Here is a 139,473-nt window from a genome sequence, read left to right as displayed (position 1 = left end):
GTCGGGGCTGCTTCGCTCCTCTACCCACTCGCGCAGCAGTGGGGGGGGGGGGGCGCCGGCAGACCACACTTCCGCACACACAGACACACCAGACGGCGACGTGTGGGTGACAGAGCCGAGCCGGGCTTCCCTCCAGAGACAGAGAGGCTGGGTGGCCATCGGAGCTCAGGGCACTGCGTCACAGCCCGGACCCGGGCCCCTGAGGTGCCGCGTGGCCTTGGGCAGCCTTCTCACCTCTCGCCACGGGCTCTCCCCACGGCACGTGAGAGTCCACACTCATGCCCACCCTCCTTGCTCCCTGAGCATTTCCAGACTCACGGGTACAATCTCTGTGAAGAGTTTCTGACTGTTTAGTTGAAAGGCTCCATAAACCGGGGTAGCAAAATGCCATGCTTGGGTTGAAATGAAATGCATGTGCTTTCTAATGCGTTCTTATCAGTGTTGAGCACTGGCCAAAGTCTCCGAGCGGACAGGGTTGCCCTCCTACCATTAGAGCAGGGTGAAGAGCTGCAGGAATCCACCTTCTTCTCACAGTTAAAGCCGGAGAAGCCCCCAGGGCAGCGACAGGTGTAGCCTCCCTCAGGGTTGTCCGAGCATCGTCCCCCATTGAAGCAGGGGCCGTCGGCACACGCCATGGCACTTAGCTCGCAGATTCGGCCGTAGAAGCCAGGCGGGCAGGTGCAAGTGTAGCTGTTCTCAAGATCCTGCGTCGTGGAGAAGAGACAGAGCTCACACCCAGCTCCGAAAGACCCACGCCGTGCAGAGCTAACCCAGGCCCAGTCCGTCCTGCCCGCGGTCGGACTCACCGTGCAGCTGCCTCCGTTCCTGCAAGGGCTGGGGCTGCACTCGTCGACCTCAGCCTCACAGTCGGCTCCCGAGTAACCCGGCCGACAAGAGCAGGTATAGCTCCCCTGGCCCGTGTTGGTGCACGTGGCCCCGTTCCTGCAGGGCTTGTGGTGCGTGCAGTAGTTCAGGTCTGCGAGGGGAAAAGACGGGAGGTGGGGGCTACACTTGGAGTCCTCAGTAAGGCCGGGAAGCCCGGGGCTGCTGTGTGGGGAGGGGGCTCACCCTGGTTGCAGAAGAGGCCGCCCCAGCCCTCTTGGCAGTTACACTGCCATGGCTGCTGGCAGGTGCCGTGGAGACAGCCCGGGTACCGAATGCACTGGTCACAGTACCGGCCCTGCCAGCCCACTCTGCACCTAGGACGAGAGTAGCACAGTCAGGCGGGCACGGGCGTCCCCGGGCTCCCGGACACACACCACCGAGTTGCAAGACACGGTCTTGCAGCAGCACCAACCCCACCGGCTCACAAACAAGGCAGAACACTGGTGTCTCCCTGGGAGCTTTCCAACATACCAAAGCCTCAAAGGGTCTGACTTCGGGGCATGAGGGCCACTGGCACCGCGTTTTTACAGACTCCCCAGGTGGTCCTAATATGCCAAAATGTTTGAGATTCCCTAACGTAGACCCATTTTCTATGTCAATTCCTTGCCAAGGAATCTGTAAGTTCCCATACCCACTGAGGCACTTAGGGGACTGACAACCACGACCCTACACGTTCTACACACTTACTAAGGAGAAACACCAGTATAACAGTCAGCTGATCCTACCAGAGTTTTTCAAATGAACACCTAGTGCTACTTTACAAATACACTAGGTGTAAAGGGTAACCAGGAAAGGGAAAAAGCACTTTTGCAGACTTACTTGCACTCCCCCGGCCTGTCACAAAATCCATGCTGCTCGTCACATCCCGGCAAGCAGATCGCTACAGGCAAAGAGAACACACAGGGTCAAGCCCCACCCCAAGTGCCCCCCAGCATCACGGGGGCTGCCACTCCACACGGGGGACACCAAACTTGTCCCGCTCCACTGGCGACCCCAGCTGAGCTCCTCCCATCTTTGGGGGACTGCAGGTCCTGCCCAGTAACCCAGGACTCGCTCAGCCCCAGGGCCAGCATTCTTCTTAACGCAGTGGCTCCAGGACAAAAGGGCACGGAAGCCCCCACCCCCACCCCATCCCCTTTTCTTCTGAGAGGGTCAGAAGTCCTTCCCCCTCCTCCTCCCCCACTTCCCAATTCTCTGCACAAAGCTCCACCTCGTAATACCCAGAAAGTGTGTGTGTAGATAAGGGTGGACAGCTGGTGTGCAGAGCACCAGGGCAGGACAGCTGCTCTATTGTCTCTGCTCCCCAGCAGCTGCCCGCGCAACAATACTGCTTCCCCCGCCCCTCGCCCCCCCCGCGTGCACACACACACACACACACACACACACACGCAAGTGCACGCGCACGCGCACACAGACACACACATACGAACGCGCGTGCCCGTGCACGCCCTTCCCACCAATGGGAACCGGTGTGAGTTCCTGCCGCCTATCCCCAGAGAGATCTAATCGATGGCACGCGCTAGCTGGGGGCGGGGAGAGACTCCAGTGTTTGAATAAGAAGAAAAAAGTTTAAGTTTCGGCTACCCCGCCCTGAAGAAGAGGGAGGGAGCAGGCAGGAGGTCCCCGCGGGGTGGGCACTGAGGCTGAGCAGGCCGCCTTCACCAGCTTACGAAATGTGTCCACAAGCTGCCCTGCGAGCGTGGAAGACAACACTGCCGGCTCCAGCCCAGGGCAGTCAAAACTAGGCCTCGGAGGCTGTGAAGACCTACCCAGGCAGTGATCAAAACCGGGAACCGCACCTCCCAGGCAAGGGGTTCTGGGCCTACCAAGGAGGGCTGGAGGGTCACCGGCTACGGGAGGACAAGGAAAAGCCCCATGGCTTTCTGGGGACCTCCAGAGCCTCCTGCACCCCTGACGGGAGAGGAGGCTGACACGGGGGTATATGACGCCTCCACAGGCTGGAGAGAGACCTCCAAGCTGAACTGGGCCCGGGGCCTGCACAAGCCTCCTGCCCTCCAAGGCCTGGCTTCCTGCACTGGGGCAGCCCCTGACTGCCTGGAGAATGCCGGGCAGCGGGGCCCACTCATGTCTGTGAAGGTATTTCTTTGCCAGGCAGGGGGCTGTGCCAGCAGCACACAAGCCGGTGGGCGCAGGGCCCAGCACTGGCAGGTGGGCTCCTCCCCACCCAGCACCCGCAGACCCAGGCCTCCACACACATTCTCTCTTGTCCACAGACCCCACCAGTGAAAACGTCACGAGCGACGTGTGTGGGGATCACACGGAACGTCTGCAAACGCACTCACTCTGCGAAGAGGCCCTGCACACCCGCTCTGGAGAGAAGCAAGCGCTGTGACAGCGAGAACGAGAACGGGGAAGCCCGCCTACATGCACAAGCTCTCCTCTCTGGTCCTCCCTTCCTTCCTCCCCTCCCTCTCCCTTGGGCTTACTTCCTGACCCCTGGCCCCGTCTCCAAAATCCTCCCTGATTAAGAAAGGCAGCTTCCCATAGCGGAAGTGAAAATGTCTGGGCTGACCCCAGCCCTGCCACTGGCTAGCTGTGAGGTCTTCGCAAGTTTCTCCAGCTCTCTGGCCTCCATGTCCCCACCAGAGCTTTCCTCCAGTGCTGAAATCCTGGGACCCCCCCTGCTCACAGAACATTCCCCTGCTCCTTGGGAGCGGGCCTGGAGGTGGATCAAGGCCCAGGACCCCCCCTCCCCGCTCACAGAACATCCCCCTGCTCCCTGGGAGCAGGCCTGGAGGTGGACCAAGGGAGGGAAGCAGAACTCACGTTCGGTGCAATACTGGCCTTTCCAGCCAGGGTTGCAGACTTTTTCTCCTCTCTCTCCACAGGTGAAGTGGCCAAAAGCATCATCTCGGGGTCGACAGAAGACAGAGCAGCCCTCCCCGTAGTAATGTTCGTCACACACAAAGCGGTAGGAGTACTTGAGGTCTGTTCGGCCGCTGCTGTGCAGGTCCTGAGACCACTCCTCGCCCACCGTCAGGTGCCTCTGTGTGGCCAGGCGGCTGATGAGTCTTTCTGGGTTTTCTGTAGGGAGAGGATGACGCCATTGGTTCTGACTGAGAGCCCAGGGGCTTGGGGCCCCGGGGGAGCTGGGACTGTCATGAAGGAGAAGGGGCCAGAGGTCCTCCGTCCTGAACCGCAGGCAGGAACTTGCAGAATGAGGGTCTACAGGAGCTTGTTTCTGGCGGGGACATGGAATCAAATACACACCAGCTGGGGAAGCAGTTCACTCAGTTTTGGGGTCTGGGGCTTGTTTTTACCTGTTGTGAGGTCATCAGGAGAATCTGTGTGGAGAGCTTCAATGATCAGGGAAAAGGTGCCCTGGAGGAAAGGGGGAGGAGACCTGAGCTAAAGCAGAAATGTTAGAAAACAAAGCCCAAACCCAGGCCCTGGAGACAACCCAGCCGCTAAGGGTCTCCCTAGCAGATCCATGGGGGTGGGGGTGGGGGGTGCTGCACAGCTCTTGTCTGTTTTCACTTTCCTTAAGGAAATGGGAGAACTTTTTAAAGAGTGGTTTCCTGACGTGTTGTTTCAGCCTGTTAGTACAGGATATCACGTTTAAAAAAAAAAAAAAAAAGAAAGAAAGGAAAGAAAAAAGCCCCGCAGGAGCACAAGGCTGGAGGGGGCTGTCATCCGTCGGGGGTGGGGGGCTGCACAGAGAGGGCCAAGCGCTGTCAGGCTACCAGGGTAGCTCGACACCCAACCGGTCTCGGCTCAAGACACCGAGCGCTCGCCCGCGGGAAGGCGCTCACGGACTGGGGCTCCGTACCCGGGCCAGACCCCGGCCCCGGCCCCGTGCCCCCCGCACCCCGGCTGTCACTCCCCGGCCGCCTGGCGGGCACTCCGGGCGCGCGGGCGAGGCTCCGGGCCGGCCCCCGCCGCCGCCGTCCCGCACGCCCCTCCCGCGCCCCCTCTCGTCCCGGGCCGCGGCTCACCGGCCAGGTGAAGCCGAAGGGGAAGCGGATGGGGTTGCTGAAGGCGGGGTCGGCGCCGGCGCCGTCGGGCAGGCTGAAGGAGTCGACGCCCAGCACCGGCGTGACCGCGCTGCCGTAGGTGCAGGGCGGCTCGGGGGACACGCTGGCCTGGTAGTGCTTGAGGCACACGCGGAAGAAGGTCCTGCAGGCGCACGGCGGCGGCCCCGCGCCCCCGCGGCAGCAGTTGCGGTTTCCCAGCAGCCCCTTCTTGTTGACGAACTCCTGCAGCTTCAGCTCGAACACCCCGGAGCTGCAGACCTGCGGGGACGGGCGCGGGCGTGAGGGCGCGCGGAGCGGGCTGACCGCGGGCGGCGCCGGCCCCGCGCTCCGCCGCTCCGTCCGCGCGCGGCCTGCGCCCCGGGTCCCCGCCGGGCCCCCCCCCCTCCCCCGCGGACGACCCACCTGCCGCCGGGCCGCGCGGACCCCGAGCTCACGACTCACCTGGCACAGCAGGGCTGACAGCACGGCGAGGGCGAGGGCGCACCGGCGGCCCATGGTGCCGCGCCGGACTCGCTCGGCCGGCCGCGCCCCCCGCCTCCCGTTCCCGTCCCGAAGCCGCAGGGAGTGCGCGGGGGTGGCCGTGCCCGGAGCGGCTCGGGCAGGAAAGCGCCGCCGCTCGGCCCCAGGCTGGGGTGACCCGGACTTCTTTCTTCGGGAGCTCGGTCCCTTCCCAGGCCGCGGTTCCGCGGATCCGCCCTTCGGGGGCGACGGCGGCTCGGGATGCACGAGAAGGAGCTCGGGGAGGCGGCTCGTGCGGCCGCAACTTTCGGTTTTCCTCCTCGTCCCTCGGACGCGCGAGTGGGCGAGGGTCCTCCGCTTCCTGGTTTTGTCTCAAGCTTCTTTGAAGGAAGGGAAAAGAGGGAGAGAGAGGGCGTCCAGAGATTCGGCTTAATTCCCAGAGAGCGCCGAGGCTTGCTCCGAGTCCGATGGGAAAGCCGCGGTCGGGAAATCCCACGCGCGAGGCGATAATCCCGGGGCCCCAGCGGAGCGCGCGCAGGGACGCCCGGCGGCGGCGGCGGCGGCGGGGGTGCGCGGCGCGCCCCGCGGCTCGGGCCCGTGTCACTCGGCGGCGGCGGCGGCCGTTCCCGGAGCGCCCTGAACTCGTGTCCCCTGCGCCCCCGCGGAGACACGCGTCTTCCCGAAGAACCCAGCCGGTGCCATCCACGTCAACAGCGCGGGGTCCGAGCGCGGGGCGGCGGGTGGCGGGCGGAGGCGCTGCGCCACGGCGACGCGTCCTCTGCGCGCCCGGGCCGGCCGCTCTCCGCGGGTGCGCGCCGAGGTCTGCGCTCGCCGGCGCCGGCTGCCCTTATATCCCGCCGGCCGCCCGCATGGCTAATGAGATGCAAATAAGCAGCCCCCCAATCTGGCGAGAGCTGTCACAAAGGAGCCACTTTTCCAAACCCTCCTCTCAATGGATCGCCAAATGGTCAGTGAGCTGTAAAATGTGCAACCTCCTCCCCGCCCCCACACCTCCCCGCCCCCGGCCCTCCTCTGCCCCCGCCCCCAGCCCCCCGCCTTCCTCCGCACCACACAAAACGCGCTCATTTACATTCCTGCAAAATGTTCGCCGCGAGAGTCCTCTCCGCTCCCGAGGCGGGGGCCGCGGCTCCGGCCCCTTGGCTCTCCCGCCGGCCACAGGCCCGCGGAGGCCCGCGGGGACACGCGGGGACGCGCGGGGACGCGCGGGGACGCGCGGGGGCGGCGCGGCGCCTCCAGCCCCGCCGAGTGCAGCCGGCCTGGAGCGGCCGGACGCGGCCTGGGAAACTCGGGGCCGCCGCGGCGTCCGCCCTCCGTCTCCCCGCGCCGGCCGTGTCCCGGGGTCTGGGACCCCGGGGCCGCTCCTTCTCCAGGGCAGCCCCTTCCTCCGGAGGAGCCTGGCGGGGGAGGCGGGCGGGGGGGGTGGCGGGGGCCGGGGGCTCGGTAGGAAGGGGGCGGGCGCGAGGAGAAAAGGGCAGAGGGCGGCGAGCGCAGCGGCAGTTTGGGGAAGTTTGGGAAGGTCCGACACCGACCAGCCACAGGCCGAGGACGGCGGCTCTGCGTCCGGGAGCGCAAAGCCCGCATGCTGGGCAGGGCTGGGGGCGCGCGCGGCGCCCTCGGGGACCCCGGAGTCCGCGCGCCCACAGTGTCCCTGCAGCGGTCCGAGGCCGCTGGTGGGGGCGGGGTCTGGGGAGCAATTCGTCCCCACCCCCGGCCGCCGGGGAGATCCCAACTAGTCCCCCCACCCCACCCCGCGTACACGCGCGCGCGCGCACGGGCGCGCGCGCACACACACATGTCCTTCCCGGAGCGATTCTCGGCCACCACCACCTTTCCTGGGTGTCCAGCCCCTCTCTCCTGGGTATTCCCCCCTCGGCCTCCCTCCGCTTGGTAAAAAGTGAGTTTGGTGTGTGTCGTTCGCGTGGCTGTCATTAAGGCACTCTGTTATTGTGCAAGGCTGAATCAGTGGTTCTTTGTGCGCTCAGCTGTATGGTAATGCAGACCGCACCTGCTCCCCGCACAATGCCGAGAGAAAGAGCTCCCCTCCGCGCGCGCCGCGGCCTCTGCAACACTGTCCCGCACATGTTCTAAAGACCCTCCAGCCCAGCCCCCCCGACCCGAAATCTTTACACAGCCATCACCTTATTAGGTTTTTACACGTCCCTCAGACACTAGAACTTTTGTTTTCATTTTTTTTTTAAGGGAAATGAGTTTATTGGGAGGGCCGAGAACACACGTATCACACAATGAATTATCTAAATTGCTCTCATGCTTTGGGGCTCAATGCAGAATAAGGTGGGGCATAGACTCCTAGTCCGGCATCCAGCTTTATGCTGGGCACACTTCGAGGTCTCTTTCCCAACCCTGTCTGCTCCTCCTCAGCCTCCCCCAGCACCACCTAGGGCAGCTTCATTAGGATGGAAGGTGTGACTGTTGGAGTAAATGTCACTCCGCTGGTGGCACAGCCCCAGGGTGCCTGGGCACAATCGCCTCGTCCCCGGTGTGCTATAGCCCCCTTATGGGTGGGACCTGGCACTGTCCCAGCAAAATGGGATTTTCATTGCAGCAGGTGTGGAGATCACACAGCATCGTGCCCTGCACAGGGAGAGGGGAAATACCGAGTAAAACCCTGTAAAGGGCAATCTCAGAATCGCTTGGTGAAGTAACCTATGACCGTCCCTCTGGCTGTTAGGCAACAAGACCCTTGATTCCTCCGTTCACAAACACCTGTAGTTTCTGGATTGACAGGTCTGTACACTTCAGGTTTTCCACCGCTGCGTCATCATAGAGAAGCAAAGAATTAGTCGGAAGTCATGTGCAGGGTGAGGTGAGAAAGGCAGGCTCGGACTCCAGCAGAACCCCTACTGTCTGGTTCAGAACAAATGGACACTTCAAAGGTACTGCCCCCCCCCCAGGATGGTAGCAACCCCAGTTTGGTCACCCTTTGCGGACTTTGCACGGATGTGCTACCTCCCCACCGGGCTGGGTCAGCATGAATCCTAATTTAGTCTTGCCACCTAGTGTCAGCATCCTTTTCCCGCTATGTCCATGTTTCCTCTGAAAGCCAATTTCTGAGAACTTTGCTCTCTACAGCACAGAAGCTGACGTGTGTGTGTGTGTGTGTGTGTGAGAGAGAGAGAGAGAGAGAGAGAGATGGGGGGAGAGAAAAGGGGGGAGGTGAGAGGGTTCCTGGAGCAGGGGAGCCACAAAAGAAGAAAGGAATGTGAGCTGTAAATCCTCTGTGCCTCTGAGACCAAGAGTAGATTTCAGTAAGAAATGAAATTTCAGGAACCTTTTAATTAGAAAATGGAAGTGGGAAACAGTCTCATGTGAATGCCTGTTTAGAAAACTGGAAATAAAAAGTTCCACGCGCGAGGGCTTAAACCTTGGGGGAAAAGACTTGCCCCAAATCTTTAACAAACCCCCCTCAGTATCAAGTATTTGTTCAACTGACGTGGCACAGATTTCTCGATTACAGCGGCAAAGCGGAACTGAAAGGCATCGTAAAATCCATCAGAACCCTTCCCAAAGCGCTCATTCTTTTCCAACTTAATTTATGCCACGCGATTCTGTATTGGGGAAATCAAGCAGAAAGCCCTTTTCTTCTTCTTCCTCCTCCTCCTGTTCTTCCCTCTACTTTCCTCCTCCCCGTCACCCTTCTCCTTCTCTCTCTCTCCCTCTCCCTCTCTCCCTCTTCCCCACCTCACGCTGGTCCCTCTCCCCCTCTCCCTTTCAAAGCTGAGCTGACGGGAGACTGTTTAACTTCTGGGTTTCTGTAGGGGCCTGTTGTAGTTTAACTCCTGCACACCAGTAGCTGAGATGAACAAAGGAGAGACTCGAGGTCCGACTATTCATCCTTTCTTTGCACTTTAATTTTCATTGATTGGGAAGACAAGGGGAGCCCTTAGGGATTCAGGCTGAAGGGGGATGACACGCCTTTAGACGCCATCAGCCCCCTAGCCAGCCATCTGCTCCGAACCAAATGGCGTTTTTTCACTCCCTAACTGCATGTCTCTATACTCCTGCAAAGAAGCACTCTGAACCCCTAAATACAGGAGGCGCTCAAGCTGGGGTGTGGTAGAAGGCCGGCCTCCACATGGGCCCTGGCAGCCAGAGTCCCCCCTCCCTGCACACCATAAATCCTACCTTGCTCATTAAGAAAAAGCAGGAAACTTTCTTTTAAATACTTTTTGATTTCTCAGCAAATTTACTGTACAAAGTGAGGCTCATTAGGCCTTAGAAGGCACCCAATCCATCAGACGCAGGAGAGGACAGAGATTTGCCGCCTGGTGGTGGTGGTTTATTTTTGCCAGGCACGGGTAGCTCGGAGCCTTCAAAACCCCATGCGCTAGGTACGCTCTGGTTGTATGCCCATCAGAACTGTACCTACGACAGCTGCTGCTGAGTTCTGTTTACCGGAGACCCTGATTATTTCCCCCACCACTTTATTAGGCCACTTGGGAATAAAAGCTCACAGCCATCATTTTATAAAATTAAATATGCCCATCTTCAATCGTGGTGAGACCAAGTGCTGTGGTCACTCAAACCTGATTCAATCCCCTTTGCCCAAAGAAAAGTTCTGTTCTGAAGGTATGTGTGTGTGTGGGGGGGGGGGGGTTGTGGGTGGAGGGAGGAAGGTCAGGGCACATTGCAAAAAACAATGCCCAGAACAGGCTGCTGACTGGGCCGCAGGTTCAGTTTTCTGTGTAAACAAGTCTGGAGACAAGAGTGGTGTTTGTGTTTTCTGAGACCAACTGAATGGGGTATACCCAACAGAGAGGTTCTCTTATTCCTAAGAATTAAGGTCCTTCTTCTGAACAACTAAATAAAAAACTTCCAAGCAGCAAATCTGGTGTTGATCAAACAGCCAGGTTACCTGAAGAAGTGGGGGTGGGGGCTAAAACATGTTTGTTAATCAGTATCACACCCCCCACCAGTGCCTCCCATCACCCACCCCTTCTCCATCAGTTGCAGTTTGGGAATCTTTTTTTTTTTTTTTTTTTTAACCATACAATGCTACTACAGTACCATTGACTGTGACCCCTGTGCTGTACCTGCGGTCCCTGAGACTTACTCCGCAACCTCCCAGGGCAGTTTGGGAATCCCAAAGCTGTTAAAATCCCAGGGGAACTGACCTGTGGCTCCTCACTACAGGGAGCTCTCCAGGTATCTACAGGCGCCCTCCGCATGGTGTAGCTACTCTGGATATCTACTTCTCATTTCTTAAGCTGTCTCAAAGACTGCATCCCAGAGATCCGTGCACATTCACAGGACGCACACCGACCCCAGTGTCTACAGATTAGACTTGAGGGAGCCAGGTGTGGATCTCCCTGGTTGAGGATACACTCTGACCTAAGCCACCATCCGCACCCAGCAGCGAGAAGGGGGGGCGGGGCAGAGCCGGCTTCCGTTTAGACACTGGAGGCTTCCCTGTTGCTGGGGACTGAGCACACCTCCAACCCCGGGAGGCCCCATCCGGTGGCCTCTTCTGACCTCCTTGGCCGCAGCCCCCCAAAGGAGAGCTGGCCCCGCAGCCAGCCAGGACAGCCACTACGGGCCCCAGGTTGCCGTGGGGCGGGGTGGAGGAGGGTGACAGGAGGACAGAGCCCAGCGGGGGAAGCCATGGCCCTGACAGTGTCTCCGAAAGCTTTCCTTTCTAAGCGCAGGCCGGCCGCTGGAGCCCCCGGGAGTGGGACGGTGGCCTTCCCTGTGGGGCAGGGTCACGGCGTGTCGGATAACCTTTCTTTTGAGTGCGGCCGGCCGCCGTGGCGCGAAGAGGAGGGACTGTCCCAAGCCCACGTGGTTGGCGGGGGTCTGGTTTGGCTGTCGGGGTGCGGCGCACGGGGGGCGCCCCGGCTCCGCTGGCGCGGGGCGGCGGGTGGAGGCCGCAGGTCTGCAGCAAGTTGCAAAGGCATGTGCTGATTTGCATGAGAAAGGGCGAGTCGCGTGCTCAGCTGGCGGCCCCGGCGCAGATGACGGGTCCCCACCCCCCGCGCCGCTCCCCTCCCCCGCCCCGGGCCGCGGCCGCCGCTTCCCGAGCCCGCGGATCATCTGCTCGGGCTGTCCCGCGCTCATCTCCATGACAAAGCGCGTGTTTACCTGGCCCAGCACCGGCGGGCGCGCCTTTGTCCCGGGTCGGATGACCGCGCAGCTGCTCCCGCCGCCGCGCGCCCGCCCCGAGTGGCCCCTCGGAGCTCTGCAGCGATTGAGCGCGCCAGGGCCGGGAGGGGGGGCGCGGGGCCCGGGAGCGGCTGTAGCGGACGCTGGCGCAGTGCTGGAGGGCTTCCCAGAGGTGGTGGCGGCGCCGGGCCGGGCGCTTGTTCGAAGCAGTGTCTGTGCGGGGTCAAAAGGGCCAGGCGGGCATGGACGCGCACCCCCACCCCGGTCCCGAGCCACTGGCAGGTGCGGCGCGAGGAGGCGCAGGGCCACCCCGCGGACCCAGGTCGACTTGGGGATGGTTCCACGCCAGCCGCGTCCATGCAGCCGGGGAGGGGCCCTTGCGGCGACCCCGAGGGTTGGGGGTCTCCAGCGGGGCCTCGGCGCGCCCTTTGTGCCCTCCCGGATGGGTGCGGCCGCTGGGATCCCAGACGCCCACGCCGGGCAACGCGGCCAGGCCAGGAAGGCTCGCGGCTCCCTGTCACCTGCGCGAACGCTCGGTCCCGGGCGCGGGCGTCGCACCTGGGAGCTGCGGCCCTGCACTTGGCAGACAATGAGGAGGGGAAGAAAAGGCGTCGGGGGCGCCTTTCGGCCGGGCCTTTCCCCAGGCCTTACTCTCCCGGGACGCGCCCCGCCCGGGGAGGTCTCCGGCACCTGTCGCCCTGTCCCTGGGGCGGCCCGTCAATCACGCGGCCCGTGGGGGCGGGGGCGCGCGGGGGCTTCGGCCCCGCGCCCCAAGGCTCTAAAAGGGAGTCGCCCGGAAACGTGGCGCAGCCCTTGCGCTCCCCACGGAGGGTCCCCGCCGGACGGCGCAGCCCGGGGCCGCGGCCCGGGAGCCCTGCGCGAGGCGAAGCTTTCGAGCACGCTGCCCTTCCCTGGCCTCCCCACCTCCCCTTTTCTGTGAGCATCTGCCCGGGGAAGAACAGATGTGGGCACCTGCGGTGACAGGCCGCATATGTTCCATCCTATTCACAGGCATTCAGACGTGGCCACAATGAGCAGCCTTTGTGCGCGCAGTCACTAAATATATTAATCTGCACTCCCCAGAGCACCGGGCTGTTTAATTTTTCACTAGCAATAACATCTGATCTAATCCCTAAATCGGCTCCCAGAAGCCTGCCTTTTTCCCCTTTTCCCCACCCCCTCTCCCGAAAAACGTGTGAAGCTATTCAACCTTCCACCTGTTGCTGAACTGGGCGTGGGTTCTCGCAGCATCTGAGGTCGGTCCGGGCAGGGGTGGGGGGGGGCTGGGAGCGACTGTGTGGGGGCCACTGTTGGGCCAATGGGCATAGCTCCGGCATGTTTATCAGAAGGAAAATAAGCACAAAGTGCGGAGTGTGGCTCCCCAAATGTTGTGCAAACAAAGAATGATAATTATTAAACAGCTTCCAACCCAACCCAGCATGCCCACCCTTTCTGTGGAAGCGCCCTTAAAAATGTACATGAAGTCCCCAATTATCTTTTTGTTTATTAAACTCCAGCGGTTGTTCTAAACACTGGCCAACAGGCCACACAGCCAAGAGGTAACATAAATCTCAGATGTAAGACTTGGGTTTTTTAAGCAATTTTGTGGCATGACTCTTTTATCTTAGCACCCTTATTCTGTTTTGATTTGTTTTCGGCCACAATGAGTCCTTTAGTGCTATTGTGGGTGTCACAATGCCAACGGACCTCAGGCTGTGAATGAAGACAGAGGCAGTTTAAACAGACCAGGCTCTTTCTTTCCTTCAGTCCATTGTGATAGGAATGGGCCTTCTGCACTCGGCTGCTAGGAGACCGGCTTTGCAGAGCCCTACTCCAGCAAATGGGCTGGAGAGAAAGGGACCCCAATAAACAGCCTAAGTATCGGAGGAGAAAAAAGAAAAAACGGGACAAGTTTAGGCAAATGTCTTTTCACCTTCAAATCAGTACATTTCTTCGTCTCAGAATGTCATCTCATGCTTTCTTGAGCTGCAGTCCTTGCTTTTCGGTTTCCTCCCTCCACACCATTAAAGTTTTAGTCCCTCCCCTGTGCCACCTTCCAGGAAACAGAACGGGGACAGCACTGGCACTCCATCAAGGATTTCTTTCAAAATACTATCTTCTTTTAGGAAAACAGGAACAGGGCGGTGGCTGTTCATCAGTCATTATCACTAATAACTAATGACTGCAAAGTGCTTCAGGTGCTGGTCGCTGCTGGTAGGTATGGAGGGGCAAGACTGCTAAGTCTGGATTTTTTTAGGAATAGTAATAAACTTTTGCTTTCTTTTAATGGTAGGTGGAACTGTTCTTATTTACATTCATTAATTAATCGAGGTGAGAAATGTAGCTGTTTTCAGGGTGTTAAGGGTCCAGTGTGAGTGTGTTATGAATGACCCACCACCACCTTCAATTCTCAGTGGCTAGAACCAGTCACAGGCCACCACAGAGCCAACCGCAGTGAAGGCAAGTGGAAAAACCGAGACTGGCTTACGGAAATGACTGTTCAAAGCTGGGGCCATGGTCAGACCCACTTGCCCAAAGCACATGCATTTACTCATTTACTCATTCATGAACTCACCTGTCTTAGGGGCTGGAAGTCCAAAGTCAAGTTAGACCTGCTTTCTGCCACTTACGTGCATTACACAATGAACAGAGACGTCTTCTATTTTCGGAAAGAGTTTGTATAGGATTAATATGTTTTCCCTAAATGTTTGATATAATTCACCAGTGAGGCTACACGGGTCTGGAGTTTTCTTTCTTTTTTATTTTTTTAAAGAATTTATTTATTTATTTGACAGAGATCACAAGCAGGCAAAGGCAGGCAGAGAGAGAGAGGGAAGCAGGCTCCCCGCTGAGCAGAGTGCCGAAGCAGGGCTCGGTCCCAGGACCCTGGGTTCATGACCTGAGCCGAGGGCAGAGGCCTAACCCACTGAGCCCCCCAGGCGCCCCTGGAGTTTTCTTTGTTGGAAGGTTTTTACCTGGAAATTCAGTTTAACAAATAAATATATGGCTTAATAAATATAGGGTTACTTAGAATTTTTTTTTTTAAAGATCATATTCATTTGACAGAGAGAGAGAAAGTGCATGAGCAGGTGGAGCAGGAGAGGGACAAACAGGCTCCCCACTGAGTGGGGCTCCATCCTGAGACCTGGGGATCATGATCTGCGCCAAAGGCAGACGCTCAACCAACTGCGCCATCTGGGCGCCCCTCAGATTTTCTGTTCTTCTTTGGTCAGCCTCGGTTATTTCTTTGGTTCATCGAATTTGTCCACCTCATCTAAAGTTGCTCAAATCGTCTGCTTTTAACCATTCAGTGTAAGTAAAATCTGTGGTTCCGTCTTCCATCGTGAGTGTGAGTGATCTCTGTCTTCTTCTCGTTGTGGTCACTGTGGCTGATGGTTCATCAGTTTCATTGATACCAAGGAACCAGGCTTTCGTCTCACTGATGGTCTTTGCTGACTCGGGCAGAAAGTCACGGCGTCACCAGGCTTGTTTTCCTTTCTTCAGGCATCTCCGTCCTCCGCTTCCTGTTTCTACTGGCTGAAAATAGTAATTTCATATATTTTGTCTAGTTTTCTAGGTTTAAAGTGGAAGGACAAGTTCTGTAGGAATCACCCTTTCGTGGGCAGAAGCCGAAGCAGGGTGCCCAGCAGCAAGTAACAGGAAACCCTAACACCCACAGCCACACAGCACCCATAGCCCGAAGGAAGGCACATCACCAAAGAGAATGAAGAGGCAGAGCAGTTTTGGTGGTAGTTAATTTTTGGCTCACCCTCATTGTCCAGGCACAAGACGGCCCCCATGTTTCTGCTCTGGTGCTCTCAGACTGCTGGCCCAAGTGTTCGGTGGGCTCCCTTCCACGGCTGCGCGAAAGCTGCTGGGACCCAGAATTCCCAAGTTAGCATAATGACGACCAGGAGAGGAAGACGTACACTGTCTTTCTGTATGCCATTTTCACCAGCAAGAAAACACTTTGGTAATATTTAGAAGTCAGTATATTGTTATGGTGGGGCTTTTTTCTTTCCCAATTTTTGGATGGTGAATTATTATTCAAATAAAACCACATCAATCCGGGCACCTAGGTGACTCAGTCAGTTGGACGTCTGCCTTCAGCTTGGGTCATGATCCTGGAGCCCTGGGATCAAGCCCCATGCCAGGCTTCCTGCTGGGGGGGTGGGGAACCTGCTTCTCCCTCTCCCTCTGACCCCACTGTGCTTGCTCTCTCTCTAGTGCTTTCTCTTTCTCGCTCTCTCAAATAAATAACATTTTTTAAAAAACACATCAACCCACGTGATTGCTGCATTCAAAGAAACTCAGTTCAGCATTCAAATAAAATTAAAACTGACTCTGAATAAATTTTGAAGGCTATTTATTACCCAGAGAAACCTGCCCTAATCCTGCCCTTGCCAGAGTTTCGCTCTCACAGTTGACGCGACGTCTTTCTCTTCAACATTTCACTCTCCTAATTCTCTCTCTACTTTCAACGGACAGGTTGTTTTTCTTCTTCCCTTTCCTACTTTTCTTCTCTTAAACCCCCCATCCCATTTTTAGATTCTCCCTGAAACTGCTGTCTCCTTCGTTTCTTCTCTTTTCTCCCCCTCCCCACTCCGCGCTCCCCCTCCCTCTCCTTCCTCTTTGGGGGGCGGGAGAGGGAGAGAGAGAATCCCAGGACCCTGGGGGCAGGACCTGAGCTGAAGGCAGATGCCTAACAGACTGAGCCACCCAGGCGCTCCTGCTCTTACATTTCTTAAAAAAGAGTCTCTTAACGCTGTGTCTTCCATTCTCACTTGGGTTTATTGTCCACGGACTCCCCAGCTCTAGCAGAGGAAGAGTAGTTCTTCTACCAGATTTCCAACACACAAACTTTTATGAACACACAGAAGTTCACCTCCCATTTTTTCAAAAATTGATTATAACATCATTTATATTAAATGACCATTCCTTCTTTACCTTATTAAAACTATGTAATTATAGCTGAGGCATATGCTGTGATTACATTTTCTTTTTTGTACAGATTTTTCTGTTTACTGGAGTCAGCAATTGCCTGATTTATTTGCTTGTTGACTTTTCTATGGACCTATTGCTTGCCATCACTAACTCTGAAAGAAAATATTCAGACACACCTGGTATTTCCTGGGGCTCACCCTCCTGGAACAATGTCCCTGTGGGGCCTCCTGCTCCAATTCAAATGGTCTTTTGTTAGGACTCCCCTCTTTTCTCTTCACTTGGATTCCCTGCTACCCAAGTCCTAAATATTCCGCTCTCTGGACTCATTTTGGAGACCTTTGGAAACCTTCAGCAGGTTTCCGAATAAAGTATTTGTTAGATAATATTTTTGAGCTCCATACCTCAATATTTCTTTATTCTCTCACACTTAACTAATATTTCGATTGAGAATAGAATTCCATGTTAGAATTATATTCTTCAGAATTTTGAAGTTAAATCTCCATTGAATTTCAGCTTCCTGGGATTTGACTGAGAATTCCCATGCTCTTCAGATTGCCAAAACTTCAAATGTGACTTTTTATTTTTCCCTATGGAAATGTTTAAAGATCTTTTCTTTATCCCTGGTGTCCTGAAATTTTGTGATGTGCCTTACTGTGGATAATTTCAGATTCGTTGTACTGGGTATTTGGCAACTCTTTTCTTTCTTTTTTTTTTTAGTTTTAATTTTTAAAGTTTAAATTTTTAAAATTTAAATTTTTTAATTTTTTTAAGATTTTTATTTATTTATTTGACACAGAGAGAGAGATCATAGGTAGGCAGAGAGAAGGGGAAGCAGGCTCCCCGCCAAGCAGAGAGCCGGATGCAGGGCTTGATCCTAGGACCCTGAGACCATGACCTGAGCAGAAGGCAGAAGCCCGACCCTCTGAGCCACCCTGACGCCCCTAAATTTAAATTTTTAATTAAAATTTTTAATTTTAATAATTAATTATGTTCAACTAGCCAACATATAGTACATCCTTAGTTTTTGATTAGTGGTCAGTGATTCATCAGTTGGGTATAACACCTAGTGCTCGTCACCTCAGCTGCCCTCCTGAATGCCCGTCCCCCGGTTACCCCATCCTCCAACCCCTCCCTACTGTAACTCTAAGTCGGGTTCCTGGAGTCCACTGGCAATCCTTTCAATCTGAGAACACGTCTCTTAAGTCTGGAAGTTTTCCTGAATTACTTCTTGAGTAATTTCCTCTTCATTACCTCTGTTCTCTTTCTTGTAATTCCTATTTTTCACATGTCAAACTTTAATCTTCCAATTTTCTTATGCTTTATCTTTCTCCATCTCTTATTCTTTTTGTTCTAATATCTGAGAGATATCATCAGGTTTACATTTTAAATGTAAACACTTCTTAGACGTATCATTTCTTGTATAATTTTCAAGAGCTCTTATTTTTGGAATGTTCTTTTATATACCCCTCTCTATTTCCCTCATGGATATATTACTTTCAGAGACTGCAAAAAATGTTTTTAATATTTTTCTTTTTCCTAGTTCGTTTTCTCCTTTTTTTCTGTCTTCCTCAACTGTCTGTTGATCCTTGGTCATGTGTGTATATTTAAGAGGGAGGCAGAGATGCCTATTGGAAGCTCCAGGAGGTAGAGAAGACTGCCGAGTGGTGGGACTCACCCAAGCAGTCAGAGAGGGCTTTTGTTTGACCTGTGCCCTCTGCCTCCTCAGTCTGGCTCTGCACAGACTGTGAGTGGTGTCCCTGCCGGCCCCTTGCACCACCTCAAGTCCGGCTCCGCTTGTTTCCTAGGTTCTCCTGCATGCGAAACCCTCCTCTTCCACTTCTGAGATCCCACTTCCTTCCAGACTCAGTTCACACGTTAGCCCCTTGCTCCCTTCTTCATCCAATGTTACAGATTTTACACGGTTTCACTTGTTTCCTAATATTTAACGTATGTCAGTCTTTCTTCCCTGCCTCAGTGTGTGCTCCTTAAGATCAGAGACCGTTTCACATCCTTCTTGCTGTGGTACCCAATCAGTAGTAGGTGCTGAGCACGGTGACTTTACTCAAAAAAAAAAAAAAAAAAAAAAAAAAAAAAAAGTCAACAGGAAAGAAGAGCCCGTTAGGCTGAGTGGAGAGATTCCTTCCCAAAACTTTTAACACGTATGTGTGTGCTGTCATTTCAGCTTGGCAATGTTTTTTGAGTGCCTGATCTGTCAAGTGCTTTGCAAGAGACATTGAAGAGAACAGTATTTGGTCATTTTCCTTCCACTGAAGGTTGTTACTCCCTGGGGCTTACAAAGCCTACTGAGGTATGCTGTGTGGACAGATTCTGAGATGCAGCTTAAATAAACTGGTATTAACAATTTGACTTGTCAGTAATTTACTTAAAAATAAATCAGATTGGTTTAAAGGCGATTCTTCTGCCATCACACTTGGCTGCCAGATTCAAAAGAGAGGAGTGAAGTCCCTTCCTTCCCTGAGCCCCACCACCCCAGGCTCTCAGGTGGGGAACCCACCCCCTTGTGAACCGTTCCAGGACTATTCTGCCCATTGTATGTGGATATAACTTTTGTAACGGAGTCTGTCCACCAACCCACTGGAGCCGGTGACTCTCAGAAAAGGAGTAATGGACACTTGTCTCCACGGGCCCCTGGACCAGCCTGGCTCCCAGTGTGCCTCTCCCAGAGCAGCTCTTTCTTACGGTGCCCAACTCTCCCAGTTTCCCTGGGACTGATGGGGCCTTGGGCAGAGGGATTTCAGTTTTCAAAACTGAAACGGGGGCGCCTGGGTGGCTCAGTCGGTTGAGCCTCTGCCTCCGGCTCAGGTCATGATCTCAGGGTCCTGGGATTAACCCTTGCATCGGGCTCCCTGCTCAGTCAGGAGTCTGCTTCTCCCGCTTACTCATTTCAGCGGGAGGAATGGGCAGTGGCTGCGATCCGGACCGCCTGATTGCATCTGATCCTCAGATGCCGGGTGCACGCCAGGCGCGGGACGTGCACGTCGCGGATCTTAAAGCAGCTTCAGAAGTAAAGTGGACACACGGTGGCTTAGGAGCGGGGTCCAAAATCCGTGACACGCGGTGGAGGCGCTGCCTGACCCGGTGGTGGGTTCACCGCGCAGCTTCACCTGCCGCCACTCCGGCAGGACTGCCTCGGTCCCCGAAATTTCTGCAGAGCCCCGCACCTGCCCTTGCTCCTCCCCCCAACTCTCGCGCGCTCCAGACTGGAAAACCCGCCCGCGGAGCCACGGGGACTCGGGCAATGACCGTCCGCGCCACCGTCACGGCCACGCCGACAGGCGGCCGCAGGGCCCGGAGGGCTCGCGGTGGCCGAGCGCTCTGCCGGCTTCGGGAAGCCCCGGCACTGCCCCGACCTCGCCGCTGAGGCGGCGGAGGGGACAGAGAAGCCCGCCCCGGCCCCCGCCCCCCGCCCCGGCCCCCGCCCCGCGCCCGTTCTCAGCGGCCCCCCCGGCCTCCCGCGGGGACGCGCGCGGCCGGAGCGGGGGACGCTCGCTGCCCGCCCGCAGCGTCTGAAGCCCCGGGATCCGGAGGGGCCTCGCTCCGCACCGGCCGCGCTTCGGGAAGGTTCCGCGGGACGCCGCCCGCCCCCAGCCGCCCCGGGACGGCCGCGGCGCTCCCCCGGGGCTCGGGGTCACCGTCGGAACCCGCCCGGGAGCGGAAAGAGGCTGCGCCGCCGACGCCCACGCGCGGCGGAGGGAGCGCGCGGCGCGAGCACGGAGCACCGCGCGGTTTCCGAGGCAACGGGCTTGGCGCCTGCGCAGCTCATTCCCGCGGCGCCCCGGGGCCGGACCTCGCAGGCCCCGCCCCTCCCCCCCCTCCCCCGGCGCGGGGCCGTCTCGCGAGCGGAAGCGCTCGGGGCGGAAGCGCTCGGGGCGGAAGCGGAAGTGCGCGGCTGGCAGCGGCTGGGCCGAGGGCGGCGCGGGCGCGTCCCTGGCTGTGCGGGCGCATCTCTAGGTAGGGCCGGGCCTGCGGGGCCAGCGCCGTCCGGACCGCTCGCGGCCTGTCGGGCTCGGCTCGCTGCGCCCGCGGTTCTGCGGCTCCGCGGTTCCGCCGTCGCGGGGCCCCCGGGTCCGAGCCCTCAGCGGCCCCGCCCGCCCGCAGCCCCGCGCCGGACCCCGGGGCGCTCGCCGCCCATCGGCCCCCCCGGCCGTCTCCGTCGCCGGCACCGCCCGGCCGGGCCGCCCGGCCCTGCGGCTCTGCCCCTTGCTTCCTCCTCTTCGGCGCGCGCCCGACCCTCCTCTCCCCGCAGGGATGGGCGCCGGCTCCGGGCGCGCCCGGCGGTGTCGTCCCGGGGCGGCCTCCGACCGCGCGCCCGCGGCGCAGAGCGGCGCTGTCCTGCCCGCGGCCGTGGGGCCCTTGCAGGGGCGAAGGCGGGCGGGCGGCCCGGGGAGTGTCTGTGCGGGACGCGTTCGCGCGGGAGGCCTTGGCGCGGGAAGCCGGGCCGGGGGCCGCTCCTCCGAGGGGACCGCGGGGACCGTGTGCGCGGGCGCCCGGGGAGGTGGGGGAGGCACGCGCGCTCCGAGAGGGCCTGGCGGGAAGCCCTGGGGAGTTCGGGGCGAGGGGGCCGCGGAGGGTCGCCCGGCGGCTGTGGGTGAGCGTCCTGCGCCGGGAGCGGAGGAGACGCCTGGGGCCGAGAACCCGAGGACGGCCGTGCGGAGCGGTTGGCGGGGAAGGCAGGAGCCCGTGGTCCCGGGAATGGCGCCCAGATGCTGGGCTGATTCCGAGGGACGCCGGGGAGCAGGTCTGCGACCTCGGGCTCCTGTCCGTTCCCGGAGCCGTGCGGTGCGCAGCGGCAGCCGGGCTCCTGCCGTGGCCGCCTCCTGTTTTCTCGCGGCCTGACCGCTGCCTCCGCTCGGGGCCTGCCCGGTGTGGCGACCGTCTGGGACCCGCACAGCCTCGCCCGCGCTGTGTGTGGCCGCTTCCTCCCCGCCCGGAGCGCTGCCGCCGCGGCTCCCCGGCCCGGCCCGCTCACCCTCCCGTCCACGCTCCTCCACCACCTCACCGCCGCCTTCCTTGCTGTCATCCCGGCCGGGCGGCCGTCCAGACCCGCGGAGACCCGGGATCCCTCCTGGCCTCGGGTTTCTCCTCTGTTAGACGGACCAGAGGCCGGCGGTGACCTCGAGGGCACCTGTGCTTTTCCGTATGCGGAGGTTCTGCCCCGTCCCTGAGCCTGACTCAGGGTGTGGGTGACGAGGTGGACTTACTGTAAAGCTAATGAGGATCGGGCGTCCGGGGCCCTCTCATGAGCCCCTTCCAAGGCACCGGGAAAGGCCTCAGGGGTCTCGTGTCGACAATTTAGTCTTTTCTAAGACGCACGATCCCGTTTGTGTAGATTGCAGGCCCTGCACTTGAATCCTTATGAAACTAGCCCTTAGCTCCTCCTGCTGCCCTGGGGTCCGGTGCTGTGTGTGCTCCTTACTGAGGCTTGGGCGGGGGAGAGGACCCAGTGCAGAGGACCCGACCCCTGCTGTAGCCTGGCTTGAGTTTGCTCTGGGAGGAGATGCCGGAGACCCAGCTCCGTGCATCTGGCAGCAGTGCCGGTACTGGCGGACCTCACTGCTGGGTGCCCGCCTCTTTCAAGAAGAGGTTAACCGTAAAAGGGGAACGTCCAGCTAATCGAGGTCTTATAGAAGCTGGAGCTGTTGGCAAATCAGGAATTCACTGTGTGCTTGCTTTTCTTGGTTTGAAGATGAGGCAGTCCTGGTGCTATCAGTTATTTTTATAAAGCTTTATAGCTAGCATAAATAACTTTATTCTCATTTGCTTTTAGATGTCTGTAAGGTGTTCTGTTGGAAAAATTTTCAGAGACTAAAAACATGTTACTTAAGGTTTAAGTTTTTTATATAAAATATGATATTATTAAGGGATTTTGTAGTAGTAGTAGTTCAAAATCTACCAAACTGAGAGGTAAATCATTATTTAAGTTTTACCAAAAAGGAAATCAATGATCTACAAAGAGATTAAATGATTTGTCTTCGGTCAAACCGTAAATCAGAGCCATTGCCAACCAAAACCAACCAGCTCCTGAGCACCCTTTTCCTTATAAACAAATTTTACTCAAAATGTGGGAATCCGTTGCTTTTATTATAGAATGTTTGCTGTAGCGTGGACTCCGTTACTAGGCCCGTCAGCATGCCTGTCTAGCTGTGGACTCCCACGTGTGCACGCAGAGTGCCCTGAGCATGCCGCCGTGTACTGTTCTGTTCGTGCTGCAGCCCCGAGGGTGGTGAGTTATTGTAAAGTCATTTGCTAGTAAAACTGCTGCCAGCCAGGGTAAGAGAGAAGTAAGCCTTTTTGAAACAGCAGAGTCTCCTGCATAGTTTTGGGGCTTTGCCCATTAAGCACCAAAATCTTCCATCTAGGATGGCGGTCTTTCTAAAATATGTTATTTCCCTGCTTAATAGAATGTGCAGGATGTGGTATAAGCTTTCTTTAATGATCTCATGTAAACATTTTACACAGAATTTGTTGTGATGTAAATATTGTAGGACTTGTTGAGGCAGGGACAGCTGTTGCCCTGTTACTTGTTTGGAGTTTTTGTGTCTTTTAGGTCTTCTTAGTTTCCCTGTTAATGTCAGCTCCTAGCAGTGTCAGCTACTGTCGGTACCCACGTGCTGCCTCAGACGCCTTTCCGTATTTTTCTCTACTGTGGACGTAGGAGCTCGTCGTCAGACTGAGTAGAAAAGCGTCCGTAATAAATAAGAGCCTGGAGAGGTGTCCTATGAGTAAATTGTCTTAGCTTTGACTAAATTTGAATGAATTTAAATTGCATTCTTATCCTGAAATGTGGATTAAAGCATAAATTTTTACAGGCGTACATGCGTCTTTATTTATGTTCAGTGAGTGGCACTGGTTTTCACATTATGTGTCATTGTTCTTTAAGGGGTTTTGCAGAGCTTCAGAGGGTTAGGGAAGGGCCCAGTGTTCTCGGTTGTCCCCTCAGTCCTGACGATTCTGTGAGTGGCCTTGTGACTGGGAGAGCCTTCAGGAAGGAGAGCTCTCTGGACTGAGGACAGTTCTGCCATGAGTGATTTGGTCATTCCAGCACTGGAGCCAGCAGCAACCAGATCACTCAGATGGGGCGGTTAGGTGGGGGTGTGGCCTAGTGAAAGATGCACAAGCTTTGGAAGCCGGTGGGTTCAAATGTGGGCTTTGCTGTTAGTGTCTGTAACCTCAGGCAGGTGCCCTAACATAGCCCGCACTGCTGGCTGCTGCCCAGCACCAGCTCTTTGGTCTTTGCTGGTACCGCATGGCACGCCTTCCATGAGTCTGACAAACTGAGCATGGCCCAGTGGGACTAGAGATGGCTGGTATGGGGCTTGTAGAGTAAGTGTACAATATGGTGCATTTTTGACACGTGTACACACTGTTGGACTTTCTTTTCTGCTGGGCCCTGTGCCTTTTAGTCTCACTCTCAGGGCTCATTTCTTAGTCAGGGACTTTGTCTGGTCCGTTGCTGTGTCCATAGCTGCTAGCACAGGGCCGGAGCGATTTCCTGAGCAAATACAGGAGTTTAGAACTCTGGTCTTTGGTAAGGGTGTGAGGGCCGGAAGAGGGTCTCTGCCTCCTTTTTCTTTGCAAAAAGAATTAGGACCACATCCCTTAGAGTTCTTCCAAAGTAGGTGTTTGGGTATTGGGCAGCCAGAACATGCAGAATCTACCAGAGCCCCTAATTGATCTTCAGTCTTGCCTCTCTCCATCTTTCCTTCAGGGAGTCAGGGCAGTGTTTCTAAGTAGGATTTGCTTTACAGCCTTGACCAATATCTGATTTCCCCTGGGGTCAAGTCCAGGTACAGGTGTCTGGCCCGGTTTGCAGCCTCGTCTCCTCGGTCTTCTTCCTGTACATCAGAGTTCTGGCCATACTGAGAGTTGGTGTGTGTGGTTTTTTTTTTTTTCCCTCTTCTTGTCCTGAAGCATTTATAATAAAATATACATTTATAATATAAATAAAGTCCCAGGTTAAACTACTTAGCAGGAAAGGTATTTTAAGTACCTTAGAAACCTCCATTTAGGGGCGCCTGGGTGGCTCAGTGGTTGGACCGCTGCCTTCGGCTCAGGTCATGATCTCAGGGTCCTGGGATCGAGCCCCACATCGGGCTCTCTGCTCGGCAGGGAGCTTGCTTTCTCCTCTCTCTCTGCCTGCCTCTCTGCCTGCTTGTGATCTCTTTCTGTCAAATAAATAAATAAAATCTTTAAAAAAAAAAAAAAGAAACCTCCATTTACTGATAGAAAAAGGTATCACAAAATTTACAAAAAGATACGTTAAAAAAAATCTTCATTCCTTAGGACTCCTGGCCTCCCGTCTTCTGCCGGCTCCTCCTGGCTCTGGCCGCACCTGCCCTTCCTGCCTTCTGTCAGGCTCCCCAGTGCCCTTGCTCAGGATAGCTATTGTGGATCCTGGATCTGGGTTGGGTCTCCCTGCTGAGCATCCCCGCCCCCAGCTACAGCTCTGCCCAGCTGATTTGTTGTGGGTTGAATGTTTTCCTGTTGGAGTGTGAGTTGCTGGAGGGCAGGGCCCTCCTGTCTTGGTCATAGCTAGTGCTGCTTTGGTAAGTGACTAAAGGTACGTGCTAAAGGTGTAAACCAGATTCACGTTCACACAAGATCACCTGGTGGAGCAGAGTATTAATGATACCCTGTGGCAGCAAAAGGACTGCCGTGTGTGCTCTTACTTTGACTCAGCAATTCCCAAGATTTGTCCCAAGGAAATGCTCAGGATGTACTCAAAGCTTCATATACAGAGATGGGATACACACTTACGGCACTGGGCATCCATTAAAAATGGCACTAGAGGAGAACATTAACACGGTGATTTGGGAATATATTCATGATAAGACACAAAAGTAGATTATGGAAGGACAAGAGTATCCGATTTTTAAAAGAAAATAATAATAAAGGCTGGAAATATGAACTCTAAAATTGTTGTAGTCGTTAATCTTTGGAAGATGAGATTATAGGCAGTTTTTTTTTTTTTTAATTTTATTTATTTATTTGACAGAGAGAGATCACAAGCAGGCAGAGAGGCAGGCAGAGAGAGAGGAGGAAGCAGACTCCCCGCCGAGCAGAGAGCCTGATGCGGGGCTCGATCCCAGGACCCTGGGATCATGACCTGAGCCAAAGGCAGAGGCTTTAACCCACTGAGCCACCCAAGCGCCCCTATAGGCAGTTTTTTTTCTTCCTTTGTGCTGTCTCTGAATTTTCTGCAGAGCTAGCTGCTTTTAAAATGAGAAATTTTTGTAAATAAATACATTCATGATTTACTAAAGTAAACTATCTTGAAAAATTATAAATACAGTAAAACCTCACTAAAACTTGCAAGGCTTTGTTTTAAATTCTGACTGGTGCTGGGCTGATTTTACTAAGCTTTAGGCAACCGATGGTATGTTTTATGAATAAATTGGTAATATAAGTGAAATTGCATCAGAGTTTATGAAGTAGCTTTTATAATCCTCCTAATAGATATGAAGAATGAAGCTTATAGAATAAAGTAACGTGCTTGGAGTTTTACTGCTATTCAGTGGACGTTAGAATTTGAACTTCTAGAGCCTTCCCTTTTATCAGCTGTACTGTACTGCCTACTTGCTGTCATTTCTCCCTAGGATGCTGCTAAGAGTTAGGGTCATTCTGCCAAGTCCTGAGTGTCTACCTCAGCCTTGCCCCTGTGTTCTGAGTCTTGGCACGTGGCCATAGCCTGACTGTGCTGGAGGGTCCTCCAGGACATCCCGAGTCTGGACGCCTGTACCTAGACACACAGTGTCTGTCATAATAACTAGAGGCCTTCCATTCATTTGACTAAGCTTCTTAGAGATGCAGTGTTGAAGAAGAAATACTCTGACACTGGCTAAAACAGTAAGGACTTTATTTAAGGCTGTTGTGCTAGGGGAGAGAGAACTAGGACTCAGCTTGGAAGGCAGCAAACACCTGGGGATGTGCGGCCAGCAGAGGGAAGGGCTCCGGAGAACTGGGGGGAATGAAGCCTTTGATCCGATCTCGAGGGTGACCGTCTATGAAGAGTAGGGTTTTTCTCCGGACAGACTCAGTAGTGCTCATGCTGAAACTGGATTCAGCCACGATGTACATGGGAGCCCAAAGTTGAGACCTAGTTGAGAGGAGGGCCCAGAGGAGCCTGATTGAAATCTGGTCCCGGAGAGCCTCTGGTCAGTAGTTTAATGAGCCCAGGGTGGTGGTCCTCTGAAGCATGGGGACCACCACAGTTGGCAGCCCCTCTCAGCTTACTCATTTACCTGGTTTGTGCACTCATTAATACTCAGTAAACACGGAGCTAACGTGGTCCCTTATGCTGGTATGGGGTAAGCATTCATTTTGGGGGAGTTTTTAGTCCCCGGTCTTGCCTTGCTGTGTTGAAGGGGTCCCCTGCGTTTCTGTTTCTGGAGAGGTTAGAGGGAGACAGGGAAGAAGGGCAGACCTCAGGTGCCCCACAAGCCACGTGCGGCCCTCCCTGAGCGCTTGGGCCTAGCCAGCGCATTACCAGCGGAAGAAACATAGTCTGAGACGTGGAGATGAAGCCAGGGAAAAGGACTGCGTGTTTCTTGTGTTGTCACCGCCACATGGGTCACTGTTCGGCACAGTCACCCCACACTGTGCTGTCTTCTGACCGAAGGTGGCTCCGGGCCTCGGTGGCTTACTCTGGACTGGGGCCCAGGCACTGATGTTGCATGCTGGTTTGTAGCCTTGCGTCTTGTAGAGATACAAATTATTTCTCTCTGATAAACCCAAAGGTTTTGATTTCATTGCTTTGTAGGACTTGAACCTGATTTGTCTCCAAATGAAAATAGTTTATTTCCGTCGACTCCAGCTCTTCAGTGACGTCTGAACTAGCTTCCCAACTTGAGCGCTCGCTCATTAATGGATGTGTGCTCGGGTTGTCTTCCAGCCTTGGAGAACTGCGTTTAACGCTGCCGGCTGCTGGGTGTGCTCTAAGGTGGGCACCAGTTTGCTTCTGGTCGTCCTGCAGACCCTGCTGTCTGCGTAGGCGGTGTGTCTGTCATCTGTCTGTCCGTCCGTGCCCCCTTCCATCTGTGGGCTGGCCCTGAGTCCGTTTGTCCCCATGTCCTGAGGGACTCGGCCCTTTCCATCGGTGGCGGACAGGTTGGTATGTCTCAGTGGACAGACTGTGAATAAGGGAGCTTCTGGCCTCCTCTTTTCCTCATCTGCCTCATTTTCTGGTAACCTGGGATGTTGGGCTCGGTGCCCCTGTGTGGAAGGAAGCTGTTCCGAGGGGTGAGGCCCCTTGCAGCGGGCCTGCCGGCCCCTCCTTTATAAGCGTCCCTGGGCTGCAGCTTTGCTTCCCGAACCAGCCTGTTAACTCCTTGAGGCCAGTGACTCTGCTTCTGCTCTTCCTTTGCCTACGGTCAGAGTCTGTAACCTACTGGTTCTTTGTTTCTCTTTGTGCGCCTGCCCTTCGATGCCTCTGTGTACTCGTTCATCCAGAGGCAGGGGCTGGGCTTGCCGTGCCGGACGCCGTGCTGGGCACTGGGGATGTGACAGAGCGATGTCGTTTGCCTCGAGGAGGCCACGTTAATGGAGGTGATTCCCGGTTTGCCTTTTGGGCAGTAAGACTCCTCCTGAGTGAGCCATCTGTCTGCTTTCTAAACAACATTTATTTAAATAACGAAGACTGTATATACGTGTATATACACATATGTATTTGCAATGATCTTTAAAACTGCCTCTAAGGAATGAAAAACCTCCGTGGGGTCGACCCTCCGGCAGTGCAGAAGTTAGGGGCATTGACCCTTTCACACAGCCAAAAATCCTTCTGACCCTGCCGAACTTCACTGATGGCCGACCGTGGAGGAGAGGCCTTGTTGATAACGGGCAGTGAGCACAGGGTGTGTGTGACGTGTACTGTGTACCGTATTCTTACAGTAAAGTCAGGAGGAGGAGAGAAAACAGTATTAACAGCATAAGGAAGGGGTAGTACATTTACAGGACTGGACTGTTTTATTGAAAAAATCCAGGTATAAGTGGACCCCCTCAGTTCAAACCCATGTTGTTCAAGGGTTAACTCTGTATGCTCTGAGCAATATTTAAAAAAATTCTTGAAAGGTAATATCCAAAGAACTTATTTTTTGGGGCATTTCTTGTCCCGCCACACTAAGTGCATTGAGGGGCACTGAGCTCTGCGCGCCGCGACACCGGAAGGCAGCACCCAGTGTCCCACGTTCCCAGGTCTTTGCTTACCCCCATTTTTTTTTTTTTTTTTTGTAAATGCCATAGAGGAGCACATTGTAACGTAACATTCCTGCAGTAATTTGTGATTCAGAATGTGAGAAATCGGCAGTGTGAAAGAGGAAAACCCAGTACATGTTTGATCACAATAGTGAGCTTTTCACCACTGGGTGGGAGAGGAGGAAAGCATTTGAATAAGATCGAAGCAGAGGCTGAGCCTGACTTCTCCCAAAATAAAGAGGAGAGTGTTTTGAGCAACTCAGTGTTGTCACTTGCAGTTTTAGGAGAAAAATGCTTGAAACAAAAATCCCTTTTTCTTGGTGAGGGAAGGCAGCCAACCCAAATGTGGCAGAGCTGCCACGCAAACTGGAGCCCCCGTCCGGGGGAGCAGGGACTGAAGGCAGGTTCTGTTTCGTTTCAGCCTGAGCTTCACGTGTGTCTTGAGCTGCCAGTGACTAACGAGGAGGTGGCCCTGGCCACCGGTGGGCTTGGTGGGCAGGTCTCCCCAGGCGCTGCGCTCCGGGGGACGTGGAGCGGCCACTCTGGGCCCGCGGGAGGGGCGGAGACCCCTCTGGCCACGGGGGGGGGGGGGCATCCGAGTCCGAGCCACGTGCCACCTGGCCGGTCATCGTGGGCCAACCCCGCTGTTCTGCAACCAGCCGCGGAGTAACGGCCGAGGGCTTGTGCACCCTGAGCATGGTTTTTAATTAGCTCTGCGCACCCTGCTCTGTGCTGTTCGTTCTCTTTCCAAACCTGCGCCGAAGTACTGCGTTGGAATCTCCTGAGAAAAACCAGCCTGGCTTGGCTTCAGAAACAACAGTGTAAGCTTGTGAGCAGGGTCCGTACCCAGAGGCCCAGACTGTAGCACTGCCTCAGCATCGAAGTAATCTGGTAGAAGTCCGGTTTCTGCTTCAAAAACTCACACCTGGGGAATGTTCCCAGGGTAGAAGCTTGGCTGGGGAGAGCTCTCCGGTGGTTTGGGGTCTGTGGACGCGTGTGTTCCGCTGCGTTTCATAAGCTAACAAGAGAGGTTTCGCCAGAGGTCAGCGCACATGTGTGACATCTATGTCCACTCCATGCTTACATATGTTAGTATTAATGGCAATTAAACAGATAACTTTTCAAATTTTTTTAGGGGCCAGTGTCTGTGAACAAGCAGTAAGTTCTTAAAAAGAGAGTCCCGTGTGAGGGTCCCTTTTCTCAATGTCGTCGATTATTTGCAGTTTCTTCGTTTGTGAGCTGCAGCTGATTGTCTTAGGCCTGTCAGAGTTGTTTCAGAGCCTGGAGATTCTGTGTCTGGAGTCCCACGCCTGGAGAGGCTCCCTTTGTTCCGCTGGAGCTGTCTGTGCAATAAGGACTTTGTGTTTGTTTCATCCACGGACGTGCGGCCCTGATGAGTCTTAAAACCAAAGTGAAAATCACAGGCCGTTAGGATCAAAGATGTCGTCATGGAATTTTTTATGACCAGTGACATTAAGATACTCTGCTTTGGTTTTCTCTAGAGTTTGAGCTCCAACTCGGAACCACCGTGTTTCTGTGCTTCAGAGCGAGCGGTTTTCCGTTCAAAGTCCCTCACCAACTCAGATGTTACAGAAATTTGGCATTGTGAATTTTTATCTTTTTCTTTTTGAGAGCGTCATTCAGGTATACTTGATAGACAGTAAAATGTGCTTTGTTTCAGTGTTCAGTTAGACAAGATTTAGCGTGTGTTCGCCTGTCAAACCATTACCACAGGTGAGGTAGTGAACATATCCGTCACCCGAAGTTTCCATTGTGTGCGTCGCTCCTTCCTGCCTGCCCCATGCCGGGCCAGCACCACCAGCTCTCTGTGCTGCAGCCCCACTCTCAGTGAACTCGAATTTCGTACAGACGGGTCCTCCGGTATGTACACCCTTGGTCTAGCTTTCTTCACTCAGCAAAATTATTCTGAGAAACATGGATATTGTGTGTGTCTGTATATGTTTTAGGTTTTCAGAATTAACTCTAGTCTTGAGTTCTTAGATGGGAAACACTACTTCTTTGAAAACCGTTGCCTTGTTTTTAGTTTGGTTGAGAAATCCCTTGAATGAGGGCCTTCATGCAAATCTTGGCGCGTTGCTGCGCTGTGTGGCCCTGGTGAAGGCAGCCCTGCCGACTCCTGCTTGGGTAAAGAGCCTCTTCCTCTTTAGTGAGAGCTTCAGGCTCCTGACAGGTGTGTCATGTTCCGTATCTTGTTAGTGCTGGAGTGCTTCGCAGCTGGAGAGTGAGTATTGGATGTTGTCTTGTGTTTGCTTGAAAGGGGTCATATGTCCAGTGGTCATCCATAATTACTTATTTTCCTTTCCAGATCCTTTCCGGGAGCTTTCCAGGAGTTCAGTTATGGGCGTGAGAGGTTTGCAGGGGTTTGTGGGCAGTACCTGCCCACACATCTGTACAGTGGTGGATTTCCGAGAGCTGGCAGAACGCCACCGAAGCGAGCACCCTGGGAGCACTCCTACCATCGTGGTCGACGCCATGTGTTGTCTCAGATACTGGTATACTCCCGAGTCTTGGATCTGCGGTGGCCAGTGGCGGGAATACTTTTCTGCTTTGCGGGATTTTGTTAAGACTTTCACAACTGTTGGCATCAAGCTGGTGTTCTTCTTTGACGGCATGGTGGAGCAGGAGAAGAGAGATGAGTGGGTGAAACGGAGGCTCAAGAACAATAAGGAGATCTCCAGGATCTTCCAGTATATCAAGTCACACAGGGAGCAGCCCGGCAGAAATATGTTCTTCATCCCGTCAGGGCTGGCCATCTTCACACGATTCGCTCTGAAGACCCTGGGTCAGGAAACCCTGTGTTCCGTACAGGAGGCTGATTATGAGGTGGCCTCTTATGGCCTCCAGAATAACTGTCTTGGGATTCTTGGAGAAGATACTGACTACTTAATTTATGATACTTGTCCCTACTTTTCAATTGGTGACCTCTGCCTGGAGAGTCTTAGTACTGTCATGCTTTGTAGAGAGAAGCTCTGTGAGAGTCTGGCTATCAGCCTAGCAGACCTTCCTCTTCTGGCCTGCCTACTTGGCAATGACATAATCCCAGAGGGCATGTTTGAGAGCTTTCGGTACAAATGCTTGTCTTCGTACACTTCTCTCAAGGAGAACTTTGACAAAAAGGGTAACGTTATTTTAGCTGTAGCAGACCATATCTCTAAAGTTCTTCACTTGCATCAGGGTGAGAAAAAGCTGGAAGAGATGTTACCTTTGGGACCAAACAAAGCTCTCTTTTATAAGGGTGTGGCATCCTATCTTTTGCCAGGACAGAAATCTCCATGGTTTTTCCAAAAACCCAAGGGTTTAATAACTTTACCCAAGCAGGTGGTATCCATGAGTTCAGACCCTGAACCCAAGCAAGGAGTTCCCATGTGTGCAGACCCCGAACCCAAGCAAGGAGTTCCCATGTGTGCGGACCCTGAACCCAAGCAAGGAGTTCCCATGTGTGTGGACCCTGAACCCAAGCAAGGAGTTCCCATGTGTGCGGACCCCGACCCCAAGGATGGAGTTCCCATGTGTGCGGATCCCGAACCCAAGCAAGGAGTTCCCATGTGTGTGGACCCTGAACCCAAGCAAGGAGTTCCCATGGGTGCGGACCCCGAACCCAAGCAAGGAGTTCCCATGTGTGCGGACCCCGACCCCAAGCAAGGAGTTCCCATGTGTGCGGACCCCGAGCCCAAGCAAGGAGTTCCCATGTGTGCGGACCCCGAACCCAAGCAAGGAGTTCCCATGTGTGCGGACCCCGAGCCCAAGCAAGGAGTTCCCATGTGTGCGGACCCCGAGCCCAAGCAAGGAGTTCCCATGTGTGCGGACCCCGAGCCCAAGCAAGGAGTTCCCATGTGTGCGGACCCCGAGCCCAAGCAAGGAGTTCCCATGTGTGCGGACCCCGAGCCCAAGCAAGGAGTTCCCATGTGTGCGGACCCCGAGCCCAAGCAAGGAGTTCCCATTTGTATAGATCCTGAATCTAGGCAAGGAGTTCCCATATATGCACACACTGCAATCAAGCAAAAGTTACCTCTAGGGGCAGATCCTGAATTTAAACTGGAAGCATCCATGTGTACAGACCCTGCAATTAAACAAGACCACATGCATATGGAGCCCGAAGTCAAACAAGTAACTATGGTTTCAGACCCTGAAATTTTAAAGGTACGTAGATATGCCTGTCTGAATCTGGGATGTCATGATTGAAAATATGCCCGTTGACAGATTGATGGATTTGCCAGTGAATATTTATTGACTTCTTGCATAGTTAAGGCACTGTGGGGGACACAGGGCAGGACCTAGCAGTGTAGTTAGTAGGTAGGACATGTGCATTGGCAGCTCACATTATAAAGTATGCTTCATATTGGTGCCTGCCTATCCTAGAAGAGAGCTCTGGGAATTGGAAGGAGAGTGATCACTGGGGTAAATACAGAGAGATGTTCCTGAAGAGGTAAGAGTGAACCAGACCTTTGTGGGAGCTGGACTAGGTAACAAATAGGTGTTGCCTTGGGGTACGAGGTAGACCAGTAGGCTGGAGTATGGGGTCTTAGGGGAGATATGGGGAGAGAGGTTGGAAAACGTGGAGTGTAGCCAGATTATGAAGACTGTTAACATGCCCCACTAGGAGTTGGGACTTAATTCTCAAAGCAACACAGAGCCCTTGAGGTTTTTATGGTGGGTTACTAGTTATTAACTACATGTGTGAGCTTCTGTGCTAGGTGGGTTACACATATTATCTCTTTTTTTGTTGTTGTGGTTGGTTGTTTTTGTTTTGTTTTTAAGATTTTACTTATTTATTTGACAGACAGAGATCACAAATAGTCAGAGAGGCAGGCAGAGAGAGAGGGGGAAGCAGAATCCCCACTGAGCAGAGAGCCCGATGCGGGGCTCGATCCCAGGACCCTGAGATCATGACCTGAGCCGAAGGCAGGGGCTTTAACCCACTAAGCCACCCAGGCGCCACTACACGTCATCTCATACCCACAAACCTGTGGCCCTGACAGTCTCCGTCTTCCGTCCACTTACACAGACCTGGGAATTCTCTGTCCTGGTCGTTGTAACTCTTCTCTCCTTGGAGCTAGTCAGTCAATCTCGCCACCAGGTGTAGGCTGCTGCTTTCCTGGATGACTCAGGAATCTCTGACAACTCTTCTGTGTAGACTTTGGCCCCTTCCGATCCATTTACTGTGGTGCATGCAGAAATAAAACCCTTGATTTGGGTTCCATAACTCTTTGAAGAGTAGAAACAGTAGCCTTAAGCAAGCTATGGCCTGCCGTTACCTCGCTACGGCCGCTTCTCCAGCTGGTCTGTCGTGGCCCTGCAGGTGCTCTTCTGCCCCCATGCTAGGTAATGCCTGCTAGTCATTTTTGTCATGGCTGGGGGGGTCATTCACTCAGAGATGGCCCCTGGCCATCCGCCGCTGGGCACCTGCTGTAACATACACCTCGCTGGAACTTCATGCTTGCAACAGTGCTGTGAGGGCGGGGGTCGTGTTTGTTTCTTTTCACTGTGGAGCCCCTTTGGCCTGTCCCACTGTCTTGCAGTAGCTGCTCAGGAAGCCTTGAAGGCTCTATTCCCTTTTTCTTGTACCTGCCTCTCCTTGAGTGATGCTCTCCTCCTTCCCATACAAGTCCATGGGTTCTTCTGTCTTGAGAAGTCTCACCTCTTTCTCTGTTGCATGCATTGTAGCAGATAAGCTAACTTGCTAACATAAAAAATTATAGTGAGAAGTAGGATGTGATGTGTCTTTTTTTTTTTTAAGATTTTATTTATTTATTTGACAGAGAGAGATCACGAGTAGGCAGAGAGACAGGCAGAGAGAGAGGGAAGCAGGCTCCCCGCTGAGCAGAGAGCCCGATGCGGGGCCCGATCCCAGGACCCTGAGATCATGACCTGAGCCGAAGGCAGCGGCCCTATCCAGTGAGCCACCCAGGCGCCCCTGTGATGTGTCTGTTAAGAGAGTTATAGGTGAAAAAGTATGAAGGGGTTAAAATGATCCTACCTGGAAGCATCCTTAAGTGCTTCATAGAAGTAAAGAATGTGTAGAAGTTGGAGGGAGGGCGGGATTAGAACTCCGGGTGGAAGTGTAGTCGGACAGTAGGAAGAAGTACAGGTGGGCGGGGGTGGGGGTGGGGAGGCCAGATCCCAGCGGGGAACTAGAAGTCATCTGAACAGACTCATTACTCAAAGTCGGGAAAATGAACAGAGAAGGGCTAGATCTAACTTTGCTCAAATTCATTTGGTTTTACTATGAGGTTGGCTGCAGGAATGCTGGGTTAATACCGACCATGCAGAGTGGGTTCCCCACTCGTGACCAGAAGGCACTGTCCACATCATTTCACTTAATTGTCCTGATGCTGGACGCACTTGCCTTCATTACCACGTGAGGACACGGGTGTGAAAGGGCTAAGTGACACCGTCTGCAGTCACATAGCTCGTACTCGACAGAGCCCAGGTCCTCTGACTGACCCGCCGTCTGACTGCCAGTCTGACCCTTCGCGAGACGACATCTGTGTTCCCTGATGACACGTGGAGGACTGAGACCATTGCCATCAGTCATGTGGAGGCGGGAGCACGGAGGAGTTTGTCAGGAAGCCTCCCCCTGCTCCTGGACTTAGGCGTCAGAGGTGGCGCGGGGTGTCGGCCTTGGAGCCCCTGTAGCAGTTGGCCTGAAGGACGGGATGGGGAAAGGCACACAGGCAGAGGAACAGCAGAGCCAAAGTAGAGCACGCAGGCTGCCTCCCTGTCTGGAAGAGGGCCAGTCTGCTGCTTGGCTGGCCCAGAGCTCCTGCGGAACAGGACCTGGCCCCTGCTGGTTCCCAACTCACACGCATTTCCCATTTGTGTATGGTGTGCAAATGTCCTCTCGGCGTGAGCTCTTCACGGACCCTGACTTCCATTCACCATCCCAACACGACCCATCCGTGACCTTTCCTCTTTTACTGGACACCCTGGTCATCTCCCCCATCTCCCCTAGTTTCCAGCAAAGAGAGTTCTGACAGATTGGGTGAGACCACAAAGGGCAGCATGTGTCTTATGAAAGAATTTAGGACTTGGTGTTTATACATGTTGAGGAGGTATTGGATATCTTTAAACAGGAGTGTGATGTGATCAGGGATGTGTTTTTTGAAACATTGGTTATACTTGAGAGAATGCACTGGTGTGGCTGTTGCAGAAACCAAGGTAGAACACAAAAGAGCTAGAATTAGGACAATGGCAAAGGGAAGGAAGAAACATTCAAAAGTCAGTCTTGCTGTGGAGGTAAGGGTCCTCCTGTGTTCTGAGATGGGAGTCCCCGTGACTTAAGGGTGGGGAGGAAAAGTTTGACCCAGAGGGTACCTAGGAAAGACCATCCGATGCTTCGAAAACAGGCCTCAAGTTCCATTACTGGACAGGAGACAGCCATCCAGAAGTCATCTGACTGTACGTGGTCATGGAAACCCTCCAAGGAGAGGGTTGTGTAGGATGGAGCCTTCTGAAAACATCCGCTAAGAGAGGTGTTCCGACCAGGAGGGGAATGAGGAACGCTGACCCCAGGGGAGAAACCCAAGGAGGCAGCTTTTAAGAATGAGAGTAGAAATGGCCAGGACTGCCAAGTGCTGCAGAGTAAAGTGGAAACGGGGCTAGGTGGCTATTGGGGTTGGCAGTTAGGAGGGGTTCAAGGCCTGAGAGAGCCGTTGTCACACTGGGGCCTGGTGGAGGTCAGATGGCCAGGGTTTTAAGAGAACCTTGGAGGCAAAAGCCAGAGCTGGGGGTGCTTGCTCCTTCAGGAAGTTTGGTGGTGGAAGAGCCTCGGATGGGGAGGAGAGCGGGAAGCCTGCCTGCAGGGGGAGTTGGGCCGCTGTGAAGGGACCGCGTGTTGGCTGCGCTACGGCTCTCCCATTGATTGTGGGCTTCATGATGTCTTTGAAGATAATCGTGTGAAGTTTCTTCAGTTCTCTTTACATTTTTCCTTAAAATTTGTTCACAGTGGAGTCTTCTAGCCCTATCAGATAGGTGACTCCAATTCCAACATGTAAGAATTTCAACCCCACACAGTCTCCTAGAAACTCTTTGGTAGAAGGCTGTAGCGCATGGCTGTTACCCTAGGCACGTACCATGGCCAGAGACCTATGTGGTTTCCATAATGTTGGATACACTGAATTACACTGAATTAAAAATCCTATGTTAGGATTTTTAGATTAGGTGAATATGTTAAGGTTTTTCCATGTGTGGAGTGCTGTCTAGATCTATAGTTAAGGGCAGCGGTAAAAGGTACTTATTAGAAGACTCTGATCTAATTAGTGAATTAAAGTTCTAATTATAGAGAACTTACCTGAAAACCCCTGTATTCCCTCAGATTCTATACACTTGGCAAAATTGAAGATTTCTTGGTAGGGAGAATACGGTTTGTTACAACTTTCTAGATAGATTTGTTAAAATACATCTCTCTTGAAAATGAAAAAGACTCAGATATGGAAGAGGCAATAGGAGAATAAGTCAAGCTATTTTGCCTCAAAAGGATCGTTAAAAACACAACTATAATGTCGGTAGATTCAGTATCAGAAGGAGCACGTAGAGAAAGAAATAGCTCAGTTCCATTGACCTTCCGTTAGAGAATCAAATAACAATCCTTTAAAAAATATTTTTTAACCTTACTTACCTTAAAGTTGCAAGCTTTCTGCTATCCTGATTTCAAGACATTTCAGCAAGGAGAGAGACGTTCAGTAATGTGTGTGGCCTCGTGACAGTGGGGACGCTGGGAACCACGCGCTGTGGGCCAGGCCTCGCGTGCCGGTCTCATTAACCGTCTGCGTTGACGCATTTAACCCTGAGGATAGCTCTGTGAGGTTGGCACTTTCATTAAACCTACTTTATATCTGAAGAACGGAAGGAATAGAGTAAGATTCGATTCTACAAAAACAAATCAAAATGACTAGAACTGCTTAAAAGTATGTATAACAAGAATACTGATTCAGAGTTTTCAACATTCCAAGTTGTCCTAACACCACATTTTAGATGCCTTCTGTGGCAGACCGTTTGGATTTGAATTTTGAGTAGTAATCTGGATAAATCACTCCTGTACTAGTGAGAATGTTCTTCACAGGGGCGCCTGGGTGGCTCAGTGGGTTAAGCATCGGACTCTGCTCAGGTCATGATCTCAGGGTCTTGGGATCGAGCCCCGCATCGGGCTCTCTGCTCAGCCGGGAGTCTGCTTCTCCCCTCCCCGCCTCTCTGCCTCTCTTCCTGCTTGTGATCGCTCTTTCTGTCAAATAGATTAATAAACTCTAAAAAAAAAGTTCACAGAAAAAATAAAAGCGGTATGTAGATTACTATAGGCCTGTGATCTTAGCTCCTTTCTTTAATTTTTTTTAAGTATTTTATTTCTTTATATGCAAGAGAGTGAGCACAAGCAGGGGAGAGGGGAAGGGAGAAACAGGCTCCCCACCGAGCAGGAAGCCAGACACAGGGCTCTCCCCCAGGACCCTGGGATCATGATCTGAGTCTAAGTCAGAGGCTTAACTGACTCAGCCCCCCAGGCGCTCCTTAGCTCCTTTTTTTTTTTTTTTTTTAAGATTTTATTTATGTATTTGACAGAGATCACAAGTAGGCAGAGATAGAGGAGGAAGCAGGCTTCCTGCCGAGCAGGGAACCCGATGTGGGGCTCGATCCCAGGACCCTGAGATCATGACCTGAGCCGAAGGCAGAGGATTTTACCACGGAGCCGCCCAGGCGCCCCACAGCTTCTTTTTAAGGAGAAAGTGGAATGCAGCCCTGTGTCTTGTCACCTACCTTGTGCCCACATTGCTGGTTATAAGGCAGAAACGGGGTGTGCAGTACCTGAACAGCTGAGCGACTGTGGTACGGTTCGTGACCCCAGCAAAGTGCAGTTTACTCAGGGAGGTCGGACCAGATAACTACTACAGGACCCGTGTGGGCTGACCCCATTAGGCAAGGGGAGGTGAGTTGCCGTTGGGAGCAGAAGGTGGACCCGAATGAGAGAGGGGCCTATGAGGTGGGAGGGCCCTGAGAGGCGCCTTTCCTGGAGCCCAAGTGCGGATGAAGGTTCGAGTATTCCTGAGGAGCAGAGAAGGTGCTCCCTTGGGGCTGGTCTCTGCGAGGTGGGTTGGTGTCCTGGAAGAGGACACTGGGGCCTTGAAAGTTAGGGTGAGGGTGCTTTGAGGAGGGCAGTGACGGGGCCCGTTTCTAGGAAGACAGGAGGTCGGGCTGGAGAGCGGGGAGTGGGCTCGGGCCGGTTGGGGTCCGCACAGTGACGCCTCCCGACAGGCGCCAGCAGGCCGGGGGCCGCGGAGTCCGTGCACGGAGCCCGGCGGGCGGTGGGAGGTCAGGAGGCGTGGTGGACAGCTTGGAGCCTCCAAGGGCCGAGGAGAGGACGCTGGCACGGCTCCGTGCCGTGAGTCCGAGGGACCGCGACCCACTTCCGAGGGCCTAAAAGCACCGGTGTTGGTTTTTCCTTCTGAAGGTCACTGTTTGTGTCCGAGGGGAAAGCAGCTGTGTTTGGATCTTGTGCAGGTGGCTAGAGCGCATCACGTGCAGGCCGAGAGCTACCTGGTGTACAGCATCATGAGCAGCGGCGAGATCGAGTGCGGCAACACGCTGGAGGACGCCCTGGACCAGGCCCTGCCCAGCCAGGCCTTCGTCTACCGCCCGGTGCGGCAGCGCGTCTACGCCCTCCTGCTGGGCGACGGCAGAGGTGAGCCGCCGGCTCCGCGGGCCGAGACACACGGGATCGAGCCGAACGCGTTCTCGTCAGAACAGAGATAATCGAAAGGGTTTTTGTGTCTCTGCAAAATCTGTAATTGAGAAGCGCACTCGCATCTGTGGCACGTTCAGGGTCATCGCCGTGCGACAGCTCTGTCCGATTAGCAGACCGCTGAGCAGTATTCATTAGAGGAGCGCATTGTTTTTATAAAATGTTGTAGTTTTAGTCCATAGAAGGATTTGTGTTTTCTGGAAAAACACCTTGTTCTCCTGCAGGAGTGTGGGGTATGTTTATTATGAGAAGACCATGTCTACTTATTTTTCTTCCAAATGTGATTTTCATAAAATAATTCCATAATTCCATAAAATCTAGTACATCATATTTTAAAGTATAAGCAAAGTTTTCCTTTAGAGTGTTTTTAACACTTTTTTTTTTTTTAAAGATTTTATTTATTTGTCAGAGAGGGAGAGAGCCAGCACAGGCAGACAGAGGGGCAGGCAGAGGCAGAGGGAGAAGCAGGCTCCCTGCCGAGCAAGGAGCCCGATGTGGGGCTCGATCCCAGGACGCTGGGATCACGACCCGAGCCGAAGGCAGCTGCTTAACCCACTGAGCCACCCAGGCGTCCCTCCTTTAGAGTGTTTTTATTTAGGTTTTTCTCCTCTATATTTTCCTTGTGCGGCAACAGCAAGAGAGTGGGAGAGGACTGCCGGTGGCCAGAGCAGGAGAGCTAGGGGGCCTCCCTCACCGTTTGGAAAATCCTCTGTTTTTGGAAGAGTTGGGGGGCACGGGGGTAGAGAACGGCTCTTCATAGTAAAGACGAGTGATGCTTCACACGTGTAGTTACCTCTGAGGTGAGGTCCTGTTCCCCTGTGACAGGCGTCCAGGGGCTCTGGCCTCACTTGACAGCGCTTAGATGAGAAACGGGGCTGTGCACACCGTGATTGGGACCGGAGGCAGAAGCAGTAAGATCCCACTGAAACCGTGTCTGTGGTCCTTTTGCCTAAACTCCATTCTTTCCAGACGTATTAATGTCCTGCTGTTGTTCCAGGAAGTAAGCCTTCACATAGCCTGTGGGTCGGGACGGTCGGACCCAGGTGCTGTCCTTGCCCTTGGTCTGTTGCTGTGGAGCAGCGAGGCTCTCTGGACCCAGCTGCCGTCAGAGTCTTAGCACCTACTGCCTTGTCCCACGCATGCTGTCCCAGTGCAGGGGCTTCTGTGCCCTGAGGAAGGCGTGAGCAAGACATTGACACTAACTGAACAACAGAAACCAAAGAACCTATGGAATAAACTTTGGGACCAGATAGTACTTAGATAATTTTTTCTATTTCTTTTTCTTATGTGGTTTCTTCTCCATATTCTTTCTTAACTGCAAGTGATTTTGCATTGATTGTCATGATTAAAAAAAAGATAACCATGAAAAAAATTTTACATTGTAGAGGATTTGCTGGGAGTTTTTATTTTTTATTTTTTAATTTTTTTTTAAAAGGTCTTTATTTCTTTGAGAGAAAGAGAGTGAGAGAGAGCATGAGTGGGGCAGGGGACAGGGAGAGACAGGTCCCCCGCTGAGCAGGGAGCCTGATGCAGGTCTGGGTCCCAGGACCCCAGGAACATGACCTGAGCAACGGGCAGACGCTTCACTGACTAAGCCCCCGGCCCCCCTCATTAGTGCGGTTTTATTAACTACATTACAGACGTTCATCAGTTTCATCATCTGTTATACGTTCACTCATTTATTTATTTCTGTGTGTGTGTCTGGTTTCATGGATTCTGTTCGATGTCAGGACGCAGAATCGGTCCACCTGCATGAAGGAGCTCTCTCATGCTGCCCCTTTGTGTCCTGCCCTCTGGCTCTGTCCCCTGTTCACCACTGGTTCGTCCTTAATCTCTGTATCTTGGTTTTTGCAAGAATGTTGCATCAATGTTTGGTCATGTCGAGAATGTCACCTACGTGTAATCTTTTGAGATTATGCATATGTTTTAAATATTGTAATATGATTCTTACTTTTCCTTTAAACCAGGGGCTGGCGAACTTCTGTGAAGGGCCAGATGATAATACATATTACAGACTTTGAGGGGCACCTGTAGTCTGTGTGACAAGTACACTCTGCTACTGCGCTGTAGACACGAGTGTCACAGGAGCGTAGCTGTGTCTCCATAAAGCTTAATCTACTTTTTCCTTGTGGCAAAATTTGAATTTTATATAGTCTTCCTTTATCACAAAGTACTCTTCTTTTGATAATTTTCTAATCTAAAGTAATGTGAGCTTATTATAGTTTTCAGACTGTATAAAAACAAGCAAATCAGATTTGGCCCATTGACTGTCATTTTCCAACCATTATATTAAACAGTCATTTGCCTTTTAGAGCAGTTTACAAATGAGAAGTCTCTTAAGTGCATCATTTCTGGTGCTTTCCATTTCTTTGTGTAGCTCCAAATGTCCTTTGGTATCAGCTTTCTTCATTTAGAGAACTTGCTTTTACACTTCTTTTGGTGCTCATTTTATTTCCTAATTTTTTCCCCTGAAAATATCTTTATTTCAGAAGTATAGTTTTGCTGTATATATAATTTTAGGTATTTTGTTGTTGTTCAGCACTGCAAGGATGTTGTGTTATCTCCAGCTCGCATCAGCTGCCGTGTGGTGACTGAGGTCATCCCCACTGTTGTTCCTCATCTGTAACAAGTGTGTTTCCCTCCGGTTGTCCGTAAGGTCTCTCTCTGCACTGGTTTCCAGCAGTTTGTTGAGGCCGAGCTTTGGAGTGATACACCCTGTTTATTCTGCTTGGGATTCCTGAGCTTTTTAGACCAAAGAGTGTATATTTCCTACCAAATCTGAAGGCAAGTGAATTCTGTTCCATCGAACATTGTCTCCTGGCTGTTGTTTTCCTCCTCACTCTGGGCCTCCCCTTCCGGCCTGGTTCACTGCCCATGGTGCCCATCACACACCCGGGCTTGCCCTCCAGCCTCCTTTCTCGGTGCTTCCGTGTGACTGAGTCCTGCTGCGCTTGCTTCAGGTTCGCTGAGCCTTCCTTCCGCGACACCTGTTCTGCTGTTAGCCCGTCCCGGGCGATGTCTCAGTCTTCACCCCCTGCGCCCCCATGCTCAGCTTTGCCTTTCAATCCTTAAATTTGGGGCGCCTGGGTGGCTCAGTCATGAAGTGTCTGCCTTCGGCTCAGGTCATGATCCCAGGGTCCTGGGACCGAGCCCCGCATCGGGCTCCCTGCTCGGTGAGGAGCCTGCTTCTTCCTCTCCCGCTCCCCGTGCTTGTGTTCCTTCTCTCACTGTGTCTCTCTCTGTCAAATAAATAAAATCTTTTAAAAAATAAATAAATTCTTAAATTTATGCAGTACCTGTTTTCAAGACCTTGTCCACTAATTCCATCAGCTCCCTCTCTTCTGTGCCTGTGCCTGTTAATTGACTTCATCCTCATAAGGGGGCATGTGTTTCTGCTTATTCTCAAACGCACTGTGTTTTGATCGCAGCCTGGAAGATTCTGGATCTGTGAAGGGTATTGTGTTCTGTCAGGCAGTAAATTTACCTGATCCTTTCAGGGATTGCCTTAAGCTTTATTAGGCTGGGTCTGTGGGGACTCTCACTCTGGAGCTGGAATGGCCCTGCTCCTGGGGCTTGGCCTTCCTGGGCTGTCTGTCACCTGAGTGTTAGGTGTCTAATGAGGGTCTCTGCACATTGGCTGGTAGGACTTTGATGTTGTGGAGCTCTGTAGGGTCCACTGGTTACATGGCGGGGCAGATCTGTCGTCGTCTTGTCCAGCCTCCCTGCGTTTTGCTCTGGACACGTTAGAGCTCAATTCTCAACGAGGTCCTCAGGGTCACCTCTTCAGATTTTGGAAGCTCCTTTCTGCGCAGTGCCTGCTCTGGTGTTCTGTGCTCCAGTCCCTTGGCTGTCACACAGTCCTGAGCTGCAGATTCTGCTTGTCTCAGAGACTTTCTTGTTCTGGTTGGACGCTCTTTCCCTAGGCTGCAGTCCGAGCAGTGCCTCTGTCCAGCTCAGGAATGCGGTGGTGCAGAAATGTGTCCGGAAATGGAGGTGTCAGTCAGAGGACTGGTCCGGCAGGTCTGCCCCCGTCTCTGCCACCCCCCACCTACTCTGCCCCTGCTCCAACCCCTGCCCTCTGCCACCCCCACCGTGTGGAAGGCCCTTACACTGCGTTTAGCCTTTTTACGCGCAGATGGTCTCATTCACTTGCATTGCTCTAGAAACTCTATCCGTGTTGACAAATACAACTTTTGTTTTTCTGGCTCAGGCCAGTCTTCTGATTAATTCTGTTTGTCCCTTCTTCTGAACGTAAAAACCACCCCAGACTAACTTCCTCATCAGAAGTCCGTCCTCTGAAAGAAGCGTGTGCTTTTCCTTCTAAGCTCCTCTCGGTTTATGAGCTTGTTTGCCTGATGTCCTTGTCCTCACTGGCTGTCGGCTGAGCTCGCAGAAGCTGTTCAGGTGGCATCAGCAGATTCTTGAGTTTATGTTTAGAATATTAGCCTTTCAGGAGTGTTTTCATTTCGCACAGCTTTCCTCGGGAAAGGGTGATGGTAATGGTTGAGTTGCAGATGGCAGGAGCACGAGCTGAGCAGCTTTCTCTGCGCCCAGCCTGATGGACAAGTGGGAGCCACTTGTTTAAAGTGAGGTGTTTTTGGAACAAAAGGCATTTTTAACTCCGCAGGTGTAGACCCTGAGCCCTAGACCCAGCCTCTGACACCTGCACAGCTGTAGACCCTGGGGGTCTGAGCCGGAAGGTGCGGGCACCGGACAGATCCCTCATTGTGGCCACACGTTGGAGAGCGCGTCCGGTGATGTGGGGGTGCTGGTGACACTCCTGCCGGCGTTTTGTCAGAGGAGTGTGCGCTGCTTCGGTGGCCGCGTCGTGTTCCGGCCCCCGGAGGGAGCATCGCGCAGTCATCACCGTGACTTTACGGCACTTCTTCCTTCAGATTCCAGCTCCGTCTCCTTGTGAGAGTCTTCGCTTACTGTGTCACCGCAAAGCCTTGTGTATTTTAGGAAACAGAAAAGAACTGGAAAGATGCCAAAGGCAGAGCCTGTCCTGCTCCCTTCCTTCAGGTCGTTAGCAGAGCTGGGGAAGAGCCGCCTGCTCGCTCAGTGACACCCTGGGAAGCCCACCCGGCAGGAGGAGGCTGGTGGCCTCAGCACGGGCAGTCCAGGCGTGCGGCGCCTTCACAGAGCGCCTACAGGCCAGCAGCTCATTACCATCTGAGGTCTGTCTATGCAAAAAAGTACGTGTGGGGAATTTTTTAATTTTTTTCAGGACTCAGGCCATATATAAATACAGATTAAACCAGCCTTATATTCCAGAACTACAAGGACAAATATTTTTCTTTAAAAGCCTGAGGGGTGGTTTATTAAACTTAAAAATAGAGCGATTGTAATCAACGACTTCTCCTCACTCTCCCCTCGCCTGCTGTTGCCCCCAACGTCTGCCCACAGGCCCTCCCTGCCCCTGCAGGCCAAGTGAGAGTGGTCAGTGAAAGCTAGCTGGAGCTTCCCTGGGGGACGGGTTGCGAGAGTGGACCATTGCACAGCTTTGCTCCAGGCAAAATATCTTCGTTACATACAGACGATTGTAGAGTGTGCATCGATGTGTCTGTTGTTTGGGAATAGCAGGAGACCAAGTTTGATCATGTCGTTTTCCCATTTTCTATATAAAACATTACAGCTTGGGGTGCCTGGGTGGCTCAGTGGTTAAGCCTCTGCCTTCGGCTCAGGTCATGATCTCAGGGTCTTGGGACTGAGCCCCGAGTCGGGCTCTCTGCTCACTGGGGAGCCTGCTTCCTCCTCTCTCTCTGCCTGTCTCTCGACCTACTTGTGATCTCTCTGTCAAATAAATAAAGTCTTAAAAAAATATATTACGGCTTGAAGGGAGTTTAACTAGCAAGGACTTCTTCAACTTCTTTATCCCTTTGAACACAGAGCCGAGCAAATTGAAAGTTTGAGTGAGAAAATCGACTTTTGTTTTTTTGGAATTGCCAAACTCAAGTTTCCTCTTCTCTTTCTTGATTTTTAGGCATTTAAGAAGATTATTTCATTCTAATTCAGATTAACCAAATTGTTGTAAACATTTCTGCTATAGTTTCAAAGTGCATACCAGGCTAAAACCTTTGAAATTTTGTCTTTCCTATTTAGGCAGTTTTATTTATTTATTTTTAAATTTTTAATGGAGGTAAGTTGATATAAAGTACTGTATTCATTTCAGGTGGACAACGTGGCGACCCGACATTTGTATAAATTACGAGGCACTCAGCACATGGAGTCTGGTCGCTGTCGGTCACCGAATACACTTTTTCCAGGGTTGTTGATGCGTTCTCTATGCTGTGACTTCATCTCCATGCCTGGTGGTTTTATGACTGGAAGTCTGTGCCTCTTAATCTCCTTCCCTGTTTTCACCCATCATCTCACCCCCCTTGCCTCGGGCAGCCACCACGTTCTTCTCTATTTAGGAGTATGTTTCTGTTTGTTCATTTGTTTTGTAGATTCCACATACAAGTGAAATGATTTGGTATTTGTGTTTGTCTGGCTTATTTCGCTTAGCGTGAGACCTTCTGGATCCATCCATGCTGCCCAAAATTTCATTGTTTTTTAGGGCTGACTGATACTCTTCTGTGTGTGTGTGTGTGTGTGTGTGTTGCATGCACCAGCTCTTTGTCTGTCCATTAGTCACTGGACACTTGGGCTCTTGCTGTATCTTGGCTGTTATAAATAATGCTGCAGCAAACATAGGGGTTCATAGGGGTTCATAGATCTTTTCAAATTTGTGTTTTCATTTTCTTCGGGTAAATGCCCAGAAATGAAATTACTGTATCACATGGTAGTTCTACTTGTAATTTTGGGAGGACGCTCCGTGCTGTTCTCCAGAGTGGCCACACCAGCTTGCATTCCCACCAACACTGCACAAGGTCTCCCCTTTCTCTGAGTCCTCACAAACACCTGTTGTTTCCTGTGTTGTTAATTTTAGCCGTTCTGACAGTGCGAGGGAGATCTCACTGTGGTTTTGATTTCATTTCTCTGATGATGAGTGGTGTTAGACATCTTTTCATGTGTCTGTTGGCCATCTGGATGTCTTCTCTAGAGAAATGTCTCTTCAGGTTCTCTGCCCATTTTTTAATCAGATTGTTTGGTTTTTTGATGTTGAGTTATAGAAGTTCTTTATATACTTTGGATACTAACCCTTATTGGATATGTGATTTGCAAATTTCTTCCATTCACTAGGTTACCTTTTGGTTATAGTGATGATTTTCTTTGCTGGGCAGAAGCTTTTTAATTATTTATTTAAAGATTTATTCATTTATTTATTTGAGAGAGAGAGTAAGAGAGAGCACAGGCGGGGGTGGGCAGAGGGAGAAGCAGTCTCCCTGCTGAGCAGGGAGCCCAGTGTAGGGCTTGATCCTGGGACCCTGGGATCACGACCTGAGCTGAAGGTAGACGTTTTAATCAACTGAGCCACCCAGGTGCCCTAGGGCAGAAGCTTTTTAGTTTGTTGAAGTCCCAATAGTTTATTTTTGCTTTTTTGCTTTTGCTTTTGTTGCCTCAGGAGATGAATCCAAAAACAATATTGCTCAGACCAAGTATCCAGGAGTTCATTGCCCCTTGTTTTCTTTGAGGAATTTTATAGAAAAACCTTTGAAATTATGTGGTACCCCAGAGAATCGGCTAACCTCTAGCATTTTTCAGCAATATCTGTTTATTTTAAGAGGATCTCGGGTAACACTTTGCTCCTGGCTCTGGGTTTTGAAGGACTGGGAAGTTTGTGTCTGTAGGAGGGATAATTTGGATTAAAAGTGAAAATGCGGGATGCCTGGGTGGCTCAGTGGGTTAAGCAGCTGCCTTCAGCTCAGGTCATGATCCCAGCGTCCTGGGATCGAGTCCCACATCAGGCTCCTTGCTCAGGAGGGAGCCTGCTTCTCCCTCTGCCTCTGCCTGCCTCTCTGTCTGCCTGTGCTCGCTCTCTCCCCCTCTCTCTCTCTGATAAATAAATAAAAAATCTTAAAAAAAAAAAGTGAAAATGCTGCTGCATGAATATTTAGGTTTGGATGAGTCATCATATAATGCTTATTCTTTGTAAATGCTGACACATTTTCTAGCCACTGTACGCTGCCCTCTTACTCTCCTGTGGGAGAGGAAGGAGGGAAGGCACCCTGACGGAGCTCCTGTTGCCCGGCAGCTCACTAGGGTGAGGGCAGGGCGCAAGAGAACCTGCAGACGCTGCCTAGTGACCGCTCACCTCTACCCGCCCTGCCCCTCCTGAGAAAGCACTGTCTGTATCGCTGTCATTTCCTGCGTCCTTGCCGTAGTTTCAGATAGAATTTCATTCAAGGAGTAACAGTTCCGATCAGCAGGTCTGTTGGACCTTGCATCCTCTGGCTGGTCCATTTCTAATGTGGTAAGGGTTACGGGTTTTCCTGTTCACGCCTCTGTCAGTAGCCTTTAGGTACTGCCTTTTAAGCAGCCGGCGCACTCTTGGTCTGTGGCTGCGTGGCGTGGTCACTGAGACTCATTGGAATTAAGTCATTCACCTGAAAAGCAAAAGCTTTTGTTCTTTTGTTAATTAGGAGAAACTGTAGTTAATATGGACTTAATCCTCACTGGTCTAAATTATGAAGAAAAGAAGGAATCTGCTGTCTGTGGTGATGTAAACTTGGAGAAGTAGGACGCTGGAGTCCATGCTGCCCTTCGGCCTGGTTTGTGCAGATCTGGGGTGTGTGGAGCCTGGTGAGCTGGTTTTCGAGGGCGGCTCTTTCTTCCTGGGTTGTAGCGGAGTAGCTGACCGGTGTGTGGCATTTCCCAAAACTGACTTCTCCAGGTAGATTCCCTAGTAAGTGTCCAATAAATGATGGCCGTGCCTTCTTCCTGCGTTCTTCAACGTTAAAGCTCTGAGAGGGCGACCCCAAACCCTGGGGTTTGGAGGGTTAGAACAGTTTCAGTTGAAAGATGGTATAAAATGTGGTTTTGTAAATGTTTTGATAATTTTCCAAAAAGACAGCCGGCAGGCTGGTGGAGAGCTCTTGTCCGTGAGATACTGTGCCTAGTGAGGTCTGTCTCTGGGTGTGAGAGAGTGCGCTCCGTTCAGAAACAGCGACCTGAAATATTCACTCTGTTGACTGCTTTTTAGTGTAATGAATACATAGGCCAAGAGGGTTACATAGAGAGTTGGGGGGGGGGGGTTGTTTTTAACAACTACAAGAACACTTTTCAGAGTTCTTTCTTTCTTTTTGTGTTTGTGAGATTTAAGTTGAACGTGTTTATTAAACTTTGTGTTAACAGGCATCTGCCCTGGGCGTCGTGCTGGGACTAAGGACTGTGACGAGGTCTCAGGAGCTCAGTTGGGTGGCAGTGAGGGGGGGACGGTGGCGTGTGCAGTGTTGGCCAAAGTGCTGCGGCGGACAGCACGGAAGTCGGGGCAAGGAGAGAAGCGGGCTTGGAGTGGGGGTGTGGTGGACATGGGCCGAGGAGGTGAGAAAAGGCACGTGAGTTTGAGGGTGTGAGGTTCGCCAGCTGAGGAGCAGGGGGTGAGCCAGAGACGGCTTTGGCTTCCCTGGGGACCCAGCCCAACAGCACACATCCCTGGGGGGTGATGGGCCAGAGACTCGGGAACCCTGCGGGTCACCATGTGCAGGTGCAGCTGGGGGTGCTGGGGCTGGCAGCATGCAGTGGGGTGGGAGCTGGAGGCTTGGCGTGCTCCCAGGTCTGCACCCTTCTGCTGGCACAGGGGGCTGCTGTTGTGGGATCTTCAGTTAGGACCAGTGTCCTGGTCCAGTTTTCATTGTAAAAAAGCAAAAACCAAAAAGCTCGCATTTGCATGGAGAATGCCTTGGATGGGGTGAGTCTGAAGGTGGTCTGAGCAGGGCTGGGCCCGTGTAGGGTAAGAAGCCAGGTCCCAAAGGGCCAGGGGGTGGTCTTGAGCGCCCTGGGGGAGGGGAAGCATTGGGTTCGAGTGCTGGAAAGACAGCAGCCTGGTGACCCCAAGGTAGGTGAGCATGTCGAGTAGGAAAGCCACCTTCTGGCTTTGGTCACGGAGTAAGCTAGAACGGAAGACGGACTGAATTTTTAATAGCAGTTAACAATCCAACATACGGAAATGCCTTTGTTCTAGATTATTCCTGCTAGCTTTTTAAATTGTCTAGTGTAATAATAGTCTTGATAGTTGCACAAAACACTGAATTAAAGACTAGAAAGAACTGTGCTACTCCCAGTTTTCCCTAAGTGTTGTGTGGAGCAATGCGAGGGCCCAGGAGGAAGCACGCTGCGGGGATGTGAGAACTCCTTGTATTCACCAACTTGAAATTGGCCCCCAGTGGAGCTGGGTGTGCTCGCGCGTTAGCCTGGTGACCAGTATTGATACTCACGCGCTTCTCCTGACCCTGCTGTCTTCACTCAGATGGCGCCAGCCCCTGCCCCACCGTCAAGGAGTGGTTCGTGTACTCGGGGAACCCGCTGAGGCACCCGGACCTCGTCAGGCCTCTGCAGATGAACATTCCAGGTACAGACGGTTGGGGTTAAGGAAATCACTCATTTGCTCACCAGATACAAGTCCAGTAATGGATCCACCATAGAAACAGATTTTTCTGGAACTGCACATACACTGATTTTCATGTCAACCCTGGACGCACAAGGAGCGTGTCTAATAACGTTCTAAAACAGAGGAGTGGGCCTTCGTCCCACAGATGGACCCTGGGCCGGTCTTCTGTCTGCTCTGCCTCTGTCTGCCCTGACTCTTGTACAAGGTCGACATCAGCAGACAGCAAGACACACCAAGGGGAGCACGGCTGTGGGCCCAGGCCCGTTGCTGCCTGATCCCCAGCCCGGTAGCTGGGCGTCGCTTAGTAAACCCGTGCTGCATTAACAGGGATTCTGATGTCCAGCTTGAACCAGCTCTCCTAACTCCTGCCAGAAGTTTGTTGGTGAACTGGAAAGGGAAGACAAAGGAAAGTCATTTTAGCTGAAAAATAAGTTTTCTCTTCTTGAGTGTTATCTTAAAACCTAAATGGGAGGGAATGAAAAGCAAAGTTCACCTAAAAATTAGCTGAAGTCTTTTCTTCCTGCAAGTTCTGAGTGCCTGAAACGAGTCAGGAGTTTGCGTGGGGACAGAGTCGTACCTGAGGGCAGGCCAAGGAAGAGGAGCTGCTGAGGGTCATTCGGAGGTTCTTGCCGTGGTTGCAGAGGACGGATGTTTTCTGAGACTTTGATATTCCGTTTTTGTATGCGTTGAATTCTCTCGTGCCACTGTTGTTCCCAGCACGCGGGTCCCCAGTTTACCAAATACGGGTGCGAGGACTGCAAAACAATTTTCTTAAAAATGGAATCTTGTTGGGAAGGAAGGTGAGGAAAGTTACTATAGGGAGTATTTCCTTATTCTCTCAGCTGGTGATGGACTCGAACCACAAAAGGTATTTATCAAAAAAAGAAATGAAGATGAATTAACCTCTGCTTATACAGCAAGAGATATTTTTTCAGGCCAGCCAACCTAATTTTTCCATGTTTTATTATATATGTGATTTCTGTCTTCTTGGATCTTTCCAAAAATAACACGCGGAGAGGGATTCCTACCGTTTCTGTCGCGGTTTGAATTCAAGGGCGCATTGGGCTCCACTTCATTCTATTTGTTAGTTGGAAAGGCCGCTCCCCAGAACCTTGTCGTCCACTCTGGAGGCCGTACGGTGATCACGAGGCCGCTTCTGGGGCTCGCAGGCGCCCCTTGGCCCTGCGGGGGCTGTGAAGGTGCCGTGTGGGGCCCCCGGGCCGCCGAAGAGCTTGGCAGGGGGAGAGTGGGGCTGCCTTAGCTGCTGGGACGGGGTGTGGCGGACACGAAGGACTGTTTGTGCTCCTGTTAGTGAGGGCACGAAAGTGACAGGGTTTCCAAACTTCAGTACTTTTCTGTATCCAAGAGGAAAAAGTGCCAAATGGTTTCATTTATTTATTTTTAAAGATTTTGTTTATTGGACAGACAGATCACAAGCAGAGAGAGGGGGAAGCAGGCTCCCCGCCGCGCAGAGAGCCCGACGCGGGGCTCGATCCCAGGACCCCGAGACCAGGACCTGAGCCCCAGGCAGCGGCTCAACGCGCGGAGCCCCCAGGCGCCCGCCCGACGGTGTTAAGCTGAAGCGAGACAGGCCGCGCGCATCTGTGTCCCGGCAGCTCCCCTGCCCCGGCGGCCGCGCGGGCGCCGTCCCGCCCCGGGCTCGGGAGACCCGACGTGGCGGGTGCCTGTGCCCTTGTTGTGCGACGGCGACTGTCCTGTGGGACACGGGTCCGGTGGTTCTGTTGTCCCGAGACGGCTGGAAGCGGCCGGGCTGCACCGATGCCGTTGCGGGGCGCGTCCCGGTGGGGCGGCCGGAGCGTCCCCTCTGCTGAGCGGCGGCCGTGCGGGGGCCGGTCCCGGCTCGGCGGCGGCGCAGGTGCTCCGGGAGCCCCGCGGCCGCCCCGTGCTCCGGTCCGCGCGAGCCGCGGGGGGCGGTCGTGGGTCTCCGTGTTCCGGGTCGCGCCGCGTCTGCCCCGCTCGCTCCCCGCGCACCCGGAGACGCGCCTCGGTCGGCCTCGGACGCGCGGAGCCGGCGCTTCCTTCACGCGGCCGCGGCCCCGGGCGGGCCCTCGAGGCGCTCGCGTCCTCCTCCGCGTGTGGCGGCCTCAGGAGCCTCGGACCAGACCCCAGACCCCGGCGGGCGCTCGGCAGGGCGTTCTCGTGCCCAGAGGCGGGGCGGCGCGGGGTTCCCTCCGCAGGCGGCCCGGCCCTGCTCCCGCGGCTGCCCGGTGGCTGCCCGGTGGACGTTCCCGGCGACGTCGTGTGTCCTCGCCGCGCGGGTGTTGGAACCTCGCCGTCGCCTCCGGAGCGCGACTTTCCCGGAAACGGGGCGCGTCGGTCAGCCCCGCTTGCGTCGCTTGTCCCCGCCGTCCGTGTGTCCCCGCCGTCCGTGTGTCCCCGCCGTCCGTGTGTCCCCGCCGTCCGTGTGTCCCCGCGGTCCGTGTGTCCCCGCCGTCCGTGTGTCCCCGCCGTCCGTGTGTCCCCGCCGTCCGTGTGTCCCCGCGGTCCGTGTGTCCCCGCCGTCCGTGTGTCCCCGCCGTCCGTGTGTCCCCGCCGTCCGTGTGTTCCCGCGGTCCGTGTGTCCCCGCGGTCCGTGCGGCACGTCCGTGCGGCCCCGGTGGCTGTACGAAGGCCGAGCGGCGACGGGACGGCGACGGCCCCGCCCGCTTCCTGCCCCGGAGGCCGCGTTCCGGGAGGAGAATCGGCGTCTGGAGCGCAGTGCTGGTTCCTTGGAGGAGCGCAGACGGCGCCGCGGGGCCCGGCCCAGCAGCGAGCCCGAGGGCGACTCACTCCCAGGACCCAGGACCACGACCCAAGCCGGAGGCCGAGGCTTCCCCGGTGGAGCCCGCGGCGCCGCTGACGAGTCCGAGCGAGCCGGGTCCCAGCCCCCGTCGAGCGTTGGGCCACATCCCCGCGCCCGAAGCTTCCTGTGGGAGACGTGTGCGTTACCGCGTTCTGCTCTGTTCGTACCTGCGTGAGCGCCTTTACCTTTATTGTTATTTTTCTAAGATTTTTTTATTTCTTTATCTGAGAGTGAGCATGAGCGAGGAGAAGGTCAGGGAGCAGCGGACCCCGTGGCGCTGGGGCCCAATGCGGGGCGCAACCCCGTGACTCCGGGATCATGACCTGAGCCGGAGGCCGTCCAACCAACGAGCCACCCAGGCGCCCAGAACTCCTGTTTTGAATGATTGTTACAAATAGGCTCCTGAAGTTCACCCAGCCAGTTTGCACGTGAGGGTGTCAGGATTTTTAGTTTGTTTTCCGTTGGTCAGGAATGCTCTGGGAAACGGAATGCTAAGTAAACACTCATGTAAATCACACTTGGGGACTAAAGCCTTCACAGGTGAGCTCGAGACGTCGGCTACGTGCACGCTAATCTCGAGACTCTGACCCGCTTCGTGCTGACCGTGGACCCGAGCCAGACAGGCTTATGGTTTTTCTCCGCAGCCGTGGGCCAGGGAAGTCATTGCAAGAGGACGCTGATGAGGTCATGTGTTTCCGTGTGAAACGCGTGCAGAGCTGCCCCGGTCATAGGAGTCTCCTTATCCGCTCACTTCTGTTGCTGTGACAGCACAAACTATGGGACGCCACGGCCTTGTTACTCACGGGGTGCAGGCAGCAGCCCTCTGCCGGGCAGACCCTCCAGGTGGCTCTGCAGAAGGTCTTCAGAGTTGGCGACCACAGAAGGGACTTCCTTCCCTCCCCCCTGCTCCTTCCTCCATGGGCTCAGGTCCCTCGGAAGGATCCGAGGCGCTCCTGTCCATCTGTTCGCACAGAATCCTTGACCAAGCTGCAGGATTTGGTTTTTGAAGCTGATGTGTTCTAGATGTGATGCTGATTGGTGGCCTAGAGATGAGATCAGTTGTTTAGGTCTGTGGCTCTTTGAAATATCTCAGCTGCCCCTGGAGCTCTGGGGGAGGTCGAGGAGCCATCCGTGCAGGCACAGTCTTATTTGTCCCAGGAGCAAGGGTGTGTGTGTGGCGGGCGGTGGGGGGGTGGGGAGGAGCTCTGGGCTGATCTGCCGTCTGGTCCTGATCAAAATAGGTAACTTTTTAAAAGATTTTATTTATTTATTTGACAGAGAGATCACAAACAGGGGAGCAGCAGAGGGAGAGGGAGAAGCAGACTCCCCGCTGAGCAGGGAGCCCAGTGCCCTGGGATCATAACCTGAGCCGAAGGCAGACACTTAACCGAATGAGCCACGCAGGCATCCCAAAATGGGTTTCTTTTAAACTGAAATTATGAGTGGTGTCTTTGTGTTAGGTAGGCTCAGCCCTCTTGGATTATCACGTGTTTAAACCACTTCATCTGGAGTGAGTTTCCCCATGGAGGAGAACTAATCTAAATGATCCTTCAAGGAAATTCACATCTTCTGGCTTAAGATGATGAAATCTATCAACCGAGAAGTAAATCTCTTGGGCCCTACTTAGGAAGAGAACCAACCTTATAATTAGGGCCATTATGTAGGCTCCTCAGGGTCCCACGCAGCCTAGCAAGTACTGCACGTGACATCAAAGGACTGCAGCCCTGGGATATGTTGTCTCGTATTGGAGACAGAGATCCTTGGTTTCCGGAGAAGGCTGCAGAGGTATCTTGTCTCCTATACTGATATGTAAACAGGTGTTCAGTACCTAGTTTTGTTTTGTTTTTTTTTTTTTAAGATTTTATTCATTTATTGAACAGACAGTGATCACAAGTAGGCAGAGAGGCAGGCGGGGGGTGGGGGGGGAGCAGGCTCTCTGCTAAGCAGAGAGCCCGATGTGGGGCTCGATCCCAGGACCCTGGGATCATGACTTGAGCCAAAGGCAGAGGCTTTAACCCACTGAGCCACTCAAGCGCCCCCAGTACCTAGTTTTTGACCAAATAAATTATTAATTGAATTTAGGATTCACATTCTCGAATTGAATTAGAAATTTTTGAGGACATGGTTTTTCAAACTGGTGGTTTTCTGTAATCCGTTTTATCATTAGACCTCAAGAACCAATTTCTTTATCATTGCGAGTTTTTCTTTTCTTATCTGTGTTAATGATTTCTTGGCTGTTTTGTGGAAAAATATAGAATGGTATTCAAACTCTGCCTGTGTCCGAATCACCTGGAGGGCACGTTACAGCAGATGCTGCTCCCTGACCCCTGGAGTTAGATTAGTAGGCCCGGGGTGCGGCCTGAGAATTTGCAATTCTTTTTTCTCTTTTTTAGGATTTAGCGTGTGCATGTACACGCACGCGTGCACGCACACGCACAGAAATGAGAACAAAGGGGGGCAGAGGGAGAGAATAGTCAAGCAGAGTCCCCGCTGAGCATGGAGCCCAGTGTGGGCTTAGTGCGGGGCTTACTTCCACACCCCATGAGATCACGACTGGAGCTGAAGCCCAAGAGTCGGATGTTCCACCAGCTGAGCCACCCAGGTGCTCCACGAATTTGCAGTTATAACAGATTCCCAGGTGACATCAAGGCCAGAGTGACGGCTGCTGGCGTGGAACTGGTTGTTCAGGACATCTCTTGCGTATTGCTGCCACAAGTACTTGGCTCTCAGTATGTCCCGTGAACCTCATTTTTTCTGTTTTAAACTCTATGAGTGAGCAAATGAAATGCAAGGTGCAGTGTTTCCACTGACGGTCCCCACTCACTCTGCTGGGGACTTGGCCTCTCGGCTGTGTGTAAATGTTGTGTATGCATCGAGGAAAGGACTAGAAACTGTATTTTCAAACACAGCTATATGTGAGTGGTGGGATTGTAAATTTGCTATTTTCTGATGCTTTTTTTTCCCTTAGTTTTTTACAATGCATGACTTTTAGAGTCAGAAAAAATGTTTTTCAGCTACTTGAGTACATTTGAAATAGCTGTGATGATGGGACGTTCCTCACTTACCTTCTATCAGGGCTTGGCAAACGTCTGTATTTTAGGTTTTGGGGGCATCATGGTCTCTGCTGCCGTGGCCCAGCTCTGCACTTGGACCGTGTGGGACCACAGACAGCACCTAGGGGAGTAAGTGTGGTGCCGTTGTGGTGACACTTTATTCAGAGACATTGAAATTGGCATTTCCTTTGATTTTCTTGCATTTTTTTTTTTAATCACTTAAACATGTGAAAACTTATTCTGAGTTTAGGGCCCTGCAAAAACAGGCGGTGAGCTGGATTTGGCCCATGGGCTACAGTTTGCTGACCCTACAAAATGATTTTGTGAAAAGTATGTTTCTAAGAAGTCATGGCTGACCCTCGATAATCCTGGAATAATACCTCTATCTTATTAACTGGTGCCATACATTGTTTTTTGCCAATTGTCTTCACTATTTTCTTTCTTTCAAGAGAAAAATGATTTTTTTTCTCTCCAAAATAAATAATGAACAAGTTTTTTTAGGTAACACTTCAGCTGTTTCAGGAATGCAGGTGGCTTTGCTGGGTTGTTCCACTTCCGGTGGTGGGAGATCGTGGCCAAGAGTAGTAAATGACACTCTGAGCAGTGGGCGTAGGAGGAGAGCTGCTTCATCGAGTCCTTCAGTTCTGACCATTCGGGTCCCGGGTTCGGTTTCCGTCGTGGACGTGGGACATGGAGACCTCAGCCGCCCTGGCTCTTGAGGCGTGGTGTTGTAGCTTCATGACCCGACAGAAGTCACAGCTGCTGCCCAGAGTGGGGCCTGGCTCGGCCTGGGACCTGCCTGTGTTTGCAGATGCCGGCAAGAGCCCCCCACCCCCTTCTTCAGAGGCCTGGGGCCATTTGTTGTGATTTAAGGAAATGAGTAAGGGTTGTTTTTTTAGACTTAAATAATTTAAATGATACAACATTGTTGCTCTTGTTTGCTAACTTTAGGGCCATGCTTTCTGAGGCCGGGCCCACGAATGCCCCGCACCCAAGCCTCCAGGTTGCTCAGTGCAGGTTCCCGGCATCATACACACAGAACCCAGGAAGATGGTGTTTTTTACAGTCTCTGTAGTGGATTCTTTTTACCTTGAAGTTTGAAAACGGCTGGTCTGGAGGAATCAGAGCAAGCTGACAGGATAAGTGGGTGATCTTTGCACCAGCAACACACCGCGGCTGTGTTCTTTCCCATACCCGGAGACAGGACCTTCTAAACATACTCCGAAAGCCTTCCTAATAATGCAGGCCACAGCACCGTAGGAAAGAAGCCCTAGTTTCCCCCAAAACATAGTCCTGGAACAGGAGTGTTCTCCGTGAAGTGCAGACCTGCTGGCCTTGAGCGTTTGTTTCTTACCCCCAGGTGGTTTGTTCCTGCTCACTCTCTTGTCCCTTAACCTAAGGCCCAAAGATGTCAGAAAGGGCAGAGGTTAGGGTCTTTTATTCTTCATTGAAATTCTACAGGAAGCATGTTGTTAACTTGCTGGTGCAAAGGATAATGGTAAATGGGCTTTTTTTTTTTTTTAAACTAGGGGGCACACCGGATTTGAAATCACTGTGGCTGAACCAGGAGCCGGGAGTACAGGGCTGGCGCTTGGACGCCCTCCTGGGCTGTTTCGACCTCTCCTCCTCCAGAGAAGAGCTGCAGGCGGTGGAAAACCCCTTCAAGGCGCTGTGCTGCCTCTTGATCTACCTCTTCGTGCAGGTACCCGCAGCCTTGTCAGGCGCTGCACCGACGCCTCGCGCCTGCTCTCCGCTGTGTGCAGTGTGGCACTTGGGGGCCTGGGTGGGCCCATCCCTGTGTCCTCCTGCCCAGGACCTGCCCCTCGCAGCTGTCGAACTGGGAAGGGCTCCCTGTCCACACTTGCTGGACGCCTGTCTGTTGGAAGAGGCTCGTGATGCTCGTCCGTGCGGCAGAGGCGTGGGAACCGGGGGCAGAAGCGTGCTCTGAGCTGTGCGCTGCCTGCCCGGGTGCCGCTGGTGTCCGGGGGCTGCTCCCGCCAGGGCCCCGGTGTTGTGGTGTTTACTGAGCATTTCCCTTCACTGCCCAGTCTAGGGCAAGGCAGTGGGTGCCCCCTGAGGTTATTGGGGCATCGCGTTGCGGGAAGCATGAGGCATGTTTTGCAGACATGCCCAGTAAAATGTCCGCGGGGGCCGTCATTGTCATGGTCTGTGTCTTCCTTGCCCGTCTGAACCGGGGGTTGTAGGCCTCACGTGACAGATGCCGTGCAGGGCCCTAACTGCTATCCCTCGACAAGTTAGGCAGTTTCGGTCTCATTGTTTTACGCCTTGGTTATGTGTGGAAAGTACAAAGGCCCATGAGAGCATTTGTCTTCGTAACAGTTGTCCGTGCGCGGGGCAGTGTTCGGACCCCTCAGGAGAGAGGCCGGGCCGCTCCTCTTCAGCCTCTTTCCTCCCACTTTCTTACTTCACTCTGTTATTTTCTAGATGATTCGGTCTCACATTTGTCACAACAACAAAAAGTTCTTTCTGTTCACGTCTCTCTTTCTTCAGCCCGTTCAGACCTCCTGTCCTCTCGACGCTTTTGGACTGTCTTGCCTTCTACTCTGGCCTCTCTCTCTGGTGGATCTTGGCGCTCCTTTGGCATAAACACCGTATTCTCATTTGCCCGGAATAGAGATATACGTGACTGTTTTTCAGACCTGAATTCACTTTATGAAGTATTGGTTGTCCCAGAAACTCACTCTTACCGTGGAATTACATTTCAAGGAGCTTTGTACTGATGCTTCTTTTCCATTTCTAATCTGTAGCTAGTTCTGCGTTTCGCATTTTTAAAAAATGTGGTTAAACGACTTCAAGTTTTATTGCTTTGTGATCGGTTTCACATGGCTGCAGCGTAAACTTGAGCTTCACTGTTTTGAGGAGAACATTTCGTTACTGGTACCAGACTCAGCAATACAATTGAATAGAGCATGGGTTTTTCAGTGTAAAACTGCCTTTCTTTTGATGTCATTTACGGAATACTCAAGCATGTATCCGTCAGTATTTTCTGTCCACCGTGGCTGAGAGAGGCCGTTGCGGGGGTTGGGAATGGTGGATAACCTGGAACTGAGGTTTCTCCTCCAGAGAAACACGTGTGTTTTCTTCTCCGTGTTGTCTGTGTGCATACGAACAGCCATTCCTTGAACACACGTTTTGACTTAGTCTTTCAGTCCGAGGGTTGTACCTGCTGATAGTCACTCCTCACGGCTCTGCGCTTGTCACTCGTGCAGGTGACTGTGTCCAGACCTCGGAACAGCAGCTTCCCACAGGCGCCAGTAATGACGACCTTCACTAAGAATCTGTTGTGAGTCAGTGCGGGGCAGACTTAAAGAGCATGTTTAAATTGGAGCTTTTTGAAACGGAAAAACAGTGAATGGACATATCAGTGACCTCTCAGAGATGGAAAAGGGACTGTAAATTACTCCCAGGGTGAATTTCTCTTAGGGTTTCATAGGGCTGAAAAGGTAAATTTATAAAAGTGTACTTTTCTGTGATTACACTTACGTTAGACGTTCCGTTGTGCGACGTGAGGAGCCGGACCTGTGGGAACGGGCTCTCCGAGGCTCCAGGTCAGCAGTAACAGTTTTTATTGAGGGCTTATCTGAGAACTCTCAGGAAGGGTGGGTTTACATCAGAGCGAGCTACATAGTTTTTATAATCTCTAGTTGAGCAGGTGCTTTAAAGAGTAATGTCCGTTGTGTGAAATGCTCAGCGAGCCCATGTTCCTCGCCTCTGTGGTTTCGATCTGTCACTGCGGAGGTGGGTCACCTGTGAGACGGTCTGTGGGATGCCTCTCTCTCCTCTAAGTTGGTGCTTTAAAATCACCCGTCTTTCCAAAGTCACTAACGGCAAGAAGTAGAATTACATTCCCACAAAACCAGTCACCACGGAGAGCGATGGGGCTTTAATGGAATGAAAAAGTGTGTTCTCTGCTGGGTCTGGCTTCTGTAGCCTGGGGTCTTTTTTCTCGGTCGTGAGTGCTACGCGTCTGTGGACTTGTTATTCCCTGAAATAGTTCGAGCTGTCCTTGATACAAAGGCAGTAAGTACGTCACAATGGAACAGGGCCGGGTGGTGACGGGGTTGCTGCCTTGGCGCCGGGTGGAGGTGACCAATGCCAGAAATAATTTGCTCTTCCTGGAGAGGGCAGCGGGTCCTGGCCGGGGAGAGCAGGAGTCCCTAGAAAACTGTCTTTGTGGATTATGGTGGGGTCATTTTTATCAGGAGTAAACATGAGCCACTTTTATCACTGAGGAAGAATCAGAATTCTAACCCACGGGTTTGTGGTTGTCATCCTGATTGTTTTTTTCCCTTCAGGCCTTTACTTGCCACAGAACGTGTTCCTCTGTAGAAAGAGGTTCTCGATTCTTATGATGGCTGTGGAAATGCTGACCGAGGGAACTGCAGTGCTTTTCTCTGCCGGCAGCATTTGGTGGCTGAGCGGGAAATGAGCGGGAAAGGTCACCACCCCGTAAGCTGGGAGGAGGGGCCCTGGGGCAGCCGCTGTCCATGGTCCTCCCAGGCCCGTCCTCCTTGCCACCGCTGTCTCGAGCCCCAGAGTCTCCCCATCTGTCTCCAAATCCCCGCGCTCCTTGTTCTTGCTCACAGTTTGGTCGGGCTCCTTGATTCCACAGAAGAGCAGAGGGTCTCACATGTGGGGGTCCTGGGATCTGAGTCTGCAGGTTTCACCAGGGCTGGCGAAGGTGGAAGTTTATCCCAGCTTTGATCATCCCAGCTCACACTGCAAACCCCCGGATTGCCAGATCTGGGATCTGGTGCCCAGAGCAGTCACTTGTGTTGCTGTAAGACTTGGGCTTGGCTGTGAGTCCTGGCCTCTCCCAGGAATTCTAGAGCTTCCCCCCTTGCTATGGAGCAACCAGGGCCCTGTCCAGCTTGGCCCTGGGCATTATGGGCTGTGGGCTCTGGACAAAGAGGCCCACTGACCTCCGCCTCTGCCTCATCTCCTGCCCTGTGTGTGCGCCTGTGTTCAGTCGTTGGATCCGTGTGCAGAGTGTCGCGTTTTTCCCAAGGTTCATGCTGCTTCTCTTTCTTCTCCCTTTCAGGTGGACACTCTTTGCCTGGAGGATCTGCATGCTTTTATTGCTCAGGCCTTGTGCCTCCAAGGAAAGTCAACGGTGCAGCTTGTGGACCTGCAGGTACTGGCCTGATGAACTGTCACGGTTCTGGCAACCGCCTGCCTGACCAGGGTCGGCGCTCTTGCCAGCCTTTTCTTCTGTTGCGTTTTTAAGTTTTGGCTGGTGTTCCACAGAAAAGATAAGAAAGCGCATGTAATCACGGTATTCTTACGATGCTGTGGTTGGTTTCGTCCGTCGCACAGTGGAGCCCAGGGTCTTGCCAGGTTATTGAAGCTCTTACAGAGCCATATACAGATGGCGCCCTGTATACAGATGGCCACTACTCAGTTTCTGGGGAGTGGCCCTCTAGACCTCGGTCTCTGCCGAGTCACGTGCTCACAAGAGCCCCCTCATTCCAGCACTGATCCTGTCTCTGTATTGTAGTCACGTGAGCAGAATAGTCGGCGTGATCCCTTATAAGCTTTGCTAACTTTAGGAAAATACGACGCCTCTTTCTGATGTTCGTGATTTTGGCCCATACACGGCTTGTCCTGCCTGTTTTGTCTGTGGGCCTCATCTTCCAGACGTTGGTGACCGCTCTTTGGGGCTGGGCCACGTCCCACCCGCTGTGTGTCCTCTCTCAGTGGCTTGCCTGTGGAGCGTTCAGTAATGGAGATTTCGCGCCTGTGTTGCTTTTATTCAGATGTTGCCGCTCATGGGTGTTTATGCCTTGAATTTCATGAACGAGCCATTGGCAGCTGAGCCTGGCTCCTCTGCGCTGTGGCCACCCCTGTTTCCTAGAGGAAAACCCAAGGTCAGGTCAGTTTTTGTGGAAACTGAAGACTTTGCTTTATAAATGCCATTGGATAATGGTAATGAGTTTTATCCACAGATTCTAGTTAATTGAATTCGTTTTCATTGGTCTTTTAGTGAAAAAAAAAAAAAAAAAAAACAGAAAACAAATTTCATTTATAAACAGCTTCCGATCTAATCTCAGAACTCCTCCGTACCACGTTTACTCCATGGACTGATTCTTGTAGCAGCCCAGTTAAATACAGTGCAGATGGCGTGTGTGTGAGCGGAGTCATTATGTTACAGTCAAGAAAGTTATTTTTAGAAGTGGATTTTTTTCCTCCTTTTGGCAAGGCACAGTTTTAAAAAGTGAATTTGGGGTTATTGCTAGGCTAATGCTAGGGGCCCTTGCCGTGGTAGTGGTGTTGTGCACCATGAGTCGGACCTCACACCAGCACCCCTGGCATGGTGTGCACGTGGGAGCAGTTTGGTACGTGGTGGACAGGGAGTCTCAGACGGGAGAGCCGTGCACACAGTCCTAGAGTGTGAGGGGTAGTCAGTGTCCAGGCCCGCACCAGCTTCTGGTTGGACTATCCCCCAGGGCCTCAGGAAGACCTGACTTTATCACGGTCTCGCTTGTTCCAGGCACACGGCCACCTGAGTGGCACCTGGCACCTTCGGGGGCCGTGGTTCCCATCAGCCGAACGGGGTGCTCCCAGTGAGGGTCCCTTGTCCTGGCTCCTCCACACCACAGTCTTCGTCCCTTTCTGGCAGGGTCTCTGTTGTGTGAGCGCGAACAGCTGCCCTTAACCTCCAAGGCGCTGGTAGTCTCTGAGCCTTCGTGAACTCCGGGTGCGGCATGTAGGTTTTCAGCTTCCATAGTTTAATCACTGAAGACGAGAAATTGTAGAAAGAATTTGGAAGATTTTACTTAACGTGGCCATAGGGTTCACGGCAGGTGCCGGGTGGCACCTCTCGCTCTGGGGCTTCTGGTGAGGCCTGGCTCCAACCCCCAGGCCACGCCCTCTGCCCTCCCTGGGCCTTTGCTCTGCTGACTGGGCCCTCCCTCTGTCTTCGTATTCCCGTTCATCCTTTGTCTTAAACTTGGTCTCTTGGACTGGCTCTGTCCTTCCATGGGTAGAGTCCAGTGTCCCTCCCGTGGGTAGAGTCCAGTGTCCCTCCCCTGGAAAACCCCACGTCCAGCCCGTCGTGGCTGGCCCATCTTGCCCTTCGGAGGGTGCTCTCTGCGGGACGGAGCGCGTCTCTGGGTCTGCGCTGCGCCTCACCTTCGGCCCCATAGCGCAGTCGCGCCTGCCTGACATGCGGTCGCCGAAGCAAAGGTTAGGGAACACTCAGCTGCCAGCCCCACCGAGCACTGGGTCCCGCGCTGTGTTCGCTCCCCTTCTGAGCCCGTGGCACGCCGTTGGCTTGTCTTTGTTAAGAAACAGTACCTCTCACATGCGGCACTTCTTCCCGAGAGACCTGCGGGCCTCACTCTGGCACCCGGCTTGGTCGTTGGGGAGTGCGGCCCAAGGCAGGCTTTCACGGTGGGGACCTTGGTGGGAGAGCTGTGGGTCCTGCGCGGGGTTTTCACGCTCTTCCTGCTCTGCTGATGCAGGCCTGCCTAGAGGGAGAGACGGAGCTTCTCCTCGTTTGCTTTCAGCGCCCGTCACTCTGCTGACATGACTAGAGCCTGCTTGACTGGGCAGAGTGGTTGGGTAGGTGCGGCCTTGGGGGGACACCCCCTTTGCAGAGCCCCCTGTGCCTCTGCCACCTCTCCCTGGAGCTCCCAGCAGAGCCAGAGAGGCAGCTGTGGCATGTGGTCTGCCCTGGGCCATCCTCTGGGTAGCTGGTGACTTGTAACTTAACCGCTGTTGCTCATAGCCTCTGATGCACCAGCCAGAGTCATGGAAGCCACAGCTCCCGTACACCCGTGGGCGTGGGTGATCGTGGAATAGTCTGGGATTCACGTGATTAGCTCCTGGCCTGAAAAGCAAAGCTAGGACCCTTCCACTTGCAGCATCAAAGCAAAGAGCAGAGGGTAGAGCAGAGGCGGCAGAGAAGGAGGGTGTGGGAGAGAAGACTCTGTGCCCGTCCTGTTTCTGCCTCGTCCACTGGGAAGGCAAACACCACGCCATTTCCTGTCTCCGTCGGCTCCTACCTGGGGCCTCGTTCCTGGGGAGTTGAATGCATGTGTTTGTTTTTGTGAAGCTCCTAAGTGTGTCTCAGATTTTCTGAGACTGAAATGTGATAAGCCAAAGCTCCTGGGAGACTTCCAACTCGATGTTTACATCTGAATGTGGGGATGGGTTCCGGTTAAGCAGCAGGACTCCCCAAGGGTGGCAGGCCAGAGAAATGTCCTTCTAGAACTGGCCTTCTAGACTGTTCTTGCTGGAGGAGGTCTTCGCCACTCACACTGGGCTCGTGTTGTATGGGAGAGGTGGGTCTCTCTGCCTAAACTCTGGGCTCTGGAAGGCTGGGAAGGGTCCTTGTTGGTAGCCCTCAGCAGCTGGCTTAAAGCAGTGCCCAGCAAACGCTTGGGAAGTGCTTCGTGGTGGCGACTGGGGTTTTGTGGAGCTCGTCTGCGACATGTGATTTTATCTCTGTGTTTTCTGTATTTTAATCTGAGGCCGTGTCGTCTTGCTGGAGCACTGTCTGACATTTAACCAGTAGAATATGAGTAAAGAAATAACAGTATTTTAGCATTTCTGCAGGAGGTTTTCTGATTCTGAGTTGAATCTTTGACTTTATCCTTTGATCTTGTGCCTGGTTCTCAAATAACGTTCTTCTGAGCAGTTTGCAAGTAGTGTTTTAAGGGATAGTAGGTGCCAGACCACAGACCCACAGAGGAGAGAATCCCCAAAGACGAGGGCCTTGATGTGTCGGTTCATGAAATGCAAGCCCACTCGGAGGGAGCCCAGGGCAGGAAGCTGCCGGCCGACCTGGGAGGGAGCGCAGGGTGGGCCAGGATGGGCCAGGATTGTGGGGACACACACTGACCCCCATCAGAACCACCGTGCCTCTCACTGGGTAACTCCTAAAGACAGGCTTCTGTGGTCACCGTTTACTGGAGGGACTTGGGACAGACGCAGCCGTGCTGCCCAGAAGTAGTGCTGACAGAGGGACCGAAGGACCTGTTTCCCGCCAAGGAGCGGGAAACTCCCTGCTTTGGTCGTGGTGATGGTCCGTCTTTGGGAAGAATGTAGCCTAAGTCACTTAACGGAAAATAAATGAAGTGGAGCTTCAGGGAAGTCCCACCAACTGGTGACATGTTAAGAGCCCGGATCGTTAGGGTAAAATAAAGCTTCTCTGTGACTGTTGGGGGTGACATTCAATTACTTTTTGGGGGGAAGAGGTCCTTAACCTGCGGAAGCTAAGGTGCACTCCCAGGGTGAGACCTGCGGTCTGATGGGCACATCCTGGGTGTGGGAACCGGCCACACTGTCAGATGACAGGGCTGACGAGCTCCACTCACCGGCTTCTTACCAGAGTCCGCACCTGCCTCAGAACAGAGGGTTTTGTGGACTTGGAAAGGGCAGGTTAGGAGTGGCGTGCGCCTGGCCACGGTCTGTGCTCTGTGTGACAGGTGGTTCCGGGTGGGGCGTTGGGGACAGAGGGGCGCACAGCTGCCTGCATGTGTCCTTGGCCACCGGCACCCATCGGGAAGCCCACTCACCGTTCCCCAGAGAGGAGTGCAGGTGCCTGGGTGGGGCTCCGAGGGCCAGGGGCTTGCGGCTTCCCCATGGAGCGTGGGGAGCTTGAGCTTGCTGGAAAATTAGCCACCAGGCTGGGGAGTAGCCTGGAATTGCAGGCTTTTAGGAGAACGTTTTACACACCCAGGCAACTCCTGATCCTGAGTCCACAGAATGAACGGTGCTGCGGGCCTCTTGTCTTGGGGGGTGGTTGCCATGGACGTGCGTCCAAGCACAGCGCTCACACGGCTGGTTCGCTCCCCTAGCCCTGGGTGAGCACGCGTGTGGCTCTGACGGTCCCCCTCACTGACAGCAGGAAAGTCGCCAGAAGCTGGAGCTGTAAAGCTCACCAGTAGAAATTCAAAATCGGTCTGTGCCATCTACTCTCCAGATCACGTCTTTATCTTGCCAACTTGAAATGCGTTCTCATTCTGCCCACGGCTCTTGCCCAGCCTTAGCCAACTGCAGCCCTTAGGCCAGAGCTGGCCTGTCAGCGATCTTTGAATGGCCTGTGAGCTTGGGACAAGGTTTACATTTTTAACTGGTAAGGAGAAAAATCCGCGAAGTCTTCTTTCAGGATGTGTGGACATGCTGTCAGGTCCATAAAGTTCACACTGCCACAGCAGAGTTGAGAGCTGGGACAGACACCATACGGCCCCCAAAGACCAGAAGTAAGTCCCCGTGGCCCTTCGCAGAAAAGCCTGCTGGCCCCCAGCTTACACGAGCAGGCAGGTGTTTAGGCTTTTCTGGGAGCTGGGAAGTCCCTGGGCAGGGCATGTCCTCAGCACAGAGACCATCCCACTGGCCTTCGTGCTGGCCTAGAGCCCACTCAGGGGTGAGAACAGCAAAAATACCTTCCAGAAATAGGGTGCTTTCGTTTGGGTTTGGACTTCTTTTTTTTTTCTTTTTTCTTAGAGAAATTAGGAGGACTTCATAAATATAAGAGTTAATTTTTATGTCATTCCTTCGAGGGAAATGAAAGTTCTGTCTTGTTACGTCGCTAGGGAAGTGAAGACAAAGATTGGTGTCTTGGCCAAGACCCCTCGGAAGGGGTGGTGAGGGTCCACTGAGCTCTGGAGTCGGCCCACCCATGAGGAAGTCTGGATGTGGGGTCTGGTGACTTGCTCCTTGCTGGATCCTCTGTCGCCTGCTGGGTGCTGTGTGAATGTCAAATGCTCGGGAAGCTTTACCGCTGAAGACAGTGTTGTCTGCTGCAGCCGGAACACGTGGACCTTGGAGGTGGTGCGGGCGGGCTCCGGTGACAGGCTCCTGTCCAGGGTGGTCTGCCCGAGTTTGGGGCACCTGCCGCAGTCGGGTGATGTCAGGGTTTGTCTCCTCTCCCCAGACAGCCTCCCTCCGGGACGAGTAGAGGCCGCACGTGTAGAAGCAAAGGTAGACATCTTCCATTAAAGGAACTTTATGCCCCTGTTGGTGAACCGTCACTTTCCAGAGCAAACACTTTAAATTCTGGTGATGAGATAAAGTTGCTTCCAGGACATCCTGAGATCACGTTTGCTCTTAGCACATCAAAGTGAAGCCCACGGAGTGAGGTTTTACTGCTGAAACCACGGAAACAGCCAGAAAATTACAGCATCGTGGAAATGCGTGTTAGAAGAGTTATTTAGAAAAAATGCGTTTGCTCTTAGACGCTCAAAAAGTTGATGAATGAATGGATAGTAGAAGTAGAATCTGTCGGAACTTCTGGTAGACTTTTGAAGTTGATCTGTAAGCACGGAAGATGGAGACACCCCAGACGGGTTAAGTGAGACAGGCATGTCACGTCCAACAGGCGGCAGGCCTGCTCTGACCCTCCATCTCGGCCGCGCGCCCACACGGGTCTTTGCAGTGCCCGTCCGCCGGCGGCCGGCAGAAGGTCATGGAGTGCCTTCTGGGGAAGGAAGAGAGGATGCTCTCGGGGGCCGGGCCGTCCCTCCCAAGTCTGGCTGTGCCTGTGGCCCTGTGCTCCCGGTGACACGGGTTGTACCGTGTGTCCCTGGCGCTGTTCGGAGGACATGAGCTCCGGGGAGCAGGCGCATTTGTGGAGGAAGAGGAGAGGCCTGTCATGGCTCAGCTGCGGGCCTGGTGCCCTTTCTGCACTTCCGACCCTCGCCCTTAGATGAGCCCCGCAGCCACCCCCCAGGTTGCTCTGGGAGCAGCGAGCAGTGAGGACATGCCTTCTGGCTCAGGGCAGCAGAAGGGATGCCTCACGGGAGTTCTCAGGGGAGATCTCTGGCTCCAGAACGATCCGTGCACAGCCGGTTGCTCCCCAGCTGACTGGCCCTGGAGGAGAGCAGCAGGAGTCACTTGGCAAAGTCGCAGCACAGAGCACAGCAGGCCAGACCTGGGCCACTGTCCCCTTTGTCGGTGATGCTGCTGGGTGTGCAGCTTGCACGCCCATCAGTGCTGGCCAGCGGCAGCGGCAACAGCACCAAGCGGCCTCGTGTGGAGCCTGGGCGGGGCCGTGGGTCTGTGCCGACGCCCAGGCCAGCCGCACCCAGAGGAGCCTCCTGTGTGTGTGTCCAGGTTCACAGTTGTGGGGCTTCGGAATGGAAGAGCTTTGTGCAGAGTTGGGCCTCCATCCCCTCTTTGTCCTCTGCTGTCCCCACGCCATCCTGATACCTGTCACTGCACTTCTCCCTGGGAACCCCTCCCTGGGACTTCGAGACTGGCCTCTGGCAGGTCACTCGCTCCCAGGGCAGAGGCGAAGGGCTGATGTTCAGAGCTCTCACGCTGGGCCGTGGCCTCGCTGCCTCCTCCGCACGCCTTCTGTGGAGGGACTCCCTTCCCTTCTGGAAGGACCCGCACCTGTTCCTCCATACCCACATGGGGCAGTTGCCTGCGTGCCGAGGGATGCCTCACCGGTGTCACCAGACCTGCTTCAGGGCCTGTCCCCTTCCTGTGTCTGTGAGTGTCCCTTGTCTTCTGCTGGAGGACTCCCGGCCCCTCTCCTGGGGCTCACGCTCTTCCAGACCCGACGCTGGGCTTCACGTATGCTCTTATCTTCTCTAGTGCCCGCACTTTCCTGGAAAGCCCCTCAGCTGGGGTTGTTTGCATGGAGTGAGGTGTGTCCTCGGCTCCTTGGGGTGGAGGCGGAGTCTCGTAACTTCCCTGGAATGTTTGTCCGTTGTCAGTACTTGGTGCCGACTGCTTGAGACTTTCGTCAATCACCGTCTGTGTTCAGACTGAAATGCTTACGGGAGTATTTTGTCTTCATGAATAAGAATCTTCAAATAAAAATTGGTTTTTCTATAGCAGAACCAAATCTCCGGACATGATTTGTGTCTCACCTCTTTTTTTCAGACCCCGTTCCGCAGGTTGGCAGAGGCATACCCTGGGTTGAGGGCGCTGAGTGTCCTGAGATTTCCCAGTCCTGCTCCGTGCCCCTGCTCCCCCTCCTGCTCCCACACCACCAGCCCCCAGGACGTGGGTGCCGGCTAGAGCTCATGCAGTGCTGGGAGTGCGGGGGCCATCTGTGCTCCTCGTCTTCCTGACCCAGGGGTCCTGTCTCCTCGTTCTGGCTCCGACGCTTCATGCCTGTGGTGGATCTGAGCCCCTGAAGTTCCCCCGGGGCCAGGCTTGGTGGTTTTACTCTGTTGCTCGTGTGCATTGACTGTGGGATGTCTTAGGTGACCGGAGGGCCAGGCAGGAGAATGGTGGAATTATGGCTGGTAGTTCACATATTATCCTCCTGTCTTTCTTGCAAAGATTGGTATTTTATCATTTTTTTCAACCTGTTTTTTTCTGACATTTTACACTTGGGAGTAGAATCGCATAATCTCACGGTGGGGGTGGGGGTGGGTCTGACCGGGTGGCCGCAGAGGGGGCCATGCTGCTTTGACGTGCCATGATGGAGACAGGTAGGGGTTGGCCGAGCCCATCTCGGGAGCTGCAGAGTGCTGTGGGATGGCCTGTGGGCTCCGTGGCTCGGTCTGGAGAGGGGCCAGGATAAGGAGCGCGGTCCGTGGTGTGCTTGCCTATGGCAGCAGGAGGCCTCGTGCCCCAGGACGCTCCCACGCCGTGCGGTTCCCATGGTGGCTTCCTTGGGCACCGGGACTTGCTGTGGTTGGCATGGTTTTAAACCTGGCTGGGCTTGTCTGCTTTGCTCTGCTCTTGGGTACGTTCTGGAAGCCACAGAAAACAGGTGGTCTTTCTTGTTTGTCGCGTGATGGTCAGTTCTGAACTTCGGGTGTGTGTTGGGAGGGTAGCATGTGGGAATGGGCGGCACTGTGCCGCTTGGAGCTCCGAGCCCCAGACCCGCTGACACGGCACTCCTGGGATTGCAGCACGGCAGCTCAGCCTGGAGGGGAGCACGTTTTTTTGCAGGTCGTGTGCCAGACCCTGTGCCCGAGAGTCCTGGGGCCGTGAGCACCCGCGTCCTGCTTCTCTGTGCAGGCGTCTGTCTGCATCCAGAGGGCATCTCCCGCACAGTGATGGGACACGAATGTGGCCCTGGGTATGAAGGCACTTGGCCTCTCAAGACAGGCATCGTGGAAGGGTCCACCCTGCTGTTGTCCCCAGCACAGTGTTGGGGTTCTTCCTGCGCCTGCCCCTGTGCGTCGGGAGAAATCTAGTCTTGACACAGGGTCATTTGTTTACATGTAAACTCAACAACTTTTTTTTTTTTTTTTAATTGAACTGTGACTGTCGTTTCGAGTGTATAGTCGACAACTGTTCTCAGAGTTCCCGCCGTGTGTGCAGTGAGGGGCCCTGGTGACAGGTGTCCCACACACAGGGACTAGCCTGACACGTTGAACCTCCACAGGGTTTTCAGAGGCTCCTGCGTGGCTCGGGCGGACCCGGCTGTGTCGTTCCTCTACTCCCCAGGGCGCTCCAAGTGTCCTGACTGGAGGGCTGAGGACAGCCGGGTGTGAATGGGTCCCACACCAGCCTGTCCGGGCTCACGCGGGTCCCTTGAGGGTTCCTTTGTTTGTGCCTCGCTGCGACCAGGGGACCTGCTAGTGTGTGCAGGCCTGTGGAGCCTGACCTCCGAGTCTGTTCCTGTCCTGTTTGCTGGTGCTCTCCTCGCCCTGTGTGGGGTTCCGCATGCCTGTGGGGCAGTCGCCCTGGCGAGGCCCTGGCCGCAGTGGAGTTGAGGTTGGCTCGGGCTGCAGCTTGCAACCGTGGTAGTTCTGTTCCGTTTTAGTGTCGTTTTGTGGAACTGCCAATAAGCCCCGGTTAGTGGACCTTCTTGGCCTGGGAGGGGGCACCATTCCGTGGAGCTGTTGACTGTCCGTATTTCCCGGGCAGCCTTGGAACTGGAACTGGTCTTTCCAGTTTCTGGGTCCCCATCAGAGGCCCCCTCACCTGGGCGGGCGTCTGGCAGGGCCCAGCTCTTCCTCCTGGTTCCGCCAGAGCCCCTGACTGCTCCTAGAACATGTCTCTGTTAATTGATCTGTAAGGCCACACCTGTTAGGCACATGGAACCAGTCTGTGCTCGCTGGGGACTCGGAGCCTGGAGCCAGGCCCAGCCTTCCGCCGTGGCGGCTGGAGCTCTCCTGTGTCACTTCTCTGGGAAAGGACAGCTGATGTGGGGTTTCTTTGCTGGAAGATACCCTCGGAGCTTCAGGTCAGCCCTACAGCCTGCGAACATGCTCTGCTCCCCACGCGCCCCAGTTCGTGTGAAGCTGGGTTCTCTGTTCCCTGAGTGGCGGGGAATTGGTCTCGGTCATTAGGAGATGACCCTCCTCCAGGAGCACGGCTCTCCACTTGGTTTTCCATGCATCTCCAGCCAACCTGCTAGAACCCTCTTCCTAGCAGACTCGATGAGCAGGAGAGGTGTGGTCTGTTCTCTGAAACCTTACATTATAATTCGGAAAGTAAAATCACATGGCAGCCATGGCTGAGAAGTGCTGTTTCCTGTCTCCCAGAGATGGAGACGCGCAGGGAAATCCCACGGACCTGCCAGTTGCCCCTGACATGAGATCCTCACCAGGACCGCACGCGGCAGTTGCTGAATCGGAGAGAACCAGCCAGGCCTCGGGCCCCAGCACCAGCACGACCTGTGCCTCTGTGTGCCATGTGTTCCTTGGTCTCCCAGGGCCTTCTACCCTTGCTCAAAGCCGGGGGGCGGGGGGCGCCTGGGTGGCTCCGTCTGTTGGGTGTCTGACTCTTGGTGTTGGCTCAGGGGGTCGTCTCGGGGTCCTGAGATCGAGACCTGTGTTGGGCTCCGGGCTTGGTGTGGAGTCTGCTCGGGAGTCTCCATCTCCTCCTTCCAAAAAAAAAAAAAAGAGGGAGTTTGTGGGAGTTGGGGGAGGAGGAGAAAGTCATGTTTAGGAAACTGGACTAATGGCCATGCAGTTTCTTGAACCAAAAGTTCCTAAAGCACTGGTAATGTCACCCCGCCCCGTGACCCCAGGGCAGCGCAACTGGGCTTGAGACCAGAGTCTCGTGTTGGTCGTTTCGCCTGCTCTGACGTGTTACATGTTCGCCCTCGAGGCGGGGGCCGAGAAGGCGGCAGTTAGGCATGAGATGAGCACGGCGTGATCCGTGCAGCTCACCTGAGCCTGAAGGAGGCAGCCAGCGTATTGAGGAAGTCAGGGGAGCCGGTGGGGCCTGCAGGGGTCCCGTGGCAGCCACTCCCTTAGCCCAGCTGGACGAATTTCCTCTCTGGGACCACGGGACCTGACAGGGCCCCTGCGGGTGGTGTTCTCAGCCGAGGCAGTGCATTCTGATGTCTTCTAGGGTTGGTTATTTTCCAAGAGCAGACGTCCTAGTTCCTGTCGGTCGGTGCGCAGTGGCCTGCGTCGCTGCCCGAGCTGTCCCTGGACACCTGTGCAGGTGGCACAGCTTGACCTTTCCTCTGCTTTGTTCCCGCAGCACGTGTGACTTCGTATTTCAAGCAGGTAGAGAGCTTTGCTTTTGGAAGACGTGAGTAGGTCATGTTCCAGAGGAAAGTCTGTCTTTGGTCCTCTGTCCTTCAGTTCCCGTGGGCAGGACCCACACGGTTGCAGCGCCTGGGTGGCTCATTAGTACCAGGCGGGACAGCTGAGCCCCGCAGAAGGTTCACAATGTCCCACGGTCCCGTGGCGGGGACGGGGGCCTCCCAGCTCCGGAGCCTGTCCACTGCGTGGCCATTGCTGTGGCAGCTTCCCGCCAGACGGCACTCCCTGTGAGCGTGTCCCATCTGCACAGGTAATGGACAGCAGGGTCTCCTTCTGGAACGGAAGCTGGCACGAGTGTGCCTGTTCTCACCAGCACGTGCCTCGGCCCGGGCGCACTGGGGCCTCCGGCGTGTGTGGACTCAGCTTGCCCTGTGTTGCACGGCACTTACCCAGGAAGACCGTGACCGTGTCCTTGTGCATAAGCGCCCTGCTGTGAGGTGGCGTCGACCCCTTGCCCTGGTAAAGACCCTTAGGCCGTCCGTGTGTAGGGCAGCAGAAGCCGACAGCCGAGGAAGTATCCTGAAGAGCAGGGTCTGGATTTAAGCAGCGTGCTCACTCACTGAGTCGAGAGCAGAACTCTGACTCTGTCAGTCCGGGGGTGCAGGGAGAGAAGGGCTTTCGTCCCAGGAGGCTGGGCTCGGCGGGAGTGTGACTGCCGAGCTGCAGCCCCCTGGGCTGGGAGGACACTCCTGTCCCCTCTTCCGCCTCCTCCAAGCCTTAGCCCCTAGCCTGGAAGGTAACGGGTCTGAGCTGACACTGGGGTAAGGACAGGAGTGCCTCAGAAGGGAGCAGAGACATTGGCTGGGTTCGTTGTGCGGCTTAGAGACTGAAGAGGTTGCTCTGGTCACAGCTGGGACTCCCCCGTGTGTGTGTGTGTGTGTGTGTGTGTGTGTGTGTGTGTGAGGAGGGCTTCGGCAGCAAAGTGACAGGCACCCCTCCAGGGGCCACATAGGCCAGCCCAAATAGGTCATGGGTAGGGACAGAGTGAGTCTGGCAAGGGGCCCAGCACAGGGGTGTGGGGGCTGCTGCTGGCGGGACTGAAGGTGAGGTGTGCTCAGGGAATGCCTACAGGCCGAGATGGACGACCCAGGTGTGGGGACCCTGTTCTCCTGGTTTGGGTGTCAGAGGTGAGACGGAAAGAGCTCAGTGTGGGGAGGGTCCCACGTGCGATGTGTGTGCACACAGTGGCACCTGCAAGTCTGAAGCTTGTGGAGAGTTAGCGTTGGAGGTGAATTTGGGAAGCGTGAGCCCATTGCGATGTATCAACACAGGGAGAAGAAAGAGGCGTAGCAAAACGATGTCAGCGAGGGGTCCTGCAAACACCTTCCTGAAGGACGGGTGAGAGCTTGGAGAGAAGATGGGTGTGCGGTGGGGGGGCAGAGCGCCCAGGCACAGGGCCGTCTGGAGAAGGGTTGAGGACGCGTGCTGGACTTGACCCTGGAACGGCTTCTGAAGAGTGGTGGCGGGGGTGGGGGGGTGGGGGGGTAGGTGCCGGGGCTGGAGAGAGCGACACCCCCTTGGGGAGTGTGGAGAAGGAGGGACGGGGCTGTTCACGGGGTGGCCGTGCGTGGGGGGGGGCACCCGAGGGAGGAGAAGGAAGGTTCCCTCTTCAGTGCCACCTGCTGTGTGTGCCGTCTCTCTGGCTCGCGTGGCATTGCCCGACCCCTCGCAGCAGTGAGGGCTCGGTCCTTTCTAGGCAGCAGAGAAGCACTGAGGATTGAAGAGTTAACCTCGAAAGTTGGGATCCAAAGGGAAGTGATTATGTTTGAAAAATGAAATTATCAACACATCCAGCTCTTTAAGACTCTGACTTTATTTCTGGTTTACGTGTTTTTCTTGATTTAAAGTTTATTTTTAGCACCTGGTAATTAAAACTGTACTAGAGGTTCCCAAAATGCCCATGTCTGTTGGTGGAATTATCCTCAATGAACACACTTTGCAAAGACTCCGTAAGTACAAGGAAGCAAGTGCCGGTCTCTGGGCTGTGGCCCATCTATTTAAAGTGCTCACCTGCCAGCGCATGTGTTTATTTTTGTCATGCCCAGAATTGCTGGTATACGTGGGATATAATTTTAAGGATTCTTAAAATGAGGGTGTATGAACTGGAACAGGAGAAAAATACATCTTTACTTTTACCACCTTCTAACTTAAATCCATCCTTTTATTTACAACGGAGCCCACAGATCCTAGTAATGGCAGCAGCAGCTGTGGGTGTGTCACCAGTGAGGGTCACGGAGGTCTGATGGCACCTTACAGTTGGGGAAATGCGTGCGTGTCCTTGCCTGTACCCTCGTCTCCAGCTTAGTTACTACACTCACTGCTCTCGCGTAATCATTTGAAGATAGGCAAAGAAGTGGGTAAATTCATAGATCATAAATTCAGGTTATTTTAAAAAGTTAATTAATTTTTAAGATTTTATTTATTTAATTTGACAGAGATGCAGAGAGAGAGGGAACATAAGCCATAAGCAGGCGGAGTAGGAGAGGGAGAAGCAGGCTCCCCGCTGAGCAAGGAGCCCGATGCGGGGCTCGATCCCAGGACCCCGGGATCATGACCTGAGCCGAAGGCAGATGCTTAACGACTGAGCCACACAGGCGCCTCAAATTTAAGTTATTTTTAAAATTGTACTTCATTATAATTAATTCTTCAAGCTTCTAAGTTATTCTGAGAAAGAATCCGTATGTTTCACCAGACTGCCAAAAATATTTATGATCTGAAGATGCCGAGACCCCTGGCTGAGGAGACCAAGGATGCTGGGACTGCCCTCAGGACTGGGAGACTGAGGTCGTCTGGGTGGATTTTCCTGTCGAAGACTAATAAAAACCCTCCCAAAAAAGTATTAAAAAAATAGATTTGAAGTATCAGATGGCTAAAAGGGTCATGAAGAATTACTGAGTCAAGACTGTAGAAAACAGAAGTCCGGGAAGGGCAGCCAAGCATTGGGAACCACTTTTGCTCCAGCGTATATACCTGGTAAGAAAGTAGAAAACATAATTGGCCACAGTCAGGAGTAGAGGAGGTGTCCCACAGGCCCTGCCAAGAGCACAGGGGTCACGTGCTCTGGGCAGCTTCGAACGCAGACAAGTTTAGCAGCTTAGACGGAGTGGACTAGATCTCCCCAAAGCACAAGTGACTGTGACCCATGCATTATCTAATAGGTTTTAGACAGCCCCTTAACCGTTAAGAAAATTTCATTCACAGTTTTTAAAACTCTGCAAAATACACCTGTAACCCAGTTGGTTTCACTGGGTCATTTATCAGCGTTCAAAGAGTTAATGCCAGTTCTTCTCATTATCTTCCAGAAAATATAAGAAGATGGAATACTTCCCAACGAGACCAGATTTACCCTGATACCAAAACCAGATAAATGAATTACAAAAAAAAAGCACACAGTGTCCCACATGAACACAGATACAGACATCCTTAACAAAATGTAGCAGACCGAACCAAGCAGTGTGTAGAAAGAAGTCTTTTACCATGGCCAAGTGGGGTTGTTTACTGCCGAGATGCATGGCTGATTCAGAATTCAAAAACCTGTCTGTGTAATTCCCTCCTAGGCTACTGAGGAAGAATCACACGGCCCTGTCAAGTGTTCAGAAAAATCATTTCACAAAATTCAGTACCCATTTGTGACAAAACGTCAAAGAACAGGAGTAGAGGGGGCCTTCTTCAGCCTGATAACGCATATCTGCTCAGTGCCCTGCCGTTGACACCGTGACAGGCCACAGGCCTCCCCCTGAGGCGGCAGGGGGACGTCTGCCCGCACCATCCCACTCGAGAGCCCAGAGCTGGCAGGTGTGGCCTGTGCACTGAGGCAGAGAAAGGCGCTAACAGGTATTCGGATCACTGAGGGACAGAAAGACGGTCCCAATTTGCAGATGACGTGATTCTGTACGCAGAGAATCCCAAGGAATCCATCAAAAAACTCCTAGAGCTAGTGGGAGTTCAGGTTCAGCAAGATCTCAGGCTAAAGACCAACATAAAAACAAAAGATTGCATCTCTGTATACTAAGATTTTAAAGATAACACCACTTAAATTGTTCCATAAAAATGAATTACCAAGGTATAACCCTAACAGTATCTGTGTGCCGAGAATTACAAATGCTGGTGAAAGAGGTCCGAGGAGGCTCGAGTTTTGGGAGAGGCGGATACACCGTGCTCGTGGACTGCACGTGCTTGCACAGTGGAGAGATCCGTTCTCCCCAACGGATTCCTAGCAGAGTCCCAGCAAGGTTTTGTGCTATTATTGACACGACAAGATTATTCTAGAATTCATACAGCAGAGAACAAAATAGAGCCAAAACAGTCCTGGAAAGGAAGAATGGTGTCGGAGGAGTATCGCTGTTAACGTGGGTGCTGATGCGGCTCGTCATGTCGCTGCACCTGTCAGGACTGCAGATCAGCTGAGGGTCGGACGCACGGGTCAGGGAATTGGAAGCAGGACCACACGGGGACCGCCGCCCGCTTCCTGCGAAGCTGAGGTCTCGGCTGAGGTCTGGGCAGCAGTACGCTGGAGCTGTTGCACAACCACAGGCAAAACACAGGAGTCCTGACCTTCACCTCACTGGTCCTGCGAGCTAGATGCAGCATGTGCTGCTGTAGGACTTCTGGGTGAAAATGGAAAACTTCGGAATCGAGGGCTAGGTAGAGAGTTCCAAGGTTTCGCATCAAAAGTGTGATCCGTGAGAGAAAAAAAGCAGTAAGTTGGACTTCATCAGAATTAAAAACATCTGGTCTGTAAAAAGTGAGGAAATGATAAGCTGCCGAATGGGAGAAAGTATGTGCCAACACAAGTCTGATGAAGGTCTTGTAAGTAGAACACGTAAGGAGTCTCAAAACTCGGTAGTAAAAACCAGTCCACTTAGAAAATAGGCAAAGACATAAACAGATGTTTCACCGGGAAAGATGTTTGCCGTGTCGCACGCTCAGCACAGCGGCAGCGAGGGGCTGCCGGACGGCCGGAGCAGCACGCCGATGGCAGCAGGATGGGGTACTCACGCGCCGGGGGGGCTTGGGGTGGGCGCGTGAGCCCCTGAGCACGCATGTATCGCATGCCTCAGCAGCTCCCCCGACAGTGTTTGTCCCACAGACGTGGGGCTTCTGCCCACGGCAGACGTGGCCGTGAGTGTTCCCCACAGGTGCACGTGTGATGGCAGGAGCTGGGAACGAGACCGACGTCTTCACTGAGGCAAACACTCCAAGGCCGGTGGGGCCGGCGGTGAGAGGCAGGGCCCGACACACTCGCTGCATGAGCGGATCTCGGGGGACCATGCAGGGTGACGAAGCCAGTCCCCACACGGCCATGCTCTGAGAGCCATGCTGGGGAGATAGAGGAGGGGGCGGGCAGGGCTACCCCCCAGGCTCTGCACGACGGAGGCTCTGTATCTGACGTGGTGATGGTGGTCATGCAGATGACATCTGTGACATCACACACATGTCTACGTGTGGGGACGGGCCCATCTCCTGGTCTGGATGCCGCACTGTGGCACGGAGGGTTGAGTACTAGGGGTGATGAGGGGGCGTCCGTGGGACCTGCGGTACGGCCTCTGCAGCTTCTTGCGAATCTGTCGTCATTGCAAGATAAAAATCCCAGACCGGCCATGTACTGCCTCCGACACACTCCCAAGACGGAGGGACACGGAGACTCTGGGAGGCGAGGATAGAGGTGAACGGGGCTCTCACTCTGAGAAACTAGTGTGACAGGATGAGAAAAATAGACTTCGAGTGGGGATGCTTCCTAGAGAGACGGTGGTGGTCCGCACCGGGGGCGTCAGGACCCTAACTGGGCCGGTTCACGTGGGCAGCTTCAGAAATACGGGAAACGGAGACTTCAGGGACAGCAGAGAGAAACGCTCCAGGGCAGAAACGCTCCCAGGCTCCGCGCACTGGGGCCCTGTGGGCCAGACCCAGCCTGCAGCTTGTGCTTGCGCCATCCTGCGAGCTAAGAGTGGTTTTTACGTTTTTGAAGAACATTCACCAGAGGCTCTACAAGGCCAACAGAGCCTGGCATATTAACCATCTTGGCCCTTTACAGAAAAAGTTTATTGAGTCCTGCTTTAACCCGTTCCTCTGCAGAGCATGGAACAAGCAGAGGGGAAATCACTAAGGGTCAGAGGCTGAGAGCACAGTGAACACAGGCCCTCCTGGCCCCACTGGCTCCCAGAGTTGCAGGACACTGCGCTCGGAGATGGCTGACGTGGACCGTGCAACCGTCCTAGAGCCCCCGCTGGTCTCAGACCATTGAGGCCATCCTTCTGCTTTCTGACAACAGTGGGAATGATCTGAAAATCAATAATAACAAAAATTAAAACAGTCACTTGAATATTAAATAGAATATTTCCAACTCATGTACAAATAGAAATCACAGTAGACATTATGAAATAATCTGAACGACAGTGAAAATAGTCATACTGAAATTAGCAGATAAAGCCAAAAGCTGTTCTTAGAAGGAAACTTACAGCATTAAAGTGAATGTTTGAAAAGGGAGGCCCAGAGCCTGTGGCATGAGTAGATGTCTCAGTAATTAGAAATGAACAGACCAAACCCAAAGAGGGCGGTAGGAAGCAGATAGTAAACGAGCAAGAATCAGTGACTAAGTGGCCCATCTGAGGAGGAAGAGGGCCCCCCCGTAGCACCCGTAGGCGCTGAGGGGCGCTAGAGTGGGCTGCGTGGCTGAGTCCGTTAAGCGGCCACTTGGTTTGGGCTCAGCTCAGGGTGAGTGGGGTCAGCGTGCGGTCAGCGTGAGGTTCTCGCTCGCTCTCTAAGGTAAACAAAAATCTTTTTTTAAAAAGATAATCAGGATATTGGGAACAACACTATACCACTAAATTTGGGAAGTTGGTAAAATGAACAAGCTCCTTGAAAAACCCACCATAGGGACGCCTGGGTGGCTCAGCTCAGGTCATGGTCCCAGAGTCCTGGGATCGAGCCCCGCATCGGGCTCTCTGCGCAGCGGGGAGCCTGCTTCCCCGTCTCTCCCTGCCTGCCTCTCTGCCTACTTGTGATCTCTTTCGGTCTCCGACAAATAAACAAAATCTTAAAAAAAAAAAAAAAAAACCCACCGTAGTAAGACTGGAGTGTGATGATAGAGAGTCCGAATGGTTCTGAATCTCCTGAGGACTGTGAAGGAAACCGCAGACCCCACCGGCTCCTGGCCAGCGTCCCCAAACCTCAGGAGGAAGCGCCACGAGGGTCACTTGTCCACCTTGTCTTAACAGGCCCAGCAAAACCGGGGCACCGAAGACATGAGAACACATGAAAACTAGAGGCCATTCTGTTTCGTGAAAATAAATTCAAAGCTTCCACACAAAAATTAGCAGTCTGGCTATACATAACCTTGATGCAAAGTTAACGTTTGAAAACCAGTGCGCTTCGCTATAACGCAATAAATAAATAAAAGCATATGTTTTTGTTAGTAGATGCAGGAAAACTATATGGTTCAATTCAGTACTTGGTCATGATAAAATCTCAGTAAGTCAGACTAGAAGGCCGCTTCCTTGATGTAGCAAAGATTAAATCTACAGTAGAAATCAGACTTAATGGTGAAATACTGAAAGGTTTTTTTTCCTGTCTAGTGGGAGTGAGTCGGGGGAACCTTTTTTTTTTTTCTTTTAAAGATTTGGTTTATTTATTTGATAAATAAATATTTATTTGAGCCACCCAGGCGCCCCTTGGGGGTACCTTTTAGCACTTTGGTTAAACTGGGAGCCTTGGCAAGAAAATCAGTCTTAGGAAAGAAATATAAGGTGTAGAGTTTAAAAGAAATAAAACTTAACCATCTTTGACAGATGGCATGATTGTATAAATGGAAAATCATTTCTACAGATCAGCCCTTAGAATTAGTAACCAAGGGGCACCTGGGTGGCTCAGTGGGTTAAGCGTCTGCCTTTGGCTCAGGTCATGATCTCAGGGTCCTGGGATCGAGCCCCGTATCGGGCTCTCTGCTCAGTGGGGAGCCTGCTTCCCCACCCCACCCCCTGCCTGTCTCTCTGACTACTTGTGATCTCTGTCTGTCAAAAAAAAAAAAAAAAAAAAGTAACCAAATTTAATAGGTGCTGGAATCAGAGTCGGCATCTACAACCCACACGAATGCTGTAAAACAAGGCAAGTAAAAATAACCCCCCGGGTTTTTTACGTTTACACTAACATCAAAGGAAGAACATGAAATAGCAAAAAAAAGCCATACAAAATGTCTACATTGACAGGCACAGCGTTTCTGAAAGAACCTAACGTGAGACCCCTCCGTAGAAAGGCGTCTTTGGCCCCCAGAGTCACGCATAGAACCCAGGAGTTCCCTGTGGGCGCAGCGTGTGCTGGGACAGTGGGGACAGCCCCCTGCTCGCTGTGGTAGCCTCCCAAGGGGTGTCCCCGGAAGTAGCTGGACACAGCAGTGCCCACTGCCTGATTCCTTCTCGTAAATTCACGAGCCTGCAAAGCCAGTCACAGTTTGAGCCTTTGGCTAGCGCTTATGGCTCCGGGGCAGGGAGGGTGCCGGGGAGGCTTTCTGGGCATGGCAGCGTGTGCTCTGTGGCCTAAGTGTAGGCTGCACTGTTGGTGAAAATGTGGTACCTTGTGGTACACATGGGATCCGTGTTCTGGACGGGGTGTACCTTCTTTACAACTTACTATAAAATACACAGAGGTGTAGAAGGGCAGAGCACAAAGCGTGAACAAGAATTGTTTCTGTTGCAGAAAAATCTGCCAAGTTAGAGAAGTGCCTCCAGCACATGGAGAAAATACGTCAAGTCTGTGTCTGGGCACCTTTGCCACCAGCTGCTCTGACTGCATGGTCACCGTGGTCCCAGCGCTGGGGTGAGAGCCCGCGGTGATGGGGCCGGGGTGGGGAAGCTCAGGGCTGCTGGAAGTCTGCAAGGAGGAAGAAGCAGAGCTGGGACGTCCTAGACTCCGGTTATCCTGTGGCGCGTTGTCCAGACCGGAGGGCTGAGCCACGTGGGGCCCTGAGCCCCTGAAATGTCGCTGGGGCATCTGAGGAACAGTATTTGATTTGGGCTCCTCTTAAATCAGATACCACATGGCTCCTGAGTCCTGGCTAGGACTGTGCGGTTCTAGACAGACAGTGACAGCACGTGCGTGGGCGGGGACGTGTGGGAGCTCCATGCGCAGTGAGGCCGACAGTGTTGCAGGGCCGAGGCAGGGGGCGCGGCAGCGGGCACGGGCCTCACCCGGAGGCTCCCGCAGAGCAGAGGGAGTGAAGACACCCACTTCTAACTATCCGGCGTCCCCTCAGCCCCACGGACCTGTTTGTGGTTGCTCTTTCTAGGAGAATGTGAAAAGCTGTGCCTACAGCAGACACTTTCATTAGACCCTAGACGGAGGCGCTTGGGGGCTCTGTCAGTGAGGCGTCTGCTTCGGCTCAGGTCATGATCCCGGGGTCCTGGGATCGAGCCCCTCGTCTGGCTCCCTGCTCAGTGCGAAGCCTGCTTCCCACATTCCCTCTGCCTCTCCCCCTGCTTGTGCTTGCTTGCTCTCAGATAGTTAAAACCTTAAAAAAACAAAACCCCCACACACCCCTTAGTTAACTCTGGGGTAATTGTAGCTCGTGATAACTTTTGAAAAGTGATGATCAGTTTTATTTTAATAAGCAAAGTGAATCCTTACTTATTAAGGGGATGAAACGTCTGTGACTTCGTTCGCAGTTTATTTTGGTTTTATAAACTGTACTGGACATGCGGTGACACCTAGAATAGCCACTGTGTAATTTGAGCAGCATTGGTCAGGCAGACACCGAGGAACTCGGTAGACACGAGCGAGGTTACCTGTTCACGTGGGTGCGTCGGCACGGGCCCCGCGTCCCAGAAGCGGACGTGGCTCCGTCCGTGCGCGCAGAGAATGTGTGACGTCACAACAAGAAGAAATACTTAATGTTCGTGTGACTTAATTTGTGAAAAGTTACCCAGTCATCAGTGCTGTGAGATAATTAACCCGTTTATTAGGACAGCTGAGTGCTGCTTAAGCATACGATGGCCTCGCTGGTGTCTCACACCGTCCTCTCTCAGCCTCCTTCCCTGGCTGTGTGCCCGCAGCAGCTGACCTTGCAGTGTTCCTGGTGGACCGGGGCTCTGACCTGTGGAGGGGCAGTTCTGAGTTGCGCACACAGGTCCGGGCAAGCATCTGGGTGTGCATAATAGGTGTGTGAGAGCATGCACACTCGTGCTGCGGCTCCCCTCCCGTGGCCGCGGGGCTCCCCGAGGGCCTGGGGGCACCACACACGTGGCTGCCGTGCAGCACCGAGGGACGGGGTGTCTCCTGCCTCATGCGCGCGTGATGACTCCTCTCCGTTCTCCGTTTGCGCCCCACAGCTTGACTACATCGACCCCCGAGCTGTGCAGCTTGGCTCCCTCCTCGTCCGCGGCCTCACCACTCTGGTCTTGGTCAACAGCGCGTGCGGCTTCCCCTGGAGGACGAGTGACTTCATGCCCTGGAACGTGTTTGACGGGAAGCTGTTCCATCAGAAGTACCTGCAGGCAGAGAAGGGGCACAGCGTGGAGGCGCTCGTGGAGCAGAACGTGAGTCCACGGTTCCTTCGTGTTCGAGACAGCGGGTTTGAGGTCAGGCGCTCGGAGGAGCCCTAGAGCTCCGAATCCTGGGCCAGACATGGGTTCTGTGTGTCCTGTGACCGCTCTCCTGGGACGGGCAGACCAGACCTCCTTCCCAGAGACCTCCCTGTGGAGAAGGCACGTGTTCCCGGGCTTAGAAATTCTAGTTTACACCGACTGTAGGTTGCGTGGTTGCAGTTACCGTGCTTTCCATAGAGGCTTATTCCAGAAAGGCAGGAACACGGTTGGAGAGGCCTAAGGCTTCAGCGTCACCAGATCTCATAGCTTCTCCCAAAATCCTGCTAGAGGGCTTGAGGAGCCAAAGCCCCCCTGAGGGCCGGCAGGGAGCGCCCCCCCCAGTCCAGCGCGGCCCCCCTTCACGGCCTTTCTCTCCTTGGTCTTCACGAATCAAGGACTGTTTCCCCAGAGGCGCCTTCGCGGACGTCAGACTAATTCAGTAGGAATGATTGTCTTCACTTGAAAACATCCCCTGGGGGCTGCTGGTTCCGTTGGGAATGTGGGCTCTGTGATGGCCGGCTGTGCTCGTGCCGTGCTCCTTCCTGGGAGGCCTCCGGGGAGGGCCCCCGCCAGGCTCCCAGGGAGCGTGTTACAGTAGCCTCAGGGAGGTGTGGGACCCTGCGGCCGCCGAGCAGTCACCGTCCCCATGTGCTTCAGTTGCATACAAGGCCTCTGGGGAGATGCTGCCGACCCTGTGCTTCTCCCAGACTAATAACCAGGGTGTCCTTCGGGATTTGGAAGCACTAGTATTGCGTGCAGGCACTCGCGGGGTCGTGAGGGAGGGTGTGCTCAGATCGCCGTGTGCGGAAGCGGGGAAGGGTCAGAGCAGACAGCAGCAGACAGCAGAGCCCCAGCTGTGGTCCCGTGTCTGATGTGCCGGCCACACATGGGGTGACCACAGGTTCGGGCAGGTGAGGCCCCGTGTCAGCAGTGAAGGACCGTTTTCTGAGAACCTCTTGTCAAGTCTCAGTGTTGAAGGAAGTGCTCCCCGGTGTCCTTGGACACCACGGCCACCGTTGTGTCTCCTGAGTGTGTGCATCGGCCTGACACGGCTCCCGCCGTCTGCTCTGTTCGCAGAGGTCCCGGCTGACCAAGTTCCACGCTCTGAAGTCAGTCGTGTGCAAGGCGTGCATGAAGGAAAACAGACGCATCGTCAGCCGGCAGCACGGGCGCTCCCAGCAGCCAGGTGGGTGTCGCGGGCCTCGGCCCCGCCGGGCGGGCCTTACGGTGCGGGGTGTCGGCAGCCGGCCCACGAGTCTGGGAGAAACACGCACTCACCACGCTCAGCGCTCCCCGGCAGTTTCCCTTCTGTCCCTTCAGGAAAGGTGTCCCCCAGAGATCGCACCTGCTCTCCCCATGACTCCAGCTCCCCAGTGGCCTGCACCAGCCCGCAGAGGTCCCCGCAGCCAGAGCTGCTGCTGAGGTGCTGGTTTATGTGACCAGAGTTCATTCTTTTCGGAGTAGACCTTGGCATGGAAAGAAGGCAAGCGGAACGGAGCAGAAGCAGCCTCGGTTCTGTCAGGAGAACGAATGTGGACCGATAAGGCGTTTCTGCGTTGTTTCTGTGCTCGTTGTGGTGACCTGCACGGTGTGTGTCCTGCCTGTCCTGACCCCCCAGCTTCTCCCATTTCCCATGCGCTGTTTCCTAAAACAGAGCACCACAGTTTGCGAATTAGAAGTCACCGTGTAGTCAGAGTTCGACGCGTGTTGCCGACGTGTTTTCTACAAACCCTCCTCTGCGGCTTCACTAGTGACGAGGACCTGCTGTCCCCTGGCCCCATTTTCCAGTGTGGTGTGTTAGTCACGTGATAGGCGCACAGTGTGTTTCACTGACCGGATGAGTCTCTGTAAGTGCAGGTGACTGTCATGGGGTCCGTTTGTTGAAGAGTCTGATTATTTCACGTCCCCCTTGGGTTAGGATCCGTGCCTGTCAGTCCAGCAGCTCCGTCTCTCTGCTTGCTGGAGCTCGAGAACTCCCCTGGGTCCTGCCTCGCAGACTGTCTGCTGGGCTCTGCTGGGCACTGGCTGAGCAGGTCTCCTGTGTCCGGTGCCGTGTGTGGGGCCTGAAGGAAGGAGAGGGGCTTCCCTGTTTCCCAGGAGTCACAGACTCCCGTCTTGTCTTAACCCTTTCGTGGGCCCTTTAGCTTTCTCCTGACAGCTGAGGAGAGGCCAGATTTGAGACCCCCAAGCAAGAGCTTATTCCTCTCAAAACAGATGTGCAGCGCTCTGCCTTTGTTGCCTGCACAAAGGCCGGCCGGCGGCCCGTCCTGCGCGCTCAGAGTCTTGGGCTCCTGGGCGGGAGCCACAGGTAGCAGGATGCAGGCTGCTGTCAGCTGGCGGGAGGCGCCCACACTTTCTCATGTACTTTCTAGTCGAGGCAAGTGGTCGGGGTGTCAGAGCTTAGGAGTCTCGAAGAGTGAGGGGCGCCTGGGTGGCTCAGTGGTTTAAAGCCTCTGCCTTCTGCTCAGGTCATGATTCCAAGGTCCTGGGATCGAGCCCCACATCGGGCTCTCTGCTCGGCAGGGAGCTGGCATCCCCCCCCACTCTCTGCCTGCCTCTCTGCCTACTTGTGATCTCTGTCTGTTAAATAAATTAAAAAAAAAAAAGAAGTCTCGAAGAGGGAACTTGAGGGTGGTTAAGTGTGTGGGGAATTGGGGGGAGGGCGCTCCTCGGTCCAGCCCTTGGGGTCCCGGGACCCCTGCCTACCCAGAGCCCGAGCACTGGAGCCCCGGAGGCAGGGTCCGTCAGAACCGACGACCTGAGGACCTGCTCTGGCCCAGCATCTGCCGGGCCACTCGTCTCACCTGCACGGGGTCTCCTGGGGACCGTGTTTACATTCAGACACCCACCGCCCTCCGCCCCCAGTCCCAGCTGTGGCCCCTCAGTCTGCGTTTTTCACGGGCTTTCCCTGTGACTTAAGGAAACCGGAAGTTTGGGAAGCGCCGACCTGGTGCCACCTTGCTTCCTTCTTAGACGTGATGTGTCCTTGGGGTTAGGTGTGTGGTGGCCTCCTAACGTGTACTGATCTCGTGTCCCCACAGGCAGGTGGGGCAGGCAGGGATCCGGCTCCCACAGGACGAGCTCTGGGTACAGCCGGGCAGGCCACGGACAGCACTGGAGGGACCAGGGAGCAGGTAAGAGGCTGGCGGCCGGCGGTGGCTCACGAGGGCGTCGCACCTGGGCTGGAGGGCCGCCGGCGGACAAGCGCCGCACGTTCTGGTGGAGGACTGAAGCGCAGGCTCAGGCTCCAGGCCGGTCTGTCCCTGCTCCTTGCCGCTTTTTCTTCCATTCAGGATCCTGTTCTTGACAGTCTACTTGGAGGGAGGCTCTTGTGCTGCTGTCACACACACGCGTCCCTCTAATGAAGAAAGAGCACGTGGCGTGTTCTGTGGCTTGGCTTGTATATGTGGGACCCTTTAGGGGATCCAGGAAATGAATCCTTCACTTCTTGGGTGTGTAGTACGGATGTCTGCAAAAGCTGACTTCATACGTAATGATTCCCATCTTACATACAGAGGGAACCTCATGAGTATTGACCATTGCTGTAGGTGTCGCTCTCACGTGCTGTCCGCTGCAGGGTCCCCCAGCACTGGCTAGTGGAAACCCCCACTGCCACCTGAAGCTACCAGACGGCCGACCCAGTGGGCGTAGTGGCCTCTCCCCTGCCACCTCCAGGCCCAGGGCGGCATGCGGCGACTCCACCCGGACCTCGGAGTGTTGCTGCCGGTGCAGCGTGTGTGGGACGAGGGCGTGCCCGTCTCCCTCACCTCGAGCTTCTTGAGGTGGCTTCTCACGTTGAAGCAACTGCTGCTGATGGAACAAAACTTAAAACAGGGCACCCAGGGGACACAGAGGGTCTGTCAGCCGACCTGGGGTCAGACCGTGTCAGCCACCGCCACGGGTTTGCATCCGCGCGGCGAGCAGACGTCTGCAAGGGCAGGCTCGGCGCTTTCACGCTGCGTCCACTGGGCGCGCTGCCGGCCGCGGGTAGAGCTGCGCCGCCCGAGGTCCAGGGGTCCTGTGTGGGGAGGGCCCCCCTCCCTGGGCTCCCGGAGGCCCCAGGCAAGTGTGCCTATGTGGCCCTGCGGCGCTGGCTGTCTGCCTCTGCTGAGGGCTGGTGGGCAGAGTGCAGAATGCCGGCTCCTAGCCCCTTAGGATGCCAGGCCTTCCTCCAGCGACCGGGAGGGCCTGGAGACGTGTGCGTGCAGTGCCGCCTCCCCGCGGTCTTCGTGGAGGAGTCCGATGAGGTCTTCCTGACAGTGTTACGTCCTCAGAGTCCGGTGAGAGGGAGCAGACGCTTCGGGGGTTTGTGCACAGGAGGCAGAGCCCCAGGGAGCCGCGTGGGCCTGGAAGGGCAGCGGGAGGGAGGCTCATGGGCAGTGAGGTTGGCGGACAGCAGAGGAGCGGTGCTTCCAGGGCCTCACAGCCTTGGTCAGAGCCCCAGAGGTCACTCCAGATGAGTTGCTGCATGTGTCCGTTCTGGGCATGTTACCTGTGGCCGCCGGCCTGCCCTGCGGAGCTCAGAGCCTGCACCCCTTCTCCACAAAGCTGTTTGCGGATGCCCACAGGGTCGGAATCAGGCTCCTGTACCGTTTGAAGTTCAGTATGCACTGGGCCGGGAGCAGAGTGGGGGTCCAGCCCTATGTGCCCAGGTAGTCCACGTGTAAGTAGCAGGAGCCTGGGCCCCTGTCACCCTTGCAGCTGTGGAGTCCGACTGCTGCGACCCTGGCCCTCCAGGGAGGGTTAGAGCACAGCTGCCCGGCTCGGGGAGCAGGGTGAGGGCAACCCCGTTGGACAGGTTTCCGGCAGCTTGACATGACAGGGCGCGCAGTCCTCCCTGCGTCCCTCCGAGCAGATGGCAGAGGCCTCCGCAGCGGCGCCTCTCCGTGCTGTCACTGGTGTGGGAAATGGTGACTGACATTCCTCTTAATCCCCTTGGGCCTGGGCTTGTCTCCTTTCCTTCCTGCCGGGTCTCGGGAACCGGGAGAGTTTCGGCCATATGACGTCATGGGGAGAAGGGCTGCCAGGGAGGCCTGGGCACAGGTGGGGGAGACCGTGAGTCTCCAGGCCGATGAGCACATCAGTGGGGCCCGTGGCCCTGCGCGTGCTTCCCCGGAGACGCTCCCTGGGCTGTGGTCCCTGCCGCGTCATCAGCAGGCAGCCTGGGCAGGCCTTGGTGTCCTACCGGCTGGGTCCCAGGGTTCCAGGCAAGCTGGGTGCAGTCGCCCTACTGAGTCCTTGGATTTGAGTCTCTCAGAACCGTTGGAGGATGTCTTTCTGTCTCTCCTCATCCCCAGAGGAAGCCTGCTGCAGAGGTTCTCACAGGCAGGACCCACTGCTCACCAGTGACCTGACCTGAGCACAGGTCCCCCACGCACATGAGTGACCACCCGGATTTCAGGGAGCGTTTGCAATGCTTAAGGATGTTTGTCAGATGGGGTCCGAGGCCTGGAGAAGCCTGTTTTCCCTCTTCTGTTGTGGTTACATAGAAGCAAGGAGACTGTAACAGACACAAAAGCAAGAGGCTGAAGCTGCCCCAGGTGCCCAGGTTTGCAGGAACCTCCTCCTCAGGGCCAGGACCGCAGCGGCCACACGGAAGACTGGGGATGCTGGTGCAGGAGGGCTCGGGGCTGAAACACGTGCCCTGTGAGACCACAGGTCAGAGGCAGAATTGCACCGGGTGGGTTCTGAGCTAAGATCAGATTTCAGAATCTGGGGATGGAATGCTGGCTTCAGGAGCACAGTCCCTGGTGTCATCAGGGCGTGTGGTGGCAGGTGGCAGGTACACCGTGGCTGGCACAGCAGAGCACACGGATGTGCTGAAGCCTGCGCAGACCGCCTGAACTGATGTGACATGGAGTCGGCCGCCCCGAGAGCTGGAGCGTGGGGTGTCTCCCAAGCCTCCCTCAAGGCGGTGGCTCAGCAAAGACAGATGTCTCACGTGGAGAAACGTTCACAGAAGTGTTCCTGGTGGAGCCATGTGTTGTCTGATTTCAGATACTCCTGTGTGAGATGCGAGCCACACACGCATAGAAAGTCTTTTATTAGAGCTGGCACGTTATTTAAGGTCAGGGAATCCACCTTTTCAGTTTTGTCACTGTGATAGAATTAAGACGTCATCGTTGCTGGGCCCACACACTGTTTGCTCCCTTATGTCTACCTTTGAACTCCGGTCTGAGGATCTTTTAGAGATATTTAAGTAGTCCGAGTAGAAAGTTGTCACTACTTCCTGGACAGAGTTAACAGACAGAATTCTTTATGTAAAATTAAAAATGCCTCCGAACGTGTGTACTGAGTTACCAGGAGACAGGGAGGGCGGAGGAGGGGCGAGCACCAGCAGCAGCCGTGGCCGCCTCCGTGAACCCACAGGGGCCAGGCGGGGAAGCCGGGGCCTTTCAGGGAGGGGCACCAGCCTCCCTGTGAAACGTTTGCTTCCTGGGCTGGGAACTGGGGAGGGGTCCCGGGACCGGCAGAGGTGAGACCCTCCCTGTGGTGGGGAGCTTCAAAGCAGCGACAGTGAGCGTGAGAACCCGTAACTTCTTCCTTGGTGGTGAGAAATGAGGTGTTATATTCCACAGTCAGTAGCAAATGGCCTTTGCCTGTGGTTCCTTCAGATTCTCCCCTGTCGGCGGTGATTCTGCAGGAGTGCTGGGCTATCGTAAACCCGTCTCTGAGCATCTGTGATAACAAGGAGGGGCCTGGAAGCCTCCTGGCCTCGCTGTGACCTGCTCCCGCCACCCAGCCCTTGACCAGAGCCCCTGCCAGGCTCTCATTTGTGGGAGCGGCTGAGCCACAAAGGCTGCCCTCGGCGGGAGAGGCGCGGGCCGCTGTGTCAGGAAAATGTCATTTTCTGAGTGTGCGAACGACCTCCGTTTTTCCCGGCGGGCGGCTCTCCTCTGGTTCCCCGACACTCCCTGTGTCGTGGAAGGTGAGGAGCCACCAGCTGCACGGGCACGGGGGGCACTCAGCTAGGGAAAGAGCCGCACGCCGCTCGCTCCGTCCTTGGCCGAGTGTCCTCCATGATCCATGTGCACGTGCAGCTCCTTTCCCAGTGTCAGCGGCCGCGGAGGCTGTCTGGCTGCCGTGCCCGTGGTTGGAACTGGCTTTCAGAGGAGCACTGGGGACATGCTTCCTTCTGCCAGCACAGCCACCTCTTAATTAACTGCTTCCTACTCTAATGGAATAGTTGGGCAACAAACTTAATGACAGGGGCCACAACAGAAAAGGGAAGAAAGATGCTCTTCTCCAAGTACAGCTCAGCGTGTTGTTTGATACCTACTTGGAAATGTGCTGGCTTTTCTGTTTGAATTTTAGAGAAATGGAATTAACTTAGTTTTGGTTTTCGTATCTGTTTGGTACAGGAAATAGACCATATGACCCTGACCATTGGAGGAGATACTCACCCTCTTCTGGGTAAGTCACCACTTCCATCCCCAGAACAAATCCGTTTGATCAAGGACGAAAGTAGAGCATCTGTCTTTGGAACATGTGTCTTTCATATCAGTTGCTAACTTGAAAAAAATTCAGTTGCTGCATCCCGACGTGGGGCTAGGTTAACTTGGTTTGCAAATAAGTTTGCTTCCTCTCAAAAAAGTGTGGAGAGAAGGGGACGGGAGGTCCAGCCCTAAAGCCCTGGGATGCCCTTCTCGGGAGCGAAGCTTTTCAGTGACTTCTCTCGCAGCATATGAAGAAGAGCCCCATCGGCTTCGTCTCAGGGGCTGTGCCTGACTCTGCTAACATCTTTACTCTCATTGCTTTATCTCGAAAGTGTGGTTTGTTTTTTTTTTTTAAAGTGAGTTGGAATCTTACTATGTCCTGCTTTTTTTAATTTAATGCTAGATTGTAAAGACTGTAAGGATTGGAGACATGATGCACTACGGCGGTGTAATATTCCAAGTGTGGTTTCTAGCTCTAAATAGAGGGAAAGAGGTAACCGCCTTCTTCTCCCCTTCCTGGCGGGAGAGCCAGCTCTGCATGGAGGGCCCAGCCCTGCCTGGGAATCATAATGGTGTGTGGCCCACGGGTCTGTTCCTGCCAAATCCTCCTTTCCATTTTACTCTGGCCAGGCTCCAGCTCAGAGTTCCTGACAACAGTGCATGAGAGGCAGGCCTGGGTCCCAGCCGACAGACACCTGGCATTAGACGGGAGGCCTGTAGGGTTGCGTGGGGAGGAGGCACTCATTCATTGTCAGGAAGCTTAATTTATAATGCTGCTAATGAGAGGTTCATTTCTTGCTGTATCTAAGCATTGAACAGCTCTTGGTTTTAAAAAATGTTCTGGATTTTCCAAGTTTCATGGAAGAATTCTCAAATAACTTAAGAATTGTCATTTCAAGGCCAAAGTTTTACTGAGCTCAACCTCTGGAGTATTGACAGTGGAAGGAAATCTAGATTTAGGGGATCGGCCTGTGTCAGTGGCCTGTCTGGCCCCGCACGCTGTGGCTCTGGGGGTTTCCAGCACTTGCAGATAATGCTCACACATGGTCCCCGAAGACACAGTCGTCGCTGTCTATAGAAGCAGAGTAACCAGTTTGCGTGTTGTACTTCATGCATTACCCCAGCAGCTCAAGTATGCAGAGCTCCTGGCTTTGTCTGGCCTTAGAATCCCATCAAGTGTTTACCAGAATGGGGTACAGTCTCCAGGTGTTTTAATACATGTAGGTTTTATGTTTGAAACACCCTCACTGCTTCCTGCAAGGCCTTCTGAAATACACTGTGTACCTGGTTACTTTCCATGCAAGTCTTGTAAGACCTACAACTTGATGGCCCAGCTTTACTCATTTATTTTTTTTAAGATTTTATTTATTTATTTGACAGAGACAGAGAGAGAGGGAACACAAGCTGTGGGAATGGGACAGGGAGAAGCAGGCTCCCCGCTGGGCAGGGAGCTTGATGTGGGGCTCGATCCCAGGACCCGGGATCATGACCTGAGCTGAGGCAGACACCCAATGACTGAGCCACCCAGGCACCCCAATTCCCCACCTTTAGAAATAGATTTGTTGGGGCGCCTGGGTGGCTCAGTGGGTTAAGCCGCTGCCTTCGGCTCAGGTCATGATCCCAGGGTCCTGGGATCGAGCTCTCTGCTCAGCAGAGAGCCTGCTTCCTCCTCTCTCTCTGTCTGCCTCTCTGCCTACTTGTGATCTGTCTCTGTCAAATAAATAAATAAACAAAATCTTTAAAAAAAGAAAAGAAAAGAAAAAGAAATAGATTTGTTTCATTCCACTTACAGTGTCCCTGTCTGTCAACATTCTGTCCCTTTCATTTGTGCTCGTTTGAGACCACTGTTGCTTCTAGAAGTTTCATTTCTTTGCTGCTTATTTTTATAACTTTGAAATGAAGTTTTCATCCCTTAGATGAAAAGAGTAGACCGCCGTGAAAATCGTTCTCCCCTTTATAATATCTGCACTGCAGCTTGTCAGTCAAATGTTCGTTGTCATTAGCAAGCTCGATTCAGTCCTTGAGTTCGCTCAGTCTCTTGTTTGAGGAGGCAGTGTTTACGGTAAGGTTCCGTGATCTTGTTGTGTGAGTCAGTCACCTCTGCAGCCTAGTCTGGCTGGGGTGAAATGTCCACGTATCAATTTGAAAATGAAAATAAAACAATAGGAGCACCTGGGTGGCTCGGTGGATTAAGCCGCTGCCTTCAGCTCAGGTCATAGTCTCAGGGTCCTGGGATTGAGTCCTGCATCGGGCTCTCTGCTCTGCGGGGAGCCTACTTCCTCCTCCCTCTCTGCCTGCCTCTCGCCGACTTGTGATCTCTGTCAAATAAATAAATAAAATAAATCTTAAAAAAAAAAAAAAAGAAAACAATATATCACTCATAATTAAATCGTTCACATTTCTTTGATTATTGGGAAGACACTTCATGATCTAATATATTGGGATCTTTGGGAAGAGGGAGGATGTTGAATTTTGAGTTTTGTCAAATGCTGCTTCTGCGTCGACTGAGATGGACGTAGGATTCTTTATCCTTCGTTCTGTTAATTTGTTGTGTTGATTGATCTGCATGTGTTGAACCCTCCTTCCTTCCAAGGGATAAATACCACTGGTCATGGTGGTGTTATGGTCACATGGGTCATGGTGTATGACGTGTTAACATTCTGTTGAATTTGGTTTGCTAATATTTTGTCAAGGATTTTTGCATCATTGTTCATCAGGGCTGTTGGCCTATGGTTCTCATATAGTGTCCTTGTCTGGTTTTTTTTTTTTTTTTTTTTTTAAGATTTTATTTATTTATTTGACAGAGAGAAATTACAAGTACACTGAGAGGCAGGCAGAAAGAGAGAGAAGGAAGCAGGCTCCCTGCTGAGCAGAGAGCCCGATGCGGGACTCGATCCCAGGACCCTGAGATCATGACCTGAGCCGAAGGCAGCGGCTTAACCCACTGAGCCACCCAGGTGCCCCCTTGTCTGGTTTTGATATCAGGGATTGCTGGCCTCATAGAATGAGTTTGGACGTGACCCTTCAGTGTTTTTGGAAGAGTTGGGAAGGACTGGCGTTAATTCTTTAAATGTTTGGTAGGATTCACCAGCGACGCCATCTGGTCCTGGACTTTTCATTTGTTGGGAACTTTTTAATTACCGACTCAATCTCCTTTCTCATTTATTGGTCTGTTCAGATGATCTGCCTCATCATGATTCAGTCTCCATTAGGTTGTATGTCTCGGAATTTATCTGTTTCTTCTATGTCATCCAGTTTTGGGTGTGGATGTGTCTGTCGTATCAGTTTTAATTTATTCTCTTTGTAATTTGATTTGAGCCATCTATCTTTTTCTCTTGGGCAGTCTAGCTCAAGGTTTGTCAATTTTGTATATCTTTTCAAAAAACCAATTTAATTTCATTTATTTTTGTTATCTCTTTCTTGTCTCAATGTTTTTTAAATATTTTTTATTTCCTTCCTTCTACTATCTTTGGGCTTAGTATGATCTTTTTCTAGTTCCTTGACCTGGAAAGTCAGGTGGTTTATTTGAGATGTCTCTTTCTTCTGACATAGTCATTTATTGCCATAAACATCCCTCTTAGAACTGCTTTGGTTGCATCCTATTATTTTTGCATCCCATTAGTTTTTGTATGTTGTATTCTGTTTGTGTCTGTATCAAGATACCTTTTGATTTCTTCCTTGACCTATTGGTTGTTCACAAATGTGTTTTTCAATTTCTACAGATTTATGAATTTTCCACTTTTCTTCTTACAGATTTCAAGTTTCATACCATTGGGATCAGAAACTATACTTGATACAATTTCAGTCTTGTTAACTTAGGAGAGTGAGGGACAGAGAGGGGGGAAAGAATCTCAAGCAGCCTCCACACCAAGCATGAAGCCCAATGAGTTGGCTCGATCTCACAACCCTGAGATATGACCTGAGCTGAAATCAAGAGGTGGATACTTAACTAACTGAGCTACGCAGGTGCCCATCAGTCTTGTTAAATTTTTAAGACTTGTTTTATAGCCCAACATATGATCTACCCTGAGGAACATTCTTGAATGCTTGAAAAGAGTGTATTCGTCTGTTACAGATGTCTGTCCAGTCCGTCTGGCCTAAAGTGTGTCCTTATTGCTTTGTATTTGGATGATGCACCCATTGTTGAAAGTGGGGTATTGGACTCCCCTGCAATTGTTATATTGCTGTCTACTTTCCCTTTAGTTGTCTTAATATTTTCTTTATATGTTTACAGACTTTATCATCCTTTCATGGTTGAAGCTGTCAACAAAGTAAACATAAAGAGAGTGAGCCTCAACTTAATGAAGGCCACAAATGACCAACCCATAGCTGGTATCATATACAATGATGCAGTGTTGAAAGCTCTTTCTCTAAGATCAGGAACAAGAGCAGGATGCCCACTCTCACTACTTCTGTGTGGCATAGTACTGGAAATTCTAGCCAGAGCAGTTAGGCAAGAAAAAGAAATAAAAGGCATCCAAATTGAAAAGGAGGAGGGAAATCTTTAAAAAAAAAAATAAAAAAAGGTGGTGGGGGGTGCTGGGGGGCTCAGTGGGTTAAAGCCTCTGCTCAGGTCCTGATCTCAGGGTCCTGGGATCGAGCCCCGCATCGGGCTCTCTGCTCAGCGGGGAGCCTGCTTGCTCCTCTCTCTGCCTGCCTCTGCCTACTTGTGATCTCTCTCTGTCAAATAAATAAATAAAAATGTTTAAAAAAAAAAAAGAAAAAAGGAAAGGAGGAGGTAAGACCCGTTTGACGTCACAATCTCCTACATAGAAGATCTGAAGACTCTGTCAGAAAATGACTAGTAAGTGAATTCAGTAAAGTTGCAGGATACAGGTTCAATATAAAAAAATCAATTGCATTTCTATACACTAACAGCAGGCTATCCAGAAAAATAATTAGGAAAAGAATTCTAATTATAGTAGCATTAAAAAGAATAAAATATTTAGAAATAAATTTTCCCAAGGAAATAAAAGATCTGTATAATGAAAATCATGAAACACTGATGAAAGAAATTGAAGACACAAGTAAGTGGAAAGATAGTTTGTGTTCATAGATTGGAAGAGTATTGTTTAAATATTCATACTACCCAAAGCAATCCACATGCTCAGTGCAATCCCTATGAAAATTTTAATATAAGCATTTTTCACAGAAATGGGATAAACAACCTTAAAATCTGCATAGAGCCACAAAATACCCCCAAACCCAAGGCGATCTTGAGATAGAACAACAAAGGTAAGGGTGTCACATTTCTTGATTTCAAACTGTGTTACAAAGCTAAAGTAATCAAAATAATTTGGTACTTGCACAAAAATAGACTCATAGGTTGATAAAACAGAATAGAGAGCCCAGAAATAAAACCTCAAATGTACGGTCAACCAGTCTTCAACAGGGGCTCCACGAACACCATGGAGAAAGGGACAGTCTCTTCAATAAATAATGTTTGGAAAACTGCATATCCACATGCATAAGAACGAAATTGGACCCTTAATTTACACAAAAGTGCATTAAAGACTTGAACATAAGACCCAAAACTGTAAAATTCCCAAAAGAAAATATAGGGAATAACTTCCTTGACGTCGGTCTTGGAAATGATTTTTTGATATGACTCCAAAAGCATAGGCAAGAACAGCAAAAATACACAAGTGGGACTATATCAAACTAAAAAGCTTCTGCATGGCAAAGGAAATGGTGAACAAAATGAAAAGACCATCTATGGAATGGGAGAAAATATTTTCAAACCATGTATCTGATAAGAGGTTAATACCTAAAATATAAAAGGAACTATTATAACTCAATAGTTAAAAAAAAAAAAAAAGAAAGAAAATTCCTAAATAACCCAATTGAAAAAGGAGCAAAGGAGCTTGAACAGACATTTCTCCACAGAAGGCTCACAGGTGGCCAACAGGTACATGTAAAGGTGCTCAGTATCACTAATCATCATTGAAGTACAAATCAGAACCGCAGTGGGATAACACCTCATACCTGTTAGAATGAACGTCATCAAAAAGACAAGAGAGAAGAAGCACTGATGAGGAGCTCTTGTGCACCATTGATGGAGTGTAAATGGAGAAAGCCACTGTGGAAAACAGTACGGCAGTTCCTCTAAAAATGGAACTGTGGTCCAGCAGTCCTCCTCTGGACGTATACACCTGGAGGAAAGGAAATCAGGGTCTTGAAGAAATATCTGCCCTGCAGTGTTCATTGTGGTATTTTTCACAGTAGCCAATGTGGAAATAACCTAAGTTATCAGCAGATGAACAGATCAAGAAATTGTGGTACATATACACAAGCAATATCCAGCCATAAAAAAGGAAATCCTGGCATTTTTGACAGTGGGGGTGATCTCAGGGTATGCTCTGCCAAGTGAAATAAGCCAGACATAGAAAGACAAATATTTCATGACATCACTTGTATGTGTAATCTGAAAAAGTCGACCGTAGAGAAACCGTAGAATGGTAGCTGCCAGGGGCTTCTGGTTAAGGAAATGGGAGGTGTTGGCTGAAGTGTACAGATACTCAGCTACAAGGGGAATAAATTCGAGACCTCTGATGTGCGGCACAGTAAGTAGACTAAAAATAATGTATACTTGGAATTTGGTGAGAGTAGAATGGGTCTTGAGTGTTCTCACTCCACACACACAAGTAGTGCTTACGTGAAGCGATAGAAGGGTTAGATTGATCCCGGCAATTCTTACACAGGGTTAGCTACATTAAAACACCATGCTGTATGCCTTAAACATATACAGGTTTTTATTTGTCAATCATACCTCAGTAAAGCTGGGGGTAAAAAAAAAAGGAGGGTGCCTGAGTGGCTTAGTCGGTCAAGCATCTGCCTTTACCTCCTGGGATTGAGCCCCACATCCGGCTCCACACTCAGCGAGGGGTCCGCTGCTCTCGCCGTATGCCCCTCCCCTGCTAGGGTGCTTCTGCTCTCTCCTCTCTCACTCTCTCAAAGCAAAATCTTTAAAAAATTTAAAAAAAAAGAGAAAAAGCGAGGAGCCTAAAATTGAGCCGTGAATTAAACAGATGCATAAGCATCAGACTGACTAACAGTGGTTGTGTTCAAGGTGGGGATGAAACTACAAGAGACTGGGCATTTCCTGCATTTCTGTCTTGTTAAGAAAGACAGTTACTTGAATTGGAAAACAATTATTTGAGAGGGACCCAAAGACACAAAGTGTTTCTTGATTCAGCATTCTCGTGGCCAGAAACCCTGATTGACTCCGTACAGTGTGTAGGGTTGGAACTGCCTGCTTGTGCTCACTGAGAGCTGTGGGCTACTGGGTATTTCATGTTACCTTCTGACGTGAGGTCACCATCTCCCCTGCCCCTCTGCCTGGTCAGTTCCCACTGCACACAAGAGCCTTGACCACTCCACTTTTCACTGTATGCAGATTTTCGGCCCTTAGTCTATGGTCAAAAAAGAACAACACTTTAATTTGCATTTCTCTGAGTACTAGTGAAGCTTATCTTTTTCATACACTTATTGGCCATTTGTATTTCTCTTTGTGATCTACACATTCATATCGGGCTAAATCTTGGGTGATTTTTTTAATATTGATTTGGCCTTTTTTATATTATGGGTATTAAGTCTTTGATGTTCACGTATATGGCAGATATCTTCGCCATTTCCTTCTTCCTGCCTTCCTCATTTGGGGAGTCATTATTCGCATAGAAACCCAGGCATCGTCCTTGATGTCTGCACCTCCCCAAGCCCTGACAGTCTGTTGGGAGCAATGATGTGTGGAACCACAAAAGACCACGTCGTATCTGGAATTCGCACTTTTCTTAATATGGCTACTGCTGCCACCATATTCCGTGCCTCCATCATGCCCTCAGTGGGACTTCTGCAGTCCCATGTCTATGGACAGTGAAGTCCCCTGTGCCTGTCCCCTGTTGTGGCCTCTTCTCTGGCTGTCCCCTTACCTTGCTCTGGCAAACATGGCAGTCCCTTCATGTAGCTGTTGCTCCTGTACCTTCATGATTCTCATCCCTGCTTCCAGACTGTTCTGCCAGTAGGTAGAACTACCTAATGAGCTATCCCAGGCCTTAGTGGTGTAAAACATATAGCTAGTGTGCTCACAGGCCCAGCACGGCCTGTCTCTGCTCCATTGTGGCTGGGCCCCAGTTGGGAGACATGATGTTCTGCGAAGTCCTAGTCATTCACATTTCTGGCTTATGCTGCCTCTTGGCCAGGGATGTCAGTTTCTCTCCACAGGAGCCTCTCTGCTAGTCCCTGGGGACTAGTTTCAGCTTCTTCCCAGCGTGGTAGCTGGATACCCGAGAGCTAAAGACCCAGGCAGAGGCCGTGTCACCTTTTGTGAACTAGCCTCACAAGTCATTCATCAGCTCTGCTACCCAGTTCTGTTCATCAAGGCAGCTAAAAAGGCCTGTCCAGATGAAGGTGACATGAAGGGCACATTCCTCTAGACAGGGGAAGGGGAAGCTCCACAAGAGCATGGGGGACTAATTGTATTTCTTTGGCCATTTTGGCAAAGTAGTAAAATTACATACTTTAAATCTCCTGTCATCCAACCTTACCACCTACCCTGCCATTGTCCTTCAGATTCAAGATTTTGGCTCCTGGCTCCCTGGCACTCTTCCCACCATGAGTCTTGTAATAACTTTTAGCGATTTCAGTAGCCTGTGGATAGTCTTCCCTGATGACAATGCCTTGACCTGCCATCCCAGCAGTGTGGCTTTCCACCTTGGCCACCATTCCCAGTAGCTCAACCACTCCATGACTTCAGTTTCAGACACACTCCAGCCACCCAGCACAGTGTGTCCAGACCCACATGTTCCTTTGGGCAGATCAGGATCCCCCAGTCCACTGGTCCGACTGCCCTTCAGTGGGCCTCACACCCCTTCTTGTCCTCACTTTACTGTTTCTCCTCGGTGGTTAACGATCAAAGTGACTTCCTTATATATACTCTCAACTGCTTTACCTTTCTCATTTTACTGTGTTTATTTGGTTAAATCCAATCCTCTGCATTTGGGATGTGGCTAGAGAAAGACCCACAGTCATGCTTCCTGGTCCTACCTTAAATTTATGCTCCTTGACCTCAGCGAACTCTTGGTCCTGTCCAGAGGTCATTGTCCGTGCTTCACTGCTTTCCAGGTCCTGCACTCCCCCCCCATCCCTAGCCGTCCAGCACTTCCTCCTTATCCACAGTCACAGCTGGCAGCTATGCTTTCTGTCCATTCCTTTAGCCACATTTGTTCTCCCCCAAGCATCTGTGCACCATCTAGATTCATAACCAAATACAATGAGAAGTGGATGAATCCTTAATAACGGAGGTAATATCTGTCTCTTCACCTACTCGTGGACAAAGTGACCGTGCTTGTAGCCTGGGCCAGGTGCCCCTGTCCTCAGCTGCTCCTCGTTGCTCAGTGTCGCAGCTGCAGAACACTGCCCCTTACTGGTGAGCATCTTCAGTTCTCCCCCCTCCAGAACCTTCTCCAGGAATCATGTCACTTCCTGCTTTGCTTTATAGAAAAATGATTTTGAGTCCAGAAACCTATAATCAGCCAAGTTAACATTCTACCATAAGAGGAAAAATGAACACATTTTCGGGAATCAGAAAATGTTGACTCCCAGATCCTTTACAACAGAAAATGGGTATGCTGTAGCAAAATGAGCACTTCATCTAAAACAGCTACATGGGCTATGAGAAACAGTGATGAACTAAGAAATTAGTAAAATGCCTTTATTGCTAAACAGTTATTAACTGTAAGAAAAACAAATATGCGAAAACAATTGACTGAAATCCCAGATCACAAGGAGAACGTGATGAGTGTTTCTGGGGAATAAGACAAAAAGAAAAGTAAGGACAAACTAAATTTCTTATCTTGCTTTAGAGAGCAGATAGAATTGTAACAGATCTTGATGTTTTAGAAAAATAGAAGTTCACGTGTGTGTAAAATGTAGGATATGTGCTGGAAGAAGGTGCTGGATGGATGAATAGATGATAGGTACATGAGCGTCCATCAGACCTGTTATGTACCTGGTGTCGTGAGTCAAAACGATGAGGAAAATGTAAGGAAAAATAGTCCCGATGATAGGGAGTATTAATTAACACATAGCTACCAGAAATGAATAGGTCATATAGACCAGCAATAGTGACATGCATTTGAACAACACTTTAACAAGCTTATTCTGATGGAAATATACAGAGCAGTGTATGCCCTTTTGTTTATGTTATTTTCCACAAAAGGACAGTTCAGAAATCTAACCATGTGTTAGACTCCAAAGTAAATCTCAGTTAATTTAGTGAAAAGTAGAAACCACACATGCTGTATTTTCTGTACACAAAAAAATAACTAGAAATCAACAACCGAAAAATAAATAGCAAAAGTCTTCCACTTGGAAATTAACCTATTCTAAATATTTATTGAGGAAGTCAAAATCCCTTTCAGAAAGCATAGTAACAGTACTGCATTCAAAAATTAATGGGAGGGCCGTCCTCTCAGGGAAGAGAGGGCATAGGAAGTACCAGGAATCTGTCTCTCCACCTAGACAATTGTATTGCCAGAAACTGCTTGAAGGAATTGTTTTGGAACAGGGTGGAGACTGAAGACTTGCAGCTTCCAGTGGATAGCTTGGCTGGCAAGTTGTGGTTAATTTCCATCATTTCTGGCTGCCCGTCCTCCAGCCCCATGGCAGAGAGCCATGCACACAGTCCTGGGGCACCTTGCTGGAGCCAGAGTAAACAATGAGGACCTTGTCCAAGCATCAGGCTCTTGTGTAGTGGCTGCTGGTTTTGGTTGCTGAGATGCAGGCATAGAGGCTGGCCACCATCGTGTCAGTCTCCACTGGCTGAAGTGGCTCTCGTAGCATTGAATGGGGCAACGCATGATAGTAGGCACCCACCACCACCACCATCTGCTCTGGTGGGAGCCAGACACTTAAGGATCAGGACATTCAAAAACAGCTGTCCATTCAGGGGTATCTAAAAAGCCACCATGTGTGGCAAGGAAAAAATGGAGGTCAGAGATGATGTGAGAGGACCTTAGGCTTTTGCCTCAGGCTGGTCTCCAGCAGACACACAACAACAAACAGCAGGCATAAGGAGATGGGAGGAATGTGATTTCTAGAGGTAGAACAGTATGATTCAATTTTTATGACGTCCAGTTTGCAACAACAACAGAATCACAAGGCATTCAAAGAAGTATGTAAGCATGACCCACTCCAAGGAACAAAATAAATGGACAGAAACTGTCCCTGAAGAAGCCCAGATGTCATATTTAATAGATAAGACTTAAAGATTTTCGAAGAGCTATAAGAAGACATGGACAAAGGAAAACAGTGAACAAACTGAAAACACAAAAAGATATAAAGAAATAAAGATTGCGGAAAGAACCAAGAAGGTATCTGGAGCTGGGAACTATAGTGACTGAAACGAAATACTCTCTAGAAGGGTTCAGAAGCACATTTGAGCAGCAGAGAAAGAATCTGTGAACTTGAAGATGGGGCAATTGAAATTTTTAAACCTGGGAAACAAAAAATGATGAATGAAGAAAAGTGAACAGAGGTTGAAGGGACTCGTATGGTATCAGCAAGCAATTGTATGATATGCATTGTGGGAGTCACAGAATGAGAAGAGGTAAAAAGAATATTCAAAGGAATAATGGTTGAAAACTTGCCAAATTTGATGAAAGACATGAACCTACAAATCCAGGAAGCTCAACAAACTAATTAGAATTAATTCAACCCTTGCCAAAGTGCATCATAATCAAATTGTTATGGGCCAGAGACAAAGAGAAAATCTTGAAGCAAGAGAGAAGTGACTCATTAGATACAAGAGATTGTCAATAATCATCACCAGTTTCTCATCCAAAACCTCAGAGGCTAGAAGGCAGTGGGTTGATATACTCAAAGCACAGAAAGAAGAAAACTGCACTAAAAATTCAGTACCTGGCCAAACTGTCCTTCAGAAATGAGGGAGACGGTTCGCAGGTCAATCAGAGGCAGTGCTGCAGGCCTGTGCCTTGCTCCTGTGACTTCACTGCTGTCTGCCCAGCTTGGCCCCACAATGCCAGTGGACCTCAGCAAGTGGTCCATGTCTTTGAGCCTGCAGGAAATGGGCAAGTGGTCACAGCATCTGCAGGATATGCTGGGGCGGGGATCAGTGAGCTGGGCAGAGTGCTGATGCCCACCCAGGTTAAGAGCTGGCCCACCGCTGTTGCGAGGGTTGGCCTTGATGCAGGTACACACTACACCTTGGTCATGACAGATCCATATGCTCCCTGCAGGAAGGACCCCAAATACAGGGAGTGGCACCATTTTCTGGTGGTCAGTATGAAGGGCGGTGCCATCAGCAGTGACACAACTCTCTCCAGTTACATTGGCTCTGAGTCTCTCAAGGGCACAGGCCTTCAGCATTCCGTCTGGTTGGTTTACGAGCAGGATGGGCCACTGACGTTTGACAAGTCCGTTCTCAGCAACTGATCAGAGACTGCCATGGCAAATTCAAAGTGGGGTCTTTCACAAAAAGTTCCAGCTCAGGTCCCCAGTGGCTGACATGTGTGATGAGAGTGGGGTGACTGTGCTCCAGGTCTGTGAGCAGCTGTCTGGGAAGGAGGGGAATGTTAGGGAACAGAATCCCAGAGGTCTCAAGCAGTGCTCTCAAGGTCACTGATACATGTAGTTACAGGTGAGGCTTGAGCACTGAGATCCTGGCTTAGGGTGATTCTTCCTTATGCCTATCTTTTATAACCCTGGATAGTCACATCCCAATTTATGTTTTGATCTAATTTGAACTCCATTTGGGGGGATATTCTGATATTAGGATGTGGTCATCAAATTGTTAACATAAGAATAGCAACCCAGAATTTAAAGAAGAAAAATTTCAGGTAAAAACCCTGGTCTACAGCAATAGAGCAGAGCACCAAAGAGTCTTTAAGAACGGTCATAAATAAATAAATAAACAAACAAAAAGGATTCATTTCCTCTGCCTTTGGGAACCTGAGTCCTGAATTGCGGATAATGGCACTTCTGTACCATGTTTTCATGGCTGTGTCTCTCACCATAGAGATTGGCAGGTCTACTACCCCCCAGTGTGGTACTCCTCAGACTGGTTACCGGTGGGGGCAGGGTTCAGTGTCCTGCTCCAGCTCCTCTAAAGAGCAGGACTGGAAGAAGCAGGAGGTTAAGGCCAGGCCATCTAGATGAGCCGAGGGGCTGGGTAAGAGGTTGTCAGAAATCCTGAAGTCTGTGCCTTGCTACACTGGCCCCTCTTCATCTGGTAGGAAAAGCCAGTCTGGAGGAGTTGTGGAATGTTGTGTTAATTTTGCTGTTTGCTTGTAGTTGAATAAAAATAAAAGCATGTGGATGAAAAAAAAATAAGAGGGAAATGAGGACATTCCCTGATGAGTGTGAGCCGAGAAGGAGGAGCCATCCCCACAAGACCTGCCGTGCAGGAAGCGCTGAAGGGAGACCTGTAGGATGAAATGAAGGGACCCTGGGCCAGACTCCAAAGCCTTGTGAAGACAACGCAAGGCAAATGCTCGGGCAGTTACATGGCCAGCACTACAGTTCTGGTTTCCTGCTACACCTTTTAGTTTCTACATGATTTGAAAGACAAACACATAAAAATTCAATTAACAATATATGTTACTGGGCATATAGTGTATAAAAATGTGGATTGTGACTTAAGTCACACGGTAGTGTGGCGCTGTATCAGAGCAGAGTTTTGTTTTTTTGATTTTTTAAAAATGCAATTTAATTAATGTAGGCTGTATTTTTAGCTTCAGGGGTGGAGTTCAGTGACTCGTCAGTTGCGTACAGCGCCCAGTGCTCATCACTTCATGCGCCTTCCTCGCGCCCGTCACCCAGTTACCCCCACCCCACCCACCGCCCCTCCAGCGACCCTCAGTTTGTTTCCTGCGGTGAGAATCTCTTATGGTTTGCCTCCCTCTCTGATTTTGTTTTCCTTTTTCCTCCCTTCCCTGTGTTCATCTGTTTTGTGTCTTAAGTTCCACATAAATGTGAAATCATGTGGTATTTGTCTTTCTCTGACTGACTTATTTCCCTCAGGATGACACCCTCTATCCATCCGTTCCCTCACGCATGGCAAGCGTTCACTTGGTGGCTGCGTTATATCCCACTCTACATTATAAGCACTTACTTCATCCATATATGTCGATGGACATCTTGCCTCTATATTTGGGCTGTTGTGGACATTTCTGCTGTAAACACTGGGGGGCAGGTGCCCCTTCAGATCACTATGCTTGTGTCCTTTGGATGAATACCCAGTAGTGCAGCTACTGGGTCATAGGGTAGTTTTTACCCTTCTGAGGAGCCACAGAGCAGAGTGATGCTGTTGAAGTTACTGGTTAAATTCAACTTAGAGTGTTACAACTTGAAGGTGTTAGATGTAATCCCCACAGTAAACACAAAGATAATAGCTATTGAATATACACACAGACAAGGAAATGAGAAGAGAATTAAAATGTGTCTGTACGAAACAAAATCCACCAAAAAACAGTTAAAACACCGAAAAAGGCAGTAATGGAGGACAGGAAGGACCAAAAGCTCTAGAGCACATAGAAAACATGCAGAGTAGCAGAAGTCCCTACTTATCAGTAATTACTTTAAATTTAAATTTATTAAAGTCTCCAGTCAAAAGAGATTGACAGAACAGATTTTTTAAAAAATGTGACACGTGCTCTGTTTGACAGATTCCTATTAGACCCCCAGACACAAGTAGGTTGAACATAAAAGGAGGTGAGCGGCATGTCTGATGGTCGTGGTCATGAGGACGCCCACTAGACTGCAGAGAAGAACCTCCACGATGAGAAAATAAGAGAAACAGTTGAAGAATGCTGCGGCTGAAATGAGAACCGCGCTAGAGGGAACCAGCCGCAGGTTGGGGGACGCGGGACGACGGATCAGCGGTCTGGAAGACAGGGTGATAGAAAGCACCTAAGCTGAATAGGAAGAAAAAGGGATGTTTTAAAACTGAGGGTTTTAGAGGGAAGGGGTGGGGGGTCGGTGAGCCTGGTGGGGGTGCTGAGGAGGGCGCGGACTGCGTGGGGCGGGGGTGTGCTGCGCACAGGAATCCCGGAACGTGGTGTCCGGACCGAATGCTGTATTGTATGGTGACTCGCAGAAAACACACCCACAAATAAGGATGGGTTAAGGGATCTCTTGGACAACATCAAGCAAACAGACGTTCACATTATAGGGGTCCCCGGAGGAAAGGAGACTGGGAAAGGGTCAGAAAATCGTGTGAAGGAATAACTGAAAACTTCCCTGGGGAAGGAAACCGACTTTCAGGTTCAGGAATCCCAATGTCCCGGACAGGACGCATCTAAGTGGACCCGAACGTCCGCAGGCCCACAGGAGGGTGCAGAGGAAGCAGAGTGTCAGAGTCAACGGTAAGATACAGAGTTTTAAAAGCAGCCAGAGAAGCACCTAGTTGCATGCGAGGGAAACCCTGTAAGACCGTCAGCTGATGTTTAGCAGAAACTTGGCAGGCCGGACAGGAGGGGCACCATCTGTTCCAAGTGCCGAAAGGAAAACTGCAGCCACAACTACCGTTTCCGGCGGCCGCATTCGGAGTAGAAGAGGAGGGAGTTTCCCAGACGGGAGTTACGGGAGTCCGTCACCACTAAACTGGCCTTTCAGGAAGTACTGAAGGGACTTCTCTGGAAGAGACAGCCCCGACGAGGAGTGGGCAGACGAGGAAAGGAAAGGGGACGCACGAAGAGACGGAGACACGACGGCGCCCAGAAAGCACGAAGCCGTGGAGCAGGTGGTCACTGCGGGTCTGCATGGTGGTCACACGGGAGGATGTGCTTGACCTCGTGTCCCTGCCAACAGGACCGACGACTGTGGACTGCGGACGTGTGTGTGGGCTTGTGACAGACCAAAAAGGTACAATAGATACATAAGAAGTAAAGATAAAAACGAGCAACAGTAAAGAAAGCCGTCAGTCACGAGGGAAGAGAGCAAGAGACAGACCAGAGAACACCAAAGTGGCAGGGAGTCCACACACAAAATGCGATGGTGCGGGTGCTCCCATGAAGAGACACGAAGTGGTGGAATGAATGAAATGGAGAAACGAGACCCATCTGTGTGCTGCCTACAGGGGCTCACTTCCCATCTAAAGACACTCGCAGACGGAAAGTGGGAGACGGGGAAAGATTTTCCATGAGAATGGAAGCGGGAAAAAAGTTGGGGTAGCAATTCTTGGAAAAAAATTGACTTTAAAATAACTGTAACAAGAAACAAAGGAAGGACATTACGTAGCGATAAAGGATCAGCCCGCAAGGGTGCGAGTGTGGATGTGTGGATAGCCAGCGTGGGCACGTCTAGACACACAAAGCAAAGACTGACACATGCGGAGAGGTTGACAGTAATTCAGGCGTGTAGGAGCTTAACACTCCGCTTTCCTTGTGGATGGATCGTCCAGGCAAAAAACAGGAAACATTCTTTTGAATGAATGATACATTAGACCAGATGGACTTAACAGATAAATACAGAACATTTCATCCCCGAACAGCAAAATGCACATTCTTTGCAGTGCACATGGAACATTGTCCAGGATAGATCACGTTAGGCTATAAAACAAGTCTCAATAAATTAAAAAAAATAAAAAAATTTTGATTTAATTTAAAAGATTAAAAGTCGGGGCGTCTGGGTGGCTCAGTTGGTTGGACGACTGCCTTCGGCTCAGGTCATGATCCCAGAGTCCCGGGATCGAGTCCCACCTCAGGCTCCCAGCTCCACGGGGAGTCTGCTTCTCCCTCTGACCTTCTCCTCGCTCATGCTCTCTCTCACTGCCTCTCTCTCACATAAATAAATAAAATCTTTAAAAAATCAAACAAAAATAAACGATTAAAAGTCATGTCAAGCACCCTTTCCCTCCACAGTGGTGTGAAAGTAGCTCTCACTCACAGGACCTCAATTACAGCTAGAAGGACCCAAACGCACGGAGGTTGAACCACCGGTGGGTCAGACAGTCCCCACCCCGAGGGCAGTGGGAAGCGCCACCCAAGCCGGCCGCCCCAGGAGCCTTCCCACCTGGCCGGCACCGGCAGGAAGCTGCTTCCTGTGTCTCAGACCTGGAGCTTTCCTCCAGGGATTTCTTCTCTGACCTCCTCCTCCTCTTCGCTCTCTGCCCTTTGTCTCGGAGGTTAGGCACCGTATTCCAGCTCCGGAACTGTCCTGTGTTTTCCCTCTTAGTATCTTTCCTGGGCCATCTCACCAGCTTCGTCTCCCCTCCTTTCTGGTCTTTAATTTTGAGGTTTCTAAATTGTGGAATTCTGATTCTTTGTTTAACGCAGACTCTTCATTGCTTTGTAATTATAGCATTTCTTTTGCCAGCAGTAGTTCTATTTCGTTTTTTCTTTTTCTTTCACAGACTCTTCTTCCAGGTTTCTGTGTTTGCTTTGGCCCTTGTTTTTGTTTTAGATTTCTTTTTCTCACACGGCTGGTAATTCTTGAGGCACGTAGTGTTGAAGAGTCGGGTACTAAAAAGGCCACTGGAAGGCTGTGCCCCGGGTGGGACTTCCAGCCACAGGACCCTTACCCTTGGGGGTCCCTGCTCTTTCACTCCCGATCCGAGGACGAGTCTGCCACTCTTCCTGGAGACACCAAGGGAATGACACGGTTAAGAAACTCCAGGGAACCCCGGAGCGGCCACTTGAAACTGGGGTGAGGGCAGCAGTGCGTAAGGGCCGTGGGACGATCCTCAGGGCTCTGACTCGCGTCAGGCTCGGATTTTAGTGCCATTAACTTAGGTAGGAAATGCGAGGGGAGGAAAGCTTCTGGGTACACTGTGATTGAGGTGCCAGTGCTGGCTGTGGGTTGGCTTCCGGCTCTTTGGCCTGCTGTGTGTATGGCCTTGGACAGGGGTGATGTCACCCCCACCCCCATGTCAGTGAGAGGGAGCGTGTGCTCCCGTGTGACCACCATGCAGACCCGCAGTGACCACCTGCTCCACGGCTTCTGCAGCACTGGGCACTTGTCAGAGGAGTTGGGGCAGGGGCTGGCAGGGCTGGAGTCCGTCAGCACAGACCCCGGGCGCCAGCATCTACCACCATCTATGCAGGGGCCACTTGAGGGGTCTGGAGAGGCTGGTGAGCTGGTGCCCTGCATCCTGGGGAGGGGCATTCAGAGGGAGGGCAGTGGGCAACTTCCAGAGTCGCCACGGTGGGAATGATCCCCAGAATATGGAGGGTGCCGGCCCTCGGGGCAGCATGAGTCAGCACATAGGAAGCACGCAGCGTGTGGTGTCAGGACAGGTGATGGCTGCCCCATGAGCTAGGAAGTCACAATGACGGCCAGTGTTCTTCCTTCGGTGAGGGTGTGTCCTCTGCTCATTCTGGAATCAGGCTGCACACGCGCCAACATTGTCTCCTCTCCCAGACTCACGAGTAAGGTGTGCGCAGGCACGCACACGCCAGGTGCCCCCCGCAACCCCGGCCAGGCATGCCCTCCGCAGGACGCGGGACCCCGGCCCCTCTCCCCATGGGCCGGCTGCCAGCCTGCACTTGGTCGGAGGCTCACACGGTCCCTTGTGTTGCAGGTGGCCCAACTGAGGCCCGCTGGAACAGGACCGACCCTCGCGATCGAAGAAAGAGTTGTTTCAAAGCGTGGACGTTGATCACAAGGCCTTTTGTGTTCTGACGCCCCTCTGTGCCACAAGCTTGCTGCTAGAACAAGGAAAGAAGACCCGCTTCTTTGTCCTGTGCCGCGTTTGGACCCGGCGTTGGAGCTGTCCAGCTGGAAGAGCCTCAGGCAGCCGACCGCCTGCAGCCGGGTTTCCTGTGGGCTCGGTGCCGGCGTCTTCACGCCAGGGTTCTGCCGAGTTCAGCAGTTGCCCAGTGTAAGTCTGCATACACCCTTGACAAAAACGTGGTGACCCCTGTGCCAGTCCACCGCTGTGGCTCCAGAGCGACTTCCATTCCTGCACGTGTGTCCGCGTCCTCCCGCTCCGAGCTCTCCTAATGCAGCTTTCCTTCCAAGTTGTCGTGTCAATAAAGTGGAACTTGGTGATGAAACAAGTGGTGGTGTTCCGCAGTCCCCGGCAGCTCCCGGGGGGCCGGTCGGCCCCGTGCTCGGGAGGAGCAGGTCCGTATGGGGCGGGCCTCTTCTCCGGGAGCTGCTCCGCCCGCGGCCACAGGAGGGACAGATGCTGGGAGAAGGGCGGTGGGCAGAGGCCTCCCCATCGCTGTCACCCTTGGTGCCCGTGACTGGAGCCCTGAGCACGCACCCCTTCCTTGAGCTTGTAGGGCCTCTGCTGTGGCGGAGCCCCAGGGGGCGTCCGGCGTGCTCCCCCGGCTCGCCACGGGCTGCCTGTCGCACGTCTTCCAAGAGGGACTTGATTTCCACAGGGACGTGGCGCTAGCCATGAATTTCTGCAGCCAGGATGACTGTGTATGACGTAGTTGAAAAGAGAGCAAAGGTGACGGCCAGTGGCCGTGGTGAGAGCTCAGGTGTGTGGATTTAAGAAGTCCTGGGCTCGCGGGGTTTGCAAGGCTCAGCGTCCACAGGGCTGGCCACGTTCACGGTCTTCCCCATCCTTTGTACTTTCTGTTTAGTCTCAAGCTCTTGGGGCACCTGCCACAACTTAGGAGGAAAAATAAGTCAGTAGCATCAGCATTTCCTGACTGTCACAAAACAAAACAAAACGGAAAAAAGGCCTATGTTGTGTGTGTGTGTGTGTGTGTGTGTGTGTGTGTGTGAGCTCTGCGTGCGCAGTGTTGGAGCCCAGCTGTGTTCACTCGCGCACGGTCTCCGCGGGAGCTGGGCTTGCCGGCTGCTGGAGGAGAGGGCTCGCCGCCGACCTGCACCCGGTCCTCGGGAAGCTGCCACTCTGGTGGGGAGGGGGCCCCGGCCTGTTCCCCTCTGGGAAGCCAGGGGCCTTGAGGTTCGTTGTCTCCTCTTGCTTGATGCCGAAGGGTCACCCGGGGGCACCATCCGAGTCTACACCGTCAGCCTCCCTGCTCCGTCGCGAGCGGGACGTGGGCCTTGTTGGCTGCTGGAGAGCCTTCAGGAAGAGCTTTAACATCTCGCATTGACCCTGAAGCGCAGCTGAACAGTTATGAAACTGGCCGACGGCCGGCAAACCGCAGTTCTCTTTATTAACGTATTGTCTGCCCTAGGGGCGCGGGTCTGTGACTCGGCAGGCTTAGCCCGTCGCCCCCCCCCGTGTCCGTCACCCAGTTACCCCCCCGTGTCCGTCACCCAGTTACCCCCCCGTGTCCGTCACCCAGTTACCCCCCCGTGTCCGTCACCCAGTTACCCCCCCCCGTGTCCGTCACCCAGTTACCCCCCGTGTCCGTCACCCAGTGACCCCCCGTGTCCGTCACCCAGTGACCCCCCCGTGTCCGTCACCCAGTTACCCCCCCCGTGTCCGTCACCCAGTTACCCCCCCCGTGTCCGTCACCCAGTGACCCCCCCCGTGTCCGTCACCCAGTGACCCCCCCGTGTCCGTCACCCAGTTACCCCCCGTGTCCGTCACCCAGTTACCCCCCCGTGTCCGTCACCCAGTGACCCCCCCGTGTCCGTCACCCAGTTACCCCCCCCGTGTCCGTCACCCAGTTACCCCCCGTGTCCGTCACCCAGTTACCCCCCGTGTCCGTCACCCAGTGACCCCCCCCGTGTCCGTCACCCAGTGACCCCCCCCGTGTCCGTCACCCAGTTACCCCCCCGTGTCCGTCACCCAGTGACCCCCCCCGTGTCCGTCACCCAGTGACCCCCCCGTGTCCGTCACCCAGTTACCCCCCGTGTCCGTCACCCAGTTACCCCCCCGTGTCCGTCACCCAGTTAGCCCCCGTGTCCGTCACCCAGTTAGCCCCCGTGTCCGTCACCCAGTTACCCCCCCGTGTCCGTCACCCAGTTACCCCCCCGTGTCCGTCACCCAGTTACCCCCCGTGTCCGTCACCCAGTGACCCCCCGTGTCCGTCACCCCATCTCATCTTTTTTTTTTTTTAAGATTTTATTTAGTGAGCGAGAGAGCTAGAAAGCCCCTCCCCAAGGGTGCTAGAGGAGAGGTGGGGAGCAGAGCAAGCAGATTCGCCACTGAGCACAGAGCCTTTGTGGGGCTCGACCTCAGCACCTGAGATCGTGACCTGAGCTGAAACCGAGAGTCGGACACTGACTGAGCCCCCAGGAGCCCCTCTTTTCCCTCATCCGGAGCCAAGCTCAGAAGAAGGTCTTTCGTCATCCAAATCCCCTCAGTCTCTGGTGACGCCTGAGGCCTGGTAGCCCGTTCCCTGTCCCCCAGTGGCCGTCCCCTCTCGTGACCACTGGTCTGGGCAGCGTGTGGACACGACACAGGCCTCGTTCGTGAGCTCTGTGTGGTTCTGAAAACCACTGCGGGACGGTGATTACTCTCATGATGGCAGCTTCATTAAGTGTTAGAAGGAAACTAAAAGGTTAATTCTACCCTTCGGTATTCGGCCGGCCCTCTGAACTAGAAGAGGTGAGAAACAGCCGTTCAGCACAGACGGGTGGGCCTGGAGAGGCTGAGGTCGGACACCCTGTGGGACACCCGATGAGTCCCGGCGATGCCTCGGGGGCCTGTGACCAGACCTGGCCGGGGCTGGCGTGTCTCCAGCGACCCCTCAGCCAGGAGACCTAAACCGAGGGTACGCGTGACCCGGCCCCTGGGACCTGCAGCGCCACGGCACGCCGCTAGGACGTCACGCTAAAGCTCATACGTCCGTGTTCCCTTCATCCTCAAACGGAGTGCCCCACTGGGACACTCAGATCTTAGTAGTTTCTGATGAAACCGAGCGGAGTAACCCAGGGAAGGACCGTCTCTGGAAGGACCGGAGGGACGGGGGTTTTCCCACCGGCTGTTGTGCGCTTCGTCTTCGGACGCGCGCCGCGGGCAGTGCCGCCCCAGTTCGGCTCCAGAAGCTCATTTCGCCACTCGGCGTCTCAGCCTCCCGTTCGCCTCCGATCTGTAAGGCCCCGTGAAGTGGTCTGAGACACGCCCTCCCTGGTCGTGGTCCCTGTAGCTTTAAAACACAGGAAAAGCAAGTAATTCCATTAAATTAAACCACCTGTCTGTTGATGAACCGAATGCTTCAAGCCACGGCCCTGAGCAGTGCGATCCAGAGCAGGACGGAAGCCTGTCAGGAGGCCTGTCGCCTGCCGCGGAAGTCAGCCTGGCGCCTTCTCCAGCTGACTCCACCCTCGCGGCCCAGGCAGCGGAGCAGGGGACAAGCCACTGCGCTTGGGGACACCTGAGTCCATGAGGAAGGGGGAAGCTGTCCCGAGGAAACCACGTTGCAGGACCCGAGGGGCATCTGGAAGGAGCGGGGCCCCTTCGGGCTACGGAGTTTGAAACGTTCTGGAAGCGTTTCCCGGAGAGTCAGACTCTTGTCCTCAGAACCTCCCCCACTTGCTCTCTTCTTGCACGTTTCCTCCTCCCGGTCTGACCTTCCCGAGGCCGAAAGCTGGCTTGAGACGGCTGACCGCAGCTCTGTGGGGCGGCCGGCGTCCCCCACGGAGCGCCAGGGGCACGTCACGGCCCACGGGCCGGCGGGCGCGGACGCGAGCCTGAGGGCGCGGGTGTCACGGGACTGACCTCCTGCACGTCCCTGGCTCGTGACCGGTCCCTGCACAAAGGGGCAGCGGTCACTGTGCCACAGCCCTCCCCGGCCGTGTGTCGGGACAGAAATTAGGGAGTTGTGGAAACCGTGGCTTCTTACGCAAAAGCCACGTCACCCTTTGAGAAGCAATCCTTGCTTTCTGGTCTCAGACCCCTTCACTCTTCACAATTATTAAGGGTTCCTTCCTTTCTACCATGTTGAAAATTTCAAGTGAGGGAAATTTTTATTTAAAAATAACAGTATACCAAATGAGGGCTGATTTTTTTTTTAAGACTTTATTTATTTATTGACAGAGAGAGATCACAAGTAGGCAGAGAGGCAGGCAGGGAGAGAGGAGGAAGCAGGCTCCCCGCTGAGCAGAGAGCCCGATGCGGGGCCCGATCCCAGGACCCTGAGATCATGACCCGAGCCGAAGGCAGAGACTCAACCCACTGAGTCACCCAGGCGCCCCGAGGGCTGACATTTTTGGTTCAAACCTGTATCCACCTGCAGAAAACCGGAAGAGGAGCCTTGCGTTACTTCTGCGAATGCGTTTAATGTCTGGTTTTATGAAGGACAACCAGGCCCTCACGCCTGCCTCTGCGCTCACCTGCGGCCGTGCATCGTCTTGGCTGAAGGCCCGAGGAAACCCCTCCTCACAGGCCTCCGGGGGAGGGGGCGGAGGCCCTCCTGGAGAGTGTGGACGCCCCGTTGGCGCCTCCCAGCCAGGCGCGGTGCGGAGTCTGAAAACGTGGCGAACACGGGTGTCTCCCCATTCCTGGGTTTCCCTCCCTTGGTCTGTCTTGCGCCTTGGGTGGGTTTTTCCCTCTGCGCAGTTGTCACACACACTTCGGTCCCTTGGCCAGCCGTGCTTGTGCGGCTGAGCCGTGCAGGTCCCTCCCCACGGGTGATCGGAGGTGAGCCCCCGTGACTGCGGGTGCAGGGTCGTTCCGGGAGCTCTGCGTATGCTCCAGCTGGTTCGGAACAAGCCGGGACCGAAAGCAGCAAGTCGGTCTGGAGACGCTGCCGCACTAAGGTCTCGCCTCTGAACGGGGAAGAACACGCTGGCCCCTTCATGCGCTGAGGGTGTAGTCGGGGGTTAGGGGTGCAGATGCCTGATCCCAGGAACAGCCTTGGGAACCAGAGGAAGGAGGAGTGGACAGAGGCACCCAGGAGCCTCAGGACGACGTGGGGGAGGCTGGGGAACCCTCGTCTGCCAATAGTTGCTCTGAGGGCAGCATTCCGGATGTGGCGTTCGCCTGAGGGACAGCTGTGGCCAGGTCCGAGGTGGCTTTACCCAGACCAGCCACCCAGTGTGCGCTGGGGTTGGGCAGCTGGGACACACACACCCACCCTAGCTGTGGGACAAAATGTGTTCAGCCGAGACATCAGAGAAAGGGTGACCTGTGCTGTCACCTGGCAGGCAGGCCGTGGGGAGGGACAGGGAAGAGTGGACGCAGGACCCCGATGCCCACAGCGCCTGGGCTGGACTGTGGGCTCCTGGAGTTTGGGGGAGGCCATCCGGGAGGAGCAGGGTTGAAAGAGGCTGGCAGTCGCCATGGGGGTCCCCTGAGTTCCCGAGCGCGCTCAGAAACTGGGCATGTGTCCGCGGCCGCGTCCCGGCGCCGGGAGAACGGTAGCCTTTGCAAGCCTGCGGTCTGTGCTCAGCCATGTGGGGTCCTCGCGAAAGGGCTTTTGCTAAATGGTCACAGACCCTGTCCACTGAGAACATGGTTTCTGGAGCTGTCACACCGACGGGTGGTCTGGATTTGAGTCTGCAAGGTGTCCAGGAGGCTCTTGGTTCTCTCTGGGCGTCTCCCCTCTGTGCAGACGGCCTCTGCCAGGTAAGCGCTGCTCCTGCAGGACAGGGTCAGAGGAGCCCAGGACCCCCAGGTGACGGTAAAGCACCGTCACGTAGCAACGGGGGGAGGTCTCGGTTATAAAGGACTAGAAGTGAAGAAGAAGACGAAGCGCGACTTTCTCTGGAAAGGCGGCCGTTCCGTGATGTTTCCTCGACTCTCCTTCCCCCCGCCCCCGCGGCTGTGTTGGGGAGGCGCGCCACCGGCCAGACTCTCGCCTCAGTGGACTCTGAAAAGTGGACGCATTGAAACCCTAAAATGTGAGCAATTCAGGGGAAGCTGATTCAAACCCGTAGCCAACTCCAAACACTTATGCAGATAAAAAACTCATCGTCAAAGAAACAGGTCCGTCTGATGACTAACCCTGACTCAGGTGGTTTCTGTCCTGTGTTCAGGAGACTCGCCCTCGGGGGACCTGAGAGCAGGGAGCCCTTCCGCTGCGGGCAGGGGGCAGCGAGCACAGGGCCCAGTACCCAGGGACCAGCCTGCACAACACGTATGGGTCTCTGAGCGCGAGGGGCCCACCGCTGCACGCCTGCTGTGGGGTGAGCCTCCGTGTGGGGCCACGTGTGCACACGTGTGTGCCGGCACACGGGCAGCATGTGCCTGGGCTTCCAGGGTCCTGGGACACACGCCAGCTGCCAGCACGGGGGCTCTCCTGCCTCATGAAGATGCTTTCCCTCCCACACGGTGCTGACTGCAAGTGTTTTGTGTCAATCAGTCACTTCCACTAGGATTTAATTTTGGTAAAGGTCTTTTTTTTTTTTTTTTTTTTTTTTTGCACTATTAGCTGTTGGAAACAAACCAATAAAAAGCAAGGTTATACTTTTAAATTCAAGAGTTTCCTGCATGTCATTTAGCTTGCCGACGTCAGTGGGGCCCTCAGACGCGAAGTCCGCTCAAGGCCCGACTCCCCACCCCTGATCTGAGCTCACTTGTGCTCCCTCGGTCTCCGTCTGTCCGTGTCGCTATCTTCCTCTGTGTGTTCGTCTCTGACGCTGGGTCTGTGTCTCCGTCTCCCCAGGGACCGTAGATCGCCTTGTCTTCACCGAAAATAAACTCGGCCCCTGCATTTCCTACCCAGCTGTCGCCCAGACCCCCCATTTCTCTCACCTCTGGCCTAAGCAGAAGCTTGCGTCCAGTGGGTGCCTGGGGGTGGCCTGGAGGGGCCCGGGTACAGGCTGTTCCCTGCTGCCCAAGTGATCGTATATCTCGGGTGTGCACAGAGCAGGGTGTGTGTCTCATAGCGTGGGGCGTAGGGCCCCCCGTGAGTGTGAGTGGGCCCCCTGGACCCTGAGTTCCATGCAGCTCCTCAGCACAGGCCCCGGCCCACCAGAGGCAGTTCCTGGAACAGCGGTGGGTCTGCTCCCCGCCACACGGCCAGGGAGCGGCAGCCGCACATCAGAGCCGGAGTGAAGAGGTCACCGCATTGTGCTGTGGTACAGCTAGTAGCCCCGACACTCTCGGGGCCCAGGGCAACATGCCCGGGAATCCCTGCCTTGGCTTGGAAATGCTCTCAGGCCCTGAGCTCACGGTCTCCTGTGACCCCTTGTGCATCACAGACCAGGTCGAGACAGAGAGGAGGCCACGGCACTCCATGTCCCCGGGGTGCCTCCTCGTCAGCCTGTGTGTGGAGGCCTCAGGGTGGGGTCCTCTGGCGCCCAGGGGTCCTGTGCAGGCAGACCCTGCAGCAGCCTGCTGGGGCTGCACGTCCCAAAGGAAGAATAAGCTGGGGCACAGAGCCCGCCCGTCCAGCAGGTGACCTCCCCCTAGGTCAGCACCTGAGGACCGCAGGGCCTGGTGCCCCGCGGCTGGGGCCGGAGGGGAGCAGCGGAGACCGGAGAGTTGTGCAGCTTCGGGGGCCCACGCCTGCTCCAGTGTGGCTTTGGGGGATAGGGCTGTGGGGCCCACGCCCGCTCCAGTGTGGCTTCGGGGGACAGGGCTGTGGGGCCCATGGCCCTTCGAGACGAGACGACGTCCCTCCCCGTGATGCTTGCTGGCAGCGGCGCTGGGCTCCGTCCGAGCTCCCCGAGGAGGTGGGTCCATCTTCCCCGGGTCTCCCCGCGAAGGCTGCCCGCAGAGACGGCCGGGAAGGGTGCTCGCAGAGAGAGGGGAACGCGCAGCCCTTGGACTGTGTCTCGGCTGCGTCCCGGCAGAATGCGCTGGCCTGAAGTTACTCTTCCTAAAGCCACAGAACGTCCTTCCTGGGGGCAGCTGTCCGCGTTTCAGCGCCCTTGTTCGGTACTTTGTCACGCAGATTCCAGCTGGCCTTTAACTCACCTGAAGCTTAGTTTTTAGAACCACGGAGCCCTCAGCTGTCCCGGGGTCCCCTGTTCCCGGGGAGCCCATCAGTCGTTCATCCGCTCATCCGATTCACTGAGCGACCACCGAGTGCCGTGCTGGGCAGGAGATAAGCCCCTGGGGGGCCCCACCAGCCCGAGAAGGCCAGGGACGCGCCGCGGCGTGCGTGGGAGTCAGGAGGGCGTCCGGCAGGCGGGGGTCTCCTGGGGCCACTCCCGGCTCGTCCTGCGACGCGGCGGCGCGCTGAGGCCCTGCGCACTCAGGGCTGTGGCAACTGTTAGGAAACCAGAAAGGCTCCCTCCAGGACTCGGGCCTCGCGTGGTTCATGTCAGGGACATCGTTGAGTCGGTATCGCACCTAATGCCTGCTCTCGACTCACCCCACACCCGTGACAGTGTTTGGTGGTTATTGTTACTGAAAATTCCGGAGTCCAAAGAAGAGAGGCGGAAGTGGATGAGATACAGGTGTTCTGCGTTCTGAGAGCACAGACTGTGCGGTGACACTCTGGACGTCAGCATTTCCCAACTTTACTCATGCACTGTGCAGCAGGCCAGGGTGATGCTCCGATTGGGTCCCGCACCCCTCAGGGAGTAGAAGCAGCCACCCGGCGCCTCCACAGGCCCCCAGACACAGCGGCCCTCTGTCCGTCCACACAGTCACCTAGGCAATGTGGGTGGACAGTGGGGGGCACTCACCGTGTCCCATCCCCGGGACGCCTCTGTGATGACCAAGTTCCAGGCCTGTGTCGTGCTTCCCCAGAGGGCTCTCGGGGGAGGTGCTGTGGCCTGGGTAGGGCGTGTTTGGCATTTGGGACGCTCGGCTGTTAGATGACGGAGGGCTCTCCACAGGCCCACCCTGCCAGGCCCTGAAGACTGACACCAGTGGAGATGAGCAAAAAAATAAATCATCCACACGCCCCTTGGAACCCGTAGCTCTTCTGTAAATCTGAGAAGCCCCGTCAGCCCGGGACATAGCCGACTCCGAATGAAACACATCAGTGTGACCGTCCAGTTCTGCAGTTTTGGTTCTCAAAGTGCACGTGGAGAAAATCTGTGTTCTGTGTCTCCCCACCTCCGCCACGTGCCCCCGGAGTGTGGTCCCTGCTCTATCACCCTGCAGAGCTGAGCCGCTTCCTAAAGGGACCGGGGATGCCCAAGGAAACAGGCCAGAGGGAGTGGGCTTCCGGGGCGCTGTACCGTGCTGGGCCCCGCGGGCCACAGAGCACTAGTCCTCTGGGCCCAGTTGAGAGCAGGTTGTTGCTAAAGCAACTCCACAGAGGGCAGGACACCCTACCCCCAGAGAGCCCCTACCTGCTGTCCTGCCCCCCCAAAATAGTGTCTGTGACCTGGCAAGGCCCAGCGTCACGGGATGTGCCAGCCCACTTGCTGCCATGAACTGGGCTTCATCTGTAAAATGTACTCAAAAGACCCTTGCTGAATCTTGGAGGGACGCGGCCTGTCCCCTCAAATGTTCCTCTGGTGCTGGCTTACCCAGGAGTGACACAGACATGGACGTAACACGAGAAGCCTCTGAGAAAAAAGCCAGTGGGACCGTGCCCTGGCTGGTCTGCGCTGTCGCATGCTGGTAAATCCAGAGAGGGGAGAGGAGGCCCTCCGCCCCTCAGCGCAGGGGAGACACCTGGCAGGTGGCATGGGCAGCCTCCCAAGGAAGCCAGGCCTTTGTTTTTAAATGACCTGAGTCGGTCTCTCCTGATTTGTTATGGAAAGGAGGACTGGTTGAGACCTCTTCCGATCACCTTCCAGCTGGCAGGAGACTTCTGCAGTGTTTGACCTGAGCAGCTCTGGACGCGGCATCTGGGCAGGGGAGGGGCTCCCCAGGGGGTTGCCAAGGACCCGGGCACGTGGACCCGAGCAGAATCCCATGGGACATTCCCCGGAATGAATGGGCCCCTGAGAGCCAGATCCGTGCTGCTGCCGGGCACCAGCGAGTGGTGAGGTAGTGAGACCCCGGCAGCCGGCAGGCAGAGAGCAGACCGCGCTGGGCGGGCGGGCACTGCCCAAGGCACCCTCGCTGCGGGTGTGAGACGCTCCCGGCCGTGGACCCTGCAGAGATACACCAGGGCGCCCGGGCTCAGGAGAATGCCCGCGGGACAAGGTGTACCCGCGCACCTGGTAGGGGCTTAGCCCCAGGCCGGGACCCTCCCCCAAGGCCTGGCTGCGCCCAGCCGGCCTGCCCTGTGTCCTGTGACCGCAAGGCCCCTGCCCACGACACCCACCCTGCCCGAGCCGCCTGGCCAGCTGCAGAAGGTCCAGCGCATCCGGGGGCCGGCGTCCGTGGTGAGCAGGGGCTGGGGCTGTTGGCCTCGGTGGAACCAGAGGGTTGGGCCTGACGTCAAGGGGCAGCCCCAGATGCAGACTGAAATGAGGAGCTTGCTGCTTGCTGCCCGAGAGTCCAGTCACTGGCCAACATGCAGCCGGTGACCTGGAGTCCGAGAGTCGCATCTCCCCTCCCCCACCTCTCTGGGCCCCGCATCTGCCCCCAGGCCTGAAAACCATCGGGACGTTTGCTTTCTTCTGTCAAAGCCGCAGACACCCTGGCAGCAGCAGGGCTGTCCCTTAGGGCCTCCGAGGAGCGTCACCAGGGCCCTGCCCGGCTTCGCCTGCTTAGAGAGAGCCTTGAGCCGCTCGGCGGCCCCGCCACGTCCGCGGGCAGCACAGCGCCAGCCAGCGGCAGAGGGGACACGTCGCCCGAGAGCCCTGCCCACCGTCCATCTGTGCCCGTGTCAGCGCTTACGGACCAGATGCTGCCTGTTGCTCACTGACCATCTGCTCCCGAGCTGATGAAGTGTCCCTGTTACCGTGGCAACAGAGTCCTTGATTGGCGGTGGCACCACAAACATTCGCTGCTCAGGTTTCTCTTTTATCTGTGCTCCGGAATGGGGCTGGGGGAGGGGGCAGGTCTCGGGCTGGGGGAGGGGCCCCACAAGGAGAGGAGCCGGGTGGGCGTGAGGAGGGGCAGGTTCCTCTGTGTCGCCCTTTCGCCCTGCTCCCCTGTGCCGCCCGCAGTGCCCCCCCCCCCCACCTCTGGGCCGGCAGCCCTGTGAGCAGGTGCAGCTGGGAATTCCGCTGACAGATCTGGTGGGGGGGGGGCAGTCACAGCGCTGTAAGGACACTGACCCCGGGCCCAGGCTCTTCCCCTGCACCAGGAGGCTGCCCAGGGCGTGTGGCTGTGGAGCCCTCCTGAGTCCTGTGCTGCCTGCTTGGGTGACCATCCCCAAAGCAGGCAAATGTCCCCGGTACTGAAGCATCGGGCACCTGCCAAGGGATGAGAGGTCTCGGGCAAGACAGAACCTTTGTTGTGTCCTGGGAATTGGACACCACAGAGCCGGATTCCATCTGTCCCACCAGTTCTCAGTGTCAGCGGCAAGAGCCGCCTCCCTGGATGGGACTCCGGGGCTGCCTTCTCTTTGGGTAGGGCCTGGGGACGCTGCCCAGTAGCACAGACACTCCATTGCACGTGGAGGCCAGCCAGCCCCTGGGCCCTCGTGAGCAAGAAGCTGGGCCTCGTGCTGTACTGAGAGAGCCTGTTGGTCTCAGCCGCAGATTCCCTGGGAACCAGTGCTCCTGGCGGCCACACGAGCTGAGGAGCCACCTCTTGTGACAAGGGAGCCCACCTCAGTGGCCGTCGGCAGGCCCACCCAGAGCCTTCCCGTTCCCCAAAGAAAGAAGGCCCTGGACTGCCGTGGCCCACTCTGCTCCCAGTGCTCCATGAAATTCCCTTTAGGGGTTGGTTTGTGGCAAATTTGAGAACGTGACCTTCCCACAGTCACCGAGGCTGGTGTCACTGTCCTGGTCTTGGCGCCCCGCACATTTTATCAGCATGGCCCTTCCCACAGCCAAGGCTGACCTGGGCTCACCTGTCCTCCGACCTTGACTGGAGTCCTCCTCCCAAACCCCTCCCAAACTCCAATCACACCAGCTTCTCTAAGGCCTCCTCCATGAGCACGTGTGTGTGCATGTGTTTACACATGTGGGTATCCACATGCACATGTGTCCCTGTGGGTGTCGTGTGCACCTCTCTGTGTGCATTCTGTGGATACACGTGTCTGTGTACGTTCCGTGAGTACACGTGTCTGTGTGCGTTCCGTGGGTACATGTGTCTGTGTGCACGTGTGTCCACATGGGTGTCGTGTGCACATGTGTCTGTGTGAGTGTCATGTGCACCTCTCTGTGTGCGTTCCGTGGGTACATGTGTCCGTGTGCACGTGTGTCCGCGTGGGTGTCATGTGCATCCCATGTGTCGTGCCCACCCAGTGTTGGTCCAGCAAGCAGTCCCTCCTTGTCTTGTAGGAACCTGAACTCTGTAATGCAGGCACTTCGTTGCTTCTTAAATTATATTTTACTTTATCATTCATTATCACAGCTTATGAGCATAAAATAATGTTTTTTAAATATAATTAAAATCTGGCCTCCCAACGACTTCCAAGCTACCTGACGAACACGTGCTGGGCACCGAGTGGCACAAGAGCAAATCAAACTTGGAATTTTCCCAAAACAAAACTCCCATTAGTCTGTATTATCTCAACTGAAATTAAAAATATAAATTTCTCCCTCAGTATCATTCATCTTCTAATTTCCAGCAGCTGCGCACCAAAGACCCGTTTCCAGCTTACTTGGGTAGAGTGGGAAATGCAGAGCCCGAGTCGGGCCGGGCCCCTCCCTGTCTGCCCCAGACAGAGGACAGAGAGCATCCGTCACTCACTACTGAAGCCTGACGGACGGTCGGTGTTCTGTTTCTTTCAGGGGAACAACATCCTGAGCCTCGCTTCCAGGGTGTTTTAGGGAAGCAGGCGTGACTTTGACGAAAAACACATCAGCAAACAGAAAACCATCAACTAATCTAATATATAAATAGCACTGAAAATCCCAAAGAAGTTCTTAGCAAACAGAATCTAGCAGTGTGTTAAAAAGATGACATACTGTGACCAAGTGTTTTTTCCCACCGTAGCAGGAACGGCTCAATATCAGATCTATGGATATAAACTCCATTTGTAGAACAAAAGGGAAGAATATGATTGTCTCCATAGTTACTGACAAAACACTGGATGAATTCGACATTCACTCTCTTTTTAAAACGTTCACGATCAACTAGAAATTGATGAATACTTCCTGACATCACTGATGACGTGCCCCGACCTGACAGCCACACGGCTGGGGAGTGCCAGGATCGTGCCCACGGCCTTCAGTGCATCCCGGCCACAAGAAGGCAAAGCCGCGGACGCATTGACTGGGGTCTGTGTCCCCGGCCAGCACGGTGTTGTCAGCTGCAGAACGTGGAATTACGACGGTCAAGGGGATCATGTGTTTTTTTTATGGTCCATCTGGAAACCCTAGAGAAACCACAGAAACAAACGCACAAAGGTGAGAGAATTTGGCAAAGTGTATAAAATCGGGAAGAAGAGCCACTGGGAAATACCCTAGAAGGAAAGACTGCCTTTATCAACAGAGGACCCGCCACGGACGTGTGCGGTGAGGAGGACATGCGGCTGCCGTAGCAGGAAAACTGGACAGTATCCTCGAGGGGCCCGGACAGCCGGCGCAGGCAGGTGCTCGACCGAATGTCGTGTGGTGAGGGCGCCCTTTCTGCAAAGCTAACCTGCCCGGAGGGTGCAAACTCCCAGTGAAGTGCTAACTCGGGGCGGGGGGCAACTGGGGTCTCCGTTCGCGAAGCGTCTGACTTTTGACTTCAGCTCAGGTCATGGTGTCACCATCTCAGGATGATGAGATCCAGCCCTGCGTCGGGCTCTGTGCTGGGCGGGGGGGTCTGCTGGGGGTCCGCTCTCCCTCCCACTCGGCTCCTCCCCACCCCTCGCTCCCTGGCTCTCTATCTATAAAATAAAATCTTCTAAATAACGTTAACTCGCTTTCGAGGAATCTAGACAGGCTAAATGAAAATTCGTGTGAGAAAAGAAATAAGATTAGGCTGGACAAACCCAAAAGAAAAAGCTGTTTCACGTATTAGAGCATCATGAAGCTACAAAGTATGTCCCGCTGGTACGTGCACGAGCAGGGCATGGACCCAAGATGCTCGCAAACATTGCATAAAAGTGTTTAAATCACTGGGAAGCAGATTTCCCTACAGTGACACGGAGGAGCGAGGGTGCGTCTGTAGGAAAACTATAGGGCCCAGGCATGAAGGGCTGGGCTGGGCTGGGGGAGTGAGGACCAGGCTGGGGTAGGTGTGAGTGGCTTTGTGAGCCCAGAGCCATGGGGAGTGTGTCCTCTCCTGGTCACAGACCGTCCTAGAGTGACCCTTGTCCCTTCACCATAAGGTCCCTACCCTCAGGGGACGTGCCACCCCCCGCCCCCAGCCTCGTGTTGACTTCTACAGTATCAGCAGGGCTCGGAGCAGCCTGGTGGGGCCCAGACTTCTGGGTGAGAGCCACCAGCAGGAGGGCACCTTCTGGAATGTAGCTGCTCCCAGGCTGACGTGGGCCTCGCCTAGTGGTAGGAGGCGCCAAACGCCAAACGCCGAAGGGCTGTTGGGCCATCAGCAGTGGTGCCCACGCCAGCTTCTCTGTCCACAGGGGCCACGGAGCCCACCAGTGGGCCCCCCCAGAGAATGACCACAAGCCGCCGGAGTTTCCAAGCACACAGCCCGTTGCGTATGGTTCCCGCAGAACAGTCCTGCTTCCCGTCAGAGCACGGGGCCTCTTCCAAACCATGGAGGGGCTGTCAGCACCCAAACCTGTGTCTTTCCTTACTTGTGCTTTGGGTTCGAGAGCCTGCCGGCCTCAGGAGTAGCGTTTCCCCATGGACAGCGGGATGACACCGGCAGCAGGGCCGTCTCTGTGACAGCAGGACAAACCGAGGCTGTGAAAGCAGAGACTCCATCACGGCTGAGTGGGGGGCCGCTCCGCAGCAGGCCTGAGGTCCTCCTGGCCTTGCCTTCCAGCGGTCAGCACAGCTCTGCGCCCGAGAGCAGGACCGGCGCCCCTGCCGTGCGAGCACGAAGGGGAGGCTCCAGAGCCTCCAGCTCCGGGCTTTGACACAGGGGCTCTTTTCCTGGTTTTCCTGCTTGGAGCCCGAGCCCTGAGACGCACATGGTGGTGCTCAGGCCGCGGTCTACTCCTGGCTTTCCCTGCCTTCGTGCCCCCAAGCGCTGCCAGCGGCCTCGCATTGCCCAGCGCCCGAGGTCTGCGGCCCCAGGGGGCGATCTGGATGCGTAGGTGTTGAGGGGCCCCAACCTTGGTGGCGGGTGAGCAGTCCTCACCACTGCGGAGCCCGTGGCGCCCCAAAGGCTTTGAATCCCCCACTGCGAGGTCACACAGGGCCCCCACCGAGGGCAGGGGAACGGGGCCATAAGGCCCTAGCATCCTCTGGGACCTTGGCTGCGAGGGAGGACCCACCATGGCCACAGACTCCTGGACACGAGCTGGCCTTTGTGGAATGCAGGGGAAACCCCTGTTGGGCCCCTGCCCGAGGGGCATTGGAGCCCACCACCCAGCCACCAAGGAAGCAAGTCTGGATGGCACCTGTGTCCCCCGGTTGGTTTGTAGCGGAGGTCAAAGTCTAAGGCCCACGAGGTGACCTCATCTCCAAGACACAGCAGAGCTCTGTTCCCACTCAGCCAGACTCGGGCTGCGAGAACCCCCCCCCCCCCCGGCCCTGATGAGGACGGGAAGATACAGTCCGAGGTCCTACTGGGGCCATTCAAAATGGCTTTTCCAAGTCAGCCTGCACTGCAATTAGCTTTCTCTGGTTTTATGAGAACAGTCTCAGCCAGGCCCAGGCAAGCTGCCCCTGGCCCAGAGGAGCGTGTAGAGGTGGGGATTAGAGCAGCGAGGCCCTGGGAGGCGTTTCTAAGTCTCCCAAACAGAGAGTGAGCGTCTCTTCCTGCTGTACTTGTCGGCGTGGATCCGAGGGAGGGCCTGTTTGTCGCCTGTGGATTAGTTCCCAGAGAAAACACGGCAGCCCAGAAACAAAGCCTCTAGGCCCCTTCTACAATTTACAAAGTGAAAAACCCTCAGTACATTTCCCGGTAATTTGTTCAAAGCCACAAAGCTGTCCGCGTACTGCACCAGGATTCAGTCTCGGGGCGGGGGGGCCTGGAGCAGGACAGCCCCTCCCGGCCACGGGCAGGGGTCTGAGAGTGTGTGAGCGGGACGGAGAGCGTGAGCGACGTGCTTTCTGAGGTCAGGGCGCCCCACCCCACGGGGAGCACGGGGCCCTGCCTTTCGGCCCAAGAGGTGGCACCTCTCCGGAAATGCATCTCAAGGGATGAGGAGAGAATCCATGGGTCATGTCGGGGGAGTTCACTCAGGGAAGAAATGGAAGTTAGATCTTCTCTGTAGAATGAACTCAGTGTGAACACGGTCCAAGGGGCCAGAGCCCAGACGCAGTTCACCACGGAATTTCTGGTTCTGGGGTGCAGACTTGGGTATGTGGCTGACATGGCTCCTCCCTGGGACTCGGGTCACATCCCCAACACATGCAGGCCCCAGCTGGGCCCGGCCAGGCCACAGAGGACGCACAGAGCAGGCCAGACATTGTCATGGGTCACCGGGGCCTGGGGTGCGGAGCTAGAACCTGCCTCTGGCAGCCGGGTTGGCAAGTGGCCCCTCCTCGCCCTCCCCCAGCACCCCCACACAAAACCTGGCACACATTTCTGGCGGATCTCCCAGACCTGAGAAGAACTCATGGCTTTACAAAGTGGCAGGCAAAGGAGAGCATCAGAACCTTTGTGATTTCGGAATACTGGAAACATGCAGAAAACCATCTTTCCCAAACAAAGTGCATTTCTTCTTTGTCCCAAGTGCCTTCTTTCACTGGGAATGGCATCGCGCTCTGATTTACAGATGAGCACTGGCTCCGGAAGCTTCCACCTGTTGCCGGGCAGCTGGGTGGGCACCTCCCGCTGGGTGCCCCTCCCTGGCAGGGCCCGGCTCCAGGTTTACGCCCGTACAGCTGTTCTGTTTCGGCCGCACGGTCATGATTACGGTCATCTCGACCTCCTGGGCTGACTGAAACAGATGCTTCTCGGTATCTTTGATCAACGCGCAGAGGGTCTGCCTGCGATCGTGAGCGCCACATGTGCTCACGGGAACAAGGAGTGTGCCTGGGTGTGCGGGGCGTGCGTGGAGAACAGCTCAGGCCACCCTCCACCAGGCTGAGGGGTCCTGCGCTCTGTGGCCTTCATGGGAGAGCCCAGGATCCCACGACCTGACCTGTCCACCCTGTTCCTCCTCCAGGATGCGCACACAAGCACACACACATGCGTCACACAACTGCACGTATGCACGCTGGCCCCGCTGGCCCCCGCTGGCCCCCGCCCGGGCCCCACAGCTGGAAGCAGCTTCCTGGGCGCCGCGCTCTTGACGTCAGGGGCCCCTTGCCTTGCGCACTTCCCTCCCGCGGCTTCTCCTTTGAGCCCTGGGTGGAGGGACGCGGTGCCGCAGGAATTCCCGCCACTTCCTGTCCTCTTCCGGCCCCTGCCTAGAACTTTCCTCAGCAGCCAGTCCCTGCACTGGTAGGCTCTGCCACCGTCTGACCGCAGACCCTCCGGCCCTGGCCATCTAGCCACCCGTGCCCTTGTGCTCTGGGCTCCCAGACCTGGCACACCGTGTCCCCCATCCCTGCAAAGCCCTTGGCTCCAAGCCTGTTGCTCTGTTGGGTTTCTGGGAGGGCACCTGGCGAGACAAGGCCTCACGGCCCCCGCAGGATGCCCCTGGCTGTGCCCCGGTCCAGGTCAGAGCAGACACAGCTGCCGGGGCCTGAGGGTAGGCTGGGAAGTGGGTGCAGTCCCTGCACGGGGTGAGACCTTCACCCCAGTGTGCCTGCCCATAGCACAATGTTGGCAAATACACAATGACGTCACACGGTAAGGGTACCACCCGATGCTTTCCTGAGACCCTGTGTTCTCCGAGTAGCTCTGCAGCCTTAGCGTGTGACAGGTCCCCAGGAGCTACAATAGGACATATGCTGGGATCTTGGAACAAGTGGCTTGTGCAGAGGACAGAGGAAGATGAAGAGCTTGTAAGTAAATGCGAGAGGACCGTGGTCTGGAAGGAGGCACGGGGGTGCGGCTCTGCCTATAGCTGGGCCCCTGTGCAGCCTCACCACCCAGCTCGCTTGTCCTGAGCAAAAGACAGAGCTGGGCAGGGCCAGGCGCCCCTCCTCGCCTGCAGCCAGGGGCTCTGCTGTCCTTCTCCGGGCGATGTCATCACTGCAGGACATCAGCCCTTCAGGTGCCAGAAACAGCTCCTTCACTTTTTTGTGAACAAGGCGTCCCACAAGGCTCTGGAAAGCAGAGTCCCCTACACCTGGGGGAAGGCGCAGGGCCTTGGCCTTGGGCAGGGGGCTCAGGTTCAAAAGAAGCCGTACTGGCACTTGTCCTGCCCTCCAGCTGGCTGGAGGCAGAGAGGCAGGGTTGAAGGAGAAAGGCCCCAGACAGGGACCCTGCTTGCACCGCCCACTCACTTTTTCTAAGAAGACATGGTTGGTGTCTTTGGCTTGGAATAGGGGTATCGTTTGTAACTGGAACGTGGGTGCCTTGCAGATTCCTTAATTCAGACCCCTTGGCCTCGAGCACGTCTACAAGCTTAGATAAAACCCTCAGGACCCCGCGGGAGGACCTCAGACTTTGCGCTCAGAACCACAGGTGCTGGGTCCTGTCCAGGGTTCAGGACAAGGCGGGCCTGTTGCCCCTGTGTTTGAGGCAAGTGGCCGGGCCTTCTTACTCCTTAATGCCCGGTCTCTGTGGGGACGACCCCTGGAGACCCTGACCCCTGGAGACCCTGACCCTTGAAGGCCAGAGTCCCATAGGCCTCTCAGGGACAAATCTGCCCACAGCAGCACTGGGACCCTCTGCCTGGGATCTGGGGTCTGCTGGGCTGGGTGCCCACCCCCAGCCCCCAGTAGCCATCGAACGGCCTCCCCGCAGAGTTGGCGGGCGAGCACGCCGGCACCAGGATGGGAAGGGGTTGCCAGAGGAGAGCCCTGGGGCCTTTAGAACTATGTGACTACAGGCTGAGGCATGGAGAGAGCCCTGACCGGGACCAGGTGCAGCCCGGGGGCAGAGGAACAAGGTCAGCAGCCCCAGGAACAGAGGACCCACGGGCGCTACTGGCGGCGGGATCAGGCACGTCCTTAAGAGCTGGTGCAGACGGTGGGAAAGCCCACGCAGAGCTCTGGGAACAGCCTGAGCTGTGGGAGCAGATTCACTCAGTCATATCCATGCACCGACTAAAACGGGCATCGAGTCTGACTCTGAGCCAGACACAGAAAACAGAAAGTGAGTGAGAAGAGGTCTTTCCGCCCAGGCGCTGGGGAAGCAAGCCTGCATAGACAGGAAAAGCTGGAGAGAAGAACAGAAAAGCCTGGACTGGAGACACGTCCCAGAGAGCCCACAGGGTCCAGGACCTACATCCTCCGGGACGGGGAAGTCACAGACTCCCCTGGATGGTGGGCGCTGCTGTACGTCAGGTCATGGAGTGTCCAGCAGGCCAGGCCCTGGGAGGTGGGGTGTGTGTGGAGCGTAGGAACGAGCTCTGGGGGACGGGGAAATCGGCACGGGCTGGGGGAGGCAGGGGAACGTGCTCGAAGGACGCGGCGATGAACAGTGTGCTTGTTCTGCTAAGGACTCTAGACCTCTGGGGAGCGGTGGGAGTGATGCAGATATTTAAGTCTGGGAGTGACATATCGGACTTTTCCTACAGGACAGCCTTGCTGGCAATGGCCTGGCCAAGGGAATGAGGTGACAGCGTGGACAGAGGTTCTGTGGGGACAAATAAGAGAATCAAGGTTCCCAGAGGAGCGCACTGAAGGCTTGAGAAAGGAGTTACCAGGACTGTTGGCCTGTGCACAGCCCGGACCCAGAGCTGTGCTCCACGAGCTGCCCACAGGCTCCCAGAAATAGTGACTCAGAAAAAAGGTAACTTGCTCCAAAATGTGAGGTAGAATTAAGATTCAAACACTTATATTATACCCAGGAGCCCAAACCAACCCCATTTTTACGCACTTCCCGCTGATTCTCTCTCACACAGGTTACTGGCTCGGTGCACCGACCTCGGGCCGTGGGCAGAGGTCGGGAGCTGTTCCTGCCTCTGGGCCGCTCCACACCCCCACACGGAGCCCACCCTCCCGCCTGGCCAGGTCTCCGCAGGCACCGCGGACTCAGGTGGGGCCGGGCGGACACCTGCTCCCTCCATCTGGGGCACTCCCTGCACGGGGCGGGGGGGGGGGGTGCTGTGGGCCTCTGCTCCAGCGGTACCTTTCCCAAGCCCATGGCCCACCGCCAGGGTGGAGACGCTCCCTCTCCTCGGGGTGCTAGTCTCAGGCAGTGACTGTACCCCTGTATGTGGGTTATTTCATCAGTAATTAAATAATTGCCTGTGTCTCTGGCTGAGCCACGTCTGTGCCAGGACAAGGCTTTGCTCATTATTACACCCCAGCACCCAGAATGCTCCCTGGCAGGTAGTATGTACTCAGTACACGTTGAGTGATCACGTTAATTTTGTCCCTTGCTCCATGACCGACACAGACCTACCGGTCTTTCTGCCGTCCCATGAACATAAAATGCCATCTAGCCTTTGGTTGCTTTCTTTCTCCTGGAATGATCTCCATCCACTTCTTGGTTAACCCAAATCCTGCGTGTGCTGAAAGGAATGCTTTAAGCTGTAGGTAACTGAGTCTAGAATAATGATGACTTCGGCAAATAGACGGTCTCATGGGATAAGAAGTCTTGAGGTGGGAGCTTAGGGCCAGGATACCAGGGCACTGGGTGAGCATCTCTGGGGTTCTCTTGGCCTCTCCTCATGGTCACAACATGACTGCATCAGCCCCACGTATCACAGGCTCACACAAAGCCCCCAAAGCCAGACAAAAGAGGGAGTGGGCATGAAAACGTCCAGCTTATAGGGGTTAGCAGACGAGTTAGTAACTACTTTTTCTAGCCACCAGAGACCCCGAAAGTCTCTGTTCATCCCCAACAGAGTTGCAGGGTGTGTGTGGACCCGTCCGAGGAGAAGGGAGCAGAGAGGGTGGAAGCGCCGTGCAGGTGCTTGGGTAGCCAAGCTGAGAAGAAGCAGTTCAAGGGGCGTCTTCACTATTTGGCGAAAGCAAGCAGTGCGGGGCCTGGATGCTGAGCCCATGTGGACAGCTGAGCCTCAGAATCAGACGGAAGAGGTGAGCTCACTGGCCGGGCTGGAGGCTCCACCTGACTGACCACAGGGATGGACTGGCCCCAGCCCCCCTGGCTCCCTCTCCCCTGCCCAGGGCCATCCTGCCCCCCCCCGCCCCTCACCATCTCCCCCCCCCCACCCCACCTGGTTTGCTCTCCCCCCCCCTCCCAGGCTGCTCCCTCCCCTTCTGGGCCACACACAGCAGGTGCGACGCAGCTCCGCAGCTCCGGGGCCCCTCCGAAGAAGGCAGAAGTCCAGGGAGTGCTTGGAGGGGAAACACCTTGCTGTGCTCCCGTGTTCGGAGGCAGGAAGTTTTTATCAAGGTTGGAGGTGGTCCCTGGGTGAAAAGCTTCCTGAGCTGGACTGGAAGTGGTTCTCACCGTGCCGGCCCCTCTGTGTGGAGAGTTGTCAGCAGCCCCTGGACAATACACAGAGCTATGAGGACAGACAAGAGGAGGCTGTCCCCTGGCTGGACTGGGAGTGGAGGGGTTGGGGTGCCGGTGGCCCTGCAGGGTCCCGGCTGGGGACCAGGTGTCTCGGGGCACTAGTGCTCCTCCCAGGTCACCTGCCGAGCTCATACCATCTCCCTTCCTCTCGGCACAGAGCCGGTGGCTGAGGGTGCCCAGGCTTGGGTGGGAAACAGAGTGTCTCCTGAGACCTGCTAGGCAGGTGTGCTTTGGAAGGCCGGCTACGGTGCAGCCCCATCTACACTGGCGATTCCAGGACCCTAGAAGCCGGCCCGCAGCTGCAGAGATGATGCCGTCCGACCCTGCCCTTCCCGGTTGTGGGGCAGAAAGGCTGTCCGGGAGAGCCTGGCAAGCAGTGAGCTCTGACTGTGCTCAGGAGCCCTTGAAAGAAGACCTCGGGCTGCCAGTGCTGCGCTCTGGTCGGCTCCCGGTCCCGCGGACAGTGAGGAGGCCTGTCTGGGCCACAGGAAGCTGAGACGGACCCGTGGGCTAGGACCCAGGTGCAGACACCCGCACCAAGGGCCCGATTCCTTGCGGTGGAGGCTCGCTGAGGGCTTTGAGCACAGGAGGGGCAGGATGGAAGTCACGGTTCTTGGGGCCGCCTGGTGCGGCTGGAGGCCCGTTGCTCCAGGAGCTCTGGGAGCTGTGAGGGGGAGGCCGTTGCGCGGGGCGCCAGGACCTCTAGTGAGTGAGCTGGGAGCTTGTCCATATTTGGACCGGCAGGAATGCCCTGAATAAGCCTTGGGGTCTTCTCTGGAGACCCGGACTGGCAACACCAGGGCCCTCACGCGGGCAGAGGCAGCAAGCAAGCAGCAGGGGCCCTGGGGGCGCGGGAAGGTCCTCAGCTGCAGCGGGTGACAGGAAGGAGGTTTCTCTCCAGGGGACAGGGTGATGGGGGTTGTCCCAGGGAGGGTGGAAGCAGCTTAGAGACCGAAAGAGAAGCTCTGAAGTTGCCTTGAGGGGAGCACTGGGGGCTGCTCACGCTGTAGACACACGTGTGGGCCAAGCGGACCACGGGGACCTGGCGGGGGGACTTGCTGCAGACTGGCCTGCGTGGCCTGCCTGTGGCCAGCATCCCTCAGGACGTCACCTGTCGGCTCCTGCCCCGTCTCCCCCAGACACAGAGACAGAGGCAGCGGGCCCCACGGACTGGAAGAGCCCTCCCTGGGTTTAGCCTCAGGGACTTGATGTTTGGTCTGGCCCAGGGACCGGCCCAGGTCAGCATAGGCCATGGAGCAGCCCCACAGCCCCCGCAGCTCGGGGAACCAGCAGGGCTTGACGCTCCCCCCATCACCCCGCAAGGCAGGCCAGGCCCTCAAGACAGGGGACGGTCAGTGAAGACACCAAGAAAGGCATAGAAAAGGGTCTCAGAAATCCTAAAAGAAGAAGTCCCATTTACAAAGAGAATCTGATGAAAGGTCTTAAAACGCGCAGTCACGGGCCTTCCCATGCTCTGCTGCTGAGAGGCAGTGAACTGAACGGGGAGACACACTTACAGACGGACGTCACGTGCAAAAGGAAACAGACCCTTGGCTTTGTTTTTGGGTGACTTGGGGGCACCTCATGCAAGTCCAGCCGATGGTGGCGTCCCGTATGGGCGGTGCCTGCCTGGGTCTGGGCCCCGCGTCCGCTCCTTGGCTGCACAGAGGCGGTTCTCAGCACTGCAGAACGCTGCCTCCGTTGTTTCCACTGAAACAGGGAATGTACACGAGCAAAAAGCAGGAGTTTGAGGTGACGCACAAGTGCGGTGTCACCCGCACACCGTGAGCCGGTGGGGAGCACACCAGCCGCCCCCCGCGGACACGGGACCGGACTCTCAGTCCCAGCTCTGCTCCCGGGCGGGGTGCGCGCAGGGACGGACGCGCATACATCCTTCCCTGCGGGACGCGGACCGCCGTCAGGCTCGGGTCTGCGCTGGCGGTGTCTGTGCACAAAGCCAGGGGCTGATGCCTCAGAGCCCCCCTCGGCTGCTCCTGTCTGTGCCCTCCACAGCCCTCTCTAGGCACCACCGCCCAGCACAGGGACTGGTCTTCCTGACGTGGGTCGTGTGTGTCAAATAGTCACGCGAGCAAGGAAATGCTCGTGGGCTTTGCAGCATCAACACACACTGATTAAGCACCTGCTAGTGGCCAAGTTCTGGGGCTGCGTGTGCAGGGGTGGGGTGAGGGGAGGTGGAGACACAGGTGTCCCCAGGACACTGGGCCAGCCCTGCGAAGAGGACCCCCAGGCCCCAGTCAGTGTGCTTCTGTATGCGAGTGTCACCAGCACCACGGTGCAGACACCCCGCAGCCCCGACAGCCCCTCCCACGCCGCAGCTGGCTACCCCGCGGGTCTCCAGCCCCTACTATGCCAGGAGAGGCAGGGCTGCTGCTCCCTGTCCTGCCTCCCCCTGAGCTGGCAGGCCACATCTGTCCTGGAAACGTCTGGGTGGGGCCCTGCCTGGAGGCGGGGAGCTCCATCAAATGAGCTTTTGAGGTCCTTCCCTCCCAGAGTCCTAAAGGCTCTCCAGTGCGGCCCAGAAAGGTCACAGACCAAACCTGCACGGAGTCGGGTTTCCACATGAAACAAACGTGAATATAAAAGTGTCAAAGGGAAGATTTGGCCCTCACCCCCTGCGCCCCGCTCACACCCCCGCAGCCTGCTCTGGGCTTCAGAGGACGTTCGCACCCCTGCGGGCTGGAGAGTTCAATGGAAAGGAGCCATCGACACTTGGCTGAGAAGTGCAGCGTCCCTCCCTGCTGCCCACTCCCAGCCACAAAGGACCCTGAAGGGTGTCTGAGATCAAAGGAACCAGCCCCCTCCCTGGCTCCCCCTCAGTCCCACAGGAATTCACACCTGCCTGGGGCTGGAGCCCAGGAGGACCTGCAAAGGTAGGCTTTGAAAGGGCGGCCACCTCCAGGGGGAAGCGCTAGGGGGGCTCCCCACACTGCGGAAGGAAGCCCCAGCATGGGATTTGTATGCTGGCTGGCCCCGTTCACAGAGCCTTGGTCCTGCTCCCCACCAGCTGTGACCTGGGGTCTGCCCCCGAGCTGGGCAGATGGCTGCAGCCCGGTAGGGAGGAGGCAAGGGCACACTGCGGGGAGGCGGTGGGGGGGGGGGGGGCTCAGCCATGGACACTGAAGCCCCGAGGCCTTCCGCAGAGCACACATCCTCCTGAGCTTGTCCCACTCAGCGGGCTCGGCTCTAGCTCACCAAAGCAAGTGAACTGGCTACTTGCGTTGTAGCCGGGGCTGGCGTGTTTGGAAGGAGAGCGTCCACTCCAGACGGTCTCTGGGAAGGAGCCTGTGGCTGGTGGGGCCTCGCCCTGAGAGTGGGTTGATCTCTTAGAGTGGCTTGTACACACTTGGTGCTCAATAAATGTTTGTTGCCTGAATGGTTCGATACGTGATGTAATGATTCTTGTGGCTTGGCCTCTGTCACGGAATGATCATTTACTGGAAACTCTTGAAACGATGTTTTATTGGTGTTTCTGCTCATTTCAGTTACTGCTTTGCAGTAACATCTGAGCAGCTGGGATCTTTGCCCCCCAGCTCCGTCGTGTGCGGAAACGTCAGCCCCGCTCTTCAAGCCGTTTCCCCAGGACGTACCGTTTCAGGGGCAGCTTGAGTTTTGTCCACGCAGAGTGCCCCAGTAACAGCCGCCATGTGCCTTGAACGAGTGGCATCGCTCCCGGAAGAAACACTTTTCTGTTCAGAATTTGCTACTGGAAAAGTACAGGCGCAGAACGCTTGTTTCTGCTGTTTTCTGCACCCGGACTCATAACTACGCCGTTGACTTTCTAGCCCATCGCGGAGGGTCTCAGGGGTCTGAGAGGCTTTCAAACAACCGCCACCCATCATGGGCGGGGCCGACGCGCATCTCCAAGTGGCAGCAAACGCTGGCATGCGGGACCCTGGCCCCGCGCTCCCATGCCTGGGGCTGGGCCCCACTCCACGGTCGGGAGGGGAGAGTGCAGCCTCCACAGCAGTGCCAGTGCATGGAGGACTCTGGGTGTGCCCCGAAGCCCTAGTCCCGTCGCGGATGGAGCGAACTCTTCCGGCAGACACTTGTCCTCTCGTCTGTCCCCGACGCAGAGCCCGTGCTCAATGGTTCTTCATTCGCAAAGTGAACGGAAGAATTCACGAGTGTGAAGATGACTGCCTGGCCCCTTGACCAGTTCCATCAGCAGAGGGAAGGGCCGAGAGCAGACCGTGGTTGGGTCACAGCTATCCCCATGCGTCAGCCCGAGACCCCACGGCTGTTGGGCAGCAGCGACCTTTGGTCCCTGTGCGCAGCCAGCCAGGCTCAGACAGGCGGTCTGCCGGCCGGAAGGTTCTGTCTCCTGCTCCCGGCTCCCAGCGCCATCCACTCCTCTTCCTGCTGGGAGAACCTGGCTGTGAGCAGAAGCCCTGAATGGCTTCCTCTTTGCTTTCTCCCCGTGCTCCCCAGCCGGCAAGAAGAGCCAGGGCCAACCCAGAAGAGACGTCACCTGTGGGCTGCTGCGGTGAAGCTGGCGAGAGGGACCCGCTCCGGCCAGCAGAGACAACCGACCACAGCCTGACCAAACACCAGTACCCTTCGGCAGTTCAGGGATCTGTTTTCCAACCCATCACCAGGAAAAACAAAACAAACCCTAAGATAAGCGTTAGACAGTCCTGAAGGCCTTTGGTTCCAAAGATCAACACCGTCTCAAACCACCACTGGGCCCACAACCCGACGCACACGCTGGCCCTTCAAGGAGGGGGAAAGCCAGGGCCTTGGCATGAGCAGACTGTGGGACCCCAGACAAAGGGCTTGACCTCTCTGATCCGCAGGGCAGCCCGCCACAGGGAGAGGCCCCGTGACGGGCGGCACCCGCTCCCTCCGTGAACCACAGCGCCGAGGCCCCTCCACTCGCCGCTCATTTCTGTACGCAGTCACGGTCTCCCAGACGTGCTGGAGTTCTGGGAAGAGACCTCCGCAGACCCGCCCCGCCCGGCCCAGCGAGGCGACCGATGGGGTGGGGGCCGGCGGCGCGGGCGGTGGAAGGTTCACCCAAGGCCAGCTCGAGAGATGAAGTTGGCTGTCTACACAGCAAGGGAGCCGCGGGCAGGACGTCAGAGGAGAGGCTGGGGGGGGGCTGTCCTGAAGGAGGGGTGAGGAGGGACGGGGGCAGATGTGAGTCTCCTTGTAGGCCGTAGCCCCGGTCCGCTCGGGCTTGCGGCTGTTTCGAGGCCTGACGGGGCGGTTTGTGTCCCGCCTGTGGCTGCCGTGGGTCCTGCCTTTCTCAGGTGCCACTGCGCATGCCTGCTGCCTAACGGTGGCCTCTGCAAGCCCCTCGGTGAGGAAAGGGAAGCGATCCTCTCCGCGGCTGCTCCACTAAGGTTCCTGGGGAGTCGAGTGGGAACGGACTAGAAGGTCTCCCCCCCCCATCAGCCCCGGCACGAAGGCCGATAATTCAGTGAGACCCACACCAGGGCAGCTGAGTCACTGTGGGCCTCCTATGTTCAATAGCCCAAACCCTCACAGCTCAGGGAAGTCCTTCTCATGGGTTTTCAAAAGTGGTAAGAAAGTCCTTTATCTGACAACTCGAGAAAAAGAAAAGTGGACATTTGACTTTGCTCACCTGTTCTGTTTCTCCCTCTCACGTGACCGTGTCGGCATGAACCCTGTGACCCGCAGCCACAGAACGGTCAGGTCCGATCCAGGGGAGCCGGTGCTCCTTTGTCTTCCCCAGCCGGCCAGGCCCGCCACGCTGCAGTGCGGATCACGGGCGCCCAGAGAGACGTCAGTGCCTCCCTCCCTTCGTTGTCCTTTGAGATACGGCCGGGGCCGAGCAGCGCCGGCTTGCTGATGGATGACCAGTGCCTCGGACGAAACACAGGAAAGAAAAACAAAACCAAAAGGAAAAGAACTATTTCCTGTCGTCCCTTATCCCATCCAGAAAGTTCGGGGGAGGCTGAGAGGGTGACCAGACATGTCCGGGCTTTCTGGGGAGGCTGAGACGGTGACCAGACATGTCCGGGCTTTCTGGGGAGGCTGAGACGGTGACCAGACATGTCCGGGCTTTCGGGGGAGGCTGAGAGGGTGACCAGACATGTCTGGGCTTTCTGGGGAGGCTGAGACGGTGACCAGACATGTCCGGGCTTTCTGGGGAGGCTGAGACGGTGACCAGACATGTCCGGGCTTTCTGGGGAGGCTGAGACGGTGACCAGACATGTCCGGGCTTTCTGGGAGGCGTCAGCTCCGCCAGAAAGGAAAGTCAGGAGTCTCAGATGGCCCTCCCCACTGCGCGTCCGTCACACAGGGTCTCACTGGTCACCCTCAAGCCTTAGCTGAGGTTCGAGACAGTCAGTGGTGTGACCGAGCCTAGCGCCGGGGGCTGGCGGCTTGTCCCCAGGTATGGAGAAGGTGACCCAGGTCGTCGGTAAACCCACGGTGGAGGAGGAGAAAGGCGCTCTTGCTGAATTCAGTCTAACACCCCCCCCCTTGCACACGTCCCCCTTGCACACGTCCCCCCGGCACAGCTCCGCCGCGTCCCACTCTGGCGCCAGCACAGCCCCTCCGGAGCAGCCCTGGGAGAGCCCGTGAGTCCCACACGAGCCAGGCTGTCTGGCGTCTGAGTGTTTCTGTGTCGTTTGTTCTTCATGCGAAGCCCACAAAATGAGGGTTTCCGCTAAGAATTGAGTTCAGCGGCCCGTGGCCCGTGGCGGAAGAGCTAAGTCAACGTGAGGGGGCGTGTATCTTCTCTTGCACAAGAAGGAGGTGAGCAGGCCACGGCACACGACGGCCTCGGGCACCCAGGTGGCACCTACTCCCCTTTACTTACCAGGGCTGTCTCGGGACACTTTTGTGATATTGCCCAAAGCATAGTCTCTCCCTTTCCCAGAACTCCTGAAAATATCTGCAATGCAGCGAACTCCTTTCCACAAAGTCCTTTTAAAAAGTAAAACCCACAGAAGATCTTTTATAGGGGATCCTGGGTGGCTCCGTTGGTGAAGCTTCTGCTTTCAGCTCAGGTCACGATCCTGGGGTCCTGGGCTAGAGCCCCACAGCAGGCTCCCTGCTCAGCGGGGTCTCTGCTTCTCCCTCTTCCTCTGCCGCTCCCCTTGCTTGTGCTCTCTCTCCCTCTTTCTCAAATAAATACAATCTTTTAAAACATCCTATATAAACTCCCCCACGAAATGGTGTGTGTGCACGTGTTTGCAGAGCCTGGGACGTCCACCTGCGACTTCTTCCCGCGCTACTTCCCAGCCAGGCTAGCAGGTGAGATGCAGGGTTGCACCTGCTTCTCCATTCCGGTATCCAGTTTTCTTTCTTTCTTTTTTAAGATTTTTTAAATGTATTCATTTGAGAGAGATACAGAGACAGAGAGATGCAGAGGGAGGGGTAAGCAGACTCCCTGCTGAGCTGTGGGGTTTGATCCCAGAACCCCGAGACCATGCCCTGAGCCGAAGGCAGATTCTTAACCCTCTGAGCCACCGGGGTGCCCCAGCATCCACTTTTCTGAGACTCCATTTCAGGCCCCATCATGTCCCAGAGCATGTCTTTGCTAGGCCAGATGGCTCCCTCTGTCCCAGATCTTTTGAAACTTGATTAAAGCCATACCCACCCACCCCCATCTCTTCACGAGTGGCCTTGCCCGCCACCCTCAATGCCAGGTCTCTTTCAAGGAGTCACAGGTGACCTTCAGCTGCAGCCTCCCCTGCACCCCCTGAGCAGCCACCACCAGACAGATGAGAGCAAGGACATTGGCCTCTCTGCCGGCTGCCTCATGGGGCTGCCTTCTTCCTCTTGGAACTCGGGCCTCTCACTGTTGAATGTGACACACCCTTTTCACCCTTTTCAGTCTCAGCTGACTTTTTTCACATCTAATTTCCAGTGTCCCTTTCCTACAGGAGCAACCCCAGCCCCGGCCTGGACCACAGGTGTTCAGGAGAAGAGGTTTAGCTCGAGGATGAATGGGTGTAACACCCCAGGATTCAGCAGAGGGCAGGCAAGATGCTCTCAGGCTGTGAGCATTCTTAAATCCTCCAGAACAGCACATAATAAAGCTTGTTGCCTAAAACTTTTTCAAAGAATTTTTTAAACTGTGAACCCTTTACACCAGGGCATGTGGGCGGCTCAGTCGGTGAAGCACCGAACTCCAGCTCAGGTCATGGTCTCAGGGTCCTGGGATCAAGTCCACATCAGGCTCCCCACTCAAATAAGTTCTTTAAAAAAAAAAGTTTATACTTAAAATTTATATCATGTGTTAAAATAGTTGCAAAAAAATATTGTTTCTGGTCTATGGTAAAAATTTACATTTAAAAATAAAACTGGGGGGATGCCTGGGGGGCTCAGTCGCTTAAGCCGCTGCCTTCGGCTCAGGTCATGGTCCCAGGGTCCTGGGATCGAGTCCCATACCCAGCTCCTTGCTCGGTGGGGAGCCTGCTTCTCTCTCGCCTCTGCCTGCTACTGCGCGTGCGCTCGTTCTCTCTCTCTCGCTCTCTCTCTCAACAAATAAATAAATAAATAAAATCTTAAAAAAATTAAAATAAAACTGGCGTGCCTGGGGGACTCAGTCAGTTAAGCATCTGCCTTCGGCTTAGGTCATGGTCTCGGGGTCCTGGGACGGAGGCCCCTGTCTGACTCCCTGCTCGGTGGGGAGCCTGCTTCTCTCTCTGCCCCTCCCCCCTACTCTTGCTCACTTCTCTCTCTCTGTTCGAAATAAATAAATAAAAATTTTAAAAATTGCTATATCACTATTTTAAATGGATCCAATAGATTCTAAAGAAAATATCTGAAACCCAGCAGAGTTACCCATTGCTCTTCTTTGTCCTTGAATTCATATTCTCAGTCTCTCCCCAACAGAGCTTTATCCTAAAATAATACACTTTTAGGGTTTACAAGTTTGTTTGTTTATTTATTTGTTTTACCGACCATCCCGTCCTATTTTCTGTGATTAAAGAAATATGAAAAATGAAAGTTGATGTTTAAGAATCTGTTATCTGGGGACTTTGGGGAGGTGACAAGA

General features: G+C 54.2%; 2 protein-coding genes and 1 pseudogene across 10 annotated transcripts in view; 2 read left to right on the top strand and 1 right to left on the bottom strand.

Annotated features, from left to right (window-relative positions):
- DLL1 (delta like canonical Notch ligand 1) overlaps positions 1–5,446 on the bottom strand; it is a 7,871-nt gene extending 2,425 nt beyond the window's left edge. For both annotated transcript variants that reach the window (XM_059176449.1, XM_059176450.1), the window contains exons 1-8: positions 5,322–5,446; positions 4,842–5,138; positions 4,167–4,227; positions 3,673–3,930; positions 1,705–1,765; positions 1,069–1,199; positions 807–976; positions 488–704 (exon numbers count right to left, since the gene is read on the bottom strand). In XM_059176449.1, the coding sequence (XP_059032432.1) occupies positions 488–704; positions 807–976; positions 1,069–1,199; positions 1,705–1,765; positions 3,673–3,930; positions 4,167–4,227; positions 4,842–5,138; positions 5,322–5,375 (1,249 nt within the window). In that variant the 5' untranslated portion in view covers positions 5,376–5,446. The remainder of the gene's footprint in view (positions 1–487; positions 705–806; positions 977–1,068; positions 1,200–1,704; positions 1,766–3,672; positions 3,931–4,166; positions 4,228–4,841; positions 5,139–5,321) is intronic.
- Positions 5,447–20,285: 14,839 nt separating this feature from the next.
- Positions 20,286–109,191, top strand: FAM120B (family with sequence similarity 120 member B). Of its 8 annotated transcripts, XM_059176444.1 has the most exons (11): positions 20,286–20,393; positions 30,958–32,792; positions 39,141–39,321; positions 49,733–49,834; positions 57,259–57,431; positions 60,792–60,884; positions 82,488–82,694; positions 83,820–83,928; positions 85,784–85,876; positions 90,104–90,155; positions 103,927–105,138. In XM_059176444.1, the coding sequence occupies exons 2-11, from the start codon at positions 30,990–30,992 to the stop codon at positions 103,946–103,948; spliced, it is 2,835 nt and encodes a 944-aa protein (XP_059032427.1). In that variant the 5' UTR covers positions 20,286–20,393; positions 30,958–30,989; the 3' UTR covers positions 103,949–105,138. The 8 variants fall into 8 exon arrangements, 7 of the variants coding, with proteins under 7 accessions (XP_059032427.1, XP_059032428.1, XP_059032430.1 ...); XM_059176445.1 differs by lacking the exon at positions 30,958–32,792 and having other exon boundaries at positions 20,306–20,393; positions 103,927–104,311; XM_059176446.1 differs by lacking the exon at positions 30,958–32,792 and having other exon boundaries at positions 20,319–20,393; positions 39,091–39,321; positions 103,927–105,133.
- LOC131833330 (phosphatidylethanolamine-binding protein 1-like) lies at positions 94,828–103,920 on the top strand (annotated as a pseudogene).
- Positions 109,192–139,473: the final 30,282 nt, after the last annotated feature.

The sequence above is a fragment of the Mustela lutreola genome, chromosome 6 (assembly GCF_030435805.1).
Source record: "Mustela lutreola isolate mMusLut2 chromosome 6, mMusLut2.pri, whole genome shotgun sequence".
Taxonomy (NCBI): domain Eukaryota; kingdom Metazoa; phylum Chordata; class Mammalia; order Carnivora; family Mustelidae; genus Mustela; species Mustela lutreola.
This window is presented reverse-complemented; position numbering and strand designations above follow the sequence as displayed.

What these genes read in the sequence shown, in the direction of transcription:
- FAM120B (XM_059176444.1), top strand. Translation starts at nt 30,990, where the DNA reads ATGGGCGTGAGAGGTTTGCAGGGGTTTGTGGGCAGTACCTGCCCACAC. An exon ending in TCTGCAGATGAACATTCCAG is followed by an intron (nt 49,835 to 57,258) that starts GTACAGACGGTT and finishes TTTTTAAACTAG; the next exon opens with GGGGCACACCGGATTTGAAA. An exon ending in CTGGAGGGACCAGGGAGCAG is followed by an intron (nt 85,877 to 90,103) that starts GTAAGAGGCTGG and finishes TGTTTGGTACAG; the next exon opens with GAAATAGACCATATGACCCT.